The following is a 144179-nucleotide window of genomic DNA, read 5'->3' on the forward strand; positions in this document are numbered from 1 at the left end:
CTGCCCATGATGCAATATAGTGTTACTTGAAGGTGGACTTGGCTTAGGTGCAAATGTATATATGCAACCACTCTAGGGCAACCACTAAAAAAGATTTTTAAAAAAGAAGTATATTACAATAGGGCCTGGCATGTGGGAAGGCCTTGAGAGGGGAGGATAACAGACAGTGTGCTAAGAAAGGAGAGTAAATGGAATCATATAAATTAAAACCACAAAAGACAGAAAAAGAGTAAAACACAAAAACAGAAACAAAGAACAAGGGCAACAAACAGAAAACAGAAGTATATATAGTGGGTAATAACCCAACTATATCAATATCAATAATCACTTTGAATGTCAATGGTCCAAATGCATCCATTAAAAGACAGAGATTGTCAGAGTAGATAAAAAACAAAATTCCATGTTGTCTGTAAGAAACCCACTTAAAATGGAAAAACACACCTAGATTAAAAATAAAGAGAGAGAGAAAGATATACCATACTAATTCTATTCAAAAGAAAGCAGGAGTAGCTATATTAAATTCAGACAGAGCAAACTTCAGAGTAAGGAACCCTATCAGGAAAAGAAGGGCAGTACATAATGATAAAAGGGTAATTTTTCTAGAAGACATAACTGTTAATGTGTGTGCACCTAACAAGAGAATGCCAAAATATGTGAGGCAAAAACTGATAGAACTGCAAGGAGAAATAGATGAATACAGTATTATAATTGCAAAATCTAATCCCCTCTATCAGAAATGGACAGATCCAGCAGGCAGGAAATCAGTAAGGACATAGCTGAACTCAAAAACACCACCCATCAACCAGATATAACAGACACCTACAGATTACTTCAACAGTAGAGTATATATTCTTCTCTAGTTCACATGGAACATTCACTAATACAGACCACATTCTTCACCATATAACACAATTTATCAAACTTAAAAGAGAAATTATACAATGTCTACTCTCAGACCACAGTGGGATTAAACTAGAAATTATTTACAGAAAGACAGCTGGAAAATCCCCAAATACTTGGAAGTTTAAATAACACACTGCCAAATAACAGGAGTCAAAGAAGAATTATCAAGAGAAATTAAACACAATTTTTCATTAAATGAAAATGAAACAAAACTTATCAAATTTGTGGGATGCACTGTAAGCCATGCTTAAAGGGAAATTTTAGCATTGAATATATGTGTTAGATAAAGAGAAAGATCTGAAATTAACCACCTGAGTTTCCACCTTAGGGAACTAGAAAAAGAAGAGCAAATTAAATCCAAAGTAAGCAGAAAAAAAGAAATAGTAAGAATTGGAGTAGAAATCAATGAAATTAAAAACAGGAAATCAATAGAAAAAACTGATTAAAACCAAAAGCTGATTCTCTGTAAAGAGCAATAGAAAAATAATAAGCCACTAGCCAGGCTAACTAGGAAAAGAAGAGAAGACACAAATTGCTGATGCCAGAAATGGAAGAGGGGACATAACTAAAATTTCCAAGGACAACTCTATAACCACAGACAACTTCAATGAAGTTGAGCAATTCTCTGAAATATACAATCTGGCAAAATTCACACAAGATATAGACTACCTGAATAAGCCTGTATCAATTAAAGAAATTCCACTGGGACACTGTCAGTTAAGTGTCTGCCTTTGGCTCAGGTCATGATCCCAGGATCCTGAGATGGAGGCCCACATCAGGCTCTTTGCTTAGCAGGTAGCTATTTTCTCCCTCTACCTGCTGTTCCCCCTGCTTGTACTGTGCATGCACTCTCCTTTTCTTACAAATAAATAAGGTTTTAAAGTAAATAAACAAGAAATAAGTAAATGGAAACTGAATCAATAATAGCCTTCCAGAACATAAAGCACCTAGCCCAGAGATGAATTCTACCAAACATTTACGGGAGAAATAATATCAATTCTCTACAATTTTTTTCAGAAGACAGAGCAGAGGGAATACTTCCTAACTCATTCCATGAGGCCAACATTATCCTAATACCAAAACCAGACAAAGACTACAAGACAATGCCTAAAATGAACACAGAAGCAAAAATCCTCAACAAAGTATTAGCAAATCAAATTTTTAAAAAAAGTATAAATGAGATTTATGCCAGGTATACAAGGCTGGTTCAACTTTCAAAATCAACTAGTATAACCCTCTACTATTGAAGAAGCTTACTATAAAGCTACAATTATCAAGAGACTGTGGTACTAGTGAAGAGACAAAATATTTCAACAGAACAGGAGAGCCTAAAAATAGAGTCACATAAATCTAGCCAACTGATTCTTGACATAGGAGTTAATCCAATACAATGAAGCATCCACATGCAAAAAAACTGATTCTAGACACAGACCTTACATCCTTCCTAAAAATTAACTCAATAGACCACACACACACACACACACGCACACACACACATCATAGACCTAAAAGTAAAAGGCAGAACTATAAAATATAAAACTTTCAGAACATAGAAGAAAATTTAGATGATCTTGGGTTCGGTGATAACTTTTTAGATACAATATCAAAGGCAGGATCCATAAAGAAAAACTTGATAAACTGGACTTAATGAAAATTAAAAATTTCTTCTCTGTGAAAAGACAATGGAAGAGAATGAAAAGACAAGACACAGAGTGGGAGAAAATACATGTAAGACACCTATCTAATAAAAGACATATACAAAATATACAAAAAGACTCTAAAAACTCATCAATAATAACCCAATTAAAAAATGGGCCAAAGACCTTAACGACAGACACTTCACCAAAGATATACAGATAGAAATAAGCATATGAAAAGATGCTCCACACACAATATATCAAGGAAACGCAAATTAAAACAATTAAGATACCACTACACACCTATTACAATGGCCAAAATCTAAAAACACTGACATCACCAAATGTTGATAAAGATGTGGAACAATGGAAACTCTTATTCACTGTTGGGAATGCAGAATGCTCTGGCCATTTTGGAAGCAAGCTTGGCAATTTCTTACAAAACTAAACATGCTCTTACCTTACAATCCAGTAATCATGCTCCTTGGCATTTACTCAAAGGAGTTGAAAACTTATGTCCACACATCTATGCACAAAAGTTTATAGCAGCTTTATTTATAATTCCCAAATTTGGGAGCAACCAATATACCCTTCAATATATGAATATATAACCTTCAGTAGTGAATGGATAAAATGTGGTATATCCAGACTATGGAAAAATTTTCAGCATTAAAAAGAAATTAGCTATCAAGATATAAAAAGACATACTTTTCTTTCTAGGAAAAGACATAGTAAGTGAAAGAAGCCAATTTGAAAATGCTACATTCTGTATGATTCTAACATAAAACATTATGGAAAAGGCAAAACTATGAAGACAAGAAAGACCGTGGTTACCAGGGAATAGGAAGGAAAAGAGGATGAAGGCAGACACCATTTTTAGGGATTTATAAGGCAATGAAAATACACTACAGATACTATTATGGTAGATATATGCCAATCTATATTGTCAAAACCCATAGAATGCACAACACCAGGAGTGAACCCTAATGAAACCTATGAACTCTAGGTGATGATGTATCAATGTAGATACATCAACTGTTAACAAATGTATTATACTGGTGGGGGGATATTGGTAAGGGGGAAACTATGTATGTGTGAGGATATGGGAAATATCTGCACTTTCATTTAATTTTGCTGTGAACCTAAAACTGTTTTAAACAATAAAGTCTTTTACTTTTTTTTTTAAAGGTTTATTTGTTTGAGTTGGGGAGGGGCAGAGGGAGAGGAACAGTCTTAAGCAGACTCTGTGCTGAGCAGAGACCCTGAGCTCACAACCTGAGCTAAAAGCAAGTCAGATACTTAACCAACTGCACCACTCAGGTGCCCCTAAAAATGAAGTCTCTTAGGAAAAAGAAGAAGTATATCCACTAAGATATTAATAACAGCATTATTTATAATAGGAGACAAACCAAGATTATATCTAAAAGTAGGGAGTTAATTTTGATAATCAGATTATACAATAATACACATTTGTTACATGAGAGTATTTAATGATATGGCAAAGAAAATCAATTAAATGAAAAAAGCAAGTTATAAAATAGCATGTATAATTAATACTACTTTTACTTTCTGAAATATATTTATGCAGTGAAGTAAAATGGAAGGAAAGCAAAAATTTCAGTGTTTTCTTTACAAGGGACAATTAGGAGTAATTTTTATTTTCTCTTTATCTGTTTTTTAATTTAAAAAAATAATGTACTATGTTCACGGTTTAAAAACACCATTATAAAAATTAAGCGCTCAGTAGATACTAATGAAGTAGATACAATCATCCTTAGAAGGGACCATTTTTTTGGTATTAGCCTAAACAAAAGGTATAATGCCTCTTCATATGGATTAGGTGTTTGGCAAATGCTTCACAACTAGATGAACAGAATGAATAATGGCCTTAGAATATTTCAACACGTATAAGTTCACTACTGCCATTTATCCCACTAGTCATTCTTACCTAAAGAATATCCAAATACTCTCTGGTAATTAAGCACTTGAGCTACTACCTTTGGGTGAGCAACATCGGAACTGAACACTATGTGAGAGTGCCCTCTCGTGGTTCCACTCACAGTGCTTTTTATCAGCTTGAGCTGTGCTGATCTGCCTCACCAACAGACACTGAAACTGGGCAGTTAAAAAAAAAAAAAAAGAACTGGATAGTGAATTTTTCATGAAGCTAAATTAATTCCATTTAAAGGACCGTCCCACCCTATGTAGTTTTTACGTTTCAAGGAAAAAAAGGAGACAAATAAATAAGTAGACATTTAATGAGATGCTTGTGATGGCAGGTAAGTTGCCCCTGGAGAATTGGAAGGAGCAGAAAGGAGGTGATAGTGGTGATAGAATACGTACTTATTTAGCAAAACTAAATAACAGCAATCCACGAAAACCAAAATTCCAACAACTACAGTATTAATCTGTATTTCCGATACAGTAAGATTGAAGTTAATTCTCTAAAGCTTTGACATGTGGATGTGTGGTTTAAGCATCTTACAGTTGTATAATCTCCATTTAGTATGTGTTTGTACTTAGGGGGAAAATTTTTTATTTTTTAAAGATTTTACTTATTTATTTGACAGAGCTCACAAGTAGGCAGAGAGGCAGGCAGAGAGAGAGGGGGAAGGAAGCAGGCTCCCTGCCTATCAGAGAGCCAGTTGTGGGGCTCAGTCCCAGGACCCTGAGATCATGACCTGAGCCGAAGGCAGAGGCCCTAACCCACTGAGCCACCCAGTCACCCCAGGTAAAAAAAAAATTAATTAAATTCTTTATCCTTCCTACTTTTAAAATGCAGCAAGTCTCAATTTTTATAAAAATCTGGATATAAATCAATCTGAAAAAAATATAACCATTTTTCAGTGTCATTAAACATGTCTGGTAAATGTTTCTGATTGTTAAGTTCTATCAACTTGTTTTTCTTTGATCTTTCCCCCCAATTAATGTATTAATGAAAAAAATTAAGCCACTAAAAAACATTTCCTTTTGGTAACAGAGGGTGGTCATTATTAATTATTTCCTTTACTCTTCTCTATTTATTATTCCATACATCCTACCAAATACTTAAACCTTCAAATAGAGTTCCTTTATTAAAAGAACTAAACAACAGATTTTAAATGAAGTTTTCATTTCAATGAATTTCATTTCAATTTCACTCAATGAAATAACTTTTCACATCAAATTAAAGTACCACAAATATGAGTTTGAATAAAATACTTCTCCACTTTCTTAAGAGATTCCTCACTTCCTAAATAGAAATCACAGGGGCAGTAAGGCCATCAAGGATCACATATAAGGTGGTACTGACAATCAACAGCAGAATAATCTATTAACATTCTCATAACACTAGTTCAGTGATACTAACATTTTAACCAGAATTGCATGCATTCTGAAGCCAGCATAATTTTTTGAAGAGCCAGAAAAAAAAAAAAAACCCTCGAAACAAATTATATAATTTGTAAGCAAAATCTACTTTCTTTCCAGGAAAGTACATTCTTGGGTGAAAGAAAATACCCCTTTTTCACTGTAATGCACTATAAAAAGCTTTGGCGCATGACCATTTGGATTCTGGCTCTTCCACTTGCTAAGTAGGTAGGGTTCAAGTCACTTGGCCTTACCCACAAAATGGGGATAATGCTCTTTCTTTAAAGGATTTTTGTGAGAAATTAATAATAATGTATATAAAGGACCCAGCAGACAATAGAACTAATTAAAATGTAATTACAGTTGGCCCTTGAACAATAAGGGGATTAGAGATACAATCTGCCATGCAGTCAAAACCCCATCTATAAATGTGACTCCCCCAAAACTTAATTACTAATGGCCTACTGTTGACTTGTCGCCTTACTGATAACACAAATAGTCAATAAACATATAATTTTACTTGTTATGTGTATTTTATATTCGTAAAATAAAGCTAAGGAGAAGAAAATGTTACTAAGAAAATCAAGAGAAAATACAGTTGCAGTACTGGACTATATTTATCCAAAAAAAAAAAAAATCTAGGTATAAATGGACCTGCATAGTTCAAACTCATGTTGGTCAGGATCAACTGCAATTTAATTATTTCCTAGAAGCCACAAGGAAGAACTGTAACATTTATTTTCTGGGTGGACCTCATGAGTTTCTTTCCAAAGGCAATTTAAAAATCTCCTTGAGAAGAACCATGCACATTTCTATTAATCATATTTACACTACTAACAATATTTGGCTGATGATGTAAAAATACTTAATCACACTAGACACATAAACATAAATGGCAGACCTTAATGTCTAAAGTAAGATGAAGTAGGTTTGTCAAATCCACAATCTCCTAATATATATAAAGAAACACACATTGTAATATATGAACACATTTATTATTATTTTGCTATATAACACGTTAGTGAATATACTCAATACATTTTCTCAAAAAGCAAATGAGACACAAGATAACATCTTTTCGATTCCTGAAAACCTCAGTATCATCTGTCTTTTGGAGGATCCAGTTTCCTACGACGTCTATGATACCTTGAAAAGAAGAACATATTTAAGGTATTATTTTAGTAAATGTTAACTGTTCCTGAAAGAAATACCAAATTTCTATGATTAGTTTGTTGTTCATTTGTACTCAATGATCTCAATGAAACCTAATATAGATAGATGTTAGATATATCCGAGATAAATATTTAAATTTTTCTTAACAAGAAGCCACTTTCCCCACTGTGAAAATTTTTTCTACTAAATAAGCATTTTGGAAAGGTTTCTTTTGCCACTCTTGAAGTTAATTTCAATATGGTAACCTGGATAATTGATCCTTAATTAAAAATTAACAATTGCCTTGGGGTAACTTGGTGGCTTAGCTAGTTAAGCAGCTGCATCCAGCTCAGGTCATGATCCCAGGGACCTGGGATGGAGCCCCACATTGGGCTCCCTCCTCAGCAGGCAGCCTGCTTCTCCCTTTTCATCTTCCCCTCCTCCTGGCTTGTGCATGCTTGTGCTCTCTCTCAAATACATAAAAAAATAAAATTTTAAAAAGACACACACAAAAATCAATAATTGTCCTTTGAACATGCTCTATTAAAGTTTTATTTATAAGGGGATGTTCTCCCTTAAATGGAGGTCTCTTAAAATCATGTTTTAATATATAATAGGATACAATTAATACTGTTTCTAGAAAATGTACGTCACAAAAAAGTAAGAAGTACATATTGAACAGTGAGGAACTTTTGTTTTTGCAATCACAAATATTTTAAAAATCATAATGCCCAACCCAAGCACAGGTGTGAGGAAATAAGCAACATCAGACCCAAATGGTTAAAGTATTAACTGGTACAACACTTATGAAAAGCAGTGTGGCAATATATACCAAAAAATATTTTTAAATAGTCATAACTTTTGATCTAGTAACTCCTCTTCTGGAAATCTAGTCTAAATCATATAGAAAAATAGTTAAAATATTAACTATCTTAATACTAAAATATTAAAGATTAATCAGGGATGGGGAGATGCAGGATGTAAATTTATATATACAGTATGATTTTTTTTAAAAGATTTTATTTTATTTACTTGACAGACAGAAATCACAAGTAGGCAGAGAGGCAGGCAGAGAGAGAAGGGGAAGCAGGCTCCCTGCTGAGCAGAGAGCCAGATGCGGGGTTTGATCCCAGGACCCTGAGATCATGACCTGAGCTGAAGGCAGAGGCTTTAACCCACTGAGCCACCCAGGCGCCCCTATATACAGTATGATTAAAGCCATGTAAAAATACACAAATTAACAAAACTTAGGAAAGATATAAAAAGAGAAATAAAATGCATGTTAGCAGTGACTGACTTGGAGTGATTTCACCAGAATAATTTTTCTTTTTGCTCCTTTGCTTTCCTTATTTTACTTATTGATTTAAGAGAATTTCTACACAGAGTACATATGTTTATGGTAATGAGTTCTCTTCAAAAATTATCTCAAGACTGCATTTTGGCAAATTGGTCTAAGTTTTATTTAATTTTCTGGTAATGTGGAAATTCAATGTAAGGATTTCTACACCATAAATGGTAAGACACATAGCTTGTGCTCTTTATTTATGATTAAGATAGTAAAGCATTCTTTTTTGCTTATTTTATGGTTTCATACTGGCAACTCTCCTATGCATTGTTATTTGATACTGATCTTTTTAAATTGCAAAAATAAAATTAAGCTGAAAAAATGAAGTACATCTATATAAAATAACACAGAACATTAAGTTGTAGAATAAAACATATAGCACAATATAATTTACATAAACTTTCCCACAGGTACTAATACCGGCATAGAAAAATTATAAAAAAGTATCATTTTTTTTAAGATTTTATTTATTTGACACAGAGAGATCACAAGTAGAGAGAGAGAGGAAGGAGCAGGCTCCCCGCCTAGCAGAGAGCCCGATGCGAGACTCGATCCCAGAACCCCGAGATCATGACCTGAGCTGAAGGCAGAGGCTCAACCCACTGAGCCACCTAGGCAGCCCCGAAAAGTATCATTTTCTTAAGGGTTCCAGTTATGTGCCAGATAATCAAGGTTTTACTAATGCAGCCCTGAAAGGTGTTCTCTCAAAGCAGCTAGTCACCAGAATAGGGGTTTGGGAAGTCACACTTTCCTTTTTTAAAAGATTTTATTTATTTATGGGGGAAGGGGGAGAGAGCATATGCACGTGAGTGGAGGGGAGGGGCAGAGGGAGAGGGAGAAGCATACTTCCCGTGGAGCAGGGAGCCAGACATGGGGCTTAATCTCAGGATCCTGAGATCATGACCCGAGCTAAGGCAGACGCTTAACCAACTGAGCCCCCCAGGTGCCCCGGAAAGTCACATTTTCTTATGATACATGAATTTCAATATCTGCTACAATCACTAGCCAGGGGCAAGCACTTTAATTTTAGGGTACCCTTATAACTTATCATCAGACTCAAACCCTTGAGAGAATTAAAAGCCCATCCTACTAATAATTAACAAGAGAGTTAAACCAAGACTATTCATGGAATACCAAGACACACTGTTACCCTTCTTAAATTACACAATGACTCGGTGACATCTGAAATAACTGTCCACAGTTCTTAATCCAGAGAACTTTATCTCCTGGTTCACACTGCAGTCTGATATTCAAATCTGTTTCCTACTGATGGGAGTAACAAATTTTTGTGGCCTCCATGGAAAACTAATAAAAGTTATTTAAATAAAAGAGTATTGCTATTCATACATTTATAGGATTGCTCTACATTTCAAGAAATTTAAAATTATTTTCCAAATCCTTCTTACTTTCCATCCAGCCTTCTTTCAATTCTTCCATTCTTCTTTCCCTCAACATAACTTTACATCTAGTTGAGCTATGTTAGCTTACTATCTTCTCTTTTAAGAGGTATTATGAGAATCAGGGGCATTTACCCATTCACTTATTAATTTTTAGATGTGTGAGCATCTACTACATGCCAGCAACTACTTCTAGAGGCTAAGAATTCTGTAGTACACAAAACAAGACAAAATCTCTACCCTCATGAAGCTTACATTCCAATGTAGGAGACAGGAAAACAAGTTAAGTTGGACAAGGAAGGTTTCAGGGAGTAAAAGCCCAAAGGAAGTGAGAAAGCTAGGTTCGCTGATACTAGCAGGAAGAGAATTCTACATAGCAAGAACAGCATATGTAAGGGCTTTGCAGGAAAGGCATGTTCAAGGAACGGTCAAGAGGCCATGTGGCTGGAACAGAGTAAACAAACAGGAAATGAGAGTGGAGAGGTAACGGAGGATCAGATCATACAGGTTCTTATAGGTTAACAGTTAAGGTCTTTAGCTTTTTTCTGAGTAACATGCGAAACTATTGGAATGTTTTCAACAGAAAAAATGTAAGAACTACTCTGGCAATGTGCTAAGAACAGACTGTAGAGAAGTAAAGTAGAAGGAGGGAGACCAGGCAATTCAGTAATTCAATAAACCAGGCAAAAGATGGTGACATGGACCAGGATGGTGGCAAAAGGAATGGTGATAATTTGTCAAATGTGGATACATTTTAGAAGACAGAGCTAATAAGATTTGCTGACAGACCAGATGCTGGGTGTGAGACAAAGAGAAGAGTAAAGAATGGCACCAAGGTTTCTGGTCTAAGCCACCAGAAGAATGGAGCAAGCATTAACTGAGATAGGGAAGGTTGAAGGAGAAGCTGGGTTGTGGGAGACCATCAGAAGCTCCATTAGAAGACAATATTAAGTTAGGGATGCCTATTAGACATGTCAAGTAGGCAGCTGGATGGATACAGTTCTGGAGGGGACAGGTCTTCACCGGAGACAGAATTGGGAGCCATGAGAATGCAGAAGGTATTTAAAGCTACAAGACCGGATGAGATCACCGTCTTTGAAAATGGGACAGGAAAGGGCAGAGAACGGAAGATTGATCCTTGAGGACTGAACTTAAGAGGTAAAAAAGATGAAATCAGTAGGAGAAACCAAGATAGTATTTGGATATGTAAAAAGAATTTCAATGAGCTATTAAGGCTGAATTAAGGAGAAAAAATAAAACCCACATACAACCATTAGGGACTGTAACACTTAAAATGATGTGTTCTGGAAAGAATTACAATGGAAGGAATACACCATCACACTTGGTGCACCTTTCAAAGAATATGTTCCAAGTTCCATGACTTTAGGTAACTGCAATGTAATGGCTAAGCTAGTTTTTTTGTTTTGTTTTGTTTTAAAGATTATATTTATTTGTCAGAGAGAGAGAGCGAGAACAGGCAGACAGAATGGCAGGCAGAGGGCGCCTGGGTGGCTCAGTGGGTTAAGCCGCTGCCTTCAGCTCAGGTCATGATCTCAGGGTCCTGGGATCGAGGCCTGCATCGGGCACTCTGCTCAGCAGGGAGCCTGCTTCCCTCTCTCTCTCTCTCTGCCTGCCTCTCTATCTACTTGTGATTTCTCTCTGTCAAATAAATAAATAAAATCTTTTAAAAAAAAAAAGAATGGCAGGCAGAGGGAGAAGCAGGCTCCCTGCCGAGCAAGGAGCCTGATGTGGGACTCGATCCCAGGACCCTGAGATCATGACCTGAGCCGAAGGCAGCGGCTTAACCAACTGAGCCACCCAGGCGTCCCTGGCTAAGCTAGTTTAATTTGTTTTCATACCCGTTATATCATTAAACAGCAAGTAGCAGGAGCCACATGGTTACATATGTTATCTTTTAAAATCAAACTCTCTACAAATCAATGTAAAAATAGTCATTCAGGCAAAGGCAGAGGGTAAGGAACTAAAAGTTCAATTTAACCCCAAACTCAATGTCTTGGGTTTCCTCAGTACCCACTTCCCAACATTAAAAACTCAAAACAGCCCTAGCACCCACTCTTACCATAAAGCCGAAAATCTAAGACTCTTTGAATTGCCATTCTAAAGTAAGTAAGATCATCAGGATTTGGAAAAGGCAAAAGGCAATTCATCAATTTCATATAACAATATTAACTTTAGACTTCCAAGCTTGAGATGATCTAATCACCGTGTTTATTGGCCACTGGGCTATTTCAGAATCAGTTTTTGTTTTTTTTTTAAAGATTTTATTTATTTATTTGACAGAGAGAAATCACAAGTAGATGGAGAGGCAGGCAGAGAGAGAGAGAGGGAAGCAGGCTCTCTGCCGAGCAGAGAACCCGATGCGGGACCTGATCCCAGGACCCTGAGATCATGACCCGAGCCGAAGGCAGCGGCTTAAACCACTGAGCCACCCAGGCGCCCCCAGAATCAGTTTTGTACAATCATACTTACCTACCCTTCTAGCCCACCCACTCTGGGTGAGGTCAATAATTAAATGCATGTAGGTTCAGGACTGAATGAAGTGAGGCAACACCTTGGGATCATAACTCACTTTGCTGACCTTGATTAAGAATTTGATAATAAGGAACATCTTACTCTACCTGAAACTCTAAATAAAATGGTAACTGAATAAACCCACATAATATGATAGCTAAACTCTGGGAATAAAACTTCTAAGAATCACTGAGAAATTTATCAGTGGACTATCCCCAAAACTACCATAAATAAAGTACCATTTCAAAGAAAAACAGAATACCTTCAAGAAGCTGTGAAGATAATTAGGTAAGATAATATTTTATCAGACAGTAACTGAGGTCCCACATACTGTATTAAGACTACTGTCTTAGAGATCATGTGGAAAAGTACAAAACAAAAGATGCATTCCTGATGAAGAGAGAATAATTTAGAGCAGGAAATATAAATAAAAAATTACCCACAATTATAACATTAACATAATCTAGTCACCTATAGTTATATATACTTGGGCTAATGGGGGTAACAGCTATTCAAAATAACTATAACCAAGTTAAATTTTATGAAGAAAGTGAGCTAAGAGCAAATGGTAGAAAAATGAAAGTACTGAAAATCAAAGGAAACAGCATTTAAGATGGCTTGATATTGAAATGAAAAGTCAAACTGGACAAAAGCAAAATCCAATTATATTCCACTTCTAAGAAACTCATCTAAAATATAAAGACACAGATAGGTTAAAAGTAAAAGAACAGAAACAGATCATGTAAACACTAGTCAAAAGAAGGCTGGATAGGCTATTAATACTAGACAAATTATAATTTATTTCAGAATAAGAAATATTAGCAGCAATTAAAAAGAAGACTTTATAAAAATAAAGGTGTCAATTCATCAAGAAAATAGAATAGTAAACATATATACAACTAAAAACAGAACTTCAAAATATATGAACACAGAATTGGGAGGAGAAACAGAAAAATCCATTAAGTACAGATGTAGATTTCAATGTTCCTCTAATAATAATTAGATAAACAGAAAATTAGTGAACTTGAAACTTGAAGAACACTATCAGCCAAGTAGACCTAACTGATATTTTTAGAACACTACCAGCAATAATGGCATAATATACACCTACGTTTTAAATGTATGTGAAACATTCACAAAGACAGACCATAATCTGGGCCATAAAACAAATCTCAAAGACTGAAATCATACAAAGTATGCTCTGTGATCACAACAGAATTAAACCAAAAATCGGTAACAGAAAGGTATCTGAAAATTTCCAAAATATTTAGAAATTGACTCACTGCTAAATAATTCATGGGTCAAAGAAGAAATCACAAAAGAAATTAAAAACCATTTTGATCTTAATTAAAATGAAAACATCAAAATTTGTGGAATGCACTAAAGCAGTGCTTGATGGGAAATTTACAGCATTAAAAAATTAAAAAAGAAGACAGGTTTCTAAACAATAAGCCTTAAGAAACTAGAAAAGGAACAAATTAAACCCAGAGTAAGCAGAAGGAAGGAAATAACGAGGAGCAAAAATAGAAAACTGGGGCGCCTGGGTGGCTCAGTCAGTTATGCATCCAACTCTTTTATTTTTTTTTAAAGATTTTATTTATTTATTTGAGAGAGATGGAGAGAAGGATCACAAGCAGGCAGAGTGGCAGGAAGCGGGAGAAGTAGGCTCAAACCCAGGACTCTGGGATCATGACCTGAGCCAAAGGAAGATGCTTAATAGACTGAGCCACCCAGGTGCCCCTGATCCAACTCTTGATCTCAGCTAAAGTCTTGATGTCAGGGTCCTGAGTTCAAGCCCCATTGTAGAGCCTACTTTAAAAGAAAAAAAAAAAAAAGGAAGAAAGAGAGGAGGAAGAGACTGATGAATCAATTAAAGCGAAAGCTGGTTCTCAAAAAAATCAACAAAGTAACAATAACAAAGTAACAACACCAGGAATGAGGAAGAAGACATCACTGCAGATTATGAAAATACTAAAAGGACATAAAGGAATATTATAAACTAGGTACAAATAAATTCAACAATCTAGATAAAATGGACAAATCCTGAAATGATCTGATACGAACCACCAAAGCTCCCTCAAGAAGAGATAAACTAAATAGTCCTATCTATTGAGTACAGAAGTTGAATTTGCAGTTAAAACTCTTTCCACAAAGAAAATTCCAGACCCAGATGGCTTCATTGGTAAATTCCAACATTAAGAAATAGTACCCATTCTACACATACTCTTCCCAAACACAGAGAAATAGTACCAAACCTACTCTATGTTGCAAGCATTACTCTGAAACCAAAACCAGACAAAGATATTATAAATCTATAGACCAATATCCCTAATAAAAATGTAAAAATTCTACAACAAAATTTTAGCAAACAGAATCCAAACAATCCATAAAAAAGAAACATATATATATACATATGTATATATGTATACATATATACATATGTATATATACATATTATATACATATGTATATATATACATATATATATATATATATATCATCATCAAGTGAAGTTTAGCCCACAAATGAAAGGTTTAGTACAATTTGAAGCCATTCAATATAATTCATCACATGAGTAAAAGAGAAAAATGTTATGATCATTTCAACAAATACAGAAAAAAGCATCTAACAAAATTCAACATCCATTCATGATAAAAACTCTCCACACCAGGAATAGAAGGGATTTTCTCAACCTGATAAAGGGCATCTAGAAAAAGACCCATATTGAAACATCACACTTAATGTTTAAAGACTCAGTGCTTTCCCTCACTAAAACTGGAAAAAAAGCAATGGTGTCCATTCTTAACACTTCTATGCAACACTGTAGTTGAGACTCTAAGCTGTGAAATGAGGCAAGAAAAAGAAATAAAAAGCATAGAGATTATAAAAGAATCTGTAAAACTGCCTTTATTCAATGAAACCATGATCATCAACACAGAAAATCCTAAGGAATGTATTTTATTTTATTTATTCATTTATTTATTTTTTTCCTTATTTTATTTATTCATTTATTTATTTTTTCCTAAGGAATGTATTTTATTTTTATTTTATTTTATTTATTTATATGACAGACAGAGAGCACAAGAAGGCAAAGAGGCAGGCAGAGAGGGAGGGGGAAGCAGGCTCCCCGCTGAGCAAAGAGCCCAATGCGGAGCTTGATCCCAGGACCCTGAGATCATGACCTGAGCCGAAGGCAGAGGCTTTAACCCACTGAGCCACCTAGGCGCCCCTCTAAGGAATGTATTTTAAAAACTACTAGAACTACTCTCAAGATCACAGGAGACAACATCAATAAACAATCATATTTCTACAACAAATAAAACTATTATAAACAAAAAATTTTTGGAAACTGAAATTAAAAAACCAATACTATTTATAATAGCATAAAAATTATGAAATATTTGAAGTAAATTTAACAAAAAATATAGCATACTCATACACACAATCTATATAAAACATTGTTCAGTGAAAATTTTTTAAAGATTTAAATAAATGGAGAAATATACCATTTTAATGGTCAGAAAGATTCAATACCATTAAGACAGCAATTCTGAGATCGTTCTAGAGACTGAATCCAATCTCCTTCAAATTCCAGCAGGTTTTTTGTAGAAACTGTTAAGATGATTCTAAAATTTATATGGAAATGTGAAAGACCTAAGACTGCTGAGACAACTTTGAAAAAAAGAACAAAATTAGAGGACTCTGCCTGATTTCAAGACTTAGTTAAAATTATTTAGCCAAAACAGAATGGTATGACAAAGACAGACAGTAGAACAAAATGAAAAGTCTAGGACCCACATAAATGGTTAACTGAGTTTCAACAAAGTTGGTAGGGCAACTCAGCGGCAAAAGAGAATATATTCAACTAATAGTGTTGGAACAACTGGAGAAACAACTGGAGATATATATATATCTCCAAAAAAATGAACCTCAACTTGTGCCCCACACCAGATATAAAAATTAACCATGAATGGATCAGAGACATAAGTGTTAGAGCTTAAATTATAAAAACTTCTAGAAAAAAAAAAACATAGCAGAAAGTGTTAGTGACCTTGGCTTAGGCAAAGATTTTTTTTTTTTTTTAATTTTATTTATTTATTTGACAGACAGAGATCACAAGTAGGCAGAGAGGCAGGCAGGGTCAGGGGCGGGGAAAGCAGGCTCCCGGCTGAGCAGAGAGCCCGACTGGGGGCTCAATCCCAGGACCCCAATCCCAGGACCCCGGGATTAGGACCTGAGCTGAAGGCAGACGCTTTAACAACTGAGCCACTCGGGCGCCCCATTAGGCAAAGATTTTTAACGTAGAATGTAAGAATCCTGAACTAAAAGGAAAAATTTGTAAGTTGGACTTTATGAAAATAATAAAAATTTTTATCTTAAAATACACTATTAAATGAAAAAGCAAGCCACAGAAAGAAAATATTTGCAAGATATTTATCTCACAAAGGACTTTGATCCACAAGTTTTACACAATAAGACAACAAATCTGCTTTTTAAAAATATTCAAAAGTTTTTTACTGTATAATTCCATTTACATGAAATTCGAGAAAGGGAAAAACATAAAAATCTAGAAATTCATGAAATTCTAAAGAGACAGGAAGGAGAGCAGTGACTGCCAAGGGCGAGGGTTAAAGGGGAAAAACGCACTGCAAAAGAGAGAACTTTTTAGAGTGATGAAATAGTCTTTATTCTGACTATAGTAGTAATCACACAATTGCATACACATTTGTCAAAACCCAACACAACGTGTACTTAAAACCGGTGAATTTTTCTGTATGTCAATTATACCTCAAACCCATCTAACTAAGAAAAGATACTTCAAAAGGAGTAAGAGGAAAACTATGAGTAGGAGACAATATTAATAATTATCATTACCGTATCATCTGAGCATATACTATAAGCTAGGCACTTAACTCCCATGATTATATATATATATTTTTAAAGATTTCATTTACGGGGCACCTGGGTGGCTCAGTGGGTTAAAGCCTCTGCCTTCGGCTCAGATCATGATCTCAGGGTCCTGGGTCCTGGGATCAAGCCCCGCATCAGGCTCTCTGCTCAGCAGGGAGCCTGCTTCCCCCCACTCCTGCCTACCTTTCTGCCTTTCTCTCTCTCTGTGTCAAATAAATAAATAAAATCTTTTTTAAAAAAAAATTTCATTTACTTGTTGACAGAGAGAGAGCACAAGCAGGGGTAGCAGCAGGCAGAGGGAGAAGCAGGCTCCGGACTGAGCAGAGAGTCCCTACATGGGACTCAATTCCAGGACCACGGGATCATGACCTGAGGTGAAGGCAGATGCTTAACCAACTGAGCCACGCAGGCGCCCCTTACATTATTATATTTTATATCAAAATCATCATGTAGTATTTATCCGAAGAATATGAAAACACTAATTTTAAAAGATATATGTTTACTGCAACATTATTTATAATAGCCAAGACATGGAAGCAATCCCAGTGTCCATTTATAGATGAATAAAGAAGATGTGGCATATATATAGAGAGAGATATAAATCTCTCTATACACACACACACACATATATAATTTTCCAATGGAATATTACTCAACCATAAAAAAGGATGAAATGTTGCCATTTGCAACAACATGGATGGATCTAGACAATATGCATTGCTAAGTGAAATAAATCAGTTAGAGAAAGACAAATACCATATGATTTCACTTATGTGGAAATCAAGAAACAAAACAAATGAACAAAGATAAAAAGAGACAAACCAAAAAACAGATACTTAACTATAGAGAACAAATTGAAGGTTACCAGAGGGGAAGTGGGTGGAGGGACAGATGAAATAGGTAAAGAGGGGGGCACCTGGGTGGCTCACTTGTTAGGCATCTGCCTTCAGCTCAGGTCATGATCCCAGGGTTCTGGGATTAAGCTCCCTACTCAGCGGGAAGCCTGCTTCTACCTCTCCCACTCCCCCTGCTTGTGTTCCCTCTCTCGCTCACTGTATCTCTGTCAAATAATAAATAAAATCTTTAAAAAAAAAAAGAAAATAGGTAAAGAGGATTAAGAGTACACTTATTATTGTGAGCGCTGAGTAATATATAGAAGTGGTGATTCACTATATTGTACACCTGAAACTAATGTAACACTGGAAATTAATCAATTACTTTTTATGCCAGGCAAATTAGGCATTATTATTTCTATTTTCTTTAATAATAAGAAGATTAAATAAATAGCTAGTAACTAGCAGAGGAGATGATTTGAGTAAGCCCAGTCCCCTTTAAAGCAAAGTTGTACGCTCAGAAAAGAGCTTGGCTTTACTGGAGTTTAAAAAGTACAAGATTGGGGCGCCTGGGTGGCTCCGTGGTTAAGCCGCTGCCTTCGGCTCAGGTCATGATCTCAGGGTCCTGGAATCGAGCCCCGCATCAGGCTCTCTGCTCAGCAGGGAGCCTGCTTCCTCCTCTCTCTCTGCCTGCCTCTCTGCCTGCTTGTGATCTCTCTCTGTCAAATAAATAAATAAAATCTTTAAAAAAAAAAAAAAAAGCACAAGATTGACTATAATATGAGATAGGTCTATTCATACAGGAAGAGTTTAACAGTGTTTATGGGGCATAAGGAATGAGTAAGTACAAAGAAAATTTCTACTTTACTCTTCACTGCATTGTTTAAAAATACTTTATACAAGCATTTTGTATCTGTTAATATAAACTTATTTAAAAAGATACTATATGGGGTGCCTGGGTGGCTCAGTGGGTTAAGCTTCTGCCTTCAGCTCAGGTCATGATCTCAGGGTCCTGGGATCGAGCCCCATGTCAGGCTCTCTGCTCAGCAGGGAGCCTGCTTCTGCCTCTCTGCCTACTTGTGATCTCTCTCTCTGTCAAATAAATAAAATAAATCTTTAAAAAAAAAAAAAGAAAAATATTATATACCTGCAATTATTACATTCATAAAGTACCAGTCTTTTGATGCCAGGATCTAAAAACTGTGAAATATTTAATAAAACATCCCTCTATGCACTGCCTGACATTTAAGAAGACCTCAATGACATCTAGAAATCAATACTTGAAAATGGCTTACATTAGTCCAAAATAAGTATTTAGATACCAAACAAATATTTGTTGAATGATTAGTGATCATACCTTAGCTTATTAAAAATTCTGAAAGTTGATGCATCACAAGGACAATGTCTATTAGTAAAAATTTTATTTATATACATAAGCTAGTATCTGGAGTATTTCTGCTAAACTTTATTAGGAGAGATACTGGGATAATCAACTGCATCTAATTAAAGTCTGCTTAAAATTGCAAGTGCCTGGTAATCCTGATGGGACAAGACATACCAAGAGATTAAATTAACTAGCAGTCAAAAGCTAATAAGCAACAAGATTAAACAAGTAATTATTTAAACATCAGGGCGCCTGGGTGGCTCAGTGGGTTAAAGCCTCTGCCTTCAGCTCAGGTCATGATCCCAGGGTCCTCGGATCAAGCCCCACATTGGGCTCTCTGCTCAGCAGGGAGCCTGCTTCTTCCTCTCTCTCTCTGCTTGCTTCTCTGCCTACTTGTGATCTCTCTCTGTCAAATAAATAAATAAATCTTTAAATATAAATAAATAAATATTGAAACATAGGTGGGATACTACACATAAAAGTCTGAAGCTAACACGCATGATTTTAAGACTCCCTAATAGTCTTCCTGCCTTTAACTTTGTTCCCTTAGAGTCCCCTTTACAGGATTTTTAGAACTACAATGATTTGGTTATACACAAAGGATGGAAGACAACTGTAGCAATATGGAACACACAGGAAGAAAACAGGTACTGAAAGTCAACAGAAGAATTTCAAGATAGGGCTTGAACTAAAATATCTAGATAATGAGACAAAATAAAGTATAAACACAAGTAATGTTATGAATCATGGAAAGAAATCACAGAATATAGTAATGACATAGATATGGGGCTAAGAAATTGTTTACTGATTTGTTTCTACATACTCTAAACCCAAAGAGCATGTATAAACAAAGTGGATACTAAATATGAAAGAAAAATCAAAGAGGATATAAAACAGAAGCAGGAATTGAAAGACACCATGGTGGCCAAAGAATTGCAGATTTTTTTCCCTGGGAAATTAATACAGAAATATCACTTTTATTATAGAAAGATTATTAAGGGAGGAACTTTTTTAATACAGAAAAAAAAGAGGTATGTTTTTGTTATAATGAATTTAAAACCTTGGACAGATACCTATTTTGAAATTTCTATGAACAATGATACTGGGAATAAGACCAAGAAAATAAATGGTCCCCTGGGTGGCTCAGTCGGTTGGGTGCCTGCCTTCTGCATGGGTCATGGTCCCCGGGTCCGGGGACTGAGCCCTGCGTTGGGCTCCCTACTCAGTAGGGAGCCTGCTTCTCCCTCTCCCTCTGCCACTCCCCCTTGCTCATGCACTCTCTCTCAAATAAATTTTTAAAAATCTTAAAAAAGGTAGACAAGTAGACCAAGGAAATAAAAAAAAAGTATAAGGGAGCATAGCATCTATATAGTAAATATAATTAAAGCCCTTTGAATGAATTTCAGCAAGACACAGAGTATGAGACTAGAGCCCTAAGGAATCTCTATTTTACCTAAGGATAAAAGAGGAAGTACCTTCTGAAGAGAAACTAAATAAGGAAACCAAGCTCCAGGTCCATACATCCATTTGCTTTCAGAATTGCTCCCCAGCAGAAGGATCCACTGACCCTTCAGACTCAACACGACCAACAATGAGTTCATCTTCCTGTCAAACCTGTTTCCCCACATATATGAACAGCACCACCATCCACCCAAACATGTCTTCAGAAACTTGGGAGGCTGCCTGTCTCTTCCCACACTTAGCCGGTAACCTACCACTGTTGATTAAAATTCTTTTTCCCCCTCCTTTCTCCTTTTATTTCCTCCTGTTATCACAGTCCTTTCTTTTATTTTCCCCATTTCTATTCCCATCTCTGGCCTAGACTATTGTAATAGTTTCCAAACAGATCCCCCCGACTCCAAACTTTTCATATACACCTTCCATGTATCCCAAGTACAGAACCCACTTCATGATTTTCTAATGCATTAACTTTTCTTCTTAAAACTTGGTAATGAAAATAAAATCTAACTTCAGCACAACACAAAGTCCTTCATAAGACTTACACTCCCTCCTCATATTCTGGGTCCCATCCAAGCTGAACTACTTGCAATTTCCCCAGTATACTCTACGACATTCTGTTCCATCAGCCTGCAGAGCCTTTTCCCCATGGCTAGCTCCTAACCATTCTTCAAGGCTCAACTGCTTGACTTTGTTTTTTTACAGTATTATTTTCTCTCCTTGACTACAAACAACTTATAAACAAGGACAGTATTTTTGATCTTCCAGCACTCAGCAGAGCAGGTGGGTGAATGTATATTCACTAATTCCATAAGCACGTCCGGCCATGAAATGTGCCAGCCTAGTGCTTAGTTACTGGCTGACTAAGTGAATAAGAATAAAGTTTGCTCAAACATAAACTACTAAAAATAGTCAGCTCTCAGTTTTGGTAGGGAATAAGACACATATACAAGAAAGAAGAATCAAAACAAGAAAAATAATTAAAACCAGAGTCAGGTAATAAGAATCCATGCAATAAAATCTGAGTATTAGCAAACAGGGCAACTAGTTTCTAAAGGAACCGAGAGCCATATATGCTGCCCAATCATTTGCTGTACCACATTTCTTTTTTTTTAACAATAACTTGAAATCTGTTAAATAAATGCATAGGTGGGCTGAGAACAAGATCAATTATTTGGCAGGAAGATGAATAAAAACAGTAAATGACTTTATCACAGAACAGAAAAATTTTCAAGAATTCTTGCAAAATTCACTGAAAGCTTTGGTTAAATTCCCCCACTAAAATAAAAGAAAAAATAAGTACTATTTCATTTTAGCTATCCTTTATGTACATCTAAAAATACAATTAAGTAGGTGATCATACTGGGTGTTAATTTCTCAATGCAGAATACAACCTCATAAGTTTGTTAATGCAGGAAAAGCCATGTATTCTTTTATTTGTCAAGTGGGGGTTAAAGAAAAGAACTTACTGTCCACGAGGATACCAACGGTGCTTAGTAGTAAAGAACATTTTGCTAAGTTGTTCTATCATGGGTCCTTGCTCCAAGTGCTCATTTTTTCCTTCTAATCTGGTTTTCAGCACTAGGTCATGTGTTTCTTCATTATTATGCAGAGGATCTGGCCGAGGGATAGGCTACAAAATAATCAGTAATCAACAGGATCAAAATGTAGGTATGTTAACCAGCATTTAATTGAGTTTACAATACAATTGTCACACTCCAGAATTCATTATAGTACCTCAAAGTAGGTTAGTATGTTTTCAGAACAGAATTTTACTTAGTTGCCTTATTCATTAAGAATCCAAAACAAGGGCACCTGGGTGGCTCAGCTGTTTAAGCATCCAATTCTTGATCTTGGCTCAGGTCATGATCTCAGGACTATGAGATCAAGCCTTGCCTTGCATGTCAGGCTTGGCACTGGGTGTGGAGCCTGCTTAAGATTCTCTCTCCCCACCCCTACCATCTTACACTATTGGTGGGAAGGCAAGCTGGTGCAGCCATTCTGGAAAACAGTATGGTGGCTCCTCAAAAAGTTGAAAATAGAACTACCCTATAGCGCAGCAATTTCACTACTGGGTTATTTACCCTAAAGAAACAAATATATTGATCCAAAGGGGCACCTGCAGCCCGATGTTTATAGCAGCAATGTCCACAATAGCCAAACTATGGAAAGAACCTAGATGTCCATCAACAGATGAATGGATAAAGAAGATGATGTGTGTATATATGTAAATATACATATATATATATATATATATATATATATATATATATAATGGAACATTACTCAGCCATCAGAAAATGAAACCTTGCCATTTGCAACAACATGGATGAACTAGAGGGTATTAAGTGAAATAAGACAATCAGAGAAAGATAATTATCATATGATCTCATTCATATGTGAATTACAAAACAAAACAGAGGAACATAGGGGAAGACAGGAAAAAAACAAGATTTGTCTTGTTTAGAAACCATAAGAGACTCTTAATCATAGGAAGCAAACTGAGGGGCTCCAGAGGGGAGAGGGTTAGGTGATAGGGTAAGTGGGTGGTGGACATGAAGGAGGGCCCATGATGTAACGAGCACTGGGTATTATATAAGATTGATGAAACACTGACCTCTACCTCTGAAACCAATAATACATTACATGTTAATTAAATTTAAATAAAAATAAATTTTAAAAAAGATCCTCTCTCCTCCTTCCTCTGCCCCTCCCCCATCTCTCTTTCCCCTCCCTCTAAAAAAAAAAGAGAAATATTTTTCTTCTCATACCAAGTTTTGGGGGTTTTCTCCAATAATAAATTTCTCATTTAATATTATTGTACCCCCAATTAAAAAAGCACTTATTACTTTAATTTTTATTTCCCAAAACTGTAAATTTTGCCCATTATTTTTTAACTTGGAAGTTTATAGTCTCAGGTGCCTGGGTGGCTTAGTCAGTTAACCATCTGCCTTTGGCTCAGGTCGTGATCCTGGGATCCCGGGATTGAGTCTCGCATCCACTGCTTCTCCCACTGCTTCTGCCTCTCTCTCTCTCTCTCTCAATCTGTCTCTCATGAATAAATAAATAGAACCTTGTGTGTGGGGGGGAGTTTACAACCTCTAACCTTGCTTATCATTAAAGTGAGATACAATGAAAATGGTATTTCTTATATCCAAAGGAAACAAAAAAGTTTCAGTGTTTTCATTTTAGGTGACTGAAATGTCATCAAATGATACTTTATGGTAATGTGAGTACTTTTTCACCTAAAGACATCAACTATTAAAAATCTCATTTCCCTCCCAATACATTTGAGTGATTATAACATAATCCCATCAGTAACCCTAGCTCATTAAAGCCTTTAAGAATCACTGTTTTGGAAAGTCAAGTCATGTATATTTTAAATATTAAATGAGAATGTATGTAACACAAGGTGGTAACATTGTCTTGCTTTATAAATACCATATATATGTATTACAATACATGAAAATACGAATTTATAACCAGAAAAAAATAATTCAAACATAAATGTCTTTACATTCATATACTATTAATGACAACTACTATATCCTCCCATTGTATTAAATGTCATAGCATATATTTATATTTGTTAGGCATATGGACATGAAAAAATAAGACTTCTAAGCGGGGCACCTGGGTGGCTCAGTTGGTTAAGCAACTGCCTTCGGCTCAGGTCATGATCCCAGGGTCCTGGGATCGAGTCCCACATCAGGCTCCCTGCTCAGCAGGAAGTTTGCTTCTCCCACTGCCCTCTCTACTCTCATGCTCTCTCTCTTTCATTGTCTCTCTCTACCTCTCAAATAAATAAATAAAATATTAAAAAAAAAAAAAGGCAGTATCTAAGTGCATGAAGGGGGCACAATTGGCTCAGTACTACAGAAATGCACAGTAACAAAAAGATACTGGAAAGAGGCAGAATAGGAGCCAGGTCAGAGCCTTGCTACAGAGTGCAGAATATGTTCTACAAGGGATAACAAATATTACAAGTAAAGAAAAGTAGGAAAGAACACATAAGAAAGCAATAAACCTTAAAAATAGATCTTGAGGGGCACCTGGGTGGCTCAGTGGGTTAAGCCTCTGCCTCTGGCTCAGATCATGATCTCAGGGTCCTGGGATCAAGCCCAGGTCAGGTTCTCTGCTTAGTGGGGAGCCTGTTTTTCCCTCTCTCTGCCTGCCTCTCTGCCTACTTATGATCTCTCTCTCTCTGCCAAATAAATAAATAAAACCTTAAAAAAAAAAGAAAAGATCTTGAGGGTAATTGGGTGGCTCAGTCAGTTAAGTGTCTGCCTTTGGTTCAGGTCATGCATGATCCCAGGGTCCTGGGATGGAGTCCTGCATCAGGCTCCCTGCTCAGCAGAGTCTGCTTCTCTCTCTCCCTCTGCCCCTCCCCCCGCTTCTGTGCACGCTCTCTCTCTGGGGTTCTCTCTCAAATAAATAAAATCTTTTTAATCAGAGAAAGACAATTATCATGTGATCTCATTCATATGATAAAATATGAATAAATAAATAAAATCTTTTTTTAAAAAGATTTTATTTATTTATTTGACAGAGATCACAAGTAGACAGAGAAGCAGGCAGAGAGAGGGGGAAGCAGGCTCCCCGCCAAGCAGAGAGCCTGATGTGGGGCTGAAGCCCAGGATCCTGAGATCATGACCTGAGCCAAAGGCAGAGGCTCACCCACTGAGCCACCCAGGTGCCCCTCAAATAAATAAAATCTTTAAAAAAATAAAAATGGATCTTGAGAAACCAGATTATGAAAGGTCTTCAAACTTAGACTTTTAAGTAACAATTTGGGGTAAGCAGAAATAAGGAACCACTTAGTGTGGGAGGGAATGAGGAGGTAGTCTAATAAACAGGTTAAGAACTTGAGCTTTGGTCTCTAATTCTACCACTTACTAGCTCTGTGACCATGACAAGTTATTCAAGCTCTTAAATTCCCTTTCTGTAAAATCAGAGAAATAATACCCACCCAAAAGGGCTTGGTGAGGATCATATGAAATACTAATAATATATGCTTAGCTGTCTCTTGTACTCTTAAGAGTTCAATAATGGTAGGTAGCTACTAAGATTTCTTTAAGGCCTCAAACAGGAGAGAAGTGATATAAATTTAATTTTGGAAAAAAGTTCTCCTTAGGCATTTACAGTAATTTTAAAAGATTATCATTTATATGTAAAGTGAAATATAAACTGTCTTTGCAAGTTACTATGAGACTCTCAGAGGTCTAGCAAACACAAGTTTAGAGCCTATAATAGTTTTCTCTATTTTAGGTGACTGTACTTGTTGCTAAAGATCAAAGTTTTCAGTATTATCAAAAGTTCAATTGTTTTCAAGTATTCATGAATGTTCCATTGTCTCTATTCCTATTCCCAAGCAGGCTCAATTCTAATATATCACAAATTCTCTCTGCTTTGTATGATTAAAAACACTTCTTTTCCAGGCACATAGATAAAAGACACTGGAATTAATGGATTCTTCAAAGTCTATACCAAGAGCCTCTGGCTGATTCAGAATTGATTTTTAGGTGGTATTTGATCTCCTTGATCAAAGTTCAAAGGAAGGATACATGACTATTTCAGTAAAAAGGAAAAACTAAAATAAAACTGTCAACTTTAAGAAACATTCAGAACTGTCATCCTGAATTTTCCTTGTTTCTCTTAAGAATTTTCAAAATTTGACTTTTGAAATTTTCCACCAAATCAGCCACTAAAAAGAATTGCTTAGTACTTGCATTTTAAACTTTCCAAGTCACTATTTTTGCCCCTGGTATATTATCTTTATTTTCCTAAACAAGAAATCCCAAGTTCTAGAAAAACACTTTTAGAATATTAATACTTTTAATAAAAGTAAAAGAAGTAGGATCTTTCTACCTGGATCTGTAGTAAACAATCAACATGTTTTAAATTACCAGAAAACCAAAGATGCAAATCATCCTAACTTGCTTAAAGCCAGTCTCAGTAGTTATTTCTACATATGACCAGGATCTTTGTATGCAGTATGCTTTCTAGGGCCTGAAGAATCAAAGGGCACACTGGAGTTGCAGCAGCCCTACCTCCTTAAGAAAAGAAAAAAATTAAGACAAACTTCAAGTCATGTTGAAGGGTATTTATTTATTATAATATACTATCTGCATGAGATTTATAAATCTAGATTCGAAAAGAACACACTGTATTCTAAATTCTAACAACCATGTGTTTGCAAGAATGTTTCTTATTGTGCAGTCTAATCTACAATTTATTACTTAAGCAACAAAAAAATTCCATGCCTCCCCATGTGAATGTCTCTTAGCCCTAAAACAGAAAACCCATAAGCATGAAAGGAACAAACTTATTCATTTAATCAACAAATATTTAGTGTATATTTACCAAGTACAGGTGTTATTCCAGATGCTAAGGATATACCAGAGAACACCAAAGAGGCATCCTCATGGAGCTTACATTTTAGTGATGGGAGACAGACAGAAATACAAGAAAGTATCTATGGTGCCAGAAATAATACAAGCTATTGGGAAAAGACAATAGGAAGGAGTTCAACCGCAGGGGTACTACATTAAGCCCCAAGGTAGGAGCCTGCCTAATGTACCTGAAGAACAGCTGGGAGGCCAGTGTGGTTAGCAGTGGAATGATGACATGTAAAGTGATAGGAGCAATCTTCCAGATGAGAGAGAGTGAGAGAATAAAAGGGAAATAGGAAGGAGTACTGATGACATGGGAGAGGAGACAACTGCTACAATGGGAAATGCAATGGAAAAAAAGGAACCAGGGAATTGGACATGTATGCAAGGGAGTGATTACAATGATGGACCATGGAATTTATGCCAGGCAAGAAGAGATGTGAGAATGTGTAAGATGCATGAGGGCTAAGAAAAAGTGCTTTGATCAATGGATGAAGGTATCATCCTACAGAGATGAAGAATTCTTGGAGCTGGGAGACTGTGGGAGCTGGTAGGAAGCTAGTGGAATTCTTGAAATCTAGACTGGTAGGAAGGAGGGGCAGGTATTTGCGACTAGAACATCACTAGAGTACAGCAGCGGGAGTGGGGGCTGAAGCAGGGAAAAAGATGAAGTGAGAGGTCAGGGCATTAAATTATTTCCATATACTGCAATAACAAAGAATTAGGATGGAAACAGTATCAGAGGGAATGATGGTACATCTACAATCTCTGAGGAAGAGTAGAAGGATTGGGGGAAGAGAAGTGAACTGAAGGATAGTAGATAACAGCCATAAAAAAAGGGAGCAGGGGCGCCTGGGTGGCTCAGTGGGTTAAGCCTCTGCTTTCGGCTCAGGTCATGATCTCAGGGTCCTGGGATGGAGCCCCACATTGGGCTCTCTGTTCAGCAGGGAGCCTGCTCCCCCCCCCCCACTGCCCACCTCTCTGCCTACTTGTGATCTCTCTGTCAAATAAATAAATAAAATCTTAAAAAAAAAAAAAGGAGCAGATGTTATAGTTTAATAATATAAACTACAAAGCCAGAAATTGTTAGGGAGGAGGAAAAATGGTCTGCATATGACAACAAGGAGCTACAGGGATCCCTACTTCCCCTCTAGGTCTAGTTGTAAAAGGGAATAGGGAAGAAAACATCAACTACTTAAAAACCTGCTGGGGAAGTAATGGCCCCAGGGTCCAATAAGGTTTCTGTCAGAGACAGAGATGAAGGCAAAATTCTGGAAGTTAATGTGATGAGAGATTTTAATGATGATAGTGAGTGCTAAAAGTAAAGTAGAAAGTTTAGACAAGAAGGAAGGATATGAAAAGTGTCAGATTCAGGGATGTAAAAAACTACACATGGAGGGAAGTCTGGAAGCTGAGAAATGACTTTGTGATTGTGGCCTTGGTATAACCACTAAAAGATAAACCATGTAACCAGAAATATAATACAAAGTAACAATGGAGGAGGACACAATATAGCATGAGCTGGAGTATTTACAAGCCAACAGTCAGTGATTTATGCTTATTTTCTACACAGTGCCCCAAGAAATGAAACAAAAGAGGTACTGGATTATTGCCTATGATATGTGGCTAGAACACAAACTAGGCAGACAAAATGATGAAGTTAAAAAGGGAATATAAACTAGCAAAATAAAATTAAGCTCTTTTCTCAAATCTACCACTATTCTGGCCCTAATGATGATTTTTAAAAATAGCTACCACTAGATGCATCATGTGATGATTTGAATTATCTAATTATTTTCTCCTCAAAGAGCAAATCAAACATTACCAAATATAGTAAACTATGGCTTAAAAACATAGAAGGAAGCATTTCAAATATAAAATAAGAAAGACTTGGGTCAAGCTAAAATAAATTGTACTGAAAACAAAACCAAAACTTCCTCTATCTCATGCTTGGCTTTTGAAGAAATATGGAAAAAATTAAACTAGTCCTTAAAATATATGCCCATGTTGGAAAAAACTGGGAGGAAAAAGAAAAAAAAAAAGGAAATTCACTAAATACTGAAAGGATTATCAGAACTAATACAATATAAAAGGTATAAAACAGCATGCCAAAATACAAGTTTTTCATGATTTATTAGTTTAAAATATAAGGTAGTACGGAACAGTATGTTTTGTAAATCTGTACTAGTCAAAAATCATCTATCAGATTTTAGACCAGAAAACTGATGCCATAACTGTGTTTAAATGGTTCACTCTGTGTACTGAAGAAGTCTTTATTTAAAGAAAGACTAAAAAGATAGGAGAAAAATTGAAATAGTAAAATAAAAACAAAACAAAAAAGGTCTAATCCAAATAAAGGAAAACAAACAATTCCATTCTCTTTGGATACGGTAAGAAAATGTGAATATTTCTAACAGCAAATTATAAATTAGAAGAGATTTTCTTATACATACTTGTGTATGTTCATATGGAATGTCCACAGAAGGGTGGTAGCACACTATTGTCCTGCCATCAGATGTCAAAGCAAGCTCTACTTTGCTAAAAAAAGAACATTTTAGAAATAGAGTTATATTGTATTCAAGACAGAATGATTTTCTTAGAGATAAAATTAATTAATCATAAGTCCCTGAAGAACATAAGCTATGGCACCGGACTGGCAGACCTGGTACCCATATCATAGGGGACAACTCAGACATCCCACAAAATACGTCAGCTTAACTACCACAACAAACCGTTAATGCTATTTTTTTTTTTAAGATTTTATTTATTTATTGACAGAGAGAAATCACAAGTAGACGGAGAGGCAGGCAGAGAGAGAGAGAGGGGGAAGCAGGCTCCCCGCTGAGCAGAGAGCCCGACGCAGGACTCGATCCCAGGACCCTGAGATCACGACCTGAGCCGAAGGCAGCGGCCCAACCCACTGAGCCACCCAGGCGCCCCAACAAACCGTTAATGCTTAAGCCACTATTTTACCAATTGTTTTTAGACTACCCAGATCTTTGGAAGGGATCTTCATATTTACGCATCAGTATTATTAGACCTTTTTTTCCTTATCTAAAAACTACCCTGATGGCACCTCCATGGCTTAAGTTGGTTAAGCATCTGCCTTCAACTCAGGTCCTGATCTTGGGGTCCTGGGACTGAGCTCCACCTTGTGCTCCCTGCTCAGCTGGGAGGCTCCTTCTCCCTCTCCCTCTGCCTCCCACCCTGCTCATGCTCTCTCTAATAAATAAAATCTTAAAAAATAAAGACTACTTTCATAAAGCTGTAAGAAGGGCGCCTGGGTGGCTCAGTGGGTTAAAGCCTCTGCCTAGGGCTCAGGTCATGATCCCAGGGTCCTGGGATCGAGTCCCACATCCGGCTCTCTGTCGGCGGGGAACCTTCCTCCCCCTCTCTCTCTGCCTGCCTCTCTGCCTACTTTTGATCTCTGTCAAATAAATAAATAAAATCTTAAAAAAAAAAAAGCTGTAAGAAGTATATTATTTTGTTGAATTATTAGAATTAAACATCAGCAAAGTACATCATCTTCCAATCATAAAGACTGTAGCTGAGCCCTTTTTCTAGATCAAGTGCCTTCTCCAAGTGCCTTTGGCGGAACAGTACAGCTGCAAGAAGCCTCCCGTAAAAAGAGTTCTGCAGTCAAATAAATTTGAGAATTACTGAACACTATCTCTTCCCTCCATTAATATCCCTCAGAAAAACACATTTTGGGCAATACTCCTCTAAATATTTTTTCAAGGAATACTCTGGCTGGATCTCATTCAGGTACCAACTGACTAAGACTGTTTTTCAAAGATCCCAATTATACTTAAATCCATATAAATTCTAAGGAGCACAACTTTCAGTTTTCATTAACCTTACAACAATGTTCTCTAGATGTCTATAAATTTAAGCTTCTAGGGTTTCAATACTAACCAGATTTGAACTAGATCTGCAATTACTACAGCATATTTTAGCTAACAAAGGACCTGGTATTAGGTTGTTTCACCATGATTTTAAGATCAAATAGCATAATACAGCTATAATTAGAACATTTAACGTATCAAGTGTTTTATGATGAAAAATGGAGTTTTACATGATACAAAAAACACCTCTAAGACTCAATCTTTTCAGGTTTAAAAAAGTGTTACCTATTACCTAGTCTAATTTCATTGCTATCGTAGTACTTACTAAATATACACCTAAAATTCAAATTAAAACTAGTATCAAGAGGGAAGAAAATATATTTTTACTAAAATTTGCAATAGAAACATCATAGCTTAAGAAAATATGCTGCAGTTTCTGTACATCAGACTCTACTACAGAGAAGAAAACAAAATCTTATTCATATATTATGCCTAGTTCTTAGTATAGTGACTAGAATTGAATAAGTACCAAATAAATTGTAACTGAATCAAATTATTTGTAATTTAGGGTTATTCACCATCAAACAAAAGATAAGATAAATAACTGCTTAAGCTAAAAGATATGAACCCCAAGAGAAAAAACTATAAAAACTAATTAACTTCTAAAAAGCTAAAGAACGCTTTGGGATAAAAGACATTTCTAACAGCATGTCTGTCTTAACAACAAATTAAGGATTCACTGAAACACAATGATAATGATTTTTATTTAAAACATTTATGAGCCCAGATACTGTGTAAATAAGGCCATTGAAATGATTTTTAAATATAAAATTAAAGAATAATCAGAAAAGAAAGAAGATACCAAAAACAAGAAATAAAATTAAATCATTTCAGATATAACTAACAGACTGTTATTTTTTCAATTGAATTTAAATACATACCAATTATAGTCATCTGGTAGAGGAGAATATGTAGATTTATGACAAACACAATATAAAGCTCCGTCTGCAAAAACCCCAAGCAGTAAAATGGATTTAGTTAATTTGAGCATATGTTCTCATATAAATATAAAGCTAGTTTCATTCACTCAACCAATATATACTGCGTTTACTATGAAACAGGGCCGTATAGAGACCAGGGATTCAACAAGATCTAGTCCCTGCTCTCAGAAAGGATGAAAATCTGGTGAGAAACAAGTAAACAAACAATTCCAAAATAAATGACAAGCCCTGTTAGGAAGGGTAGGCACTGGAAGAGGGCACACAGACAGGTTACAAAATAGGACTGTGCAGGTTTAAGAACGCTTTTCCAGTGAAGATGATGTCTAAGGTGCTCTGAAGGATGGAGAGATAAGCAGGAGTTGGTAGGGGAGAGTACAATGTTCCTTCCAGGAAGTTATAAGTGCTAAGGATCAGAGGAATACAGGAAGTATTTAGGTATTCTAAAAACTTGTAAAAATAAATAAATAAATAAAAGCTTTTGTGAGACCAGGTGCACAGTTCACAAAGGGAGAATGATAAGTGATGAAATATAAAATAAACTGTTCAAATTTAACTTTTCTTAAGAAATCAAAATGCTCACATTTCAAAGCATATTTTCCTATTTAAGAATACCTGCAAATTCAAGAGCCATAATTACTTTAAGTTCTCCTATGTTCAGAGAAACAGTGCTCCTTTAAATACAAAGAAAAAATGTAAATGTAGCTTAGTACAGGACTTCAGAGAAGTCCTCCCCCATCCATGTTTTTGCTTTCTGCATTCTCAGTTCCTCAAGGTCAACCGCAGTCCAGAAGAAGATGAGCCTCCCCCTGACACAGTGTCAAGTCAGCAGTAGCCTAACTACACCACAGTGCTACGTCATTCACCTTGCTTCATCTTATCACACAGACATTTTATCTCACATTATCACAAGAAGGGTGAGTACAGGACAGTAAGGTATTTTGAGAAAGACCACATTCACATAACTTTTATTACAGTAGATTGTGAGAATTGCCCTATTTTGTTATTAATTATGGTTGTTAATCTCTACTGTGCCTAATCAGTAAATTGAAGTTTATTACAGATATGTATGTATAGGAAAAAGCATAGTATATATAGGGTTCAATACTATCCACAGTGTCAGGCATCCACTAGGGGTCCTGGAACATAACCTCTGTGGATAAGGGTGAACTACAATATATGCCGGCTAAAGCCAAGGATCAACTTCTCTCAACTGAGCCTCTTGCTCCACGGTATGGAATGCAATCTCCATTTTGTTCAAACACCATTCATCCTTCAATGTCTAATGCTACTCTTCCATGAAGTCCTTTTTCCCTTTCCTTCCCCACAACTCCCACCACAGAGAAAAGAGTAGTCTGCTGTACATGTTCCAAAACCTATGCCTCATACCACATTGCTATACCTTCCTTGTTGTCTTTTTCTTTCCTGCTTCAGTTATTTATATATATCAAAGATGTGTAAATAAGATACATTTTCCACCTTTGTATACTCCTCCCTTCCCCAGGACTGCATATAAAGGCCTAAACATAAATTCTTACTCCAAAGCATAAAAAGGGCCTTAACAAAACTCACTTTTATCATAAAAGATTGCTCAGCAAAATGTCAATCCCAAAATTCTATTGATGTAATATAATAAAATGCAAAGAATTAGAAATTTAACCTCATCTCTCAAAAAGATTTGATTTTCAATGATCTGTGCTAATACAGAGAGGAGCATTCAACATGACAAGTCAGAGGATGACGTAAATAATGTTAACATTATTTACACTTATTTTCTTCACACTGTTGGGAATCTTCTCAATTATGTATGAATTAATACGAAAAGAAGTTTGTAGTCTCTGAACATAAACCAGCTAGGTGATACACATTCATTGAAAGAAACAGGGTTGGGTTGGGTGGCAAAGGCAGGACAGACAGAATTAAGTGTTTTTAAAATAGGCAGGAGAGAAAACTCAAGGCAACGGTGTTTCAGTTCAGCAAGAAACTGTTAAATTTCTACCCTGTACTTACACAGATATTTGTTTGTACCCTCATCACATACGTAACATTCTATGTCATATTCAGTTGTTTCTTATTTCCATAAACATCTGTTTCACCTACAAGTGTAGATAAATTCCTTAAGGCCAGGAACCACACCTTGATCATGACTCTGTCCCCTACAGCGGTTACTAACAGAGAAGTGACTGCTGAACTGCCTCTAAAACGCTAACTCATTCACAATCAGTACATAACTAGAGATATTCATCTGACACTTTATCGAGAGAAAAACTCTAAATATGGTAAATATCAGAGGTTTTAAATATATAATTAGAACTGGGGCACCTGGGTGACTCAGACAGTTAAGCGTCTGACTTTTGATTTCAGCTCAGGTCATGATCTCAGGGTCCTAAGACTGAGCCCAACATCAGGCTATGTGCTCAGTGGGGAGTCTGCTTAGGATTCTCTCTCTCCCTCTGCCCCTCCCCACACATGAGCGCATGCTCTCTCACTCTCTATTGAATAAGTAAACCTTTTTTAAAAAAGAATGCCAAAGTTAACATCAGTCAACTCAATTTATCAAAAAGAACTTCAATGAGTCAGCTCTCCATAACTTACAGGCTATTCTTTTTATGTACACACGTTTAACTGCTTTTTGATAAGACCTATAAAAACGGACAGTCCTGGGGTGCCTGGGTGGCTCAGTAAAGCATCTGCCTTCAGCTCAGGTCATGACCCCAGGGTTCTGGGATGGAGCACCACAGGGGGCTCCCTGCTCAGCGGGAAGCTTGCTTCTCCCTCTTCCGCGTTCCCTGCTTATGTTCTCTCTCTCTCACTGTCTCTCTCTCTGTCAAATAAATAAATAAAATCTTAAAAACAAACTGACAGTCCCACTTAACCTTCAAATACTCAATATTTTAAGTTACTACAGGAAAGAATACACAGCACAAAGTGTATTCAACTACATAAGATGGGAAGACCCAAGTCTCGATCACAGCTCTCATCTACCAGATATACAACCTTGGGTAAGTTTCTGAGGGGTCAGAGAATTTAAGTTCCTTCATCTTCATAAAATACCTACCATGTAGTATTATTCAATGTTGTAAAATTCAAAGTTTTAAAGATCAAATGACTTAGTATGCTTAAAAACATGTAAAATATTCCCTACATTCCCATTGTTGATTGCATATTTTGAAAGGTTTTAAATGTTCCTTTTGGCCTATGGGAGGCCTTTTGATTTCTGCTCACTGAACTCTCTCGCTTTTGCTTTGCCTCTAATCTTACTGTTCTTCCTTTTCATATGAGGTATCAGTAACAGTAATTCTACTTTACCTTCAATAATAGTAATGATAGGACTTGTGGAGAACAAGGGGCTTCAGGATACAAGAAGTTAGGCAGTTACTGAATATTAGGATGACTGAGTAATAATGCAGTAATTTTCTGGGGTAGCCTAAATTAATTCGTAGTTAACTAGATATTTTGATAACACCAGTCTATTCCAATCAGTTCACAAACATTTATCATCTACCACGTATGAGAGGTACTAAGGAAACCAAAATAAATTAAACATTACAAATTTATAATCTTGTCGGTAAAGTATACATAGATAATTTTCACTTATCCTGGGGCAGATTAACTGGTTTTCAGATTGACCTCAGCGATGGCTAATTGCTACATGAACTAGGAAAAAATGATTAGGTCTGATTTATCATCAGCCGAGAGGCTGGGTTCTATTCAGAGTCAAGTGGAGGACAAGCAGAAGTCTCTCTTCCAATTCTCAACAACAAAAATACTCCTAAATAATCAAGAACTACTGTTTTGTTTTGTTCTTTTTTGTTTTTTAAGTGATGGGGAGAGAGAGACAGAAAGAGAGAAAGGAGGGGGGACGCCTGGGTGGCTCAGTTGGTTAAGCAGCTGCCTTCAGCTCAGGTCATGATCCCAGCGTCCTGGGATCGAGTCCCATATCGGGCTCCTTGCTCCGCAGGGAGCCTGCTTCTCTGTCTGACTCTGCCTTCCACTCTGTCTGCCTGTGCTTGCTCTCGCTCACTCTCTCTGACAAATAAATAAAATCTTTAAAAAAAAAAAAGAGAGAAAGGAGGGGAGAGGGAGAAAGAGAATCATAAGTAGCCTCCACACTCCATAGAGCCCAATGCAGGTCTCCGTCTCACAACCCTGACACCTTGAGCCAAAGGGGTGCCTGGGTGGCTCAGCAGGTGAAGTGTCTGCCTTAGGCTCAGGTCATGATCCCAGATCGGCCCCGCACAGAGCCAGCTATTGGGCTCTCTACTCAGTGGGTAGTCTACTTCTCCCTCTTCCTCTGCCTCTCACCCTCCATTTGTGTTCTCTCACTTTCTCCCTCAAAGAAATAAAGTCTTTAAAAAAAACAAAAAAGTCAGAGGCTTAACCAACTGAGCCACCCAAGGACCCCCTGATTTTAGTTTATATCTAGTCTCATAACAATTTCCTCCTTAATTCACTTGATTACTCAGTTTTCAACTCTTTTCCCCTAATTCAATGAACATTCAATTACAAATGGCAATAAATAGGAAACATGAAGGAAGAGATTAAGGTCAGCCAGAGATGTGTAAAAAAGTTGGCTAGCACAACTAAAGAAAAAGCAAACCGATTATTACACTCTAACCATATCTGCTTTAGATATGGAAGAAGAGAGTTCACAGAGGAAATGGAGAGTGAGAGCAAGACTGGTTGGGAAATAAGATTTTAATAGTCTATTTATTTATATGGGTCAATGTTTTGACTATCACACATGTATCCCTAGGCTTTTAAGAAAATATTAGACCATGTACATTTCTTCAGAAAAGTACAAATTATATATTATATAAATTATAAATTTCTTTTTTGGGGCACCTGGGTAGCTCAGTGGGTTAAGCCTCTGCCTTCAGCTCAGGTCATGATCTCAGGGTCCTGGCATCCAGCCCTGTATCAGGCTCTCTGCTTGGGAGGGAGCTTGCTTCCCCCTTTCCCTCTCTGCCTGCCTCTCTGCCTACTTGTGATCTCTCTCTGTCGTAAATAAATAAAATCTTTAAAAATTTTTTTTTTCTTTTTTTTAAAACTAGGTGCCATGCCCAACACAGGGCTTGAACTCATGACTCTGGGACTGAGAGTTGCATGCTCTGCTAACTAACAGAGCCACCTAGATGCCCCTATAAATTATAAATATTTTATATACTATTAAATATAAAATGTATTTTTATGTTAAATATAAGCATACATACATATTTTTAAATGACTAAGGACAAAGAAAATACAACTGAAATCCTAAATATGAGCAATGATTTTTGTAAGATGGAATTGTAAATTTGCCCTTTACTTGCTAGTATTAAGAACTACTAAAAAAGCGGTATGTGAAAACATAATGAATGCAAAGTAATTCAGAAAGTTCCCCTTTGTCAATTCCTCACTTGCCTTCAGCTAAATCCCACTAGTAGCATATACAGAAAACCTTTTTGTCCAAACATTTTACTCTGTATATATATACATATATATACACACATACACACACATATGTATATGGTAGATCTTTTATATATATATATATATTTTTTATTTATTTGACAGAAATCACAAATAGGCAGAGAGGCAAGCAGAGAGAGAGGAGGAAGCAGGCTCCCTGCAGAGCAGAGAGCCCAATGCAGGGCTCAATACCAGGACCCTGAGATCAGGACCTGAGCTGAAGGCTGAGGCTTTAACCCACTGAGCACCCAGGCGCCCCTGTAGATCCTCTTTTAAATGCACAAATGGGATCATACAATAAATACTGTTCTGTGACATACTTTCCCCCCTTCTACTTAGAGATCTTTTCATGTTGGTGACAGCCGTTTGATCTTCATAAAGATGTGCCAAAAATTTATCCACCCCCTTTTGATAGCCATTTAGACTTTCTCCCCTTTCCCATCATTGCAAACACTCCCATTAAGAGGCTTATACAATAACTAAACACTTTTTTTTTTGCCTAACAACTAAACACTTTAAATTTTCTATAGTGAACATGAGTTTCTATATTTGAAAAATTTCAAACATGAAAAAAAGCTCACTTTGAATTGGAAATAAATGTTTCCAGAGAGTTCTATTTGATATCACCCATTTTATTGCTGATAACGCCATGGTGAATCAAGATCCTTATCGGGTGGTATGAAAGAAGATGATTTGAAGAGAAACCGATTTTAAAATCTTCTTCAAGGCATATATCTATTTTTCATTCCTGTATAAAAGATAAAGAAAAATTAGTACTACCCATGATAAATTAAAATGATACAATATATTGAATGCTACCAGAACAAAAGGAATTGCTAGCTAGAACTACAGTCACAAGAAAAACTTCTAAACAACTTTCCATTTCCATGTGATATATGATAAAAAACAACACCAAAATGTAAGACCTAAAGTCCTGGAACTATGTCCATTATTATTTTTCTTAATTGCAAACTTCTCAGCACCTAGTGTAGTTCTTTCCACTTAGTGAGCACGCAGGAAATGTGTAATTCTGCTTAGAAACAGTCACTCACACATGCCACACTAAACATCCTCCTTCATAATGCTCAGGTGTCTGTGTACAGCCTCTCAGGTACCATACACAAGATCTTATTACATTACTTGAAGTAGGATTGTTTCTAATTAAATTAAATATTAAGCAAAGTCTATCCTTTACCTATTAAATACCGATTTAGAGGAACACATATAAACACGAAAGTCCCAAGTAAAATTTCACCCTCTTATATTAAGGTTTTTAACTTTGCAAGGTGCTTTCACTACCATTTCATTTTACTCTACTGATCACGACAGGTATCTTTATTTCATTCATGAAAAAACTTAAGTACAAAATTTAAATGATTTGCTTCCAAGAACTTTACAGTCAGTCACTTATAAGCTGGGAAACTTCGGGCAAGTCATTAATTAAACGACCCTTTGTTTCTTCAGGGTAAAATGGGGAAAGCAACCATAACCTCCATGGTTTTTGTCAGTAAATGACTTAGAACCATTGCTACATCCCTTGTTTTTAATCCGCCTCGATGATTCTTCATTCCCTTCTCGCAACAGTGATAAAATGGAATAGGGACATAGACCTCATAGTCTTATTTATTAGACTAAACTATGCAGCGCGATTCCTTGCACGTCAGTACATTTGCATCACTTTCCCTGAGTGCATACAGCGTGGTTTTTACAGGTTATAACCTCGCTGCCCTATACATGATATGCTCTTTCACAAGTCTGTGAAATAGGCATCTCCATTTTATATGCTGAGAACCTGAGGCTCAGAGAGGTCAAGCGATTTACTGCCCACCATACCACTGCTTTATAGGTTGCATGGGTGGAACGCAAACTCATAGCTTCTGACCACGAACCAAGGAACAAAGTATCTGGGGGGACCTTAGGTCCCCTCAATCACGGCAGCTGGAAGGTCAGATTACTCACTCCAGGGATAGAAACTCATTCCTTGACCCATAATTCAACCCCGAAGCAAAAGCTGCGGAGAGCCTCAAAGCAACCGCGGTTTGAGGAACACGCTACCATGCACGTCGGGACTAGCACCCAGGGACAGAACCGAAAGACCTGGATTGGAGAGGTCCCCAAGCGATCAGCCCAGGCACGAGGGGAGCCCCACAGGAAGGGCACGGCCCTACGCCAACCCTTCTGCAGGACGAATCCAGAATGTTGAAACTAGGGGCTTTACCCAGCCAGGGACGACAGGTAGGAGACACCGACATCTCCCCGTAAGGATTCTGGACCTGCCTAGTTTCTAGAAACTCCTTGACCGGAGAAAGAGAGGACACCAGTTACCTGACAGCCGCTCACCACGAGCCCGCCATTTTACCTCAATCCGGGTCCTAGAACACACCGGTTCTCGCGCCTCCCTGGCCCGCGGGGCACTCTGGGAAATGTAGTCTCCGCGGGAAGAGCTCCAGATGGAATCGTGAGGGCGGCATCACTAAACTTGTTCCTGTGTTTAGTTGTAGCTGTTTGCTTCAACCTTACCTCAAAAACAGCACAAAATCACTGCCCCACGCACACATCCTTAGAAAGTAACAAGCACTATCTTTTTAAAAACTTTATACAAATTGTTAGAGAAGCTCAAGGCCGATCCTTGTGGGTAAGCTAAGGTTTCCTGGGGGGAAGAAGTAACTTCAGAGAAGCACTGAAGGCCAGTGGGGTTGGATTTGACTTTTGACACAGGGAAGTGGGGAGGCCCTTCCACCTGAAAGCCCAAAACTGTGTTCTTAGAATTGTACTGGCTATTCATTAGGAGAGGAAGAAAATGTGCAAAATCCTGGACATTGCCTTTTGCTTTTGTGAGGAGAGAAGGCCCCTGGGCCTTTGCACTTCCGGTTCTCATTGCCAGCAATGCTTTTCTCTCACCTCTTTTCATGACAACTGCTTTATTTCATACAGGTCTTGCTCTGATAACACCTCGGAGAGGACCATATCAGTGGGTGCCTCAGCTGTTAGGCATCTGTCTTGAGCTTGGATCATGATCCCAAGGGTTTTCGGATGGAGTCCTGCTTGGCAGGAAGCCTGCTTCTCCCTCTCCCACTTCCCCTGCTTGTGTTCCCTCTCTCACTGTGTCTCTGTCAAATAAATAAAATCTAAAAAAAAGAAAGAAAGAAAGAAAAAGAACTTCATCTGCCCTTAACCCATTGCTCTCCTTTATTTTTCTTCATAACATTTACCATTATGTAACATTCTATTATCATTTGTTTCCTTGTTTAATGTCTGTTCTATGCTGGAATGCAAGCTCAATGAAGGCAGGAACAAGTACCTATTGTGTTCTATACTCTGCAAAACCCAACATGTAGGACTGCATTTGGCCCCATTGTAGGCCTCTAATATTTGTTGAACCAATGAAACAATAACCCTGAAGACATCCAAAACAATAGCTGATTGACTGCTGAAGCAGCGGTTTAGCCTGGGAATTCCTTTCCTAATGATCTGCAAAAATCTGTACATATCTACATTTTTCTGAAAAGAATTCATAACTTTTATTATGTATTCAAGTGTGACAGTAAACTCCTTGAAAGCCAAGGGCCATGTGATCTGAGTGCCTGAGTGGCTCAGTTGATTAAGTGTCTGACTCTTGATTTTTAGCTCAAGTCTTGATCTTGGGGTCATGAGTTTGAGTCCTGTTTTAAGTTCCACGCTGGACTTGGAGCCTACTTTAATAACAAAAATAAAAACTTAAGGGCATAATCCTGAGTGGTTAATATTGAAAATAAGTGGACATAATATAAGTTCACAGTAAAGTAAAATAAATGTGAGCTGCTTTGGTGCCTTGCCTTACTTCTACAGAATACCAAGATTGTTCTGCTACTAATCTTAGGGCCCATGTCTGTCCTTTCTAATCTTGTCCGTCCTTCAAAGCTGTCTTGATTACAAGACATTAGTCTTTCTGAACTATGTTGGAGGAAGAGACAGAGAAGAGAAACAGACTTGAATGAACAATCAACTGGACATGTTAAACATTTGTTATGCAATGCAGAAGAGGGCTGGATCAATAATGACTCCAATGACACATCTTGATGGCTGAGAGCTGTGCGGGGACCACAAACCAACAGGAAGACTCACTTCTTGGGACCAGGAAAAAAAAAATGACAAAGCGGAGATGAGAAAAGAAACCAACCATGTGTATGGGAAAGAGAGTAGAGACAGCTCTAGGAAAAGAGAATAACTTAGAAGTCTAAAGGGGGTAGAAATAGCTTATCCTCTGTTGGAATATGGTGTGGAGGAGAGTGACAGGAGATGAGGTGAGTAAGAGCCAGGTCATGTTGGGCATTATAGGCCATGTAGTGACCACATGGAATCAGAACAGAGGCCATATGCATCGGTGTTATGCTAAATGCAGTATGGAGTCACTGAAGTGTTCTACCACCAAAAAAGAGACATGATATTATTTATGTTTGTATTTATTTTTATATTTTAATTTTTTTTCGACTTTTACAAACTGTTTATTTTCCGTCAACCTTATTTCCTTTTTGTTTGCCTTTGTGGAAGAGCAGCCTAAGACCACTCAGTGGTTGTTCCTACCCATTCAGTGGCCTGAGCAGTGGGAGCTGCAGACCAGTCTTCAGTGGCCGGCTGGGCGCTCCAGTCTTCAGTAGGGAACTGCTGACTAGGCACAGAGGGCACCTGCACGCCTTCAGACCAGTCTGCAACTTCAGGCTGAGTAGCCGTGAACTCAGGAGCTGGAGCCGTACATTCACCCTGGAATTCTTCCTTGGTCACAGCCTTTTCAGCAGCAGCCTGCTCTTCCTTTTCAGTCTCTTCAGGATCTCTGTAGAAGCAGAGATCAGGCATGACCTCCCACGGGTGTTCACGGGAAATGGTGCCACGCATGCGCAGAACTTCCCTGGCCAGCATCCATCACATCAGACCCACTGAGCAAGCTCCCTTGTTGTTGGGGATGGCAATGTCCACGTAGCGAAGAGGAGAGTCTGTGTTACACAGAACAATGGTAGGCAGGTTAACATAAGACGCCTCTGTAAGAGGCTGGTGGTCAGCCCTGGGATCAGTAACCACCAGAAGTCTTGGCTCTAGGAAGGCTGCCTGGATCTGGTTAGTGAATGTTCCAGGAGTGAAGCGACCAGCAATGGGAGTGGCTCCAGCTGCAGCAGCAAATTTCAGCACAGCTCGCTGGCCAGTATTCCTGGACGATATGACACTAACATCAGCTGGGTTTTCAATGGCAACAATGGCACAAGCTGCCAGCAGAAGCTTCTCCCAGGGCCTCTTCAGATTTATGATGTAGATACCATCACTTTTCCTTTTGTAGATGTACTGTTCCATCTGGAAGTCAAGGTTGGTGCCACCTAAATGGGTTCCCGCTGCAAGGAATTTGAGGACATCCTCCTCCTTCATTTGCAGGACATCAAGGGCTCCGGACAGTGTGAAAGTTTCTCGGTTAAGTTACGATGGGAACGCGAAACAACGCCGTATGGACCCTTCCCTGGGTAGCGCAGAAAGCTATATTTTAATTTTTTAAAGCTTTTATTTATTTGAGAGAGAGAGACAAGGGTAGGGGCAAAGGGAGAGGGAGAAGCGGGCTCCCTGCTGAGCAGGGAGCCCGACATGGGGCTCCATCCCAGGATCCTAGATCATGACCTGAGCTGAGACAGATGCTCAGTTGGTTAAACTGAGCCACCCCAGGTGCCCCAGATTTATGCTTTTAAAATATCACTGGGGTTTTGCTTGTGAGGAGTGGTGACGTGGTAGAGGATGGCAACCATGAGAGGAAGCGAAGTCAGAGTGTCCAGGTATACATTGGAGGTAGAAATGATGGCTGAACCTGCTGGATTATTGGATGTGGGAGTTAAGAGAGAGGAAAAACATCTCAGGAGATGTTTTGATGACTACCTTGAAGGTGGTGTGGTTCAGGAGATAGGCCAAGACTGAAAGAGGAGCGGGCTGGGCGGGGGAGGGGAGGAGCGGTGAGGATAGAGATGAGTAATTCCATTTGGGCATTGCTGAGTTGGAGATATCTCTGAGATGTAAATAGAGATATAATAGAAGTATAAAAGGAGGCAGGTGGTTGGACAGATGTGTCTGAAGAATAGAGTGTAGGCTAGATGCCGATTTGAAGCCGGGGAAGGTTGAGTGCATATAGGGAGATACTGTAGAAAAAAAGAATGAGAAAAAGGCCCCAGAATGTGGGCCCAGGGAATTCCAACATTGAGAGGTTGCATGGAAGAGGACACCCAGCAAGGAGAGAGGCACTATGGAAACCAAGAGACCGTGGGGTGAGAGTAGCTAAAAGAGGCATGTCGTAAAGAAATATGATGCCCTCAAGTTTAAAACTATAATTCCCCCCAATACAAACTGGAAATGCCAGCAGTAACTTACACTGGCCTACATAAAAGCAGTTTAAATTTGTGCTAGTAATGTGATGAAACAGACAAAATGTTGGCTTCAAATGGTTTCAGCTGAGAAGGGGATGGACTTTTTTCTTCCCTAACTTCATAGAATAAAGTCACTTTTTATATAAATCAGAGATCAAAGACTCCAGAGCAATAAGCCAAGCCACAAGGACTAATCTTTCTAAAAATTCTAATTTATATTTTATTACATAAAATTGTCTACAGTTTTGAGTACTTACCACGTGTCAGAAATTAATCTTCAAACAGTTTACATAGTTTTTTTTTTTTCTATTCCTTCTGAGAGTCCTAGGAGGTGGGTATAATTATTGTACTGTCATTATACAAATGAAGTTCCAGAAGCACAGAGAAGGGAAATAACTTGTTCAGCATCATGCACGGTACACCTGGTAGACCTGTGAATTGAGCCTGGAAACTACTGACTACAGCACCTGTCAGCATAACCTGTGCAATGCTCATTTCCAAATAGAAAATGTATATTAAAAAAACTAATAACAGATGTTTAAAAAAAACCACACCCAATAAGATAATCACTGTAACACCTCAGTGTATAATCTGCCACTTTTCATCTCTTCTTTTGTCTGTATTAAAATAGCTAACATTTATTGGACACGTTATGTGTACTGTTTTAAGATCCTGGGGAGCCTGGGTGGCTCAGTAGTTAAGCGTCTGCCTTCGACTCAGGTCCAGATCTCAGGGTCCTGGTATCAAGCCCTGCTTTGGGCTCCCTGCTAGGTGGGGAGCCTACTTCACCCTCTCCCACTCCCCTTGCTTGTGTTCCCTCTCTCTCTCTCTCTGTCTCTCTCTGTCAAATAAATGAAGAAAATCTTAAAAAAAAAAAAAAATCCTATGCCAGTAAATAGTGGAGCTGACATATGAACCAGACAGACTGGTTCTCCCTCAATTTCCCTCTTTTTCACACAAACACATATTTATGTTTTCTTTTATTCCAAAAATATACATATACAAATAAACAACATATACTTGCATTTATAGATTTTCTTTTTTTAAAACTACATGTATATATGGGGCTGCCTGGGTGGTTCAGTGGGTTAAGCCTCTGCCTTCAGCTCGGGTCATGATCTCAGGGTCCTGGGATCGAGTCCCGCATCAGGCTCTCTGCTAGGCGGGGAGCCTGCTTCCTCCTCCCTCTCTCTCTCTCCCTCTCTGCCTACTTGTGATCTCTCTCTGTCAAATAAATAAAATCTTAAAAAAAAAACAAAACCTACATGTATATGTATAATAGACGAATAACTCAACAATGTATCATGAACATCTTTCCTGTGAATAGCTTAAATAACGTCCGGAGTTTTCTTGAAAGATTTTATTTATTTACTTGTCAGAGAGAGAGTGAGCACAGGCAGGGGGAATGGCAGGCAGAGGGGGACCAGGCTTCCTGTTGAGCAAGGAGCTTGATGCAGGACTCCATCCCAAGACCCCGGGATCATGAGCTGAGCTGAAGGTAGAGGCTTAACTGACTGAGCCACCCAGGTGCACCTTTCTGCCCAAATTTGTATCTTGAGTCCCTTATTTCCTAACTCTGTTATTTGGGAAAATGTATTTTCTTAATATTTTTGAGTCTTAGCTTATTCTTTATAAAAGGAGTACAAGAATGATCTTCCCTACTTTATAGAATTGTTGAGTGGGTGGGTTAAAAAAAGAAAGTAAGTAAAATGCTTAGCAAATGTAATTATCACTCATTCAATGCTAGCAATAATTATACCTTGTAGGTACTTAGTAAATATTTGTATAATAAATTTTCATGAATATCTTGCCCAAGGAAATTACTTACTTCTTAGGCATGAAAATATAATCCTTCTTTTTTTTAAAGTTTTCTTTAAAAAGATTTTTATTTATTTCTTTGATAGACAGAGATCACAAGTAGGCAGAGAGGCAGGCAGAGAGAGAGAGGAGGAAGCAGGTTCCCTGGGAACCTGCAGAGAGCCCAATGTGGGGTTCAATCCCAGTACCCTGAGACCATGACCTGAGCCGAAGGCAGAGGCTTAACCCACTGAGCCACCCAGGTGCCCCAATCCTTCCCTTTTGACTGTAAGAAATAATCTAATGAATGGAATTAAAAGTGAAGAATATAATTAGTCTAAAATGGACAATAATAGTTTCTAGCTTTAAATTGGTATATCACTTAGGGTGACAGGAAAAAGACATGTCATACTCAAACTGGTATAATCCCAGAAGAGTTTATCTACAGAGGGATTTTTTACAGAAGTGTGAGTGGAATTACATGGAGTAACAGTAGTGTAACTCAGGCTTAGTAGCACTGGCTGTTCCTTCCAGACCAGAAGGGACAAAGTTAGTGGTTACTAACTTGCAGCTCAGAGAGAATCCTATAGTTGGTTACCTTAAGACGAATAATAATCTTTTGTCGAAAGGCATAGCCAGCCTAAGGTGACCTTGCCGGGACCAATCCAGGTTAATAATTACTCTGATCTCCACATCCTTCCCCAACCCAGAGGGCAGGGAGCCCCCTCCACACAGGGTAGTACATTCAGATCAACTTCCTGGGCAGAGAGCAGGATGGACAAAGTAAAAAGTCGATCTGGAGGAGTAAAAGGAAGATAACTGACATCCTATCAGAATTTAAGTATTGTTAGCATGCCTCTAGTGTTGTAACTATAAAGCCAGAGATTGGTGCAAAATTCAATTGGATGTCACTTACGTATAAGCAATGCAACTCTCCCATACTGATAGGATGTGGAAAGAATTCGGAATAGTTTCAAGCAACAAGTAGCTTTATTGAATATGTTGGTAAATCAAACAGTGAAACAACCTTGGTAAAAGATTAGGGGCTCCAATCACACTAAGAATTAAGTAAATGTGTAATGTGAGTTCAAGTGACAAGGGCAGTGAGATGACCCTATTTGGTGGACTTGGAATTCCTATTGGCACTACAACCTTAAAAGAGGGCTCTGCTTCTCCCTCCAGGTCATTCAGAAGATGATCCTGGAAGTCTGTCCTTCCAGACTTCAGCCTTACAACCTATCTAGAAGGCACCCCTAAATTGCTTGTGTAAGTAATCTCAGTTTACTTGGCGTTACTTAATTTTTTTTTAAGGAGCACCATTTTATTTATTTTTTCTTTTTTATTAACACATAATGTATTATTTGTTTCAGGGGTACAGGTCTGTGAATCATCAGTCTTACACAATACAAAGTACTCACTATAGCACATACTCTCCCCAATGTCCATCACCCAGCCACTCTATCTCTCCCACCCCTTTCCACTCTAGTAACCTTCAGTTCGTTTCCTGAGATTAAGAGTCTCTTATGGTTTGTCTCCCTTCCCTGTTCCATCTTGTTTCATTTTTCCCTCCCTTCCCCCTCAACCTCCCACCCTGCCTCTCAAATTCATCATATCAAAGAGATCATATGATAATTATCTTTCTTTGATTGACTTATTTTGTTTAGCATAATACCCTCTAGTTCCATCCACATTGTTGTAAATGGCAAGATTTCTTTTTTTGATGGCTGAGTAGTATTCCATTAGAGGGCAATTCCATGTCTGATCTGGATCGTCATTTACCTGTAGAAACTAATGTTGTGCCTGGTACTTGATAGGAACTCACTAAATATTTATTAAATAATTGAGTGAATGAAATCTTTGCTGTATCTTATGTATACTCTTCACTGTATCTTCTATATCTTAATTATAGGACTTACCACATAAAATATATTAATTTTTTTTGTTTGTTTGTTTTTAAAGGTTTTATTTATTTATTTGACAGACAGAGATCACAAGTAGGCAGAGAGCAGGAGGAAGGGAAGCCGACTCCCTGCTGAGCAGAGAGCCAGATCAGGGGCTCGATCCCAGGACCCTGGGATCATGACCTGAGCTGAAGGCAGAGGCTTTAACCCACTGAGCCACCCAGGCACCCCTATTAATTTGTTTCAACATCTGTTTCCCATACTAGAAAGTATGTTCCAGATTGGAGATCCTACTCAGTTCCTTTTAAAATATTTGTTGGCATTAAGGAGGGCACGTGATATGATGAGCACTGAGTGTTATTTGTAACTAATGAATCATTGATCATTATATCAAAAACTAACGATGTACTCTATGTTGGGTAATTGAATTTAAGTAAGAAAAAAAAAATACCGGTTGCTAGAGAGGGTATCGTACATGACAGACAGAGAAAGAAGGAAGGCAGAAAGGCAGGAAGGGGGAATGTGTGTCAGGCATTAGGTTCCTGCTGAACACACAGAACCAGTTGCATATATGCTACAAGGGCACACAGCGTGGTGAGGGACATTTGTAAACAGATGATCAGAGTGAGCACTTGCTAGAACACACTGTGCAAGGTGTTTTGGAGAGGAGGGTGAGACGAGCGGGCTGTTGGGGTGAGGAACGTGAGCAAAAAGGCACCCAGACGTGAAAATCGGGGTGTTAGAGTGTAGGTAAGATGAATCATGGGATATTTAGAGCTTCGATGAAATTGTCTGGCCTCTGGGCTGTGGTTGCATCTGGGGAGTGGAGACAGATAGTAAGCAGTAGGTTAAGAAAATGTCAAGAGGTTTTGTAAATTGAAGCTACGAGGAATAAGTTCTCTGATGGGTGAATTTAAAATAATGAGCTGGGTTGTCTCAGCCTTGTCTCCTTCTCTCTTTTCTTTCCCTTCCTCCTTTTTCCCTTTCTTTTCTGTTCTTTCTCTCCCTGTCTTCTTCCTTTCTTTATGTCCTTTTTCCTCTTTCTTCTTCTTTTCCTCCTCTTCCTCGTCTTTCTCCCCCTCCACTTCCTCCCTCTCCTTCTCTTTCTTCTTCAGCAGTTTGTTTTCTGTTCTCCAGCAGAGCTCTGCTCTGGCTGGGGTTATGGAGCCTGCCGTTGTTTGGCTGTGCTAAGTGACTGGGGAGCAGATTGGGGGGAGTGTGAGTAAATCCAAGTTACTACAGACTTAGAGCTATGTTCTCCAATCAGCTTTATTAGTAATGAGAGCAATGAATGTGCTGATCTCCATCTCTTTCAATCTGGTTGTAGTTTCAGGAGGGGAAAGTGGGTTTTGTTTCTTGGCCTCATCAAAACCCTACAGTCTGGAATACTGAACACCTGGGCCAACTTAAACAGGAACAATGTGAAATATCTAATACCCGGACCAAGAAAATTGGAGCAAGCAGGAGGAAAATTATGGGTTTGGGGTCAAAAAGGATCTGGCAAAACAGGAACAAGAACAGTAAAAGTCAAGGTTGCTGTTGCAACTGTTTTGTTTTTTCCAGCAGATCAGACAATGTGGGACAGCAACTCTCAAACTTTGGGCCCTTCAGTAGTGTCTGGGGAGTGTGTTAAAAACACAGATGCAGGGACGGCCTTGGTGGCTCAGTTGGTTAAGCGGCTGCCTTCAGCTCAGGTCATGATCCCAGCATCCTGGGATGGAGTCCCACATCGGGCTCCTTGCTCAGCGGGGAGCCTGCTTCTCCCTCTGCCTCTGCTGCCGCTCTGTCTGCCTGTGCTCGCTCTCTCTGACAAATAAATAAAATCTTAAAAAAAAATTATTTGGCAGAGAAAGAGAGCACAAGTAGGCAGAGGCAGGCAGAGGGAGGAGAAGCAGGCTCCCCACTGAGCAGAGAGCCTGACGCAGGGCTCAATCCCAGGACCCCAGGATCCTGACCTGGGGCTCAGGTCCCTGGGATTATGCCCTGAGTCAAAGGCAGACACTTAACCTTAACCGATTGATCCACCGAGGCACCCCTCCTTTCTTCTTTCAAATCAGCATGCGCCTTTTCTTCTTTCCCTACCCACTTCCTCCCTGAGTCAGTGTTCATGAACTCTCTTTTCACAGGTACTCCTGTCTTGATCACCCACAAAATGGTTTTCTCATGCTGCAAGAAACAATAAGGGTACTTGCAAACAAATAGTTCTGCCGCATGACTACCCCCCTGAATTGAAACAGGGCCTCTTTTTGAGATGACTGAGCTAGGATTTTCCAAACTCATCTACTCTATTTTGTCTCTGCAAAGCATAAGACAGTTGCTGACAAAAAAAAAAAAAAAAAACAAAAAACCGTTGCCCTCAGGAAGTTGAGATGTTTAGGGATGAACGTGAACATCCTGTGGTTTCTGTAAGCATTCACTTATCGATCGTGAACCTGTGTAATCTATTCTCAAAGAGGTGTTTATTTTCCCCCTGCAGTTATGGGCTCATTCCCTTGACAAATATTTTTTTGAGAACTATCATAGAGCAGGCCCTGAGCTAGGTCCTCAGGAGTACCCTGGGGACCAAAATGGAAGACATCCATAATGTGGAGGAGCTCAGGTATGAATGTCCTAAGATATTACCTGCAGGGTAAATAGTACATATGAATCTGCTAGTTTAAGCTCACAATAACAAACCTGGAATATTTGGGGATGGGGTTGGAGGTAGGGAAGGAACAAGATGAAATAAACCAGTGTTCTGGGAGTAAGAGCTTGTTGTGGAATTGAATTCTTCTAATTCCTCCAGCACAGCATTCTTGCTGATTCCCTCCCTATATCATAATGGAAAGGCACTTGCAGTGTGAGTTCTGGAAGGAGCAGAGACTGGGAAAAAACAAAAACATAGTTGTGAGGCCTGACGAAAAGCCAAATGTCAATTAGCTAAGAATTCTGCCTAGCACTATTCAACTTAATAGAGTTATCTGGTCACTATCATTTATTCGATATCATGGACCAGCATCTTCTTGCTGAGTTTTGAGTGTGTAGTATCATCCTTGATCAGCATTGAAAAAAATCTGAGAATTTCTTAAGGCTGTTGAAATTAGTGAATTAGATTATTTAATGTTTTAAATGGGTAATGCATTCACATAGTCCAAAATCTAACAGGTACAAGAGTGTGAGTGAAATGTCTTTTACCTCTGTTCTCCAATACCCAACACCCCTCCCTGAGGGAACCGGTTTGGTGGGTTTCCTTTTTTTATCCATATTTTAGAGTAAGAATTTTTTTTAAAAAAGATTTATTTGACAGAGACAGACACAGAGAGGGAACACAAGCAGGGAGAGTGGGAGAGGGAGAAGCAGGGTTCCTATCAATCAGGGAGCCCACATGGGGATCGATCCCAGGACTCTGCGACCATGACCTGAGCCCAAGGCAGACAGATGTTTAACGACTGAGCCACCCAGGCATCCCTAGAGTAAGGATTTTTTTTTTTTTTTAAGATTTATTTATTTATTTATTTGACAGAGAGAAATCACAAGTAGATGGAGAGGCAGGCAGAGAGAGAGAGGGAAGCAGGCTCCCTGCTGAGCAGAGAGCCCGATGCGGGACTCGATCCCAGGACCCTGAGATCATGACCTGAGCCGAAGGCAGCGGCTTAACCCACTGAGCCACCCAGGCGCCCTAGAGTAAGGATTCTTAACTAGATTTCTAACTTGAGAATAGTCTTCATCTTGATCCTGTGGCAACCTGTCCTTCTAAGACGATATCCTGTTTTACAGAACTTACATGAATCAGAAGTTGGGATTTTGTTTTCCAGATGAGTATAGTGTGAGTTGTTCTCAAGGGGGAAAAGAATGGGAAAAACAACTAGAAGAGACTTGCAAAAATATATTTTATCATTAATATTCTTGAGTGTTTCATGCCATCAAATAGTCTCCACCAAACAAAGTTATACTGTCATGTTTTGAAAATCTGATTTCCTAAGGAAAACTATACCTGGTTCTATGAAGATTATGAAAATAATAGTCCGTGCTAAGTATGTGGTGTTCATTTAAACTTCACAACAATCACATGAAGTATATACATTTCATAGGTGAAGAAAATAAAGGACAGCAAATGTTTAAGTTCTCAAACCTAGACTAGGACTCCCTCACTCTTAATTTGCCTGATACCCATCTATCCTAATAGATGAGATCCTAATAGAGCCAAGAGAAAGCATGTGGCAATAGATCCTAATAGAGTCAAGAGAAGGCATGTGGCAACATTTTTTTAAAATACATTATTGTTTACTCAAAATCTTTGTTCTCAAATTTTAGGATCCATCAAAAGTACACATTTTTTTAAAAAGATTTTATTTATTTATTTGACAGAGAGAGATCACAAGTAGGCAGAGAGGCAGGCAGAGAGAGAGGAAGGGAAGCAGGCTCCCTGCTGAGCAGAGAGCCCGATGTGGGACTCGATCCCAAGTCCCCGAGATCATGACCTGAGCCCAAGGCAGCAGCTTAATCCACTGAGCCACCCAGGCACCCAAAAGTACACATATTTTAATGCAGACTCCCAGGCCTCAGCGCTGACTTAAAATCTCTGAGAGAAGGGCTCCAGCCAGGCATGTTTATTTTAACCAGTGCTTAAGTGTCACAGGCAGGTGACACTAAGCCAGTTGGCTGTAAGTGACAAATGTCATACTTGTGACAGTTTGTTTTCCAAAGTTGGCCACAACCGTATCTTCCATCACACACAAACTATGCCAGTTTCTACAATCTCTCCACTCCCCTTTCAAGAGGCAGATTCTATGCCCCATACCTTTGAAACTGGGTGAGTTTTTGTGATTAGTCAACCAATAGATTATAGTGGGAGTGATGCTATGTAACTTCCTGGGCTAGGTCAAAAAGACCATTCAGCTTCTGGTTTTGCTAGCTAGAACACTCACTCACTCTTGGAACCCAGCCACCAGGTAGAGAGAAAGCCAAAGCTGCTCCAGGGAGAGGTCCACTAAGAGAGAGACTAATAGCCAGCACCAACTTTGCCAGCTATGTGAGCCATCTTGGAAGTGGATCTGGGCCCAGTCAGGCTGCCCAGGCTGACACAGCACAGCACGGAGCAAAGATGTGCCTTCCTGCCAAGCCCTGCCCAAAATGAAGATTCAAGAGCTCAGTAAATGACTGTTGTTGCTTTAAATAGTATGAGCTGGTTAGGCAACAATAGCACACTTTTAACCTAATAGTTACTCTGCCTTTCTTCTTATTACGGCAAATTCTCCTGGAAAATATTCTGAAAGCATCCTTGTCCAATGTCATTTATTTTCTCAGATTCTTCATTCACAGAGCCACTTATTTCAGACTCTTGGTTATGTGAGGTTCTCATTATTACCTCTGAGGCTTGGTTTCTCATCTCAAATGCACTGGTAATAAGAGAACTTACCTCATGAACTTTATAGGTAGTTGAGACAATCCATGTAATCATTTAGCATTGTGCCAAGCACAAAATAATTATCATTTTTATTAGGTTTCTTGCATTCATAGTCTCCATTTCTTTAATGCAACATGTATACAAATATACACACACATATACACACACAGACACAATATACATACATATATAGACACACACATACATATATATATATATACAGATACAATATATATAAAGAGAGAGACACATAATTTTTCTTTGTTTTCTTGTAGTCCAATGCCATTTTATGGGCTATTTCCTGTATCGGACATGCTCTTCCCTACCAGGTCAGTAGGACTCTTATTAATCCTTGAGGGCAACTCTTCTCCTTTGGGAAAGACTTTTCTGACTTCTCTATCAACTAATGCCTGGGCTCTGGGTTCCAGAAGCGCCTTGGAGGAACCTTTACTACAGCCCTTAACACACTGGGTTAAATATTTAGTTAATTCCTTCTCTCTCTTCTCCATTGGACTGGAAAGCAATCAGTGTTGTCTCTGCATCCTCACCCACCAACACAGCACCTGGCACATCCTTAATCTACTATGTGTCCTCTGCTAGGAAACACTGTGGTTAAGCAGTTAAGGGGTTCATGTTTTGAGACTTCCTCAGGGTCAAAACAGCTCCATTTTCTCCTGGATAATCTTGGAAAAAGCTAGTTGACATTTCTGAGCCTCATTTGTAGAGATACCTTCTTAAGATTGCTATGAAATAGAATAATGCCTGCGAAAAGCCTATCCCAGAGCAAGCAAGCAGTGACAAATGTGACAAAATGCTTCTCCAACAATCCCATTTTCAAGCACCGCCACTCTAATCTTCTTTTAGGGCCCTGCGTGCCACGGGTAATCCCTCTCTCAGGGATTTCTCTGGGCTTTCTAATCCTGTCCTCGGTCATTCCTCCAGCTAGCAGCTCTGCGTTCAGAAGCCAATTCCCTGCCTCCCAACTCTCTCCAGATCCTTTCTTTCAGCCTTCCCTGGGCTTAAGGAGCCCGATTTACATAAAATTTAAAAGTCAACATTTAAATATCATAACTCGATGACTAGGGTTTCCCTGGATAACTTCCGAGATCCGCATTCAGAAGTATGGCTCCTGAGTTTCAGTCTTTCATTTCCCTTTGAGGAAGGAGCCCCGGCTCCACTTAACCGGAGCTGCTCCCCGCTGCGGCCCGCGCGCAACGTAGAAACGTTGAATGAACGAACAAACGAACTGATGAATGAATGGGCTGCGCCCGCCGCTGGGCCTCTGTTACGTCGCCCACTGGCGCAGGCGTGGCCGCGGTAAGAGGCCTGCGGGGCGCCGGCCGCGTAATCCCACCGTCGCGCGGCCGGCTCGGCCACTAGCGCCGGAGCTCCGCGCCGCCTCGCGCCTCCTCCCCCAAGTCCCTGCCCCGCCGGGGCTCGTCACTTCCGCCAACCCCAGGCCGGGGCTGGGGCGGGGAACGCGGGGGAGGGGGCCAGGTCCTGGAGAAGCCCGCCCGCGCACGAGCAGGGACTACATTTCCCAAGGGGCCTCGGCGGCGGCGGCGGCGGCGGGCGCGGCAACGTCCCCCGGAAGTGGAGCCCTGGACTTCCACTCGTGCGTGAGGCGAGCGGAGCCAGAGTCGAGACCAGAGGCCGAACTCGGGATCTGACAAGATGGCCGGGCTGCCCCGCAGGATTATCAAGGTAACCGCCCAGGCCAATCCCCGGCTCTGCGCTCTGCTCTTCACCGCTCGGCGGAACCGGCAGCGCGGCTCCTCGCTTCCTCAGGCCCGCGGCCCGCACTGGGAGGCCCCAGGCCAGCGCAGAGAGGGTCTGGCCGTGTCGGCGAGGGAAGTCAGGCTCTGGGGAGGGGGCTCCGGAGAGACTTCCGGCCGCGGTGGGGCAACGGGGCGGCGGGGACCGGGGGCTTCCCGTTGGCCGCCCGGCGGGCGGGGAAGGCCTGGCTTGCACCCTGGCGGAGGGTGGGGCCGCGGGGTTGCGGGGCTTTAGTCTTGGGCGCGGGCCGGCGCGGGCCTCCGCGGCCTCAGACCACCGGGGAGGAGGCCGCGGGCGCGCGCGAATCGCGGCGGGGCCGGGACTCCGGGCGGGAGTTGTGGCCCGTCATAGGTCCTCGGCCCTGGAGCCTCCTCTCGGGCCGGGCGTGAGCGCGCGGGTGCGGAAGCCCCGGGTTCAGAATGAATGAACCAGGAGAGTGAGGCCGGGCGGGGCCCGGAGCCCCGGGAGGCGGCTCCGGGAGGGCCACGCGTCCTGCCGCCGTAGGCACATGTTCGCCGCAGGCTGCCGGGGTCCGGAGACGTGGGGCTGCGCTCCCTGCTGCCCTCGCTTTCGTGATCTCCTCTCTTCTAAATACGTTTCCGCGCGTTATCTGGGTGAAGTGATTTTACTCTGGTTGGCAAACTCCTTGAGAGCGGTTTCTGCTCAAGAGGAAATAGTTTAACACAGCATTGGGAGAGCGGCAGAGCATATTAGGGGGACTTGGTGAAATACTTTGCCTCTCGATTTTATGCACTTTAATGTTTAAACTGTTCCTTGGCTCTTTATGAATACTGTACTTTGGCGAATATATGTGGAACTGTGAAAAATGGACATAACTGGTTTTGTAAATTCTTTATGTAATATCGGGTCCTCAGACGTGCGGTATTTCTTGCAGTACATGAAAACAGAACCTTGAAATTTCTTGACGTTTTTAATGAAGATTTTAGTTGAACCTCTGTGTTGCTTAATATGCGAGTTAAAGTGACTAAATTGCAGCATCATTTCCTTGATAAAACCTGGTGAACGTGTATTTAATCTAGCTTGTTCTAAAGTTTGGGGGGAGATGCATAAAAGTCCAAGGTCTTTTAATGGGTGATGTATTGTGCCGTGCTTTCTGCAGCTTACGTATACCTGAGTTGGGCAGATGTCTCTGACCTAGAGTTGCTTGATTTGGAGAAATAAGACTTTTTATAAGGTAGAAATTCTTAGAAATTAGAGAAGTAGCGTAGATTGTCATTTCGTGCTGTAGTCTAATGTGAATTTTCATAGTGCAAAATTTATTGTATTAAGGATTTGTCTCAGACTCTGTCCAAGGCAGTTAAATTGCTGTATGCGTTGAATGGTCCTTACAGTGTGCTTTTCCTCATATGACCCCAGTCGTATTTATTGAAGCCTCAGTTGAAAATGAGACATGGGGGATCTAGATGTACACCAGATGTCTTCAAATTTTTGTTTCCTGTTTTCAGGTTATTTATTGACCACATAATACAAATTGACATTGTTAATAATTCTCCAGAATACATAATGAAATAGGTTTAACATTTTTTCCAGTTTTTCTTGATTCTGGACATAATCTGCAGTAATATGAAAGCCTTGGATGAACAAATAATCCTGTGAAACTTTAATAAAGTTACAGAAATGATTTATGGCAGTGATTTGAAGTCCTCATAATTCAGTTTTGGCACACAATTTAGTTTACACTAGTTATTTCATTTTAGTATTTTAACCAAGACAGTGATAATTTTTAAAGATTATTTATTTGAGAAAATGTGTGTGGATTGAGTGAGGGTGGGGAGGGGCAGAGGGAGAGACTCAGGCAGTTTCCCCACTGAGTACGGAGTCCCAGGCTGGGCTGGTTCCTAAGACCCAAAAGATTATCACCTGAGCCGAAACCAAGAGTTGGACATTCAACTGACTGAGCAACCCAGGCATGCAATCAGAGTTTTTTTTTAAGATTTGCCTTTTTTTGGTCATCTGCAATACAGGATTCCATGTAGAATAGGTGGTCGTGGTGGTGCTGGGTAGGTAGCTGTGCTGTCCGGAATTGAATGAACACACCTCTTTCGTTGGACAGCTATTGATAGGATGCTGTTCACTGCCAACTGGTCATTATTTGTATTTGCAGAAAAAAATTTTAAGGCTTTATTTATTTTTATTTTTTAAAGATTTTTATTTATTCAACAGAGATCACAAGTAGGTGGAGAGGCAGGCAGAGAGAGGGGGGAAGCAGGCTCCCTGCTGTGCAGAGAGCCCAATCTGAGCCTTGATCCCAGGACCCTGGGATCATGACTTGAGCTGAAGGCAGAGGCTTTAACCCACTGAGCCACGCAGGTGCCCAAGATTTTATTTTTAAGTAATGGCTATACCCAGTGTGGGACTTGAATCCACAACCCTGACTTCAATAACTGCATACTTCACCGACAGAGCCAGCCAAGTGCTCCTCTTGCCTTTACAAAAGTCTTACATCATTTGGTACTTGTAGCTCTTGATCTTGTGAAGTAGACTACCTTACATAGTCTAGAAACCCATTCAGATGACTTTCCTAGGGTCTTAAAACTGGCAAGGGACAGAACTCAGATCTTGGTCAGGTGTGACCTTTCCCTGCTTCTTGTTATTATGAAATGACAATGTATGTAAATATACTTTGATAACTGTGAATAACTATACAAATATAAAATAATATAAAATGATTTTTTAAAAATTTCTATTCACTCATTTACTGTCTCACTCAGATTCCCATATACAATCCACTAGCAAATCCCCTAGGGCGTCAGCTTTCAAAATATACCCTTAATCAGCGACGTTTACCCATCTCTCTGAAACCACTCTTCAGTTCCATCATTTGTTGCCTAGCCTACTGTATTAGTCTCCTAATACAATAGTCTTCTAATATAGCAGCTAGTGTTACTTTTTAAAAATACAGATCATGTCACTCCCATTCTCAGAACTGTACAGAGGTTCTCCATCACACTTAGAATACAATCTTGACTTTTTCTCCTGTGGTTACAAGGCCTTCCTTGCATCTGCTTGCATCTGTGATCGTCTCCTGCATGTCTGTCCTTGGGTCACTCTTCTGCAACCACATTGTTGATTTGCTCTGTCTGAAGAGTAAGAGGCTAAGTTTGTTCCAGTGACAGGGGACAAACTTCTGTTTACTACATTGCTTGTTTTGGCATATCGTTCAGTTCTTGGCTCACATGTCATCCTCAGATAAGTCTATCTTAATTATCCCAAAACAGTTTTCCTCTTCCCCTCCCTTATAGTTCTTCTTCATTCCCATATTTCCTCCTCTCCTTTTCTGTACCATTTAACAGTATTTGAAGTTACATTATTTACTCTTTATCTCTGCTCCTACTAAAGCTCCACAAAAGCAGGGATTCTTAGATGACTTAGGCATTGCTCTAATACCCAGAGGATGTAATGGGCACTGAAATAATGAATGAATGAGTGTGCTTCAATCTCTGGAAGAAAGTTTTAGCAGAGTTATTCTATGTCATAATTTGACATTGTTATTGCTTAGTAGATTCTGTCTAAATCATTGAGCTAAAAGTCAATTTCTGAGCTAGAAGTTAATCTCTAATTCGCTAAAAAAAAATCAGTTTTTAATTTTGTCTAATAGGAAGTACATGAGTGCAGCCTTTGAAAGGTTCTACTGAGTACATAGAGAAAGTTAAAGACTCTCTCATCTGCCCTTCAGCATTCCAGGTGCCTGCTAGACAATCCTTATTTTTATTGTGTATTCTTCCAGAAAGACCAGAGAGATTTAGTATGTATGTATAGGCCTAGTCCCCTCCGCCCAATGCAGATACCTTAATCTCCCCCATTTTATCTTTGAGGTGACTCATTTTTTTAGAGGGGTTCTTTGTGAAACTGTGGTATTAGACCTTAATTTAACCGATTGCTTATTGCTGACTTTTAGATTGTCTCCAAAATTTGCTATACAAACAGTGCTGTGATTAATATAGTCCTGCAGTTAGTAGTATTTTGCACACATGGTGAATTATACTGAATTTTGACAGTTCTGTGTTTTATTGAGAACTTCAAGAATTTGCTTTTTTCTCTCTTCTCGGCCAGAGCTCTTTTAGTCTTTAAAAGTGACTGAGCAGGGGCACCTGGGTAGCTCAGTGGGTTAAGCCTCTGCCTTTGGCTCAGGTCATGATCTCAGGGTCCTGGGATCAAGCCCCGAATCGCGCTCAGCGGGGAGCCTGCTTCCCCCTCTCCCTCTGCCTGCCTCTCTGCCTACTTGTGAGCTCTCTCTGTGTCAAATAAATAAATAAAATCTTAAAAAAAAAAAGTGACTGAGCAGTTACAGCTTAAAATCATGTAAGTTAAAAGATTACTAGGGGTGCCTGGGTGGCTCAGTCAGTTAAATGTCTGCCTTCGGCTCAGGTTGTGATCTGAGGGTCTTGGGATCTAGCTCCCCATGGGGCTCCCTGCTCAGCAGAGTCTGCTTCTCCCTCCCTTTCTCTGACCCTCCTCCGAGCTTGGCTTGTTCATCCTCCCTTCCCCCACCCTCTCTCCATTAAACAAAACAAAACAAAACTAAAATAAGAGATCCTTCCTAATCTGTTCCTCATAAAAAATTAGAGTTACTTTGGGAGCAGATAAATCAGATCTGTAATTATGGCCTTGGTCTTCCCAAAGTTAATCACAAAGATGCTAAAATACAGCCTAAAGAATAGTAGTTAAATTACTCAAGGAGTTGACTTACTTGATTAAAACCTGGAAAACCAACCTATTCAGATTAGATTTTCACCAGTCTTTCCTAGAATTTATTTTTCTGTTTGTGAGGTTTAGTCAGATTCTTAAAAACTTAATTAGGTCTGACTCTGCATTGAACTTGAGTTCTATATACTTTTTACTTTCATAATTTTGGTTTTTTAAAATACAGATATTTCTTTTTTCCTATCACTATTTAAAAGCCCATTCATTTGATATCTGTTCTAGTACATATGGTAGTTTTTAGTGAGAAAAGTCAGATAACTGGCCCTGTTTTTGAGCCTTCAGAGTCTGACTGATAATATTTTTTTTTTTCCATTTAAAAAAAGGCATGAAAGTCTAACATGATGAGGATGGACTTGTTATATGTAATTAAAACATCCTTAGGAAACTGATCAACTCTTACGGTAAAATCTTGACCAGAAACAGTATGGTGCTTGGCTCTTTTGGTTGTCCCAGTTTAAGAATTTTCTGTTAAGAATTTTCAGGGGCGCCTGGATGGCTCAGTTGGTTAAGCGTCTTTGACTCTTGATCTTGGCTCAGGTCATAATCTTAGGGTTCTGAGATCATGCCCCGCTGCCAGCTCTGTGCTCAGTGGGGAGTCTGCTTGACATTCTGTCTTTCCCACTCCCCCTGCCTCCATTCATGGTCTGTCTCTCTCTCAATAAATAAATCTTTTTTAAAAAAATTTTTCGACCGGGACGCCTGGGTGGCTCAGTGAGTTAAGCTGCTCCCTTGGGCTCCGTTCATGATCACAGGGTCCTGGGATTGAGTTCTGCATCAGGCTCCTTGCTCAGTGGGGAGCCTGCTTCTCTCTCTGCCCCTGCCTGCCACTCTGTCTGCTTGTGCACACTCTCTCTCTCTCTGACAGATAAATAAATAAAATCTTAAAAAAAATTTTTTTGGACCATTCTAGGATAATAAACCATATTTTTGTATATGAGTTCTGGAGTTTCAGATTCTTGACAAGTTTATTTGTGAATCTTGGTCTCGGTGGATTCCAAGTTAAGAATCCCTGGACTACTTTTGGTAGTGATTAAATTTTCAGGTTGTAAGGATACTTTTTAATTTACTGCCTGATGTTTTGATTATGAAATGTGGGCTTAATTGAAAGTAAATTAAAAATATCAGTTGAGTGTTATTTTTTAAGCTTCTCTATTTCAAGCATTTTCTTTTATTGAGGTTGATTGACTTTCACAATAGAAATTGAATTTTGTCAAAATAGCTTGCACTTTTGTCTATCATGCTAAGTAATTATGGCATCAGAAATACTATGCTTTTGCTTTGTGGAAGTTCTAAATTTTTTAAACAGTTTGACCACTTATAGCTATAGAGTTTTACCTAAGAGGATGCCCATTGTTTTCCTTCTCTGATGAGTTTGTAGGCCAGAGAAGTTGGATGACTAGGATTCTGCTGAAAGTTGGTAACTTTGCTTTTTTCCCTATATCCCATAGGATGGTTTACTTGTGTGTAAATGGTTTTAAGAAGCAATTAAGTTGTACTACAGATTCAGGTAGTACGGATTGTGAACATACATTTAAATCTGTTATTGTGAGTTATGAATGTGTATGCACTAGAGAAATAAATATCAGAAACAGGGGAATGAGGAGACCATCCACTAGGGGTTTTGGGCATTACAGTTGTAGTCATCAGTTTTGATGTAGGTGCCTAATTTTTATATAATTTTACTTTATAAAAACAAAATAGATCTGAAAGGCATAATATGTGTAGTAATTTTATATCAAGAAATATTCCTTTGTATGAAAGATGTGTTAGACTGGTATTTTATTACACAGTTGAAATTTTCTTTGCAAATGTATATGAATGTTACATGGATATGTAAATTAGGAGATGGAGTAATAGGGATTAGTTAACTTCTGAAGTCTTAGCAACTTCTAAAAATGTTTCCTACATGAAGTATTTTTTGTTTTGTTTTTAAATGCTAAGTAGTTCTCTTTATTTTGTGGATTAGATAGGATATAGGATCACCATAGTCTGAAAACTGGCGCTAGCATCTCTGGTGGCAGAAACCATTATTGTATAATTGAAAGAACTAGATAACTGGTAAAGAGCCCTCAGAATCAATAGAGACTTCTCTATTAGCTATTCTTTTTAAGAGCTGTAGTGTGATATAGCTTAGCGATACAACACTAATAGATATCACACTATTTTGTTTTTTTAAAATCCTGGTTGTAGCTATTCTAGAATCCCTAAGGGTACTTAGAAAGGGATACATAAAAATCAAAATTTTTATTATTCTGATTTGGCCTACAACTCAGATGTTTCTAAATGGTTAGGATTTAGCTATAATTTAAATGATTTTATTTTATTTATTGATAAATAATCTCTGTACCCAACATGGGGCTGGAACTCACGACCTTGAGATCAAAGAGTCACATGCCCTGCTGACTGATCTAGCTAAGGGCCCTTAAGTGCTTTTAGATATTGTTTTCAGAATCTAATGTTGACATATTTTGCTTTTTGGCTAATCTGTTCAGATTTCCAAACTCCTTAGTTTTCATTATGTCTTGATCAGTAATTTGGTCTGTTTTGGGCAAATCTGTTTTTATTTTCAGTCTTTACAGTCTAGCAACTAAAGGCATTGTAGTCAGGACAATACTAGAAAGAAGTATAACAGTTGTTACCTTTGTGTCTTGAGACTATGGGTGCCTTTATTTACAACTTTTGAAGATTTTTAAAAATAATTTATACTAAGGAAAATGTTATTCCCATAAAGTCTTTGTGTTCTTATCAAAATTGGAATTACCATCCCCTTCCCCTCTTACTATAGGGCAGGGACACAAATGATGTACTCAGCTAGTAAGAGCCCAAGGCCAAATTTCATTCATCTGTGAAATTGTGATTTTTCTGCCTTTTTAATGTCCCTTCTTTTTTTTTTTAATCCATTCTTGAGACATTTTCAGTTCAGATAAATGGACATTTACTGGATGCATAATATGTATTTAGCACTAAGCCAGATGAATAAAAAAATGAATGCATCACTGTCTAATGGAAAACTCAGACATGAAACAAGAAATTAAAGTGAGGTGTGTTGTGAGAAAAGATAGACATGGGATTTACCATAGACTGAGGATGAAGGAAAGTAAGGATGAGAGAATTTTTAAAAATTTTTATTTATTTATTTGACAGAGAGAGAGAGAGAGATCACAAGTAGGCAGAGTGGTAGGCGGTGGTGGAGGTGGGGTGGGAAGTAGGCTCTCTGCGCAGCAGAGAGCAGGTTCAAGTCCTGGCTTGAACCCAGGACCCTGGGATCATGACCTGAGCTGAAAGCAGATGCTTAACCTACTGAGGCACTTGGGCACTCTGAGAGAATGTTTTTAAAGTTGAAGGACGGAGGGGTGCCTGGGTGGCTCATTTGGTTGTGTCTGCCTTTGGCTCGGGTCACATTCCAGGGTCCTGGAATGGAGTCTGGCATTGGGGTCCCTGCTCCATGGGGAGCCTGCATCTTCTCCTTGTGTTCTTTCTCTTCTCTGTCAAGTAAATACATAAAATCTTTAAAAGGTAAAGTTGAAGGAGGGAGAGTGAGTTTTGGGTAGATGGAATAGCAGGTATGAAAGCTTGAAGGAGAAAAAGCAGAAGAGAAAGAGTACACAAAAGTATACTGTATTCCAAGAATCTAGTATGTGTGATGGATAGTATCTTAAGTAATTTTTAGGGTCCCATTAAGAAGTATTACTGTCTAATTACTAAGTTTAGTGAGTTGGAATCAACTGTTGGCAAAGAATTTTAAATTGTTAAATTAAGACTTAGTGTATGAATTATTTACCAGAGTGTAGTGTGACAACTGTTCCTGAAGTGAGATTGGTCATACAGTTTTTACTGTGTAAGTAAGACATCTTTAATTGAACACTTACTATGTGCTAGGTACTGTTCTAAGCACGTTACATGCATTAATTTGCTTAATTCTAAGAGCAGGCCCATGATACGAATATTAGTTTAAACCCTGAATTACAGATAAGGAAGCCTGCACAGAGGGGTTAAGTGGTTGGTGGAGCTGTGATATGAACTTAGGCAATCTAAATCTATGCATCATAGGTGCTGTAGATGAAATGCACCAGAGCTTATCTGCCGCTAGATAATAACTGGCAGTGTTTGTATTTTATATTTTATCATTTGGGCAAATGAAGTGGAAAAACATGTTCATTGCAAGATCTAAGTGCTTAGCTTTTGTGTTTTTATTTATTTATTTGACAGAGAGAGAGAGAGAGAGATCAATCACAAGTAGGCAGAGAGGCAGGCAGAGAGAGGGAAGTAGCCTTCCTGCTGAGCAGAGAGCCTGATGCAGGGCTCGATCATGACCTGAGCTGAAGGCAGAGGTTTAACTCACTGAGCCACCCAGGTGCCCCAGCTTTCGTGTTTTTCATCAAAGTCTTTTTATTTATAGTTTAGAGGCTTTTGCACAAGTGAGTGTGCAATTATTAAGATGGGATGACTTTGGTCTGGGGTGATATATTCCTCTCTTGCCCTCCTGGATCCTTTCAGTTGGAAAAGTTTGGGGTTCGGGTGAGAAGGAACTAAAGAGCAGCTATTTGTCTTTCATTGTATGTTAATAAAAAAAATTAATAAATCACATAGCCAGTACCTTCTCATAATAGAGAGCAAAGGCATCAATGGGAACACTGAAGACATGACAGACAGTCCAGGATGGGGAGACCCATCAAGATTGGTTTAGGGAGAGAGATTTTTAGAGATTTTTAGATTTTTGAGCTAAAATTTGAAGGGTGAGTAGAAAAGTGAGGTGGCGGGCATGGGGAGTTGGGAGTAGGATGTCATTCCAGGTTACACATATCAACTCCAAGAATATATTTGAGCAGTGCTAAAGCTGTAGCATGAGTCAGCACTTCTTTGCTTGGACTATAGGCACTTGAAAGGCAGTCTTAATTTAAAAAAGTTTTTTTTCTTCCAAAATTTAGTTTATGAATGGGTCTTCATTTTGAAAATTCAGTTAATATACTAAGTATATTATATACCCAAATAATTAAGTAATATGATTTTTCCCCTTCATTTTCTTTTGCTATTTCGGTCTTCAGTTCATAAAGTGGCTAACATCTTACTGAATATGGAAGGAAAACCTAAATGCTTGATTTATTTTTTTGAAATATAACTCATATACCATAAGATTCATCTATTTAAAATGTACTGTTCAGTGGGTTTTAAAAATTTAAAAAGTTGTGCAACCATCACCACTAATTCCAGTACATTTTCATCATCCCAAAAAGAAATCCTATGCCCATTAGTAGTCACTGTCCACCCTCTTAGGTCCTCAACCCTTGAGAACTGCTTATTTTTCTGTCTCTCTGGTTTTGTCTGTTTGGGATTTTTCTTATAAATGTAATCACATAATACAGGACTTTTGTGTCTGGCATCTTTCACTTAGCGTGTTTTCAAGGTTCACATTTTAGCATGTGTTGGTACTTGATTCCCTTTAAAATTTCTTAGCTGAAGTTTTCTGAGTAAATAACTTTTAAGAAATGACAGTGCTGAAGCATAGTGGTACTTTTTTTTTTTTTTTTTTAAAGATTTTATTTGACAGAGAGAGATCACAAGTAGGCAGAGAGGCAAGCAGAGAGAGAGGGAGGAGGAAGCAGGCTCCCCACCTAGGAGAGAGCCCGATGTTGGTGGGACTCGATCCCAGGACCCCAAAGTCATGACCTGAGCTGAAGGCAGAGGCCTAACCCAGTGAGCCACCCAGGCAGCTCCCATAGTGGTACTTTTATAAGGTAAATAATCTGTATTGGTTCCCCAAAACTAGTTATATTTGAAACCTACATTGCTTTAGAACATTTAAGAAATATTCTTCAGGGCACCTGGGTGGCTCAGTGGGTTAAGCCGCTGCCTTCGGCTCAGGTCATGATCTCAGGGTTCTGGGATCAAATCCCACAACAGGCTCTCTGCTCAGCAGGGAGCCTGCTTCCTCCTCTCTCTGCCTACTTGTGACTCTTTCTGTCAAATAAATAAATAAAATCTTAAAAAAAAAATATTCTTCAGCCTTGTGAGCCATTATTTAAAAAAAAAAAGTCAGTGGTAGTAAATCTTTTTTTTTTTTTTTTTAAGTGGTAGTAAATCTTTGTCTTTGAAGATTAGACTTGGTTGCTAGACACTGAGAAAATTAAGCTAATGCTGGTGAATAATGTTAAGGATCAGCCCTGACTTTTATTCTTATCTCAAAGATTAAGGAACTTTGTGACCTTGGCCAAGTTACTCACTTACCCTGGGCCTCAGTTATTCTAATTCGTATTTGAAAACTTGATGATTATATGATCCCTTTGGGCAGAATTTTAAACAGTGAGAAAAAAACCCAAGTCGCCTTGTCCTGGAACTGATTTTCCCTTTTGGCTTTTAAATTGGCTGTTAAGCAATTAAAAAAAACCCAAAACCAAGTAACAAAACCCACAAAGGCTGGAGTAGCAGTATTCTAAAATAAATGTATAGTTTTCCAGTATAACTGGTAGGTAGGCCTGTATCCTATCAGCTTTGACAGTTTCAAACCTTTAAATGTATATTATGTCCTGAGGTTCAGACCTTGAGCCTTTTCTCATTATATAGTCTTAAGAAAACCTTTATTTACTTTTACCTGGCTTCAGTCCACATTGATCAGTGATTCCAAAATTTAGTGCTGAATTTCAGGTCTCCAAATGCCTCCTTTTTTCTTCACTTAGCTGTCTTACTGACATTTTAAAATCAACTGTTTGTTTTTTTTTTTAACAATAGAATGTATTTTGCGATCTCCCTTCATGTGTGTCAGCACTTTTAGTGTTTCTTCCTTGTTATGTCAACATTAACCCAGTTGTCTGAGATTTATTCCTTCTCTTCCCTCCCAGTGTTTCTCTTCCACATTGAGTTTGCTAATAAACCCATGATGGATTCAGCCTCAGGAATGTTTCTGACTTTTCTTAACCCGTTCCTGTCTTCTCCTTCCAGTTGTCTTTGTATGTGGGCCCTTAATCATCCTCTCCTGATTGTTTCTGCAATAATCTCAGAACTCATCTCTCTGTCTTCACTTACTGCCCACCTATATCCCTCTCTCCCCATCCATCACATTATTCTAAAACACTGATGTGATCATGTTGCTCTCCACTGTATATAGGGTAAGGTTCAGACTTTTAAAACTTGGCATACATGCTGGTCTTTTCATCTTACTTAATTGACATCTCTTCCTGTTTCCTATTTCTTTTCTTTTTTTTTTTTTAAGATTTTATTTATTTATTTGACAGAGAGAGAGAGAGACCACAAGTAGGCAGAGAGGCAGGCAGAGAGAGAGCTGGAAGCAGGCTCCCCGCTGAGCAGTGAGCAGAGAGCCCACGTGGGGCTCGATCCCGGGACCCTGAGATAATGACCTGAGCTGAAGGCAGAGGCTTAACCCACTGAGCCACTCAGGCACCCGTTTCCTATTTCTTATATAACTTCTGATAGTGTTACTGCTTACCAGCCAAAATGATGTATTTTCCAACTTCCAAATTATGCCATGTTTGCAGGAAAGCAGCCCTCATCAAACATGATGGTCCAGCATTCTGTATTTTGGGTTTGTTTCCTCTACTCTCCTGGGAAAAATCTTGACAGGCAGAAATCATCTTGTTTATGTTTTTTTTTGTCTTTTTAATAATTAATTAATTAATTAATTAATTTGAGAGAAAAAAGGAGTGCATGAACCAGGGGAGAGGGAGAAGCAGGCTCCCTGCGGGAGCCTGACACAGGGTTGACCCTGGGACCCTGAGATCATGACCTGAGCTGAAGGAAGATGTGTAACCTACTGAGCCACCCAGGTGCCCCTCTTGTTTATGTTCTTAATAACAAGTAGGTGGTGGTTTAGAATTAGAAATACTTTTTTTTTTGTTATTTTACAGGTTCCATAAAAAGAAAATCAGGGATAAAATTTAAGTAATTTGCCTTTTTTTTTTTTTTTAAGTTTTATTTGAGAGGGGGAGCACACCTTTGAGAGAGAGAGAGCATGCCAGGGCTCAGAAGGTGGAAAGGGCCAGAAAGAGAGGGAGCATACATACTTAAAACTTGCTGAGTAGATCTGAAGTGTCCTTGCAACAAAAAAAAAAATCACAATGGAAAGTAACAGGTAAAAGTTTGTGGTATTATTATTAACTGTCACATATGAAATATGGACAGTAATGTAAGTTTGTGGTATTATTATTATCTGTCACATCTGCTACGTCAGGTATACAGAATGTGTAACTGTATAACGTATAACTGAAAGATTTTACTTTTTGATCAGTATCTTACCTTTTCCTCCACCTAATAGTGTTCTACTTTGTTTGTTTTTAAAGATTCCATGCATAAGTGAGATCGTGCATATTTGTCTTTCTGTGTTTGGCTTACTTAGCATAATTTCCTTGTTGTGAATGGCAGGATTTCCTAATTTTTTAAAGCAGATGAAGGAATATTTTAATTTGCTCTTTGTAACTGTTGGAAAATAAAATATTTGGCACTGCCTGGGTCAAAGTTTTGAATACCATATATACTTTTAAAAAGGTCTATAGACCTTTGCTCTGATGGTTCACACATATATGTACTAGCCTTTCTGTTTTCTACTGTTTAATTGATAATAGTGGATTAACCATAACAGGGCTATAAACAAAGGTGTTGGAGAATTCCAGTGCTGGCTTCCTTCATTTTAGGGATTACTTAAGCAGATTTTCCTGTGATAGGATGCAGCAGGACCCTGACAACCAAGATCCCAGTCCTAGTTGGTGAGCAGGCTTTTGGTACCTTTGCCCCACAGGTGTGTATTTAAAAAATGCAGCTATTTAGGTCTCCTGTCAATGAAAAGAGAAAGTAAAACTAGCATATGTCCCCTCTTAGGAGTAATCAAGTTACAGCAGTTTTAATACTTTCAGAGTGTGCACATATGTGCACACACACACACTCCAAAATGTTGCTTTATTTCTTGAGTTGAATCATCAGGCCAGTTATGGTTATGATTTATGTATGTTAGTTTCTTTTTTTTTTAAGATTTTATTTATATATTTGACAGAGAGAGATCACAAGTAGGCAGAGAGGCAGGCAGAGAGAGAGAGAGGAGGAAGCAGGCTCCCTGCTGAGCAGAGAGCCCGATGTGGGACTCAATCCCAGGACCCCGAGATCATGACCCGAGCTGAAGGCAGCGGCTTAACCCACTGAGCCACCCAGGCGCCCCTATGTATGTTAGTTTCTTAAAGATTACAAGTATTAGTATGTTGAATTATCTGTTTTGTTCTTTATACTGATTATAGACAGTTCCTCTGTCTATGGCAGACTGAAAAAAATAATTCTTTCTGGTTGGTATATATCAGCCACTTTTATATCATAAAGTCAGTGATACAACTTCTGTTAGAAAATAGAAATATCTTGAAAAAATATGATTAGTTGCAAAGTATAGAAATGTTACCCATTTCCCTCAGTAACAAGAGCCTTATTCTTATCTCTGAAGAATGAGCTTTATCATGGGGGTGAGAAGGATTGAGAAGGGGTATTTGTATCTTCAGGCAGGGAGGTCCCAGGGATTGTCCCCTTCCTTAATCTTGTTTTCTGTTGGTTACCTTTCTTTTTAGAATCATTTGATTCTCATGTATGTGAAAGTGTTGCCTCAAAGTATTACCTAAGCTGTGTGCAAAATTGCTGGACCCTATATCTTCTGTCAGGGGTACTGGAGAAGTGTGGTTTGGGAGAAGTTGGTTTGGGAGAAGGTGATTGGGAATCTCAAAAATTTTCCCAGATTATGAAATTCTGTTTGGGTCATTCACACTTGGAATGTGAGCATATTATCAAATAGTTCTCTGAAGAGCATCTAGCTGTAGTCTGCTGCATTGTAAAGTGAGGAAGAGTGGATCTTAGTTGGTATAGTATTGGTCTTGATACCTGTGAAACATTATGAATACAAGTAAAACTACTTTTTTAAAAAAAGGAAGTATTTTTGACAGTGTATTGTATTAGTTTCAGATGTTACAACATAGTGAATTGGACAGGTTTATAGCTTATGCTATGCTCACAAGTGCTAGCATTATTATAGTACTGTTGACTATGTTCGCTATGCTGTACCTTTTATTCCCGTGACTGACTCATTCCGTAACTGGAAGCCTGTATTTCCCATTCCTCTTCACCCATTTTTCTCATCCCCTCTGGCAGCCATCATTTTATTCTCTGTATTTATGGGTCTGTTTCTGCTTTTGGTTTTGCTTTTTAAATTCCACATGAGTGAAATTATATGGTATTTGTCTTTGTCTGATTTCACTTAACATTATGCCCTTTAGGTTGATCCATGTTGTCTCAAATGGCAGGATCTCACCTTTTTTTGTAACTGAGTAATATTCCAGTACATACACACACACAGACACATGCCATATCCTCTATCCATTCATCTGTTGATGGACACTTGGGTTGCTTTTATATCTTGGCTATTTTATTTAATGCTGCAGTGAACATAGGGATGTATATATCTTTTTGAATTACTGCTTTTGAGTAAGCCACCCTTTGAATCCTGAATTTGATTATTTGATTTTAGTTGCTAGATGTGGGCATTGTGCCTTCTACTTGTTCAAGTGGAAAGATTCCCAGACATCTAGGGACCTGAGGTGCTTGCATGGGCACCTTCTGGGTTTGGCATTTCCTTAACTGGCATAACTGCCCTTCTACTTCCCAGCTGTCCTTTTATCCTTTGCAGAGTGAAGGGCAGTGAGGTTTGGGGTAGCACTAGGTTCTGGTACTAGTATTAGTAGCACCTAGGCTTATCCTTACCATGGCAATTCTGTGAACATTTGGGAGCTGTCACATGTATAAAGTTGTTCCGTGGGTGACTGAAAGGGTGAAAAGAGAGCTTTAAAGTATTGTGGAGGTAGAATAGGAAGCAGCTACCATTTCCAGGTTTGGGAAGAAAACTGAGAAAAGATAGAGGTTATTAAAATTGAGGAACTTGGGATGCAGAGCCCTATCTGGGATGCAGAACTCTAAAGGGAGTCCCACCCTCTCTGCAGGCACCCATGGCGATTAAGCTGGTGCTGTCCGGTGGGGTAAACTGCAGACTCAGTGAATGTGCTGCAGGCTGTTGGGTGATGCTCACAGAAACCTCGAAGAGGCAAGTTCTATCTTGTAGTTCCCCTTCAGCACTTCTCATCTGCAGAGTTTAGTGCTCAGTCTGTGGCAGAGCAGCAGTGTGGTTTGCAGAGTCCCACCTCTGGAATTACAAAGTATAGAAGGATAAGTGAGAAACCATTATCTTACTTGTGACACAGATACAAATTTCCTGGTGTAGAGGTTTCAGAGAGAGAAAGCTGCCTGACCTTTTAGCTCAGCCCATGATAGATAGGGAAGAGCAAAAAATCCTGAAGATGTGGCAGTGTTTGGCTTGACTTCAGTCCTGCAGAATTAGGGATTTTGAGATCTTTTAAAAATATTTTTGTTTTGGCTAAGCTTAGGATAAGGGAACCACTGCCCCCCCCATACATACCATTTGTCACAATTTTTTTTTTTTAAGTAAGTAACATATAAATGCCTTTGTTTAAGTGAGTTGAATCTCCCCCCCCCCCTTTTTTTTGAACCAGTGCTCAAATCTCAGGACAGACCAGAGCTGTGTGCATTCAAACTAGGGTTTTAGAGAAGAAAGTAGGCTTAGAGAAAGTGCCAGAGGATACAGGCGAGTGGTACCTTGGGGGTTCACTCTTGCCCCTATCCTTGGTGACTGCCTCAACTCTGAGGACACTTCTTCATATACTATTAGAACAAATTAAGAAACATTTTCAATTTTTAGCTCAGATACACCTTACAGTTGCAACTCCGTCATTTACCTATCGTGAGCATATTGATGTTAAGCAGGAGACTGAGGAGTCCAGGTACCAGCTCGTAAGTGTAAAAGAGCCCTTGACTGCAGTGAGCTTCTAATCCACTAGTCCAAGTGTTCTGCCACTTATGTTATCTTTCCAGAGGTGGATCTGAGGTAAACTGAAACAACATACGTGAACATCCAGGTCAGTTTTAAGGATTAATACTTGTGTCATCCCTACACCTTGAAGTTCTAGCTAAATTTATCTAGCTTTCTAATTCATTAGCTTCTGAAAAAGTCCTTCCCGGGGTTTTACCATTTATCAATGTCTTGAGGTTTTCTTTTGTCTCTGGTTCTGGGATTGTATATGCTTTTAACCCAAACACACAGTTCAGCCCTTTAAGCGGTTTCCATAAAGAGTCCACTACGGGGATGCCTGGGTGGCTCGGTTGGACGACTGCCTTCGGCTCAGGTCAGATCCCGGAGTCCTGGGATCGAGTCCCGCATCGGGCTCCCAGCTCCATGGGGAGTCTGCTTCTCCCTTTGATTTCTCCTCGCTCATACTCTCTCTCACTACCTCTCTCTCAATAAATAAATAAAAATCTAAAAAAACAAACAAAAAAAGAGTCCACTACGTAGTTGCAAGCATTTTGCAAGTTTACGGATGTTTATTGGAGAGTATAGCAGCTAATGGTCATAAGCTCAGGTGAATGGGGGTCTTGTCTACACAAATTAAGACCCACTTCCTGCCCTCTGTAAGCTCAAGACATACACTAGGCTTTTTTTCCCCCCCTCTTTTTAAATAAACTCTTTTAAGGTGTAATCAACATACAAGTAATGCAGCCATTTTAAATGTATCATTTACATTTTGACAATAATTATGAAACCACCATCTTGTTAAGATTTGGAATATTCCATCCCAGCACTGTTTATACTGTTTTGAAGTGTGTGTTTTCACTTGTGTAGAAGGGTGTTTTTCTGTACTGTTACACATTACCTTTACAACATCTTTTTCTCTTGGAGCTGTACTTTTGAACATATTCGCAGTTTTTCCTTGGGATAAATTCCAAGACATGAAATTTTAAGGGTTGGGTTAACTTGTAATCCCACCAACCGTGATTATGAGAGCCAGTTTTCTCCGTAACAGTAAATAGCATTATTATTTATTTTTTTTAGTCTTTGTCTATTCTGAGTTTTAAGGATTGTCTTGAAAATGAGACATTGTCACTTTCAAAATAGAGTTACTTTCACAATACTTATTCTGTTTCCTTGGGTGACTTTATTTAAAAACATTTTTTTCTTGCTTTTTTGGGTAAGTGGTACTTGGACATGTTACAGAATTCAGCAAAAAGTTATTCAGCTGAAGTGTCTCCCACCTCTCAACCATCTAGTCACTTTCCTCAAGGAAACCACTAAGTTGGATCATTTATATCTGCTATTTTATAATCTTGTAAGCTTTTATAATCTTTTTTTTTAAATTTTATTATTTTTGTTTAGAGTTTTACATCATATCATATTAGTTCATACTGCTAGCAGGCCCTAAGTCCAGCATTTATATTATGTTGTGCAGAGACTGGCTGTCCCACATGAAGAGGCTGAATTTGACCCAGTACTGTTGTACACAGATGCTCTCTCATATGTTAGCCTCAGTATGTAAATTTGTGCTTAATTTCAGTTATATTAAAATTTCAGTTGTGTGGGTCATTTCTCTGTCTGGTTCAGTGGCACAGGATAAAATAATCATCTAAAATTACAGAAAAATGAAATATCTGCTGAGTTATATACTCCATCCAGCTGGATCTCTTAAGATTATTTAACTTTCGGGACAGCTGGGGTAGCTCAGTCAGTTAAGCATCTGTCTTTGGCTCAGGTCATGATCTCAGGGCCCTGGGGTCAAGTCCCACGTGGGGGCTCCCTGCTTGGCTGGGGAGTCTGCATCTCCCTCTCCCTCTGCCTCCCCTCCAGTTTGTGCTCTCTTTCTCTCTTTTCTACTCTCTCTCAAATAAATAAATAAAATCTTAAAAAAAAAATTTTAACTTTCAAACCAGTCTGATAATGTGTAAAATATTAAAAATCTCGAAAGTACTCAAGAAAATGAGATTAATTTCAAATTCTTCCAAAACCTTGAAGTAGAAGACTGAATCTTTAATATGGCAGCCAGTTCTTATTAGCAAATGATCATTATTTTTTATTTTTTTTTTTTAAGATTTTTATTTATTTATTTGAGAGAGAGAGATTACAAATAGGCAGAGATGCAGGCAGAGAGAGGAGGAAGCAGGCTCCCCGCGGAGCAGAGAGCCCGATGTGGGGCCCGATCCCAGGACCCTGGGATCATGACCTGAGCCGAAGGCAGAAGCTTTAAACCACTGAGCCACCCAGGCGTCCCCAGCAAATGATCATTATTAAACTTAAGAAATTATCAAAACTACTAAAGGGGCAAAAGAAACTTAAGCGTGATATTCTGGTGCTTAGCATTTGGTCCTTTAAGTGCATAACTTGTAAGGAGAATAGCAAGGGTAAAGCGTTTGAGCAGAAGTATGAAATAGTTCATGTTGGGTTTAAAACTTTAAGAAAAAAAATTCTTCTTCTTTTTTTCCCCCCATATTCTTGCCCTTTATGGCCACTATCTGGCTCCTTAAAACCTTGAACCTACCAGTTTTGGAAGTTCTTGAATCCCCCTTTACCCTTTCTGTATTTTTCTTTCTGTAATAGTTAGGTCTGTTCATTCAAGCCCATATGGAATGTGACAGTCTGTGGTGCTCAGTATTGAGGCTGCAAACACTACACCTGGACCCTGACCTATAGGGACTAGTGTAGCTGGGGAGTTAGACTGTAGGGGGGAGGTAGTTTTCTGCAGAAGGTGCACCCCTACCGCCCAGTAATACTCTTAGCCAGTAGCATTTACTCAGTTGCTTACCTCTTTTTTTTTTAATATTTTATTTTATTTATTTTACAGAGAGAGATCACAAGTAGGCAGAGAGGCAGGCGGGGGGGGGGGGGAAGCAGGCTCCCTGCTGAGCAGAGAGCCCCATGTGGGGCTCGATCCCAGGACCCTGAGACCCAAGCTGAAGGCAGAGGCTTAACCCACTGAGCCACCCAGGTGCCCCACTTGCCTACCTCTTAAATGACAATCAACTTCTCAAATGGTAGAAATGCTGCTTTGTGGGCAAAATAATGTTTAGTATCTTAAATGTCTTAGATCTACTTCCTAATTCTGAAGAGCCAAAAGATTTTGGATATGTGGAGCTTGTGTGAGTTCTGTGTGGCAGGAGCACAGAATGTGGGGGTTGGCTTTCTGGACTCAACTTGCAGCTATGCCAAGTACTAGCTTGTACAGCCCACTTGACCTCTACTTCATCTGTTTAATGCACTAATCTAGTTCTAAGGTGGTTGGGAGGGTTATAGTGCAGAGAATAGAGCTTACCATAATACAGTGAGCCTTATAATGTTCTTACTGTTTTCTGATTTTGCAAAGATGCTGCTTCACTGTAAATCTGGAAAAAACGAATTCCTTCTCAGTGTAAGTGTACTTGGTTCATCATTTATGCATTAGTCCCACAAAATGGATAACCTTAAACACAGCCATCTTTAATGGGGGATAGATTTTTTTTTTTTAAAGCATAGTGGATGCCCATTTACCAACAGTGGGCAGGAAAATGGGATGTTTGGGGTCAGTAATCTGATTTTATTGAAATTATTGTTTTGATTTTATTAGAATTACCATATATAAGTTTTCCATGAGTTAAACAATAATGAAGTTGATTGGTATTGCTGCTAAACTGAAGTTTTATTCTTGAATCCAAAGTATTTGGGATCTTGCACTGTACAACTTCAGGGGGTGCCATTCATATAGACTGTGATGTGAATGGACCTTTCTTGGAGTGGTGCAGTATGGCAGCCTTGTTAAAGGGTGCTTATTTTGGGGGAGACAGGATCCCTAATATCTGATTGCTTCCTAGGTTGTCTCGGTGTTTAGTGTGCAGTATTTTTTCTTCTTGTGGTTTGGATTTTGGACAGAATTATGTCAGTGGCACAATTGGATTGAGAATGCAAATCTGGTTTAACTGTAACTTGTTTTTGTTTCCCTCAGTGAAAATTTAATCTGCTCTGCTTCTGTCTTGTCTGTTAATATAAGCAGAGGCCTTTCTTATTAGTGAAGACCTCAGGCATTTAGTGCTTAAATTTTGTTTTGATTACCACATTTGAAACCTGAAGTAACTAGTGATCAAGGATTGGATAAGTAATACATGGTTATAAGGTATACCATGGGGACGCCTGAGTGGCTCAGTTGGTTAAGCAGCTGCCTTCGGCTCAGGTCATGATCCCAGCGTCCTGGGATCGAGTCCCACATCGGGCTCCTTGCTCAGCAGGGAGCCTGCTTCTCCCTCTGACTGCCTTCCACTCTGTCTGCCTATGCTCGCTCTCGCTCGCTCTCTCTCTGACAAATAAATAAATAAAATTTAAAAAAAAAAAAAAGGTATACCATGGTAGTAGTTGTACGAGAGAAGCCACTAGCTTGCAGGGCAGTAAAAGTGCCTATTTATACCATAGTTGGGCAAGGAATACTGATTAATTTACATGTAAAACAACCAGGAAAGTGGGGTAGACTGACACAGTAATTGAAAAAATTGTAAAAATATTAAACTGTTTTTAAAAAGGGCTTTGTATTTATCAGAATAAATACAAACATACTAAGATGTTAACCAGATTTTGGTTATTAGGAGTATAGCTATTTAAGTCAACATGGTATTTTTCGTTAATGAGCAGGTAGGAAAGAATTGGGGGTAAAAAAGCAGGTACCATTAGCAACAAATTTCTTTAGATATTAAGCATTGGCATAGATGCTGGGGATACAGTCCATAATACCTCTTCCCTCAATAGGGCGAAACAGTGAGCAGTAATAACAGCGTTAAAGAGTATTATAGGGGTGCCTAGGTGGTGCAGCTGGTTAAAGCACCCTGCTCTTGGTTTTAGCTCATGTCGTGATCTCAGGGTCTTGAGATTGAGCCCTGTGTCTGGAGCTCTGCTCTAATAAGCACAGCCTGCTTGGGACTCTCTTCCCCCTCTTCCCCTCCCCCCTGCTCTTTCTCAAACACAATAAATCTTAAAAAACAAGAGTATTATAAAAGGGGACGTTTTAGCAGAAGGGAGCATAAAACAGTAAGACTTAACCGATTTCAATGTTAAATAATTAGTTTTAGTGTTAGAGGGAATCTTTGAAATGTTGGAGGGACTAAATTTTAGAAGTTGGGGAGGTTAAGTGAATTTGTGTGATTGTATGACAAATTGGTACAGTTAAGATTGGGATTAAATAGAGATGTTTTAGCTCCAGGTTTTTTCCCTAGGAGGTATACCAGACTGATTAGTTAGAAGTTAGCTCTTTCAGTTAGCTCCCTCTTTAAAGGCAGTTAAACTAGATAGAAGTTCTTTGATAGTGAGGTTAGCCTGCTCTCCTTTGACCTTATTTAATCCCAAAGAGATACTTCGCTTCTTAACCTTTTCATTTCCCCCAACCCCGGGTCTATTAACTCTTTCCTTTTTTTCACTTTCTTTTCTATCTAGGTTAAGCTTTGTATTTTTAGCAAGCAATGGAGTTCAACTTTGGCTAGTTTAAGTAGAAATAGTATTATTGAGTTAAAAGTCTCGCACATAATCTTCAGGGGTGCCAAAGAAAGAGGCATTCAGGAAACAGGGCTCAGAATCACAACATGGTGGAGGCTTTACTGCTGACATTGTATGCTTCCTACTCTGCAGTTCGACTGCTAATGCCAAGTACAGAATGCTGCACTAGAACCTCCTCCGTGCTGTCTAGAGGTAACTACTGCTATTATCTCCAGAATGGATCCTTCTGTTGTATTTTACCTTTGATGCACAGGTTTTGACTGAACGTAAATCTCACACATGCTTAGGAATTAGGAAATTTCCCAAGACTAAAGCTTCTGTTGAGGGAGGTGGGGATCTATAAAGATTGGGGGTATTATTCCCCATCAACGCTGTTCAGCCTGTTAGGTGGTCTAAAGGAATGATGAACACCCATTATGAACCTAATTTTTCTTATGCCACTGACATAATCCTGTGTGACTATGGATAACTTTTTCTGTTTTCAAACAACAGTTACTTCCAAACTTTCACATTCTTAAGCTCCCAATTCCAGCATTATACTAAGGAAGAGAAGGTATGAATGAATGGTGGAATTTTACTATTGTTTCATTGTAGTCAAATGTGTAGATGAATGGCTTAAATTAACATGTAAAGGCCTTAAAATGAATTACCAACTTCAACCACTTGAAATTTTAAGAAAGAAACCCACAGTCTAGATGATTTCTAACTTTTAAATGCTGAATTTTTTTTTTAAGTACAGGTTTACTGGTTTTTGCTAAGGCATCAATCATACTTTTATTTTTCACTATACAGAAACAGGCATTTAAAAAATTGTCTATTTTCATTCAGGATGAATACAGAAGACCTTTCCTCCCTCACCTACTAAGTTATATACTTCTTCCCAGAATTTGAAGCATTCAGGTTTTAAAAAAATGCTTTTTGATGGGTTTGCTAATGGTGCCTTAATGACCTTATTACAGCAGCAATCTCAGTGAAGTGTTACTAAGCTAGATAGTCTCTTCATTCAGAGTTCCAAGACATAATTCCTAAGACACAGAATTCATTAAGACCAAAGGACAGTTACATTATTTAGATCAGTAAAGGCATATATTAAATTTTTGAGCTGGTGCTAAAGAAAGTCCAGGCAACAAAGTGTTTATATTATCCATGGAATCAGAATCTAAGAAAAAATGGAGATGTTAACTTTCATGAGTGATGCCAGTATTTAGAAGTCTTTCAAAAAAACAGAAAAAGATGGAGATGTAAAGTTATCTTCCGAGAAAACTTTTGGAATGTCTTTAGAAATAAGCAAGACCATAATGTACTCCCAGTGTAGTCCTGTTGGTCTTGTAGTTAGTATCCCTAATTGCTTGTACCTTCTCTAAGACCTTGACATACCGTATTTGAAAATGCATCTTTCAAAAACTGACTTTTATAAATATATTTTATACTCACAGTGAAATTCTTGAAGGATAAAGGGACTTAAAAAATTCTTCCTTTGAAGTAGTTGGTACCACAATGCCATGTACAAAATAAACATTTGTTTGTAAATTCATATTTCAGAGTCACAACATTTTAGATCATAGTAGTTTCATGTAATAACAGAGATAGGCAAAGTGGCTTATCATATAATGGATAATTCGTCAAAATGACATATACTGATTTTTCCATTAAATAAAGCAGAGTTTTTTCTACTTCATTTATGTTACTAAGACTGTATACTTCTTCAGTTGCCAGTCCCAAAGGAAAAAAAGGAAAAAAGTGACTTTATGGCTTAAATTAATTTATCTCTTTGATGAAGCACTTTTTCGTGATTATGAAGGACTGAAAGGAGCCCTTCCTTAACTTCTGTGCTATTTACTGTCCTGACAAACATTTGAGATTTACTGTTCATATTGTTAATTGTCTTTCTATAGGTCACTGAGATTAAGAAATCAGGCTCTGAAGCCAGTCTGAGTAGAGCCCAGTTACCTGGATTTCAGTCTTGGCTCTGCCACTTGCTATAACTTTGATTATAATATAAGTGGTTAGTTTTAGTTTCTCATTTCCCTCATTTGTAAAATGGGTATGAAGATTGAGTTAATAATACATGTAGAGCGCTTAAATCACTGTTTGGCACAGTTATTGTTACTTGATTTTTTTTATTGCTTTTCTGCCCATCTGGGTGTAGTGCTTAATAATCGCATAGAGTCCCTGCCTTTAGGGAATTTACAGACTAGTGGGGGCAGGAAAAGAGACAGACTGCAGTATAACTTGAGGTGCTTAGTGGAACAAAAGAATTTGGGGGTGGTAGACAAGGAATTCAGCCTAATGGTTTTCCCTGTTGGAGGCATACTTTGTTAGTAGGATTTTCAGATTTTGTCTGTTGCCAGTGATTGGAATAATTGTAAATGCCATTCCTGGGATAGAAGTTACCCTCTACTAATAGTTAAGTATAGTAATTCTTCTTATCGGCACTGTGTGGTGCCTAAGCACACATGCATTTATTCATTCATTGAGCAAGCATGTATTTAGCACTTCACCACCACCATTTGCTAGTTGGGGTTCTCATCTTCAAATAATTATTTTCCCAGCTGTAGTAAGAGGGATGGTGTTAAGGTCTAAACTCCAGACTAATTCAGACCTGAGAAACAAATCAGTTGAAGATACTTAGCTTTTCAGAAGTCCTTCCCTGGCTTCCAGGTCTCTCTTCCTTTTCACTGAACTTAACGGAGGTACTGATTTGGTCTTGGTTTGAGAGAAAAAAAATAGAGAGTTCTAGACTAGGTTATTCCATTCCATCTCTTGGATATTACTACAAAATGGAATACAGCGTACAGCTGACCCTTGAAGAACATGGGTTTGAACTGTGCTCACTGGTGTGTTTATATGTGAGTCCACTTGTACATGGATTTTTTAGTTTTGATAAATGCAATGCAGAACTGGAGCGCATGGGTGGCTCAGTGAGTTAAGTGCCTGCCTTAGGCTCAGATCATGATCTTAGGGTCCTGGGATCGAGCCCCTCATCAGGCTCTCTGCTCAGCAGGGAGCCTGCTTTCTTCTCTCTCTCTGCCTGCCTCTCTGCCTGCTTATGATCTCTCTGTCAGATAAATAAATAAAATCTTTTAAAATGCAGTATAGAACTATTAAATACATTTTCTCTTCCTTGTGATTCTTTTTAAAAAATATATATATATATTTATTTATTTATTTGAGAGAGAGAGAGAGAGAGAGAGCGAGCATGTGCAAGCAGGGGCAGAGGGAGAGTGAGAAGCACTCCCTGCTGAGCAGGGAGCCAGACATGGGGCTCATTCCCAAGATGGGGAGATCATGACCCTGAGCTGAAGGCAGATGCTTAACTGACTGAGCTACCTAGGTGCCCCTCATTTTGTTAACATGGTCTTTTCTCTAGCTTACTTTATTACAGGAATACAGTGTATAATACATACATACAGTATGTACTAATTGACTTAAAGGTAAGGTGTTTGGTCAACAGTAGACTCTTAGTAGTTAAATTCTGGGGGGTCAGTATTTGTATGTGGATTTTCACCTGTGCGGGGGGCGGGGGTTGGTTCGCCTAACTTGTATGTTCATGGGCCAGCTGTACTTTCTTACTACTTATTGGTCCACTAGAAATAAAGCTTTTCATCACAGGGATACCTTGGTCTAAGATCTTAAGATTTAGTCCTTGGTGCCTAGAGCCTTTTTTTTTTTTTTTTTAAAGATTATTTATTTATTTATTTGACAGGCAGAGATTACAAGTAGGCAGAGAGGCAGGCAGAGAGAGAGGAAGAAGCAGGCTCTCTGCCAAGCAGAGAGCCCGATGCGGGGCTCGATCCCAGGACCCTGGGATCATGACCTGAGCCGAAGGCAGAGGCTTTAACCCACTGAGCCACCCAGGCGCCCCTGCCTAGAGCCTTTGAAAGGGCTTCTTCCATTTTTTCTTCTTTTCAGCGAAGGAAAATGTGAGGTTTATGTGTGTGGGAGTAGAGGGAAAAATGGAAGGTGGAGAGTGTGCCTTGAGAATTGTTAGTCTCCTCTGACTTTAGGGTAAACATTTTTTAAAAACTTAGTGAATTAGAGTAAAATAGTTGATCCCCTATTTGAGGAGGAAAAAGGGGTTCAAATGAGTAAGTTATGTCTTTTATCCACTAGGGGGTAGTGTGGACTGTAAAAATTAAAATGATCTCTGAGGGATTAACCCTTATTTTTTCATGCAGTTGCCTTGTTTCAGTTAATTTTTGTCCATGCTGTGTTTTTTTGAAATGGCTACGAGTCATTATTTTCGAGCACAGGCTTGTGACTGTACCAAACATTAACAGCAACATTCCTAATCCTAGTGATTCAGATATTCTGACATTACTGTTGCATAGAACTTTTGAGGGGAAAAAAGTGATACTTTAAAGTTTCTCTACCAGTTTTTACTCACTATATAAAGTAAATTATATTGGTAATGTGTAAGTAACATTATAACAGTATTGTCCTGTGTTTCACTGTCCTGTATGGTAGCTGCTTAGCCCCATGTGGCTATTGAGCAGTTGCAGTGTGACTAGTTTGAATTGATATGTGTTGTAAGTATATAAGTATAAATTACTGGATTTTGAAGACTTTGTATGAATAAAGGTTATATTAATAACTTCTATGTTGATTACATGTTGAAATGATACTGTTTGAATATACTGTTAAATACAATACTAATTTTAACTGCTTTTTACTTTTTAATGTGGCTAGTGGAAAATTTAGTATTATATTTGCAGCTTATATTTCTGTTGGGCAGCACTGCTGTAGAGAAAGCATTCATCAACCATTTTTATCATGCTGTATGCACCTCTAGCTCACCCTAATGATTTGTAAGGAAGTGGTGCAGTAGTTAAATTGAGCACAATTTTGGCTCTGTTTTTAATCCCAGCCAGAATAAATACAGGTCAGTTCTACTATAATGATGAGATCTATGCGTTCCTAAAATTCATTGTGTTCACAGACCAAAATTGTGTAGTAAAAACGACAAGCCTCATGGATAAAATGTTAGGGACATGACACTCAAAATGTTGGTAATGTTTTTAAAAAAATTCCCACTTATCTTAGATGGTGAAATTGTAGATGCCCTTGAAGTAGTTTACAATTGAAAAATAGGCTTTTGCTTTATCAGTAATCCCAGACAAAGGAGCCCCTGCTTGGTAATATTTTTAAATTGCTTGTAGATGTGGTTAAAGAGGCTGGAGTACACAGAGCAGACATCATTGAGGCACCTCTCAGTTTGATAAGACTAGTGTGGTAACAGAATTGATGGTGATAACCGAGTGTAATCAGATGGCTCTTGGGTGAGATGATCGAAAGATCCACAATTGACATTATTAGTAATACATTAGTAAACATCTTTGTGTTTCAGAGAATAATTCTTTTTTAATTTTAGAGAGTGAGAGAGGTCCTGGTAAGGGGCAAAGGGAGAGGGAAAATGAGTCTTAAGCAGACTCTGTGCTGAGTGAGAAGCAGGGCTCAATATCAGGACCCTGGATCGTGACCTGAGCTGAAACCAAAAGTCGGGTGCTTAGCTGACTGTGCCATCCAGGTGCCACCAGAGGATATTCAAAATAGGAAAAAAAACTTAATGGCTGTAGGTATATGTTGGAGGTAGTATATAGATATACACGTATACACATACATATATATGTATATATATATTATACTATATACATTATATACTTTACATTAATATCTTTCTATGTACACCTCCAACTATATATACCTAGCATATTAATGTAAAGTATATAATGTATGTAGTGTAATCATGTATATATGTATATAATGTAATGTGAAGTATATAGAAAGTTGGAGGTGTGTATAGAAAGTTATTAAATGGAGCAACTTTTCTCATATGCAGATTGCCACTTTTTCCCTCCCTTCTTCCCTCTTTCTTCCTTCCTTCCTTGGGGGGGGGAGGGGCAAAGGGGCGAGTGAATCTCAAGCCGAGTCCCTGCTGAGCATGAAGCTGGACCTGGAGCTAGATCTCAGGACCCTGAGATCATGACCTGAACCAGAATCAACACACTTAATTGACTGAGCCACCAGGCATCCCTGCCACTTTTTTTCTAAGAATACTGTTTATTATCTAAAATTTTACTGTACATACCTCATTCACTGCCTTAAATAGATGTATAATAGACCTTAACATTTCTTGATAGTGAGCACAAGTTGTTATTGATCTTTACAGAGGGACAAGACCTAGATAATGGAATTTAGTTGACAGACTGTCAAGTGTTGCAGTTTACTGTAGTATAATCCTAAAATTTGCTCTTCAAGTCCCAGTAGATCTATTGATGACCAGATCAGTTTGATACTTAATTCCTTTTTAAGGTATACTCTGTAAGATAGTTTCCTTGAGACTTCATCTTCCTGCCACTTAAATTTATACTCTATTTTTATGTACTTCCTTTTCTGTTTTTTAGTAACTAATTCCCTAAATAGTCTATAATACTTTTTGTTCTGTATGGCCTAAACTCGGTTCTGCCTGGGATTGGGTCCAAGGATTAGCTTTTAAACAAGTAGGATTATAATGCAACTAATGGTTATTCTGTTTTCTTTAAAAACAAGTACTGGGGGCACCTGGGTGGCTCAGTGTGTTAATAATCCTCTGGCCTTGGCCATGATCTCAGGGTCTTGGGATCAAGCACTGCATCAGGCTCTCTGCTCAGCAGGGAGCCTGCTTCCTCCCCCCACCTTCTGCCTGCCTCTCTGCCTACTTGTGATCTCTCTCTCTCCGTCAAATAAATAAATAAAACCTCCCCCACCAAAGATTTAGAGGGGGAAGCAGGCTCCTTGCTGAGCAGAGATTCTGATGTGGAGCTCGATCCCAGGACCCTGAGATTATGACCTGAGCTGAAGGCAGAGTAACCCACTGAGCCACCCAGGGGCCCCAATAAATAAAATCTTAAAAAAATAAATAAACAAGTACTGTTGTTTAATAAATCTTAAGATTTGTTACTGTGCTTTGTTCTTAATTCTTTTTGAGTTGTGTATGGCTATGACCTTCCTATGTGATCTCATCTGTTAAGTCTTTCTGCAGTATTCCTCTTTTGATCTTCATAGCAACTCTACAAGAGAGGTCATCTTAATTATGATATAGATAAGTCAGCTGAGACTCAGAGCAGTGCAGATTATTTGCTCAAAAGTAATAGTTACATAAGCAATGCAGAAGGAATTTGAACCTGTTATTTCTAGACTTGAAGAAATCATACTGTACTTCACCGTCTTTTTACCAAAGAATAATATAAAACTAGAATGTGTTTCATAGTTACCCATGTGTGAGTACTAGCAGGAAGGATTTTATTTCTGACCCACTTTTGCCTTTTTTGGGAAAAAAATGGACTCTAAGTTCTGTGGGTGAGACTTGTTCCATTTGGTTTGGATTTTATTCTTTTTTCCTCCCATAATTTATGCTGTGGGTTTGTTGGGAAATCAGTCCCATGTAGTCAAATAATTATGCATCTCTTCATTATATCAAAATCCATGAGAACTTGAGAGCATATAAAAACTGTTTCAAAATGTTTTCCATACGTAAAGGATTATGCTAGAATGTGTTCTGATTAAATTTAATTGGTCAGGCCATGTGGTATGTTTAATATGTACATTCTTTAGAAAGAGTCTTATTTTGAGGAGGAACTGAGGATGAGGAAGGAATGATGAATCTGACAATGTGTTCTAAGTGTGATTTTGAGACTATTTTGGGATATGATCTTGGAGGCCCTTCTGGCAGCGTTTTATAGCCTAGAATAGAGCTTCTACTACTTTGTGTAATCAGGGAGTGGGATTTGGGGGCCCTTAGACCCCAGCCTTTTCTTTCTCCCCCAATCTTCCAACTTCTGGATTTCTAAAAATAGGAAGACCTGGGGCAAAACAAAAGGATGGTCGAAGTGAGGGTCAGAATTCAAGGAATTTTATCATCTAGTTTTTTTCTCATTTCTTTACTCTTACTGTTGATCCTGATCCTTAGTATCTTTATTTTATTTTATTTTTATTTTTTTGCTAAAAATGAAGACCTGCCTCTTTTGTTCTAATTCCATGTTGGTGGACTTCCTACAGTGGGAGGCTTCATTATTGCCTCTTGAGGTTTTTTTTTGTTTGTTTCTTTTTAGATTTGTTTTTACTTGAGAGAGGAAGAGAGAGTGCATGCACAAGCTGGGGCGAGGAGGGGCAGAGAGGGAGGGAGAAGCAGATTCCCCACTAAGCAGGGAGCCCAGTGCCCGGCTAGAGCTGAAGGCAGACAATCAACTGAGCCACCCAGGTGCCCCTCTGAGATTTTTTATGCAGTGAAAATGTTTTACTTTGAACCCAAAGAACATTTTGCTAAAAGTAGTTCACAGCATTTTAGTTCTCATTTCCCTTGCACTGCTATGATTAAAACAAAGCAAAAAAACCCAGTCTCTAGTTAATTAAAGTACCAAAGGCATTGCTTTAAATGGCTATGGGTTTAACACAGTTTGGAAAAGGGTTTAATTTTTTATCTGCATCTTATGATTATTTCAGTATAAGACAGGGAAATCTCTTTAAGTATGTACCCTGTAGGCTGTAGAATGAAATGGTGTAAGGTGTAGGATTTTTCATAAGTGAAGGTGGCGTAAATACAGTATTCTCATTGTTTTTCATATCTAACACTTCAGATATAGCAGTGTTCTAAAACTTCAACTGCACATGCCTATTCAAAATGTTGAATATATATTGCTAACATATAAAATTACACATGAAATTGCCAGTTTCTTTTATTGAGTGTTAACGATTTTTGGCTAAAAAAGTAAGTTTATAAATAAGTAAGTTTATAAAGTTAGGTTATTTTTTCCCATGCGTGAATGGATCCTTTTGTTATCCTCCTGTGATGTGCATATCCTGCTTTGAATAACACTGCTTTAATGTTGAAGATGCAGTTCTGATAGTTTATTCTTTGTTCTTTGTAACATCAAATAGATTCATAATTCAGCAAGTATTTATTGAACATCTGTGGTGCTGGGCACTGTTCCAAATGCTGAGGATATAGCAGTAAATAAAACAGGCACAAATCTCCTTTTATGGCGCTTCCATTCTGAACAAAATAAGTGAGATATGTAATGTGTTAGTAGAGCTCTGGAGATACCGGGCAACAGGGATAGGGAGGGTGTGGGATTAGGTGGAACGGGCTTTTGCAATTTCAATTATGGAGGCCTTACCCAAGAAAACACATTTGAATGGAGATCGTAGGAGCTCTCAGGGAGCAAACCACGTAAAAATTTCAGGGGAAAAAAAAAGCAAGGGCAAAGCTTTTGAGGGAGGAGTATGTCCAGCAGGTTGGAAAATTAGAAAGCCGCTAATCTTGCTGGGGCAAAGTGCCAGGTAAGAGTATTGGGGGAAACACAGCTGAAGATGAGTTAAGCGTAGCCAGAGTAAGGGGATCATATAAAACCTCTTCTTGGCGGGGGGTCATTGTAAGGACTTCCAAAGGTCCATGGAACACAGACCCAGGAGCGAGTGGGGAACAAGGTCAGAAGCAGGAAAAACAAAACTTGGCTATTACAGTGTGCCAGCCGAGAGCTGATGGTGGCTTGGATCAGAAGTGTAGCTGCAGGGCAGTAAGAAGCAGTCCAGTAGATTTCGAAATTCAAGGGAACAAAATATGCCAATCAGTTTAGATATGGTAGAGATGAAGGGAAAGATTTGATCAGTTGGAAGGGTGGATGGATGGTTAACTAAAGTGAAGATGGCTTTGTGGGAAGAGCATATTGGAGGTGGGGAAAGTCATGCTAAGTTGGGATGCTCATTAAGACACACAAGAGGAGCTGTTGAACAAATTGTTATGGATAGAAGAGGTGTAATCCAGGGGAGAGATCTGTGCTGAATATGAGTTTAGGGAGACATCGTATACAGGGTGTATTTAGTATTTAGATTCATTGGACAACATGGGATCACTATAGAAGTATGTCAAAGAAGCCTTAGGACAGAGCCCTGGTGCACTTCTGTGTTGGGGAGTCAGGGAAGGAACCAGCAAGGAGGTTGCAGCTAGACAAGTAGGAAGAGAATCCGGAGAGCTCGGCTGTAGGAAGCTGGGTGATGTTTGGCAAGGAGGAGGGCAGACCAGCTGGGTAAGATGTTACATTTAGGCCAAGTAAGATGAAGATTAAGCATTGGCCATTTGATTGAACTGTGTGGGAATCACTGGTGACCTCAACAGGCATGTTAGTGGCTAGACCCTGATTGGAGAGTTGTGTTCAAGATAGGAGGGGAGGAGGAAAATTGGAAACAATCAGATACAGAGAACTTTGAAAAAGCAGCTAAGCAGTGGTGCATTAGCTGGTGAGGAGGTGGTGGGAGAGTTAGGTCAAGGTTATTTTCTCCTCTTACTGGGAAAATTACAGCAAGTTTGTACAGTTTGGGGAAAGAGCCAATGGAGGGGGGGGGCTGCTGGTTCAGGAGAAGAAAGAGATCCTACGGCAATGTCCTTGAATAAGTGGAAAGGAGAGAAGATTTAATGCTTTAGAGGAGAGGTCAGTTTTAGCCAAGAGTGACAGCCTTTTTATCCACAGTGACAAGAGGACAGTCAAAGCATATGGGCACACAGTTGAAGGTGGGTGTGCAAACTTTAAGAAGTATCTGTTTTCTTGTGACATAGACAGGAGAGTCATCAGCCAAAAATGAGGGTGAGGATAGAGATACTGGAGGTTTGAAGAGAGAGAAGAGTGTTCTAGATATTTAGGAGAGAGGGAGAAAGATGGGAAAGAGAACTAATGATTGTTGGGGAGCAGCATAAGGGTTCAGTGTCAAGGTTGTATATATTCTCTAGCCCTGTCTAGGTGCCTAGGCACTTGGCCCTCCTACATTCCCTTCTGTTTTTTAGAGGGAAGATTTTTCAGTGACTTTTAGAACTCATTTTACTTTTAAAAAAATTAAGAGATTTTATTATTTTTTATTAGTTTTTTTTTTTAAAGATTTTTATTTATTTATTTGACAGAGACCACAAGTAGACAGGCAAACAGAAAGAGAGATTGGAGGAAACAGGCTCCCCACTGAGTAGAGAGCCGGATGCGGGTCTTGATCCCAGGACCCTGGGATCATGACCTGCACCCAAGGCAGAGGCTTTAATCCACTGAGCCACCCAGGCGCTCTCTAGGAGATTTTATTTTTAAGTAATCTCCACACCCAGCATGGAGCTGGAACTCAACACCAAGACCAAGAGTTCATGTACTGACTGAGCCAGTCAGGTGCCCTAAATTTTACTTTTTAAAGGTTTTGGTAGAGTTTAAACAGTGTAAGTGGCCTTTACCTGTGTGAAAATCCCAGTGTTATTTTCTTTTTCTCCTCTCTTTTTTCTCTTCTCTCTTGCCTCCTCTCTTCCACTCCACTCACTTCTCTCCTTAGTATAAAATCAGTTTCATTATCCTAATTTTTATTACCAGCATAGGCTCAGACATTTGCAGCTGCAAATGTCATTACTCTTCACTTGCAGTTGTATTCAGGTGATTGGGATTATTTAAATAGTGTTTTCTTTGAACTTCGAGTTTAAAAAAATAAATATAAACCCTTCGTGAGAGTGGAGAAATTCTGTTGTGTCCAGTCACAAGAGACGAACTTCTTTTTTCTTTCTTTCTTTTTTTTTTTTTTAAAGATTTTATTTATTTTATTTGACAGATAGAGATCACAAGTAGGCAGAGAGGCAGGCAGGGAGAGAGAGAGGAGGAAGCAGGCTCCCTGCCAAGCAGAAAGCCCAGAAAGCCCGCTCCATCCCAGGACCCTGGGATCATGACCTGAGCCAAAGGCAGAGGCTTTAACCCACTGAGCCACCCAGGTGCCCCACAAGAAACGAACTTCTTAATTTTTAATTTGGTGTTTAGCAAAGTGACATTTGTTTCATAAATGTGTCATGTTTTTCTGTTGTAGGAAACCCAGCGTTTGCTGGCAGAACCAGTTCCTGGCATTAAAGCAGAACCAGATGAGAGCAACGCCCGTTATTTTCATGTGGTCATTGCTGGCCCTCAGGATTCCCCCTTTGAGGGAGGGACTTTTAAGCTTGAACTATTCCTACCAGAAGAATACCCGATGGCAGCCCCTAAAGTACGTTTCATGACCAAAATTTATCATCCTAATGTAGACAAGTTGGGAAGAATATGTTTAGATATTTTGAAAGGTAAGTGTTACCTTTATTAATATATGCTATTAAGATTTCTCCTTTTTCTCTTAAGCATTCTGTTTTGAGAATCTGAACATTGCCTTATATAAAGACCACAAAGGTCTGTGGGAATGCCATGCAGTAGTTCTGGGGCTTTTGTTTCATGCTTGATCATTCTGGGCCTGTTGCCTTCATAGATAAGTGGTCCCCAGCACTGCAGATCCGCACAGTTCTGCTATCGATCCAGGCTTTGTTAAGTGCTCCCAATCCGGATGATCCGTTAGCAAACGATGTAGCAGAGCAGTGGAAGACCAACGAGGCCCAAGCCATAGAAACAGGTATTTAATACCCACTCTCCTTCACACCACTCCACTTTTTCAAACAATATATACTACCGTTATAAAAACTTCTTTTCGAGTCTTAACAAAAAGGAAAAGATACATTAAGAGGAATAAGTCATATCCTGTTTGTACTATGTAAACACCTCTCAACAGCAGATGTTTAAACTCTGTCTTAGGGCCTGCTGCATGATCCCAAATGTAAAGACAGCCTATAATTGGTTTATCAAATACTCCTTGTGTACCATTCACCTAGCAGTACATGAAGATGCTAGAAAACTTTTGAAACCTTTTGAGCTGCTTTTGTAATTCATCTGATCAGTAAAACTACGCCAGTTTATAGCTAGGGAGTTTGAAAATCAGTAAGCTTCTTCCTGTTACAGATTTTAACAAAATTAGTGGAGAGCATATCTAGAAATGAAGGAGACAAAAGGAGACAACTCTTTCCATCCTGCTGAATTTTGTAGAATTTCTGGATTTAGTTGTAGTGTTTTGGTAATTAGATATACACACAGTCTTTCTGTCTGATCCAGATGATAGAAAATAGCATGCATTCAACATAATACTGCTTTATGTTTATAGAGTTTGGAAAGTAACATATTGAACTAAGTAAAATAATAATTGCACGTTTGTTTTTGTCTACAGCTAGAGCATGGACTAGGCTATATGCCATGAATAATATTTAAAATCGATCTGATCATCAAGTGTGCATCACTTATCCTGTTCTGCCAAGACTTCTTCCTTTTTTGTTTGCATTTAATGGACACAGTCTTAGAAATATTACAGAATAAAAGCCCAGACATCTTCAGTCCTTTGGTGATTAAATGCACATTAGCAAATCTATGTCTTGTCCTGATTCACTGTTGTAAAGCATGAGCAGAGGCTAGAAGTACCATCTGGATTATTGTGAAACGTTTAAAAGCAGCGGCCCTTCTCTGCTTTTATTCATTTCCCCCATCATGGTTAAGCACTGTGAATGAAGGTAGTTGTCAGGGTTAGCTGCAGGGGTTTGGGTGTTTTTCTTTATTACTTTTTTGAGGGGGAGAGGTAGTTTTATTTTAATTTTATGGGCTCCTTTCCCCCTTTTTATGGTGATCTAATTGCATTGGTTAAAAGCAGCTAACCAGTTCTTTAGAATATGCTCTCTAGCCAAGTCTAACTTTATTTAGACACTGTAGATGGACAAGCTTGATTGTTTGAACCAAAATGGGAACATTAAACAAACATCACAGCCCTCACTAATAACATTGTGACTTTGCTGTCAAGTGTAGAATCCTTCCTTCAAGAAAAAGCTTGTGACCATTTTGTATGGCTTGTCTGGAAACTTCTGTAAATCTTATGTTTTAGTAAAATATTTTTTGTTATTCTACTTTGCCTTTGTACAGTTTATTTTACTGTGTTTATTTCATTTTCCCAATGTGACAATCGTATTTAAAAATTAAAACTGATGGAACATTCTCTTTTGGTTTTCACCATCTGACAAGTTGATCTGGCAAGAGGTGGATTTTGCCAGTTTCTTTTCACTGATGCAAACTTGTGTTAAGATACCACTGAATGGAGTATTTATAAGCTGGCCCTGAGCATGCATAAAGCATTGTGGTTTTTTTTTTGGTTTTTTTTTAACCTCCTAGAAATTTGAATAAATGTGTTGGTGTTGTCTGATTAGGTAGATGATCATTGGTGTCTTGCCATGTACAGGAGAGTCACAGCAAAGCAGCATTGTGACTGACTTTGTGTAGGACTCACATGTTGTGCCACATTTGTTTGTATCTGGCATTTGGGATATGACCCTTTTCTTAGTTCTTGTCTGGAAACCACGTGTAACCACTGGTGTGTGCTGTTAGGAAACACCAATCTGATAATTGTTTGGGGTTGCTAAAGCATTTATGAGTCTTCCTTATAGACCTGATGAGCAGATCTCAAGCAACCAGCTTGCATAAGTGTCATCTGAAAGGTTTCTTCCTTTGAGTATCAGATCCTCAGTTAATGATTCTTTCATCCTTCAGGATTTGCTATGGGAGCTCCTATTGTTTGCTCTACAGTAATTTTCTTCTGCATTGACAGAGTTCCTCCCCTCAAAAAACTGTTCTTTCCCACCCTTCTCCGCATCAAATTCCCCATCCTTGTTCTTTGTAAGTCATCAGTATAGCCAGTCCCAAGTATGTAAATGTTAACCCCCTCCCCACACCCTCCTCACCCCCTGGGTTGGAACCTTTGTCTCTTGCAATTTAAGGTAATGGATATTGTAGCCCATCTGAATTTCCCCCACTTTTGATTCTCATAACTTCTGGAGTTTCTTCAGAATGTGGTGTATTTTATTGTGCTCCTATGTAAGATGAAGAATTATCTATTAAAATTACATTTTCAACATATGAAAGTTTTTGATGACTGGTAACTGGTATCCTTCCAAATAAATGCATTGCTTGGAAACAAATGTTAGTTTAATTCAGAATAAAATTGTTCATAACCTTAACGTTGTAAATTTAAAGCTCTTGAAGAGCGGTTGACATTTATAACAATTCTTGTGCTGTAGAGGGTGTTTTGCAACTAAGGAAACAGAATCACATTCTGGGGCCAAAATGAACACTCAAGCAGTGAGCTTTATTTAGTGTAGGTGGTGGCACTACTCATGATGGTAGCTAGTATCACATAGTGATTTGTAAGTTCTAAAATTCCAGATTTAAATCCATTGTACCACAAGAATATGTCTAGAATGGGACTCATGTCTACTACTGATCTGAGTTGCAGAAGTACTAAAATGGAATAATACCCTGTTTTTGTTTCAAATATATGAATTCCCGACTTCATGGCATTTTTTCCTTTGTAATTTGTTAAAAAGAGCCCCCATTGTTTCATTAAGACTCTTTCTCAGCCAGTGGAATGAAAGGAGTCAGTCTGTTGATTGAATTTGTTTAGGATTAAAAGGGGCTCTGGGAGAGGCCAGGTAGATTGCAAAAACTTGTCAGCCACCTCTGGCTTTCAGGCCTCTTTTCCTTGGCCCCGCACAGTGTGTGGTTGGTTAAAATATTTTGAATTCCGTGCCAGCACTTTTAAAAATCAGGAAATTCACATGAAAAAAAAAAATCTCCGATTCTGGTAACATGAATGGTATGAAGATCAGGCAAGTGCAGCCTGCCTTCGTGCAGAGCACCTTCTGGGAGGAGTGGAGTAGCCGCCTCCGGAGCCGCGCGTCCCTCTCTCCTCCTTCAGAGACTCCGCAGTGGGCTGTGAGTCCCGGACCCTCCAGCCTGCTTGCTCCTTTATGTAGTCCTCTCTCTCTAGCCTTTGATTTTTAACTCCTAAGCTTAAGGGAACAGTGAATTCGACAGAAGTATTTTATGTACGCAGCACTGTACCACTTGTGGATGATTAAGTGAATGAGATTGGCATGCGGCTTTTCCTGTGGACCTTCTTATGGGGGAGGGGCACCGAGAACCGCAGTTGCCGCTCTGTATGGAGAAGGGAAGGAATACTTGGAAAGGGCTGCTCTCCTGAGTTCCAGCCAGATGAACATCTCCAAGCTGGAGGAATACCATGTACAAAGCCCTGGGGGAGAGGCAAAAAATCTGAGTATGTAAGTGGCTTCTTGAAAAATCTGTTCTGCCCCCTTTAGGAGCTTTTCTGAAATCCAGAGGCATTGATTGGGGCTTTATTTGATTTGATTTTCTGTTTTGTTGCAGTCTACTTTGTTTTGATTTTTTTTTACACACTAGTTATTCTTGGTCATGCCTAATAAAATCTTGGCTCCGCATTGTGTAGAACTTAAACCCTGCTCTAGACCAAGAATATACTTAAATACAAAATTTCAGAAGCATTTAAGAATAAGCTTAAAATGCGAACTGGTATTTGAACAAGCCACAGGTGCTGTGGTTTAGCACTGTTCAGAGAGGGTACGGGAAGAAATCCAGTATCCTGCAAGACACCATAAACACAACGTTAGTGAGATAGAACTGTTGGTGTCCTAGGAATGATAGAAATTGTCTTTATTTTTCTATTTGGCAATTCAGGATTTTTTTTTAAGCTCTTCTAGCCATATCACATTTTGTTAGTTGCAAAGGTTTTAAAAAGGTAACCTTATCTGGAAAAGCTGGCCAAAACCTAAGTAATTAAATTAAATAAAATGCCATTATTCATGGCAGCTAATTTATCAGTTGATTTAAGAAAAATGTAATTATCTCATTGGAATAATGTATTTTTGGGCTGGGGGGGTAACATTTCATTTAGCATGCTGCTTAGTTTAAGGAATTATATCAGGGGTTTATTTTTTAAATGATTTAATGATCACAAAAGCAAAACATGTTGAATGTATTAACTTAAAAGAAATATAAAGAATAAAAATCTGTAATCTTCCACCCAGCCTGGTGATACTTTTGTTTCCTTAACTATATGCCCCTGTGTTAATTTCCATTTCTCATTGATGTTGGAAATTGGGAGGATTTGTTTCAAGGGTTAGCTTTGCTACAGCTTTGTTACAAATTGGGTAAGTTCCCATTGGCTGCAAAACTAGGATTTGGGCCACAGTTTCCTTTTGAGTATGAAACTCCACATGAAGAGTTCCAGTACTCCTTTTTCTCCCCAGTTACATCTGGACATCTTTCAGTTGGTCTCATTTCATCTGTGCCTGTTGGTGTGGCATGGCATTTCAGTTGTGGGAATGGAGACTTGGTACACAGCCAAGCCTCTACTGACTTGATGTAATTGTTTCAGTTTCTGACTTGGTTGTAGAAGCAGAATAATTGCCAGAGTATTTTTCACCCTTGCTTACTGTGTCTCCTAGCAGAGTCACAACTGAAATATCATTTAAAAATACATTTTGTGTTGCTCATTAAGGAGCTTTTTACCATTTTCCTTCTAATGTTATTTGTGGGACAAAACAGGTCTTAGACTAGTAACCTCACCACCTTTGTAGAGAGTACCTAGCAGGCTTCCTTTTTACATCTGATCCATTCTCACCCACCATGACTCTTTTGAAATAGTTCTATGATCTAAGTTAGTAAATCCCAATTAAATTTCAGTATAATCTAGCAAGTTGAAAGACTTGTCAAAAGCATTTTAGAGGGACGCCTGGGTGGCTCAGTTGGTTAAGCAGCTGCCTTCGGCTCAGGTCATGATCCCAGGGTCCTGGGATCGAGTCCCACATCGGGCTCCTTGCTCGGCAGGAGCCTGCTTCTCCCTCTGCCTCTGTCTGCCTCTCTGTCTGCCTGTCCTCGCTCACTCTCTCCCCGTCTCTGACAAATAAATAAAAATCTTAAAAAAAAAAAACAAAAACATTTTAGATAAGGTAGGTTGGTTGCACTAGATTTGAACTGGGTGGTTGGTTTGTGAGTAGCCTAGGGAATGAATAGGGTGAAAGTCTTAAACTGGTCCCTCCCCCCCCAAAACAAAATATTTGGGGCTCTGTTGTCCGTGCTATTACTCACCTCTGCACTTGTTGGTGAGAACGCATCCATAGACAATTTTAAATGGCTGGAAGTGCTGTGCTATAAAACTTTTTCACAGGCCACAAAGTATTTTCAACCATTTAAGAAAGTGTTAAGTTTGTGAGCATTGCAAAGACAGGTGGGGGCTAAGGTGTAGCCTGTAGCCTCCTTGGCTGTGATTGATTATTCACTGCTCTTGTATTGGAACAGATCTCTCTTCCCCGCTCCTCCTTAAAAAAAGTGATACATTACTGTTACTCCAGTAACAAAGATGGTGTAGGTTTCCTTTTTCCCCTTTGCTGTTAATACATACATATCTTGATAATATGCAGAGATTGAGCATTTATCAAGCTCAGTTTTTTTCATGCAAGATTACTGAACATTTTCACATTGAAAATTTCTGGGAGTATTTATTTTAAATTTTTAAATTATACAGGTTTTAAAGAAATCCATACAGGTTCCTTTTTAAAAAGTGACTTAGCATTTAATGCTTTTTAAAAATGTTACTGAAAGTTTACCTTGGGGCATTTATTTGTTATCCCTGTAATATCTATTTATCATAATCCCCATTACATTTAAATTGTTACCGTTTTATGAAGTCTACATTATACATCTTTTAACCATATTTTGATTGTGTAGTTTGTCTGTTTCAGTTTACTAGATTCCCAGAAGTGGAGCTGTAAAATTTTGCTAAGTAGTACTTATTTTCCAAAAGGCTATACTGATTTACATGTAGAAATCCTTACCTGACTTGAATGTCATTTGTGTCTGCATAATATTCCTTTATATGGATATGTTATTAGTTGACTATTACCCCTTTAGTTGCCTTATCTTGGTACATAAATCTTTATCCACATCCCTGGAGAGGGTTTGGAATTCCCAGTATAATTTGATCAAAAGATGTGTTTTTTTAAGGTTCTTGATACACATTAATGGTCAAAGTATTCTTTTAAGGAATGAATTTGATTAAAAATTAAGAGTAACAGTGGGAGTTACAGTAGTGTCACTGGTATTTATTAAGAACCAGGAAATGTGATGTGCAGGTAGTATTTCCATATACTGTTAAAGAGTAACTTGGGGGATCATAAGTCATTTCAATCATACAAAGCAGAGTCACTTAAGACTGGCTTCTTGCAAAAAGAACTAAGCCTTTGGATAAATTTGGGTCTTTGCTATAACGCAATGCCGAGAGGCCTTCTCACTTGACTGTTAGAATTCAGCCAATGGCCCTGGTCAGGAAGATTTTTTTAAAAGGTGGGTGGGAAATAGTACCAGAGAAAAGATCACTTAAGTCTATTAAAAAAAAAAAAAAAGGGTTCTTGGTGGCTAGTAATGGTCTGCTTTGGATCTTGGCTATTAAGCCCTGCTCAGCAGAAGCCTGCTTCTCCCTCTCTCCACTCCACCTGGGTTCCCCCTCTCACTGTTGTCAAATAAGTTGTTCAACACCTTGAAATCCTGGGGGCCCTGATATCACTACCTGAGCTTAAGTCCTGCTTAACCAACTCAGTCACACAGATGCTCTTAGACTGTCTTTTTTTTTTTCTTAGACTCTGTCTTGAGGGCAGAAACCTACTGTGTGCTATGAGCAACAATGCTGGGCATAAAGCGGAGGATTACTGTGCAGCTTCTGGTAAACCTTAGAAATATAGGAAACAAGTGTTAGCCTGAAACTTTGAGGCACAATCAACTACATGACAACATTCCTGCTACAACCCAGTTTACTAGAAACAACAAACTTATTGTGTTTAGTCCCATCGTTTTTCTATGAAGTTCATTGTTTTTGCTCCAACAGTCAAAAACCAGATGAGATTTGAATGGAATTTTTATGTAAGAATTCGTAAGTTGGTCTTCAGTAGGCAGTATTTTGGGGAAATAGAAATTGTAGGGGAAGGTAACTTAGCCAGTTACACTGTAATTACAGAATAGAAGAGCTCTTGGTAATTATTAAAATTAACACAACCCATTGAGAAGCAGAAATAAGATAGCCATAGTGGGCCACCTTGAGACTGGTATCTTAACAGAGAAGTGTCTATTTCCGAGAGTAACAGGAACACTTCACTGGTGGACAATCCCTTTTAAACCAGCTAATCCCACTAGTAAGAGATCGATCATGAAAGAAAGTATATAAATATACTATGAAATGATGTGTATGACCACCCATGGGAGAAAAGTAAATTATTTACTGTGGAATGCCAGACACATTTTCCACTCGATGTTCAGTTATGGTTTAAAAAAAATTATTTCCATTTTTATTTGGTTTCCAAATATAAAAAAAGTCAAGATTCTTACACCAATTATCTCTGAGACCATGCAAAGCAATTTAGAGTGTATACAACAATCATTCCACACACACACACCCCTTGTTTTGCCGCTTTATACAACTGTTTGACAGAAAGTTGAGTGGCACATGCCTGGTGGGCAAATTTCACCTGTTTATTGAAACACACACACATACCCACACACACACAACCCCCAACAACAAATATTCAGGATAGTTTGCTACTTTGTGTCTGCATGTCAACTTATAACCTAGTTAACTTCTTTTATTTAGGAGGCACATGGGACTGAAAAATTTAGCTGCCCAATTTTTATCCATCTACACCACAGAAAGCAGAATGGGTCCCAACACTTTGTGAAGTTTCAAGGGTTGAGATAGTAGACACTGTCATCCATAGTAGATTCAACTATTGAGCCTGGAAAGGAAGGCTTTTCCTCCTCAACAGAAATGGAAATCTCTTTAGGGCCTTTCCTCTAATTTTGCTAGCCTGGATTCCAGAGGAATAGTGAAGAATCCCTCATGTGAAATTCAAAGTGCGACAACTGTGAAGTATTCTTCTGCATCATACCAATTTTTGCTAGTTGCATAGACCTGAAGACCGTTGGTTTGCTAAATGGCACTGAAGAAAATCCTGACCCTAGTGGCACTACTTAGTCCAAATGTTCTTGACCAAAAAAAATTATACAACAATATTTATAGGCTCAACTTTTAAGAGATGGCTGACAATACTGTACATATTTTACATGTCAAATACACAGTCTAGGAGTTTATAAAGTAAGTTCATGCATTATTACCTCTAAGAATATCATGTACAAGATCCCCCCCCACCCCCAGTACTTGTGACAGCATTTCAGGTGGACAGTTTTATATACAAAATCCAGTTCCTCTGCTGTGTTAAGGTATATAATTTAAAGACTTCAGCGATTACTGAGAAAAAAATCTTAAGTCCATTAAAGATTGAAAGTGTCAATCTGTGGATTTAAAATGTTTCCTTTTTAAAAAACACCCAGGAAACATAACCTATACAAAGAAAAATACAAAAATTCTGGATGATCATGTTTGATCACACTACGTAATTTAGAATGAAATGTCATTGGTTAAAAGTCTTTCTATTTTACTCATTCCTCTGACAGCATTAATTTGTGAACTAATATTTGTATTTAGTTCAGCTGCATTTATGGCACAAATCTTTTTCAAAACAGCTGCACCGGTTTTCCTTAGGTGTAACAGCACTCTATTTTTTAGCAGCAAGTATATTTTTAAAGGTTAGCAATTTGTAGAATGTACAACTATACTAACTTTCTACTCTATACTCACCAGTTATAATATTTACAAGGCTAACGCCTACATACAGAATCATCTTTCACTCCTCCCGCCCCATGTTTTTCTTATTCAAATGTTTCTGTCCTCCCGTCTCATTTCTGTTATTTTTGTTTTGTTTTGGTGGGGAAAGGGAGCACAGGGGCTTCAGACAAGGTACCTGTGTGTTTGTCAGTGGATTCTTGATTCCAAGTGAGTGTAAAGATAAGACAAAGTAATTCTTGGTTCAGGTATGTTCCAGTGCCCCAATAGTTATAGGATAAGTAGTACCTTACTAGCAACCTATGAAAGATGAGACATTCTTAGGTGTCTTAATAATCTAAGTCTGTAACAGTGGAACATCAAGGAGGCCATTTCTCAACTGTGATGTCGTCACCATTGACTAGCATTTGAGGTTAGACTCTTAATTCTGTGGGTCACTACTGGTAACCAGTAAGTTTAACTAGAGGGGTCGGTAAATTAAAAAACAGGAAACATTTACCTCAAGAGAATTATGGTTCTCAAGTATTCTGTGTAGAGAGATTATGGATAAAGGGAATTGGCAATCTAGCATGCTTAACTTAAATCTCATGAATACAGTTTTTCATGATGATGTATTTATTACATGCATCTTTCTTAACATACCTCTCTAAAAATCACCAACTGTATACAGTTAATAGTCCTTTAACAGAAAGTTCGGGTTATAGAGGGAAACTGGCCCTATCAGGTAGCTAGAGACGTACCAGTTGTGAAAATTTAGACAAATGAGTTGACAAATTCCTGAAAATAGCAAATTAAGTCCTTTGTCAAAGTAGTTACTGGACCATACAGAAATAGTCAAAATCTGGAATTTAGAAATTAGAACTGTGATCCTGTGATACACGTTTTCAGATAGACAGATTTCTTTAATATCAAGATTTTTATAAATTTTTACAACATAAGAATTTGTTGACTATGTTAATGCTGTGATGAGGAAATAATTTTAGAGAAAAGATCTACCCATAAGCTGATCTGACAAAAACCACAGACTGATGTCAAATGGACGAAAAACTGAACAAAATGTGTGAAAAATTGACAACTAGAATGGGGGTGTGGGTTGGGGCAGGGGCACAATTAAGGCATCTAAAAAAAATTCCACATGGCTTTGGCTTATTAAAATATTTTACATTTTTTTTTTTTAAAGAAGATCTGAAAACATCTGAAAAACTTGCAAATTGTTTGAAAATCCTGCATGGCAAATTCAGACAGTTTGCAAGCATCATTCGGATGTTTACCAAGAAAAATAAAGAGACCTCTCCCCACAAGACTGCACATGGGAGGTCCTCCCAGTTCTATCTTCTACTGGATGGCAACCCAGAGGTCTGTGCGGCAGTCACAAACAAGGTGTTGTTATCTGGAAGGGAAGGGACTGTGGAATTTCCATTGGTTGGAGAACAACCCAGCTTTAGTTTTTCCAGGTACTCTGCATGTACAGGCTTATGACACTGGAGAACTTTGATGGCATCTTCTACTTTGAACCATTCTCTCTTCCTTCCTAGAAAATAGCAGGACATTGGTCATTATACAGTAAAGTCAATTTAAAAAAGTAGGCCAATGCTTATAATGCCCTTCACGCCCTCCCCCCAAATAACTTTACCGTTTTTTTTTGGAATGACTTGGGACAATATGCTGGTGGAAGAATTTTAAGATAATTCAAGTGTGGACATACATATACTGATCCTCTTTGAAAAAGGGAACCAAAAGTAATTCAAGATGAAAACTATACAAGTACGAAATACTTGAATTAAGAGAATCCAGATGACAAAGGGAAAAGGAACTTACCTATATTAACAGAATCTTCCCAATCTTCTAATATTTCAGTGACAGTAAGAACATAAACATACGTTCTATGCTTTCTGTCTTGGTTCTGCTTGAATATAAAAAGAAAAGCATTTTAATCTCCAGGAGCTAGCTATTACACATTTTTGAGGGAAAAAAGTCAGTTGTGGCATACTACTGCTTAGCAATATTACGCATACTATGCTTGGCATAGGCAAGTATAATCCAGTCATATAACCCAGCACAGAAGTGAATTTTATGTGGGGGGGAAAAAAACATGTACAATGAGGAAATTAACTCCCCCAAGTAAACTTTTGGCACTTTGATTTCAACACATGTTTTTAAGAGACATGAAGTACCGATAGTTTAAAAAGCTTCCAGGTGAACTATGCGTGGCCAAAGTTAAGAATGGGTTACTCATTTCTGAAGTATTACCTTTTAGTCCCATGTGCTCAAACTCGATTTTTTACCCACATTAAAACTGCCACCTTGTCTTGTTTCTAGATTCAAAATTAAACATACTTTGGTTTTAAAATGAAGGGGCTCATCTTCATCTCAATTAAAAGTTAGCCCTGTCCACTATAGTCCAGGACTTCAGGTAACTGACGGATTTGAAAATTTTTTATTAATTTTTTTTTTTTAAGTGGACTCTATGCCTGACCCGGGGCTTGAACTCAAAACCCTGAGATCTAAAGCTGCTTGCTGTATGAACTGAGCCAGCCTGGCAGCCTGATAGTTGCCAGAATTTTTTCTACCACAAACAACCTAATTCACTCAATCCAAATAGCACATTACGTCTTTGGGAAGTAACAGAAACAACAAAAAATGAGAGGCATCTCTCACATAAAACATTACTGTTCATTATTTTTAAGAACTTATTGTTTTACTTCTATGCCTGGAAAATCAATACATTTATTATGCTATGTTCACAGATTCACTGAAATCACCAGGGTGAACAAGGAGGACAATTCTAACTTTCCCTTACATATTCTGAGGAGAAAGATACATTGGTTACTTTTTTCTGCTCAGATTCTATGAAATTTAGCATTTGTAATGCCAATACTACTATTACCACCGACCTGTGTTATAGAAGCTTTATTTATACTGTGAGAAGTTCCCTTCAAAAATCCTGTCAACATACTGAAATGTGCTTGCTATCTGTACCTTGGCTACTCTGAATTCTAGAAAACCCTCAATACATTTTTCACTTTAACCAGGAGATGGTGCTCTTCAATTGGGTAAAGCAAGTGCTGAATTCTGGGAAAGACTGAATACTAAAATTTGAGAACTTTACAGGAGTCATCAATTCTACCAAGTACTGCACAATTTCTGACTTCCGTGGAAAGCCTTTTCCATTATTTTTTTTTTAATTGAGAGGGAGGAAGGGAGGCCTGCCCATGCAAGCGTGAGCAGGGGCAGAGGCTTAAAGAAAAATCCCAAGCAGACCTCCCTGCTAAGCAGTCCTCCCTCCAAGGACCCTGAGATCAAGACCTGAGCCACAATCAAGAGTGGGCTGATGTACTGACAAAGCCAACCAGGCACCCCCTTAAAAATAAAATGTTTACGGTTCTACCAGAAGGACAAAACTAACCTTTAAGTAGTACCTTGAAGGAAAAAAAAGCTTAATTCCCTCCCTCTTAATCCTTTTAACTTACTTGCTTACTGATAGTTTTAGTCTGCTCAGGTTGTGCCAGATTATTTGGCTGGTTAGGAAAGAATGGTTATAATTCTATTATTTGAAAGGATTACTTTAGCTACTCACCTCAAATATGCCCAGGAGTCTGCCTAACTTTCCTTTGACTCCAGCCTATTAAAAAAGGATGAAGTAAAATTGTTACCTTTCCTAAGAAAATTTATACTGAAGTTATTTTCTGACTATTTCAACTTTTGGATTTAAGCACAACAGGCCCTCCTATACTAAGCCTGCTTCTGTGAAGGTTTTTTTTGAGCAATGGCAAGATTCACGACCTGTGGTCTGCTATAAAACATGGCTTAATTTATTCCATATGCAAGTTCAGACTGACCAGATTGACTGTCTTTTTTTTTTTTTAAAGAAATGACAGGGACTGACCAAAAGTTAGACTTTCTACCAATGTGGGACAAATTTAATGAATGAAAAGACGACTTTTCTGTACAAGTATGACCCTTCTTACTTTAAGGACTGTCTTTCTGCCCCACCTCCTTTTTTCTTCACATGGCTCAGGAGGTACAATTCTTTTTCTAATGTTACCCTTCGAATTCAGAGTCCTCATTACTTTTACCCATTACTGTAACAGACCAACTGGAACATCATATCCGCACCACAACTAACACATTGATACCTGCTATATCCTCTATCTAGGAAATGTTCCTCCCTCAGGAAGCGTTCATCCTTTAAGACCCATCTCTATGAAACCTTTCTAACTAGAGAACCAAGACCCAATGAGAGCATTAGAATTTGCTTCCCGTTTATACCCTAACTGCTGCTCAGTAATTTAACAAAGCAAATTCTATCTATGAGCAACTTTAAGAAGATAAGCAGGCCATGTATGCTTTTGTGTATTGTGCGTGCCTCATTTTATTCAGCTTTAGGATAAAACAAAAGCAGTCTGCTTATTCCTCTGACAAGTCTAGCACATGAATGTCTCTGTGCATTCCAGTGTACTACTAGCTGCTCAGAGACAAGGTCCCCATATTATCTACTGATCACTCATCAAGCTTGTCGTCTGTTAAACAATTCTGGGGGACGTCTACATTGCTTTTAGCTCTGTTTTACCAGTTAGCAAATGTATCTTCTTAGCAAAATGCTACCTTAGTTGCCTGCTTAAAAATGTTGAACAAAGAGAGAACCCATGTGACCTGCCTTGTTGTCTTCTCAGTGCACATGTAGCCCAAGCGCCCCACAGACACTGTAAAACTTCCCAAGCACAGCCTGTGTGCAAGGACAGCCAATAAGCTACTGCAGTTTATCTCACCTCTTCGTACACCTCCCTCACGGCAGCGCCACCAGGTTCCTCCTCTGGCTCCATGCCTCCTCCAGGGACAATCCACTGGTCAGGGTACCGGCTGCTGCTCACCAGCAGCACCTGCAAGGAGGAGGACCACCGTACACTCCTGCTGCCCAGGGAGCACCGCAGCCCCCCAACACCACCCTCAAACCTCCACTGGGCTGGGAAGCCCTTCCGCATTAACACACCTTTCAGAGTCATTCAAATAAGAGGAGTGCAGAGTCTATCACAAACAAGCAATGACAGCTTTTGTACACACAGTTTTTCAGAATTCAACAATATTGTGCTCACATTACTACACCATCTGAATGAACCTAATGAAATCACTTTAACTACCAGATTCAATTCGTGACATTCCAATTCTTGGAGACTAACAAAAGATAGAAGCCAAGACTTGATTTACTAGCCTCAGAGCTGTATGTGCTTAGGTTTGTGGTCATAATATCTGTTTTTTAAATTACAGAATCTTATCATTCTCCCAAATTTTAAGAGTATGTGACCCCAGGCTCATCACTGTTCCCTCACCTATGGAATGTATGAATACTTAAAAGGTATCTAAGACTGAGAAAGGAGTAGGGAGATTCAGGTAAAGCCAATGCTCAGTATATAGAGAGTTCCTATTGTATTTACGCTTACAATTGGGTGGAAAGAAGTAATCTTCATATTCCGAACTAAGTATAAACGAACAAAAGTCACTTCTTTTCTAACAGGCAGCTGTAACTTACAATCTAGAAGAGGGCTGGCAAGCTACAGTGTGTGTACAGCTTGTTTCTGTACAGTCTGGGAGCTAAAAATGGTTTTGCATTTTCAATTATATGAAGTTCAAATTCCAATGTTCATAAATTAGAAAAATCTAGCCACACTCATTCATTTTTACATGTTGTCTATGACTGCTTTCATACTCCCAACAGTAGACCTGGGTAGCTGTGACAGAAAGTGTGGCCCACAAAGCCCCAAAATATCTGGCTCTAAAGGGAAAGTCTGCAGACCTCAATCAAGAGTAGCATTAACCTTGAAATATGCAAGCACTTTTTTAAAAAAAAGGATGGCATTATCAGATTATCCTAGAGGATCATTATTTTAACAGTGCCTGAAATAAGAATTATGTATTTATCTTATGAATGAAAATTTGTGAGCTAGGGTAGGTTAAAATTCACCCTAATTAAAACACAAAAGCTATGATAAATAACCAAAGGTATTTGTGAAGTAACAGGTGCCTTAATCAACTTGAACAAAAATGTTCACCAAATTACCTTGGTATACTGCCTTCAGAACGTAAACCATTCTCACCAGATACATCAATCAATTCAGAGCCAAGTTCAATCTGTGAGGTGTGTACTGGTTGTCCCACATGCATGCCAGTAGTTCTATCTGCTCAGCTCCATCCCTACTGCCAGCAGCTGCTGGAGTGGAGAGCTCACAGCCAGGATGGGAGTTGCCTCCTACTCGAGGAGGCCACCAGGAACGCAACCTTCCCCAACTTGAAGTGCCAGGCTGACAGTAAACAGTTCAGCAACTCCCACCTTTCCCCAAAAAAACCTCTAAAGTTCGGAGTTGGGAGTTCAGGGAACACGTATCCAGGCACATATTCCCTCAATCTGAAAACTAAGCAGCAAATTTTGGCCTATGGACACACCATCATTGCAAAATGATCGATCAACATTCAAGGGGCCTGAGCATTGTTTCCCTCATTCCTCATCTGGAGAGGACTCTATTGCTTCTACTGGGACTTGATTCCTTCAAACGAAATTAACTGGCAAAACAGTGCAAATCCAGAGGAAGCACTACCAGATAACAGCTGGTAAAACCTTAGAGAATAGTTATGGCTGGGACGCCTAGGTGGCTCAGTTGGTTAAGCAGCTCAGGTCATGGTCCTGGGGCCCAGGGATGGAGCCCCTCATTGAAGCCTGCTTCTCCTTCTCCCTGCTGCTGCTCCTGCTTGTGCTGTCAAATAAATAAAATCTTTAAAAAGAAAATATTAATGGCTGACACTGAAGGTACCACACCACCAAGTCCAAATATCGCAATTCTTGTAAAATGAAATGTAAGCCTTAAATTTAAGCTTTCTTAAATATTAGCAAACAGGGCTTACATACCAAAATTAGAAATTACAGAGCCAGAATAAGCAAATCCAGCAAGTAGAAAACACTGGTTTGAACTTGAAGATGTTTTTTCCAACTGTACAGATCACAACCAAGGTGTGTTTCATTTCTGGATGCACACACTGAAGGCTGCTGATCTACCATTCAGTACACCAGTACCATCCTCTCTAAAATCAAGCGTCTGTCCTTGTAGGGCTGTTTAGTGTTAATGAGAATGAAACACCCTAAGTCCTGGCCAAGGCACCTGAACTCCCATTACAAATTACTCAATATCCTCAAAAAAAAAAAAAAAAAAGAAAAAGCCATCTTAACATTTCTACAACATCCCCAATCTACTAGATCTGTAATATAGGTTTAGCATGCTCACTGATGCTCTGAAAACATTATTACTGAAGTAACAGAGGTTTTGATATCTCATTCAGTTAGGAGTATACACCAAAACACCAACAGCTGGCAAATCCATCCCTGGTTGTTCATAGGTTTTAAATTCCTTTTCAAATACTTTTCTGGGCATTATTACATTTTGTGTATCCAACAAGGTAATAGTCTGCCACATTAGTGACAAGGTGACAGCTGTGAAGAGGACATTCAGCCTTCCAGATAAGCCAGAGTTGAGACCAAAGGCAAGATTTATAAAAAGGAGGTTAGCCAACCCACCAGGCTGCAGAATTAGACTTGAATCAAACTCAACCTCAAAGCCAGTGCTGTTAGATTGTGAAAAGTGAAGACATTTCCTTGATTCAACCCGCTCACCTTCATATAAGCATTCCTGCTGCTGTACTATCAAACCTCAACCCCTCCTTCCATGTATTGAACAATTATCAGAACACACCACCATTTCCTTATCACAGTTAAGAAGTCAATTCTCACACTTGTCTTTTTGTTAGACAACGTTTTAAGCATTTGGAATGTAAGTAGTAATTATAATGGTCTACTTGGAACCAGCCCTTAGTCTTACTGGACAAAGGTCTGTGAATGAATTGGGAGTATCTCTATACTCTGTATCACCTAGTGTAAGTCCTCCTCACTGGGGGTGTGTAAGAGCTTATAAATGGCGGGGGGCGGGGGATATGCTGTGTAAGGTTTATGTAACGCAGTTATGCCCTCAGAAGATGCAGGTACTTGAAATTCCTATACACCACGTGGCCCCCAAATGTCATTTGTGTTTCAGCTTTTACCCTTATTAACTGTTCTTGGTCACAGTCAGCTTCTGGGAACAACTAGTCATTACAAATGACTACTTCTAGTGGGGGCAAGCTATCTGGAGAAACTCGGTGATCCCTAAATGGAAGAATGAAGAGTTATATTTTGTGAATTATAGTTATTTAGAAGCTGTATTGGGGTTTTTGTACTTTCTTCCCACATTATCATGAACCACGATGCATGAATGATTAAACCATCTCTACTGTAGTAACTATGTTGTAGGTATTTAGCCAAAATTAGGCCAGCAAGCAGCACATTAGGAACACCAGTGTACACACAGACATTTTAAAAGATCAATGATTACTGTATCCATTAACTGTTATTAATAAACAAATTAGTACTACTTTTTGGACTATACTACAGTGCACTGAAGAGGCACAGTGCTAGAGGAGGATCAGAAATATGGGCTCATTTTGGGAAAATGTGCTTAACCCAATGAGATTACTGTTAAGCCTGGAAAAAGATCAAAATTCAAAATCTGAGGTGTGGGTTCTACTGAATGCATTTTTGCACCACCAGAAAGTCAAAAAACCACAGGCTGAAACCAGTGAAGTCAGGGACCATCTGTATGAGATTGGTAGATGGATGAATGCCAAGTTGCGCTAATGACATTTTCTCCTAGTATGTCAATGTTCTGAAGCTCTAGGTAAGCTTTCTTTCACCATTTACAGAAAGCCTTAGTAATACATACCAAGAGCCTGAAACAGATGCAAATTTTGCAGAAGTGCCTTTCCTTTGGAAAGTGGCTGGCTGAGTGGCCTAAGAAGCCCTTTAGGTTTGGGAGAGCTTTAGGCATAGGTGACATTTCCGATGTTTAGAAAAAGCTGCCTTTGGAGAGTTAATTTTAATAAAAGTGGTCTCCATTTGAGGCAAGTTATCTTGTAGGACTTAAAATCTAAAAGGATTTCTGCAAAGCTTAAGCCCCAGAGTTTACATCTGATAAGTCAGACTACCTACTGATCCAAGCAGACAAATGTGGTAGGTAGAGACTTAACCTGTACTAGAAGTCTCTTTCTTATTAAGACTTGTTTTTATTAGGGCTCTGGTTTTGGAATTCTGCTTTCCCTACCAATTCTTTTTAGAAATCTGCTTTCCCTCAAGGCTTAGTTTTAGTGCATGATTTTGTAGAATTCAGACATTTAGTTAATACACATTTGGCATTTAGCAGACTGTAGAATGCAGCCCCTGGCTCAAGGAGCTTAAAAGCTAATTAGGGGAGTAGTGGGTAGTCTTTAAGGCTGTTTTGTTAGTGTTTCTCCCTCACAACTGTGCCTGGATTCCACCCAAAATCAAGTCCTTTCTATTTCTCTTTTTAGCATTCTATCCTATTTTGCTGCCAGATCATCCACGAGCTTGCATACATTTAAAATGTAAATGTTCCTTGTTCAAAACTAAGTGTTCCTTTCTTGCCTAGCAACTCCTTAGCCTTACATTTAAGGTGCTTTTTTTCCCAGCAGTTCTCTGTCCTATGCCATCCTAAGCTGCAGCTCAACTAACCCACAGCCCCAAGTTTTGCTGTCTGTGATGTTTGGTCCTTCCTCTCTCACTTCCTCTCTCACTGAAATCCAGTGGATCTTAACCCTGGAGCATGTTAAGTTACTCTTCCCTTACTTTATTTCCCTTTATGTAGGTCATTTGTCTACCCTCCCACTGGAGGGTATGTTTCTTAGGAGTTGACACTTTCCATCTCTGCAGCCCTGTTCAAACTCTCATATACCAATAAGTTCAAAATAATCTATTTTTGGTTACCTTTTGTGAATGTATTGTTCTTTTTCACTGTACAAGCACAGTATCCCAGCTAATCAACGGGAAGCTTATTTTGTGGGATTCTGTGTAAGCCCAACTGCCAAAACTTCTATAGGGTCGTTCCCTATAGAAATAACTAGTTGACCAAGAATCAAATGAACAGAAGATTTAGAAATAAAGCACCTGGGCTCAAAATTATCTGCCAGCTTTTGGGACCTTGGGATAAGTTATGTCTGCTGACTTATTTCCTCCTGTACAAGAGCTAATGCTTTTTACCTCACAGGGATGATAAAATGGGCAAATATATACCCCCCCCCCCCCCAAATAAAGACTGCTGTTAGGACAACCTTCTTTCCTAAAACAACCTGTTCTCAACTATGGGCTGAGAACTCCAGGAGAAGAACCATACTGGAACACTGTAACTTTTTGTGGTCAAAGAGCAATTACTAGGGACGCCTGGGTGGCTCAGTTGGTTAAGCAGCTGCCTTCGGCTCAGGTCATGATCCCGGCGTCCTGGGATCGAGTCCCGCATCGGGCTCCTTGCTCGTCGGGGAGCCTGCTTCCCCCTCTGCCTCTGCCTGCCATTCTGTCTGCCTGTGCTCGCTCTCTCCCCCTCTCTCTCTCTGATAAATAAATAAAATCTTTAAAAAAAAAAAAAACTAAAAAAAAAAAAAAGTGCAATTACTATTATTTTATTTCAATTGACACTCTGTAACATTTCATCCTAAAATAAAGGCATACATTTAAATCTCCCAACCAGGACCTAAGTGGTGTTAACCCAGTGTGTGTGTGTGGGGAATTCTCACCTGTTAGCTAAAGAGGTGGATTCAGGCTGTTTTGTATTCTATCCTTGGAAGGCTACCAGTGTAATTTTAGTAACGTGGGAATAAATTAATAGGAAAACAGCAAGATGTCCTGGAAAGCTAACAGGGGTCATTTTGTAACTATCATATAATGGAAAGAGCCCCCAAAACTCACAACTCCAGAAATGAAGATCCTAGAGAGATACATGTGAAAGTTGGCTGTGCATTTCACTTAGAAAATTCTAGAGCCTTCCCTTAGAACATAAATTCTGACTTGGTTTCTTCATCTGCACTGTACCAGATTTGCCAAGTTTTACATAACAGATTTCTCTAATACTCCAGAGCTTGCTCCTTACTTCATTTTATGTAATGGCCGTAGCACCTTCACTCAACTAGAGGCTAGAAATTTAGCATTTATTACAGTAGGGAACAATTTCCAAGCACAAAAATAATTCATTGATCTACTAAGGTTATCTCTGAAGCATTCTTCAAGCTTTGCTTTTACTACTCACACAATACAGATCATTTCAATTTCCTCCCATTTCCTGTATTTTGTCCTGGGAACTGTTTTATTTTTTTTCCAAAGCATGAATTCCAAGTTCAGGTTATGGCAAGACTTCAAAGTTATCACTTCCAGAGAGTCTTCCAAGCTTAGCCTCACAAAATCTCTCATTCAGCAAATAGTGTGCACCCAACTGCTAAAGAACCCTGTGCCAAGAGCCCAGCATCAGGAGCAAGGAAGGGCTGGATCCTGAATTGTGAATCTATTTATGTCGTTTGGGGAAAGTACTAACAATCTCAACTGTCTCCTCACCTATGAACCAGCACTCAGAGGATGAAATGTAACAAACCTACAGGTCTTCAGGCAAGCAAGCCCCACGTATCCTAAGCACTCAACTAAGAATGTGATTACACAATAGTGAGCAAATCAGACAAGATCCTCGACCTTTCTTGATCACTTTGGGCTCTTCTTTTATATTCAAAGCTTGCTTTTTTCCTAACATGGCCCTCCCTCAACAATGTTCTAATCTTTTTAAATAATGGAATATACTTAATGCTTATTGACTATTTATTCTGTGAATGTTAAAAAATCTTTCCCCTCCCACCTTCTAGCTTTCCTAACTGGGCCCAGGTCATAGTTTTCTTCTGAAAACTCAAGAAAATTTAGGCTAAAAACACTTACAGGCCCCAAACTAAGCACCAATCAGCACTAAAAGGCTTGGTTTCTTAAAATAAATAAATAAAGGCAAAACAAGAGTTTGAAGAGCATCATTTGAAGCACTTTGATTTTCCTCAGCATAGTAAGAACTATGCTACTAACTGTATACACTGTGTCATACTCAGCCTAACTACAGGGATCAGCAGTAAGGAAGCCGTTACATTTCCTATCTCCAGCTTTAGCCTGGTATTTTATTGGACACAGTTGGTTATGGAAGCAGAACTCTTAGTTTTTTCTCTGCCTAATCATTATAGGAATGGCAATGCTTTATAAAAGATTTTCATGGCTACCAATCAACTAGTATTGCCTTAAGCAAATTTAGAACAGTGAACCATTTTAAAATTAAATAAATGTAACATTGAAATAAGGAAAAACTGCTTTCCAGGAAAAACCTCAAGGGCCTCCTATCAACCCAACGCAGGAGTATGAATTACAGAAGACTGACTGCTTACGCTTAGAACAAGGAAGGATGCTCCTCTGCAGATGTCAAACCAAACAGCAAAGTAAAGCAGCCTTGGTAAATAACGCTGAGAACTAGAGACTACGCTCTGAAAATGGCAACTTTGCCCATCTCCCTCTGGCCTTATTCCACATTTTTCACTAGCCATCTTCCTGCTGTCAGAAAACTTTAAAAAAAGGTGGCCTTAAAAAATACATATATCACGGGTAATTATGCCAGGTGCTTACGGGTTAAAGGGTCCACATCCGAGTCCGATTTGAAAAACCAGACTGAATGGGGCTTTATTTTAAAGCACGGGGTCTGTTTGGCCAGTCCACAAACATCCCTAGGTTTAATCAGAAAACGCAAACTGCTGTAACGTTAAAGGAAAATGTAACAGAGGCAGCGGCAGGAGAGCTTGGGTTGCAACACTCACGCCATTTCTGCCGCCTCTGTTAACACTCGAGGTTTATCTGGCTTTACACTCAATTCGCGTGTTAAGATGGTGACTCCCGCCAGAAGCGACCTATTCCGCCCGGGACCTTCCCGCGGGCCAGGAGACGTCTGGGCCTCAGGTCCTCACGCCGCCCACCAGAACACTGGGCTGGGCCAACCCCTTTGTCTCCTCCATCAACCCAGAGAAAGGAAGGAAGGAGGGAGGGCGAGCAGGAGGGAAGGAGGGAGGGGGGCTAATCCCTCCCAGCCCCGGGGCCAGACGAGGAGTCGGGCAGGGAAGGGGGAAGGCGAGGACCCCCACCCCGGCCGGCCGCGCCCCCCACGCCCCCGCCCTGCTCCGGCACCCCAGCCGCGGAGGGTACCGAGCGCGCCGGCGGCCCTCACCTCGTCCTCCTGCTCGCTCCGGAAGCACAGGCACGCCGCCCGCTTCTTGAAGCCCTCGCGGTCATAGGTCCGCGTCTGGTTGGGCTTGAACTTCATCATAGAGGCGGGCTCTTGCTGCCGCTGCTGCTCCGGCCGCCGCCGCGGGGGCCCGGCCGCCGCCACCCCGCCGGGGAGTTGGGGCGCGGGCGAGTCGGGGCACAGGGGGGCGCCGGGAGGCGAGACGGCGGCGCGGGGAGTGGCAGCGAGGCCGGTCAGTCCCGGAGTCGGCGGCCGCTTCGACGCGGGGCAGGGAACAAGCGCGGGTCACTGCAGCCCGGGTGCCGGAGAGGAAACGCCGCCTCTGCCCGGGCGTCCGCCGCTCTCCATGGAGCCCGCCGCCCGCTCGCCTCCGCTCTCTCCTGCTGCCGCTGGAGGTGGCAGCGCCGCCGCCGCTGTCGCTGTCGCCGTCGCCGCCGGGGGGGAAGAGCGAGGCTCGCGCGACAAGAAGACAGTTGTGCGAAGTCCCGGCGTTCAGGCGGCAGCGCCGCGGCAGCTCCGCGCCGCCCCCACCGCGCGTATATTTAAGTGGGCCCGCGCAGCCCCGCCCCCGCGCGCCCCGCCCTGCGCGCGCCCCCGCGCCTGCGTGCCAGGACCGTTGCGGCGGGGGAAGGGCGGCAGGGGGCGGGGTCTCGGCCGCGCGGCCGCGTGGGTTCCGCGGAACCTGAGGCGCCTGCTGAGACACCCGTGAGTAGGAAGCAGCAAAGCCCCCTCCCTCCGTGTGTATAAACACCGCCCCTTGCCCCGCGGAGACCTTAAATGCCGTCTCCAGGAGAGGAGGTCCCCCTGCGCACATCTCACAAAGTTGCACCCGGGTCAGGCAGCGCCTGGAGGCGTCGCGGCGATGGCCGTGTCCGCAGTGACGGACGTCCCGAACTCGCCCGTGAGGTGTTGGGGGGGACGGGAGGGTGAGGCCTAGAAAGGGGAAGACGTCGGTTAAGAGGGTTTTTGTTTGGAGGGTTTTTTGTTTTGGGGGTTTGGTTTTCCGGAGGAAAGAAGGCAGGTTTCTTTCTCCCTTTCCTTCCCTTCCTCTTCCTCTTCCTCTCTTTTCTTTCCCTGTCTCTGTCTCTGTCTCTCTCTTTGCTTAGGGGGTCGTTTGCATTCTTTCAGGAGTCCGTCCAAGCCTTCTTTGAAGCCATAGGTAACGACCTCCACGTGGTCCCACGCTCCGAAACGTATTCATTAATATTGGCGATGGCTAATATTTACCAAGTGTTTTGCACTTGCATTTCACACTAAGTAACGGGCACAGTTAGGGACTGGGGCCAGCACATATAATAGGATTTCTGCCATCTGGGAGTGTCAAGTCTTCTAGGGACTTGGGACAAACCTTTCCATTTCAGATGGTCACTCAGGTTTTAAGATTGGAGCCGGGAGGTCCCCGTGTTGCGGAAGCCAACCCCGTCCATCCTGCCCCCTCCACGGAGCCCAGGCTACGTGGCCCAGGAACTCCACAGACTTCCAGCCACCTGTGACCCTTCGGTTTTCATTCCCAGAGGGCCTACTGTGTGCCAGGCACTGGCATCTAAAACCAGCCCCTGCCCTTCCAGAATCTTGGGACTGTGAGAGGAGATATAGTCAAATACCACACAGTCACACAAGTACATGTAAAAACTACAAATGTGATAAGATTGAAGGTGGTGGAGGGTTTCACAGGGGATATGATCAGACCTGCAAGTCAGAAAATGCTTCCTGAGGTGGGAGGTCAAGAGCTGAGGGCCAAAGGAGAAGGAGGAGGGGCTAAGGCCACCAAGAACCTGGTCAGCTTACAAGGTGAAGGAAACTGGGACTCATGCAGAGTCCACTGGGAGAAGGAGCAAGGAGAAATGAATAAGGACCCATGTGGCTGCAAGCAGGGTGGGGGTAGGTGGGTTCCACCCTGGCCCAGAGGGCTGTGAGGCCTGATTGTTCCCAGCCTGGGGTCCCTTGGAGAGTCCAGAGTAGGGCACTGGTCTTCCTGTTCTAGATTCTGACCTCCAGGTTCATGACCACTGCATCTAACTTCACCACCTTCCTATTTCCAGGGCCAGGGAGATGCAAGTTTGTATAATAAGTTAATGTTGGAAAAGGGATTCAAGAAATGAGATTTTACCGTGGCACAATTGGAAATCTTATCAAGTCCATGCAGGGACATTTTCCAAGCCTTAGCTTTCTTACAGAAGCTGCTTGAAATTTATTTCCTGATTTATAAACAGGGACTGAACACATGTAGCTAGGGGCTCCCTTTTGGTTAATATGCAAATATTGTTTTAAGATAATTGGTTCAAATTGACAAAATGAGTAATCTCACCATAGTCTTTTTATTTTATTTTTTAAAAGATTTTATTTATTTATTTGACAGAGATCACAAGTAGGCAGAGAGGCAGACAGAGAGAGAGAGAGAGAGAGGAGGAAGCAGACTCCCCGCTGAGCAAAGAGCCCTACATGGGGCTTGATCCTAGGAACCTGGGATCATGACCTGAACCAAAGGTAGAGGCTTTAACCCACTGAGCCACCCAGCCGCCCCTCACCATAGTCTTTTTGAATGATAAAGAAAATCAAGTTTTTCCTCTGCTTCAAAGGTCTAGCTTCTGGTTTGTGTGTGTAGTGAATATTAGTTTGGATGTTGGTCTACTCAGATCTTTTTCATTTAGTAATTACATGAGGTGAGGCATGAATCAGAATTAACTGAGGAGGAAAGAGGAAGAGACTGGAATAGACTCACTAAAGGGAGGAAAAACTGCACAGAAAACTGGCGAGCATGAGCATGGGACCCCTTGCTTCAGGTTCCAGACCATTGCTTTTGGTTGGAATGATCTTGTGTTCAGGTCTCACCTGCACCAATCACTATATGTAACTTTTCTTACCAGTCAAATAGTATGATATCATTTATACCATCTTGTACAAGACCACAGTGGATCTGAGAGTGCTTTAAAATTATAAAGTATTTAAACATAGGATATTATTAATAAGGACATTACCTTTGGTGATCTGTCCTCCTCCTCCATTTCTTCAAGGAGTAGAGGAATAATGCAGAGAGCTAGGTGCTTGGAAAGGGCTGTGAGTTGTGAGGGAAGGGTTTTAAAAGGAATTTTGTAACATGATTTGAATGGAAGAATGCTATCCTATAAATAACCACCCCTACTTTTTTTGAACCAAAGGCAGAGGCTTTAACCCACTAGTTAAATTAATTCCTCTAGTTAATTTATTTATTTATTGGGTTATTTTTTTGCAATTACTTGAGAAACACCTAAGAGAAGAGGAAATTTTTGTCTGACTAAAATGGTAGAATAGAGAAAGGCTGAATTACAATGCTGGATCCTCATTTTTCTATGTCATTTCCTCCATAGTAGGGTACACACCCCAGCCCAAAGCTCCCTGTTTAGTATTGTCTAACACGTATTTTATGCATCTGAAATGAGCTTAGGCACCATTCAAAGCTTAGATCATATCCAGTCAAATCACAGTTGAGATAGACATTAGGTTGTTTTTCCTCTGCCTGGCCGAAAGGACTGGGCGACACCGGCCAGTTTCCTTGGGGATCAGAGTCCAATTTCAGGTTAATCTGTTTAGTGCACTTAGCACAGTGTTGTCTTACCTGGAATTCAACTACACACGGAGCCATTTCTTGTACTATTTTCAGATATTTGGAGCCATCGGAGAGGAGAACTATCATTCCCTCTCCAGGGTACTTCTTTTCCCTGGGTCCTTTAATGGGAGGCAGTGCAGTGGGGGGTGCCAGGCTGGGTACTTCTCTTGTAATTGACTCACAACGTTACCATAAAGTAAGTTCTGTCTCTCAAGGTAAAACTGATCATGACAAATCATCCCTCCCTCTGTCTTTCCAATGCTAACAACAGCTCGTCAGTTACTGTTACTCAGTGCTGGGTGCTTCTCACGATCACAGCGGAATGATTGCCACAGCAGCGTTACGAGACAGCTTCTAATTATTGTCCCCAGTTCACTGGCAAAGATACAGGGATGTCTTTTCTCTCTTTGCCGCCCATATTCTTACCTCCTGCACTGTATCACTGTAAGCTTGTCTTGTCTCTTATTACATGGTGATTATTTTGTATGTGTTATGTTCTGACATGGGATTTCTTTCCTTTTTAAAATGAAAAAGGAGCTTCGCTTAAGGTAGGATGGTAAGAAAAGCTCTTACAGTGCAAAATGGAAGTCGAAGTCTTCGATGCCTGTCATCCAAAGTGATTTTCTTTCTTTTTCAAAAGGCGCAGATTAGAATGGAATAGGCAATAGTTGAAAATTCAAAAGCCTTAAATTAAACTAAAGCTTTAGGATTAAAAATCCTGGAAAGGATTAATGCAACCAGCATTAGCAAGACTTTAAAAGAGACTGTTTGGTTTGCCTGTTTATAAGCTGCTCTTTCATCAAAGTAGAGAAATGATTTTCAGATTTACAACTCATTTTCCATTTCCCCAATTCCTGTTTATAGCAGAGCACTTTGTTTCACACGCATCATGTTTATGTGCAGTTCTGGGTGGCTAATAAAAATGTTTACCGGGAAGCACAGCTCCCACTTTCCTTCTTTATCATTCAGGGAAAGGTATATGCCAAGCGCTTATCTTCTGGGCAAAGGCAGTGACTTGACATTTTCACCACCTTCTTCAGACAGCATTTTAAACTCCTGCTTCATTCAGAATTGCTTGTTTTTACTACATAACAATTCTGCATTTTCATTTGAAGAGAAGAGCTTGAAAAACAATGTTTGCTCATGAGAGACATGTTACTCAATTGTAATGTATGGACCTTGTTTTGTTATATATTAAAAAAAAAATAAACAAGAGGAAAGACATAGGGCAATTAGGGAATGTGAACACTGTTTTATGATATTAAGCAACTGTTGTTATTTTGAGGGGCTATGATGATGTTTGAAAGGGGAACTGCTTACCTCTCAGAGATATATACTAAAATATTCAGAGCTGAAGTGATACGATGTGTGAGATTTCTTTCAAAATAATCTGGGTTGTTGGAGCAGGGAAGATGGGTTGGGAGAGAGGCCATGAGCTGATTGTTGTTGAAGTTGTAAGCCAGTAGGAAAATGGAGGAGATGAAGGAAACAGAAAGGAGAAGAGAGATGTTTTATATTTCATGGGCCATGGAATTGAATCTCTGTACTGTTAGAAAGGTACACACTCATGATATAAGTATTAGATTCTAGCATGACTGGAATGACCAAAAATGCAGTTTGCAAATTAGGCAATGTTTTTATAAAATAAAAAATAGAAAAATAAGACATAAAAATTACCTATGTAAAAAATTGTGACCAATATTATTCCATGAATTGAAAAAAGTTTAATGGTCATTTGTATGTGAAAATTTAATAGTGATTGGTTTGGTTGTCAGCATTCATCCTTGTGTGGTGAAACAGAATTTCATTCTTATAACTAGACTACAAGCCCTAGGAGGGCAGAAAGCCAGGTGATCCAGTGATACTTCTGTGTTACAACTGAGCTATAGGCTATGAGGCAATCTGTAGGTAAATGTTGCTAATTTCTTCTCCTGGCATAGTTACTGTATCATGTATCATATTGCAGATGGAGTCAATCTCTCTCATCTCCCTTTGTCTCCTTCCCTCTCCCTCCCTCCCTCTCTCTCTTTTTTATTTTGTCTCTCTCTCTCTAGCTGTTCATGCTGATTTTTAAATCTGTCCTTGATTTTTGTTTTGGTTTGGGGCTATATATATTTATGAGGAATGTGATCAACTCAATCCTCAGAGCCTGACATTTGTTTCTGACAGTTTTGGAGATTGGAAAGTCCGAGATCAAGATGCTGGCAGATTCAGCATGTGCTGAGAACTCACTTCCTCATTCATAGATGCTTCCTGGTTCCTTGTGTCCTCACAAGGTGGAAAGGGCAAGGGAGCACTCCTCAGTTTCTTGCAAGGGCACTAATCCCATTCATGTGGACTCTGCCCTTGTGACTTAATCATCTCTTAAAGACCCACTTTCTGATACCATCACATTGGGAATTTGGATTTCAACATATGAATTTTAAAGCAACACAAACATTAAGTCTATAGCAAGTACCTACACCAAGAACTGTAGAATTTCTCTTTATTTATTTATTTATGAAAAGATTTTATTTCATTTATTTGACAGTCAGAGATCACAAGTAGGCAGAGAGGCAGGCATTGGGGGTTGGGGGAAGCAGGCTCCCCACTGAGCAGAGCACCCAATGTGGGGCTCGATCCCAGGACCCCGAGATCATGACCCTAGTGGAAGGCAGCCAGTTAACCCACTGAGCCACCCAGACGCCCCTAGAATTTCTCTTTAAGTGGGACTTCGAGCTGGTGATTTGTTGCAAGAGGAGACTTTTTATAAGCACAGTTTTTTTTTAATAGCATTTGACATAATATTGAGAAACATCCATTGTACATATAAAAGAAAAAAGTGCGGCTATTTTAATGAGCATTAATGGCAGTCTCTTATGGTTTGTCTCCCTCCCCATCCCATCTTGTTTCATATATTCTTTTCCTACCCCCAAGCCCCACATGTTGCCTCTCAACTTCCTCAGGTCAGGGAGATTGTATGATAATTGCCTTTCTCTGATTGACTTATTTCGCTAAGCATAGTTCCATCTACATTGTGGCAAATGGCAAGATTTCATTTCTTTTGATGGCTGCTAGCATTCCATTGTGTATATATACCACATCTTCTTTATCCGTTCATCTGTTGATGGACATCTAGGTTCTTTCCATATTTTGGCTATTGTGGACATTGCTGCTATAAACATTTGGGTGCATGTGCCCCTTTGGATCACTACATTTGTATCTTTAGGGTAAATACCCAGTAGTGCAATTGCTGGGTTGTAGGGTAGCTCTATTTTCAACTTTTTGAGGAACCGCCATGCTGTTTTCCAGAGTGGCTGCACCAGCTTGCATTCCCACCAGCAGTGTAGGAGGGTTCCCCTTTCTCCGCATCTTCGCTAGCAGCTGTCATTTCCTGACTTGTTAATTTTAGCCATTCTGACTGGTGTGAGGTGGTATCTCACTGTGGTTTTGATTTGTATTTCCCTGATGCCGAGTGATGTTGAGCACTTTTTCATGTGTCCATTGGCCATCTGGATGTCTTCTTTGCAGAAAGGTCTGTTCTTGTCCTCTGCCCATTTCTTGATTGGATTATTTGTTCTTTGGGTGTTGAGTTTGATTAAGTTTTTTATAGATTTTGGATACTAGCCCTTTATCTGATATGTCGTTTGCAAATATCTTCTCCCATTCTGTCATTTGTCTTTTGGTTTTGTTAACTGTTTCTTTTGCTGTGCAAAAGCTTTTGATCTTGATGAAGTCCCAATAGCTCATTTTTGCTCTTGCTTGCCTTGCCTTTGGCAATGTTCTTAGGAAGAAGTTGCAATGTTCTTAGGAAGAAGTTGCTGTGGCTGAGGTTCAAGAGGTTGCTGCCTGTGTTCTCATCAAGGATTTTGATGGATTCCTTTCTCACATTGAGGTCCTCCATCTATTTGGAGTCTATTTTTGTGTGTGGTGTAAGGAAATGGTCCAGTTTCATTTTTTTGCATGTGGCTGTCCAATTTTCCCAACACCATTTGTTGAAGAGATTGTCTTTTTTCCATTAGACATTCTTTCCTGCTTTGTCAAAAATTAGTTGACCATAGAGTTGAGGGTCTATTTCTGGGCTCTCTATTCTGTTCCATCGATCTATGTGTCTATTTTTGTGCCAGTACCATACTGTTATGATGATGACAGCTTTGTAATAGAGCTTGAAATCTGAAATTGTGATGCCACCAACTTTGGCTTTCTTTGTCTACATTCCTCTGGCTCTTGAGGTCTTTTCTGCTTCTATATAAATGTTAGGATTATTTGTTCTATTTCTTTGAAAAAGAAAGGTGGGATTTTGAGAGGGATTGCATTAAACCTGTAGATTGCTTTAGGTATCATAGACATTTTCACAATATTTGTTCTTCCAATCCATGAGCATGGAACATTTTTCCATTTCTTTGTGTCTTCTTCAATTTTTTTCATGAGTACTTTATAGTTTTCTGAGTATAGATTCTTTGCCTCTTTGGTTAGGTTTATTCCTAGATAGCTTATGGTTTGGGGTGCAATTGTAAATGGGATTGACTCCTTAATTTCTCTTTCTTCTGTCTTGTTGTTGGTGTGAAGAAATGCAACTGATTTCTGCACATTGATTTTATATCCTGACACTTTCCCAAAAAAAAAAAAAAAAAAAAAAGAAATATATCCTGACATTTTCCTGAATTCCTGTACAAGTTCTAGCAGATTTGGAGTGGAGTCTTTTGGGTTTTCCACATATAGTATCATATCATCTGTAAAGAGTGATAGTTTGATAAAGATTTTGTTTTTAAATAATCTCTACATCCAACATGGGGCTAGAACTCACAACCCCAAGATTGAGAGGCATGCTTCACCAATTCAGCCAGCCATGCTCCCCATTTTTAAACCCAATATAAACATCATGGCAGGCACTGTGGAGGATACAAAAGAAGGTATCACAGTCTTTTCAGGAAACATGAAACAATACAAGTCTAGTCTGGAGTAAACAGTTAAACTCAGTGTGGTCAAGTGCTAAATTGTAACCACATTCAGGCTAGTTGAGGGCTCTTGGTAACTGCTTTTCAACCACAAAAATACACGTGAATACATACATGCCTATGCACAGACCCCCTCATCCCTAATGAAAGTAGCTGTCAACATCAGTTTTCCTTTTTTTTTTTTTTTAAAGAAAGTAATACATTAAAGTATGATATATAGAAGATGTGTTCTATTTCAATTGTCTGTTCCCCAAGAATCTTTTACATTCCAGTTTTGTAGAAAAGCCACACTATTTTAAAAGGCAAACAGCCATACACTTACATACAGATGCATTTTCTGTTGATGAATTTTCCAGGCTGAGCCTTTTTATATCTAGTCATTAAAAAAAAAAAAAAGTGAGAAAGAAAGAGAGAGACAGAGAAAGAAACAAGAAAGAGAATAAAAGAAAGAAGTGTTCTACTTTTTTAAAAAGAGCTTGGTAATGTTAAGATAAATATTCACTTACTTAATTTAAACCACACATAGTGTAGATCTTTCTGCTTTTAAGAGACACACTTGCATTCCCCCGTTCTATTTGCCATTTAAAATCTCAATATGGTTTTTCAAATATGTTACTATTTGTAAAGATTCATCTTTATCCCTTTGAACTGTTTGGAAAAATGAATTCTAAAATTGTCTTTGGTTCCTACTTCTATGTAGTTTAACTAGATGAAATTTTAAAAATCCAATTTGAAGAAACTTGGAGATACTTTAAGACAGAATACATCTACAGGCGCCTGAGTGGCTCAATTGGTTAAGCAACTGCCTTCGGCTCAGGTCATGATCCCGGAGTCCCGTGATTGAGTCCCGCATTGAGCTCCCATCTCTACGGGGAGTCTGCTTCTCCCTCTGACCTGCTTTCTCTCTCTCTCTCTCTCTCAAATAAATAAATAAATAAATCTGAAAAAAATAAAAGAATACATCTATATATGCTTCAGGAAAATACTCAGGGTTTATATGTCAGGTTTGAAACAAGTGCAAAACTTCTTTGAGATATCTGATCACAGAAGCACAAGTCATGCCTCCGTAGACTCTCCAACAATGCTGTCTGCCAAAGCCACTGGGACTGTTTAGTCTGTAGGAGAAGGCACGCTGGGCCCAAAGACAAAACATCTGGGTTCTGGTGACAGCATCTTTACTTTCGTCATCTGTTTTCTCATCTCCAAAATAGAGTCAATAATACCTGCCCTACCCATCTCTTAGAGTTTTGTGAAGACAAACTGTTATAAGAAATAATTGGAAACACTTTGGACAAATCATGTAGAGTGATTTCAAAATTTTAAGATAGCTTTCTAAGAAAAAATTGATTTAAGTGAAAATCAAATGAAAGTTTAATGGTGCATAGCATTTTATTTTCCCCAGATTGACACAAAGGTTCAAGGAAGTTGGGTTTTAGGAAGACTCTAAATTCTTTATCACTTGAAAAGCATTTCACAGTGGTGATTCTCACCATATTGAATCTGTTGAAGAACTTCTGGCTCCCTGTTTCTGGTAAAGTCTAAAAGGCATGGGAAAAGATGAATGATTTGATGGAAGACACTTAAGGTAGGTAGGGAATCACTGTTAACAAATGGTTGTTAAAGTTTTTGTTTAAGAAAGTGTTCCTCCAAGGGGTGCCCAGGTGGCTCAGTCAGTTAAATGTCTGACTCTGGGTTTAGGCTTAGGTCATGATATCCAGGTTGTGAATTGGAACCCGTGTGGGACTCTGAGCCCAGCTGTGGCTCTGCTGGAGAGTCTCTCCCTTTCCCTTGGCGTGACCACTCTTTCTTTCTCAAATAATTAAATAAATCTTAAAAAAAAAAAAAAAAAGAACAAGATTTAAGGACCTGAGGCAAGCTTATCAGTGTCTAGTCCCCATCAAAGGTTCTAATGGGTGGAAAAGTCTGCTAAGTGTCATATTAAGAACTTCTGGTTTCTTGTTCCCACCTTTGTGTTTTTATACCACCTCTTGTGTATTTGTGTTCTTTTTTCAACACTCCTCTCTTTCCTCCAAAGCCTTCCTAGAACTGGTCCCACCTTCAAGTCAACAGAGTTTTGTGAAATACATTATTCTTGAGGAAATATCAGAGTAGTTCCTGCTTTTGTTTATAATTCAGTGATATTGTACCTGTTTTTCTTGGCTAAAGGAAACCAATGACTAAAATGCTTCCTAAACTGTTCCCCTACTGCTGCCTACACCTCATTTACCATTGCTGGTATTGGGAGCTGTTAAAAGGCTTAAATCCATATTATTAATCCAAAATATGTTTTATAGAAACTCAATGCTTAGTAAAAGAGAAATGGTTATATTAAGTATAATAATGTATCCACTTCCAAGAATATTGTGTAGTTATAAAAAACAATGCTTAACTATTTTCTAAAAACAAGGCAAGAGCTTGTTACAAAGTTACTTTTTTAAGTGTTAAAAGTAAATACAATAGAGTCCCAATCATATAAAGATCTTTGAGTATAGGTGGTTACTTTTCCTTTAGACTTAGCTGTATTTTGTCAATTTTCTATCATGAGCATGTTCGTTTTTATATTAGGACAGAGTGTTGAGACTTTTTTTTCAGCCTAGCACTAAGTAAATTGCTTCCACATTGTTTAATAAGAATAAAATTACTTATAATCACAACAATAATGATAAAAATATATGTAATATTCTGCGAGTAACTGGTATATAATAAAGAGTTTCACTTCAGACCACTCAATTTTAAGTCAAATCTAGAGGTCAGCCTGTGTGTGCGAAGTAGGAAGTGATAAGGTTATTGAAGCTTTGTGGTTGACTTCATTTAACCTTGATCACAACTGAAATAGATATCTTGTAAGCCCCACTACTGCCCTCCCCTTCATCCTTCACGATCTCTTCCCTTTCGAACTTCCCATTTTATTTCCATCCCTCCCCAGTGGCTTAAATCAAGGGACAGGAAGGGAAGGAAAAATGGGGCAGGTCAAACTTAAAGGTATAGGAAAGATTCTTTTTTTCCTTACTTCTATCTCTGCAGGCAGGGGAGATCCCTTTGGACAAGTTCTGAGAAATAGAACTATTTCATGTAACTGAGCACTCAACTACTTCAGCTAATGGATCTTGTGACCCAGTTGTGGGAGTGGAGTTGAGTTCCCTTTTTTTCTTAGAGTGACTTTTTAAAAGGCACTGGAGCATGGACCAGTGTCTTTCCTCATTTCTTTCGTTTGAACACTGAAAATACATGGTAATGTTTAATATTACCCCCATTAACATTTTGTGAAATTGATCAAGACCTAAAGCAGCTTTTCTGGCATAAGATTTTGCAATGTCATATTCAATAAAGATTTAGTGAGCAGAGACTGCATAGGGACAAAGAATAGCTTATTTGGAGTCCCCTAAAATCTCCGTTACCTCTCCAAGGACACCCAAAAAATTGTAGTCTGTGATGCAAACAATATTTTTCCCAATCTTAGTTAAGATGTTGGGGAGCAAAGTTGTCTCTTGCCTTTGTTGTTTCTCTAGTAACATATAATTTGTGCATTGAAAGACAAGCCCCTAGATACTAACTAGTAGGGAAGAAAAAATAAATATTTGCAAGCTGAGAAAGAACTATAAGGGATGCATGTCCAGGGTACAGCTCTCCCCAGGGCTCCGGGATGGCTGGCAGTAGAGGTATTGACATGAGAGTATCAGGCAAAGTAGTGAAAGAGGGGCCCAGGCTAAGGGAAGGTCAAGTTCAAAGGCATTGATGTGTGAAAAAGAATCTTCAGGAAAATGAAAGCTGCTTGCTGAGAATAGTTGAAGATGAGGCCAAAGAAGCAGGCATCAACTATATCACAGACTTAGATTCAGGCTAGGGAGTTCAGACTCTACTGTATGGACCAGGAATATCAAAGTGACCTCAAAAAGAGTTTTACTAGCTGGCACCGCCGTTTTAAAATAGTTTGAGGTTTGAATGCCTTTAAGTGGAACAGGTCTTTTCCAGGTCTGTACTGCCCCCTACTTTGTTGTGTTAAACCCCATGATTTCACATATTTAAATACCTAGTAGTGAAGGCACCTCAGATTGTCTCAAGAAAACTCTGGGTAGGCAATGAAGAGTCGTGAAAGACTAGAATACATAAATGACATGATCATATTTGCACTTCAGGAAGGTTATTCAGGCAGCACTTTTGGAGAATAGGTTTTAGCGACAGTCGGCCTGAACTGGAGGGAAAGACCGATCAGAAAAATATTTAGAGGGTAGGGTCTGTAGGACCTGATAACTGATTGTATGTGGAAAATGAAGGAGGAGGCTTAAATTCTAAGTTCTTGCTCTGCTAAAGGGGTAGATTGCAGTGATAGAGATTGGGGGCTTTGCAAAAGGAATATCAGGGTGGAAGCAATGAAAGGATGTCCAGTTTGAGACCAGCTAAGTCTGATTGGTCCTGTGGGGCGTTTTTGGCAAGCTGTTCAGTGGGCAAGAGATGTGGATGCCCTGGGTATTTGGGGTGAACCCTGGTCTAGAACCAAGCCAGGTTGTTGGGTTGGGGAGCTATTTTTAGCACCATTTGTTTACTAACTTTTTTGGCTGTATCCCAAGGTAAAGTTGGATTTCTGTTCTCATTTGTTCCCACCTACTTCAGTTTTCAGTCTGTATCCATCCTGCAGGGGTTTTAAGGAAGAGGAATGTAATTATTCATTTCATCTTTTTTCCCCCCAAGATTTTATTTATTAATTTGACAGATCACGTAGGCAGAGAGGCAGGCAGAAAGAGAGAGGGGGAAGCAGGCTTCCTGCTGAGCAGAGAGCCCAGCACAGGGCTCAATCCCAGGACCCTGAGATCATGATATGAGCCAAAGGCAGCCAGTTAACCAACTGAGCTCCCCAGGTACCCCTCATTTCATCTTTTTGTGACTTTGTCCTCTCTTTTCCACCCATCAACTAACTACTGTGTGCGCTGTTATTGTCAGCGATTGTGCCTGCATGGTTAACGACCCAGCAGGCCATGCAGAGATCTCTGGGCTGCATGTGAACCCAGCAAGAGCTGGCAGACACCCAGCCTTGGTGGTGAGCACACCTGTTCCCAGGAACACTGACTGGCTTATCTGTAATAGGCCTACTGGAGGGGGTAGGGCTCAGGCTGGGCTGCTTGTGGGGTTGGAAGTAACGGCAAAACCATTCTTAGAAGTTTGGCAGGACGCGTGCAAAGGAACAGCTACTTCTCAGGCCACACAGCATTTGCAATGCCTTCGCAGTTTAAAGCTTTCTCCTCTGGAGCTGAGAGGAATTGGGGTTCTATAAATTAAAAAATACTTAAAGTATGCCTCAAAATGACTATGTTCTTGGTGTAACTTTGGTGTTTGAAGTTGTCTGAGAAATGAGGCAAATGATCAGCGAGCACATACTATGAAGGACCGCCACAAAGGGTGGGACTCCAGTGGTATCCCTCCATGGGAATGTAGAAACTCTGAACCCTGGCGTGGCTCCAGGATGCTTTGGGTAATTGACACGCTACTTTTTGAAAGGGTGTGGAAATATCTAGATTAAGGGCATGAGAGGTTCAATGAAACACATTTGGGCATGCTTGTATATTTGTATTTATTTTAATTATCATAATGCTCATAATGCTCTTTTTGTCTTGAAAAAAGAAATTAAAAAAAAAAATCATCTCCCAAATCGTTTTCCACAGGTACGTATACAAACATTATTGTGATTAACAATGAATTTTGTTATACATTTAGGGGTTTTGTTCCCTATTTAAATTGATGTATAATTTACATAGAATGGAATGTATAGATGTTAAATGTACATTTAGAAGAATTGGCAAATGTATACCTACTCTGTCCCTCTCCTCCCCCCAAGACATATTCCAAGATTAGAACATTTCCATCCCTCTAGAAATTTCCCTGACCTCTTTTCATATCAGTATCTACTCTCTTCACCTGTTCTCTACCCTCCCAGCTAACCTCTGTTCTGATGTCTATTGCTACAGATTGGTTTTTACCTGTTCTTGAACTTCATAAAAATGAAACACACAAGTACAAAAAGTTTTGTATTTTTTTCTGTTAAATCTAATAACATATATGAATGATTTCCATCTCAGCAATATTTATCCACATCACTTTAATGGAAAAATAATACTGCTTTTTATTAATGCAGTGTACCATATTTATTTATTTAATCTGCTCCTATAGGGGAACATTTTGATTTCTTTAATTTTCTTCTTTCCCCTCTTCCTTCCTTCCTTGCTATCCCTGTTACCAATGTCATTATAGGCAAGTCTGCATATGAGACAATGTGAGGTTACATTCCTAGAAGTGGAGTTGCTGTGTCAAATAAAAGCGCCTTTAAAAAAATGCACATTAAAGGGACATTGTCAAATGATCTCCAAAAAGACAGCCTTCATTTATTTCTTAGTATTGTCAAAACATGTTAAACTTGTTTTGTCATACCCTCACCAACATTGCGAATTGGGGGGAAAATCTTTGATCTTAGTCAGTTTTATAGTATAAACCCAGTATTTCATTTTAATCTGTATTTCTCTTATTATTAATGACATCGAAGACTTTTTCTTTTGAGGAATATTTCATTTTCATTTTGTCATTTTACAGTGGAAATGAATGGTCTTTTTTATAAAAAATTAATTTTCCAAATGATCAATAGCTGGCTATGGAAAAAATAATCCTACTGAAGATGGGAGGATAAAAATAAATCAAGGAACAAAGCCACAAGCCAAATATTCTGTCTCTGTTACTTTTAGCGAATGGTCTAACTCCGTAGTGATTGACATTTGCCTTATTCTGTAATTGATTTTGCCTAGTTTTTGCTTTTCAGGTAGTGTTTTTGTTTTCAGTTACTTTTAGAACAGTTTTACTTCTGCTTGAGAAAAAAAATTAAATTCAGTTTTGCATGACCATGTTTTTAAATAAAAGTGAACCCACTAAGGATACATTTAAGCCAGGACATACCTTAGAAATTTTAGGAATGAGGTGTTTTTTTTTTTTTTTTTTTTTTAAGATTTTATTTATTTATTTGACAGAAAGAGAGCACAAGCACAGGGAGCAGGAGAGGGAGAAGCAGGCTCTCCACTGAGCAGGGAGCCCAATGCAGGGCTCTATGCTGGGCTCGATTACAGGACCCTGGCTGGAATCATGACCTGAACTGAAGGCAGATGCTTAACGGACTGAGTACCCCAAGCATCCCAGCTTTAGGAATGAGTAGGGGAGAACCAAATAGCCAGTGTTTAGGAACCCATGTGCTTTTTGCAAAGTCACCCAGTAACAAAGTGAGTGAGGTTTGTAAACATTCCAACCTTTTGTGTCTAGTCCCAGGGCTGGTTGATGCCATCTGTTAGTATATCACAATTTTATTTCAAACTCATCATCATCAATAGGTATATACAAAGAGGTCCATTTTTTCTAACATTTTTAAGGGAACCAGGTGTTTTAGTTGTAGCTCAGTTGAACTTGGGATAGCTCAGTTCCTTATTTGTAGAATTGAGGGGGTTGGTTAAATTTACTCCAAAGTTCTCCTTGGGACTTTTTTTTTTTTTTTTTAATTTTATTTACTTACTTGACACAGAGAGAGAAAGAGAGAAAGAGAAAAACCAAGCAGGCGGGAGTGGCAGGCAGAAGGGGAGGGAGAACTAGGCTCCCTGCTGAGCAGAGAGCCCAACTGTGGGGCTCCATCCCAAGACCCTAGGATCATGACCTGAGCCAAAGACAGAGGCTTTAACCCCCTGAGCCACCCAGGCACACTGGGACCTAAAAATCTTAAGATAGAGAAATTTATCATTGTTACAATAAATGTTAGTGAGAATTTTTATGATAATAGAGATTTATAAATAAATAGCACTTCGATAATTTCTTGTTTTGGGAATGTCCACAGAGCTATTTAAAGATTGAATAAGCTTATAGGCAGTAGGGTAGAATGCAGATTCTGGAGTTGTGGGTCTGAAACCCAGCTCCACCACTTACTATCTGTGTAGTCTTCAGCTAGTTACTTAATCTCTGTTTTTCAGTTTGTTCATTTGTAAGTGGGGATAATAACTGTCTGTTTCAAATTTTTGTCCGATACATGGGAAATACCCAGGATGGGGGCACCTGTGTGGCTCAGTGGGTTTAAGCATCTGCCTTTGGCTCAGGTCATGATCCTAGGGTCCTGGGATCGAGCCCTGCCTCTGGCTCCCCACTCAGCAGGGAGTATGCTTCTCTCTCCCTCTGCCCCTCCCTCTGCTTGTGCCCTCTCTTGCTCACTCTCTCAAATAAATAAAATCTTAAAAAAAAAAGTACCGAGTATATGGCAGCTGCTGTTATTATTTTTGTCACCAACATCACCAACACAATCAGAATGTATAGAATTGAACAGAAGCAACCATCACTTTATTTTTCATCAATCTACTCTAATTTATATTCGAAACTTTTAGACTGGTTATTCGTACTGTCAGATATACAATGAATCTGATCCACTCATCCCATCTGAAAGGATATATTAGCAGAAAATCTTCTCTACTCCTTCGCAGGCTCTCCTTTCTTACTCAACCACTCTCTCGAGTTGGTGGTGTTGATGGCCATTCACCTTGTGAAGGTCTAGCTGGTTTAGAAGGAAGCCTGGAACCCCTGTGGCCTGATGGCATCCACTTCCTAAACCTCTTCCCTTCTGAGTCCGTGCCACGGTTACAATGGAGAAACCACCGTGCAGATTTCCAGAGGGGGTGCACTCGCTCCCCACTACGTAGTCCCAGAGAGACAGGTATGAAGCACTCACTCATAGATGGCCCGGAAAACTCCCCTGCAGTGTCCTTCCACTAAATCCTCTCTGACCATATGTGACTTCACCTGAAAGGTCTGCTCTTGTTTTGATGACCAGGCCAACTGTCATTTCCAACCCTTCCTTCAGCTTACCTATGTAATAGCTCCCGTGTCTTACAGTCAGTTATGCATCAGTCTGTCTTCCTTGCTAGCCTAGATGAGAAGCTCCGTGAGCGCATATGCAATGAATAAATGAATGCATGAACAGCACAGTTCCCATCCTTGATAGTGATCAGGACTGGTCTAAGACAATGTTTTCAGAGATCTCACAGATACTGTAACTCCTTCAAGCACTGGAACCTGTCCCACTTCCCCCACCAGGGGGATTCTCTCATGCCTGCCTGTCACTGTCAGCTCTGTCACACCACCCTGAAGACTGCTTGCATTTTCCCCATTTTACAGATGAGGACACCTGAAACTCAGAGAACTATAAAGCAACTAGTCTAAGACTCTGTATTAGCAAATGGATTGGATTCGAGGTTTGTCTGACTTCAAAGCACAATGCTCTTTCCACCATACTACATTGTCTCCAGAAAGAGGACTGGCAGGTGGTGAGGTCTGTCACATGGTTGTCCCACCTCACGTTTATATGGGTAGAACTCCAAAGCTTTTACCAATAGGTCTTACTTACTGTTTTGAGGCGTGAGAGAAGGTGGGTGGTGGAGTCTGTTTTGAATGTGGCAGACAGCTTGAAATGTCACCACCAGCTTGCCACTGATACTTAAATTTCTTCTGACTCAGGGACTGCTCCCCATTAAAGCAATTAAATCTATGTGGGAGGAGCAAGGCGTCTGTCGTAAGTCATTCTCATCTTAAGTGCCTTATCAGTTCAAGCCCAGATGATGTAGGTTTGGAAGTGAATATATGTCAACCTAAATAAAGAGGTAAATTTACTAGAAATTGAGGTTATTTGCAAATAGTGGAGGAATTGCAGTTTTGGAAATGCATGCTGTAGCAAGCTACAGGCAAGTCTGTTGAGGGTTTTTGGGCAGACTTAGGAATAGGGAATGCGAAGAGGGGGAAGTCCAGCCAGAGTCCAAAGCAGTAAGTTCATTGGCTGGAGGATGGGAGCGATTCCTGTTGGTTGGTCATTGGTGAGGAAACAAGCCTCATCTTCTGTAAATCGGGCATTTTTGGGAAATCAGTGTCTAGGTGCTTAAGTTCTGTTCTTCTGATGGCATGTGCATGAAATTCCTCATTTTATATCCTCCAGTTCAATTTGAGATTGAAATCCTCTCACATGATAATTTTGAGAGAGAATTAAATATATATTAATATTAATAAATGTATATATTTTGTCACAGTTCAGTTACATAGAATTAAATATATCTTTATTAATACTAATATTAACAAAAGTAGATTAAGATAATAATAGGTTATCTATTTTAATCTATTTTAATAGATTAAGATAATCTCTCTTGTTGTCATTCTCCTAGACATAATTAAGAAATGAATTGGGGTTTCTTTTTTTGTCTTTAGAGCAAAATTTTAATTGTTCTTGAGTCATCTACTAAGTATAAGAACAGATCGCTATTTAAGGGAATCCAAAGAAGGGTTTTAGTACTTTAATTTTCTAGAAGATTAATCTGGTAAATATATGTTTTGGTATTTTTATAAGGGCTGCATTTACATATGACAGCACCTTGGTTTTTTCGTTTGTTTTAAATTCTAAAGCAATACATCAGAACTAAGTTAAGGCAATGAAATTCCATACTTCTCATTCTTGCTGCCCTTGAATGGTCACAGTAGGCTCAATAAAATATATCTAGAAAGATGTAAATACCATATTGTGTCTTTCTTAGTATTGTCGAAGCGTTAAAAGGTCCCCCCCCCCCAGAAGGATCAAGATAAGAGCAATATTATTAAGTTTGCATTTATGAGGAAAGATAGTTTTTTGTTATAAAGGAGTTAACAGTGGATTTAGTGTTAAGAGGCTCCAAAAATCAGAAATAGCCTGACAGGGGAACAATGCCTGTCATTAGATGCAATTGCTGCATAAATGGTCTTTCTCTTTTAAAGAGTGCAGTTTATAGTAATTGAAAAAAAATCCCATGTGCCATTTTCATTGTTTGCTCCATTTGTTTGCTTTCTTTGTAATTGAATTTCACACAAAGGAGAGAATGAAAACAATTTTCAGGTGCATCACTGCATTTTCTACAGATTCTTTAATTTTAGAGCTTAGCTCTTGTTAAGTATTCTCTAGGGGGTATGTAGTTTTCTGTGTGTGTGTGTGTGTATGTGTGAGTGTGTGTGTGTGTGTGATGCTGTTCAAAGATGGAAAATGACATTTCTTTTGAAACCAGCCTCTGATTTGATTGAATGTTGTGTTTTTTAAAACAGCAAAAATTGACTTTCAATCACATTTTGAGTTTATTTCTAGCCATTTGCCAGAACGAGCCTTTATTGAAATTAGGAGACAAAATTGTATTTCACGTTTGCTAGTGCTGTCTTTCCAAAGCCACAGAAACACAGATATATAGTATTCTGCCACACAAGTATTTAAAAAAAACAAACAAACAGATGCAGTTTTCAATCATACCACATTTTCCACATTTTTGTCAGTGTTTGGGTATTTATACCTGGGTGAAATAAATTTGGGAATAAGGTAGTATGTCCTCATTTTGAAGCAGCAAACCTTTGCTGCTGTTTCATTTTATGAATGGTGTGTGGAGTTGGCTTGTAGGAATAAATAGGGAACTGTAAGACATAGAGTAACATTCAAGGGACTAAGGGAAAGGCATCAAAATGGTTTTCATGGAGTTCAGCTATACACTCATGGATATGGGGAGCAGAGTGGTTTGCCTTTAAGTTTAATTTTTGTAACTTTGGGCCTGCTACCTAGCATCACAGCAGACAAAAGAAATACTAAAAAGACATTTTTGAACACAGATGTCTGAATCTCATTATATTTGCTTTTTTTTTTTTTTTTAAGATTTTATTTGTTTGAAAGAGTGAGCGAGACAGAGAGCACAGGAAGAGTGGCAGGCAAAAGGAGAGGGGGAAGTAGACTCCCCGCTGAGCAGGGAGCCAGATGGGAACTCCGTTCTGGGACCCTGGGACCATGACCTGAGCCGAAGGCAGATGCTTAACTGACTGAGCCACCCAGACACCCCTCATTATATTAGATTTTAATTATCAAAAGGTGGTTCTGTGAGACTCTGATCAGTCTGATAAACCATTGGGAAGAAGGAACTAGTGCAGTTCTATGAACAAGAACAGTATTGATGGATTAGAGGGAAAGAATAGTAGCTCAAAATTTTGGATTCTTGGGCACCTGGGTGGGCTCAGTGGGTTAAACCTCTGCCTTCAATGGAGCCCCACATCAGGCTCTCTGCTCAGCCGGGAGCCCATTTCCTCCTCACTAGCTCTGCCTGCTTCTCTGCCTACTTGTGATCTCTGTCTGTCTAATAAATGAATAAAAAAAAATGTGGATTCTTTTAAGAAAACTGGTCCTGGAGTACCTGGGTGGCTCAGTCATTAAGCGTCTGCCTTCGGCTCGGGTTGTGATCCCGGGTCCTGGGATCAAGCCCCACCTGCTCTGCGGGAAGCCTGCTTCTCCCTCTCCCAGTCCCCCTGCTTGTGTTCCTTCTCTCACTGTGTCTCTCTCTGTCAAATAAATAAATTAATAAAAAAAAAAAAAAAGAAAGAAAGAAAAGAAAACTGGTCCCAAGACAGGAATCTCCTTGTCTTTTCAATTTATCTCCCACAAGAGGTAATGAGGAAATAGGGATTCGGTGTCATCCAATCTAGACTTTAGATTAAGACATTTTAAAAAAGCCTCATAGCTCTTCATTGAGATCATTTGGCTCTAGAATATTGTATTAGCAGTCTTAGTGTAAATGCTTATAAATATGTAGAACATATTTAGAACATCTTAATTTGGGGATGCTTTAGGTCAGTTTCCACACTGCATTTTACACTGTGTGAAAATTTTGTTAAGCTCTGGGCCGATCTCAAGATCTACAGATCTACAGATCTCATTAGGATCTGTAGAAAATATGACAAACACAGTGACACAACTGACTTAAAAAGGAATAGTCCAATATCCTGGTGAATAATTTGTTGCCACTATAATATTTATTAAAATCTGTGGATCTTTGGAAACAATGTCATTCTTGATCTCCTTAAGCTATTTTCTGTTGACTGCTGTGATTCAGTGACCTGTTACACTTGGCTTTCTATGATGTGTGCATTTGCCTCACTTCTTTGATGATGTTTTATCACCTTTGTATCTCCCTAGCCACTCAATAAATACTTTAATGAATCAAAAGAAAACCTATGGATCTAAGCAAGATACAATCTTCAAACATCTATTCTTCTAATAAGCAGAATGGTCAGTGTTAGGAGACAATTTCCATGGGTCTCTCACATTTCTGCCTGTCTTGTGACCAGAGGCATTGACTGTATTCCTTCCTAAGTGGTCTTGGAACATAGAAGTACTCTGTCCTTCCGGAGCAAAGGAACTGGTGTATTCGCTGCCTATTATAAAAGATTTGGCATTCCTTTTCTGAAATGCAAACCAGTGCATGTGCAGATGCTATCTGGCTTCTTTCATGTCACCTTGTGGGGATTGGGACTCTGGGAACCAGTGCAAGAAAGTGCTGATACTCTGGCTACTGACATTGATGTGAGTAATAAAATCCTTTGTGTCTGACTCAGGAGTCTCATGCCTTTTACCAGCATGCATAAAACTGTGGCAGGCTTACTGTTAATTTGCGAGTCAGATATAATCTCAGAGCCCTCACAGTCCTTGGTAGTCAGTACCATAATTCATAAACAAATTTCTTCTTCATGTGTGCCTGTAATTTTTATGGCCTTCCTAGATGTGTAACTAGTAAAAGAAATTATTTTCTAAATAATACCAAATACTACATAATTTGGGACACCTGGGTGGCTCAGTCAGTAAAGTGTCTCCTCTTGATTTTGACTTACGGCATGATCTCAGGTTCCTGGGACTGAGCCCTGCATCAGGCTCCGCACTTGAGTCTGCTTGGGATTCTCTCTCCCTCTGCCACTCTACCTGCTTGTGCTCTGTCTGTCTCTCAAACAAATAAATGGAATATTAAAAAAAAAAAAAAAAAGAGCAAGACCTCTGTAATCATCTGGACTGGGTTTGTGTTCTGGTTCCACCTTTGTGGAAGCTTAGAGCAGCTTTTGACTTAGCTTCTCTAGGTCTGTCACCTTTAAAAAGGAATTTGGAGCAATACTCCCTCCCTTAAAGAATGGCTGTCATCATGAAATGAGGTAATGCAATGGCACAGTGCAAGGCACCTAGGGAATTCGCACCAAATGCTAGTTATTATAATTAGATATTTGTTAAGTATGTGTCTGACAACTAACGAATAACTCAGGAAATCCATCCAGAAATAACGCAATAGTGTTCATTATTCATCCCAAACAAATTGTTTTTAAGACAGAGACCATTTTAGATTTATCAGTTTCTCTGCCACTAGTGCAGTTCCCATGGTTTCCCTAAGCATTTTTCTGTTTCTTTTCAAGTCTTGCTGGGAGTTAATTCAAATCCTGGCTGTCCACAAATGATTTGGCCCTTAGGGACTTGGGAATTTCATTTCCACTTGAACAGCTTTATAGGGACTCCTCTATCAGAATAAAAGTAGGATGTCAAGTTTCTTGGCCAAAATCTTCACTTTTATTTTCTTTCAGAGCCATATAAGAGAATGTTTCTTTTTCATCTGTTATTTGCAACTGGCAAAGCCAGTAAGCTGACCTTACGATCCTATTATCTTTTGTTCACATAGTTCACAAAAGCTGCTGTCCAAATTTTACGATTTTTTTTCTAAAAATTAAATACTTTTAACTATTACTAAGTGAAAAATAGAAATGTAAGAGTTTTAGAAAATGTGACTGTCCATTTGTTCTCAAACACAGTGAACAAATGGGAAGTTCACTGCTCCTTAGAGAAATGAGAAAAATAAATATAATGTAAAAAATCTCTCTTAAAGCTAAATATAATGGTAAAAGTCATGTATTTTGATGTTGTGTTCTCCTTAAATTTTTATGTTATTTAAATATTTTTTCTATGAAATGTTGCTTATGTACTGGGTTTTTAAAAAGTATTTTTTTTTTTTTCCAGGAAGAAAAAGGCAAACTCATACAGATTTCCTTAAATTCTTTTTTAAAAAAATTTGTTTTTGAAGTCTCAAAGTCTGAGAACCAGGAATTTGTGAACACTTATGCAAGGCTTCTAGAAGCCAGACTCTGTTTTAAGAGTTTTACATACATTAATTGATGTAATTCTTAACAGCAACTTTATGAGGTGAGGAAATTTATAGGTGAGGAAACAGAGAAACATAAGAGTTAAGTAACCTGCCCGAGTTCACATAGCTAACAAATGGTGAACCTTAGGTCTAAAATCCAGGATTATAAAGCTAATCTCTTCCTTTCCTTCCTTCCATTGAGCTAGAAATCTCAATCCAGTATTTTAATATGTGGAGGGCATTTTGGCAGTATCTCCAAAAGATTCAAAAATATTATCTGTAGTTTGACACAGCATTTCTAGAAATTCATTCGAAGGAAACAAAGAACTGTGCCAAGATATATGTACAAGTTTATTATTATTTTTTAAGGATTTTATTTATTCACTTGAGAGAGAGTGAGTAAGCAGGAGCAGAGGAGAGCTGGTGAGAAGCAGAGGTGAGAAGCAGAGGGACAGGGAGGAGCAGACCCCTTGCTGAGCGGGGAGCCCATGTGGGACTCCATCTGTGACTCTGGGATCATGACACTTAACAAACTAAGCCACCCAGGTGCCCCTGTATAAGGGTATTAATTACAGTATTATTTTTATTGGAGAAAAATAGAACTAACCAAATGCCCCACATACAGGGGATTGTTTTAAATAATAGATAGGGGGGCGCCTGGGTGGCTTACTGGTTTAAAGCCTCTGCCTTCAGCTCGGGTCATGGCCCCAGGGTTCTGGGATTGAGCCCACATCGGGCTCTCTGCTCCATGGGGAGCCTGCTTCCTCCTCTCTCTCTGCCTGCCTCTCCACCTAATTGTAATCTCTGTCAAATAAATAACTAAAATCTTTTTTAAAAAAATTAAATAAATAAATAATAGATAGGACAGTCATGCAAAAGAATACTAGTAATTATTAATTTACTAGCAAGTAAGTTCACTTAACTTACTAGTAAGTAAATTAATTGATTTAGGTGTTTCAGCTGAGTCTTACAAAATCCTGGCATTCATCTGATCTGCAGATTTCTTCTCTCTCTTTTTTTTTTTAAAGATTTTATTTATTTATTTGAGAGAGAGACAGCAAGAGAGAAGAGAGAGTCAGAAGGAGAAACAGACTCCCCAAGGAGCTGTGAGCCAGATGCGGGACTCAAAACCAGGACTCCAGGATCATGACCTGAGCCAAAGGCAGTCACTTAACCAACTGAGCCACCTAGGTGCCCGTGGGCTCTGCAGATTTCTTATCTGAATTCCATAAATTCTTATGGAGATTGGTGTATGGTTTTCTCCTCATCCCTGATTGAACTTTGTGTTTGTAAAACCTGTTCTCATAGATTTAAGATGAGTAAATACTGTACATTTGAATAGTAGCCCATCTCCATGAGTTGACTAATGCCTTATTTATTTATTTATTTATTTTAATGAGGATGCTATGCAGACTAAGCCAATTTTCACCATCAGCTCTCTAGTTATGGTGTGATAGTGAGTGTCTCCATCAGGGTTTTCCAGCTGGCTAAATGTGTCGTCCTGTCCTCAGTATATTTTTTTCTACTAAACATAACCAGACTTCTCTTTGCTAAACTAGCCTGTAATCAGCAGAATTCCTGAGAGGGAGGTTCTTCCCCATTATATTTTATTCAACTTTATGTAATGAGCTTCTCTGGTCTAATCAACTAGAATTCCTTGAAACCACTGAAAGAGTAAGTGTAATTAGTGACTGGTGTGGACAACACAAATGGATCTCCCCCACCATCACTCCGGTTAAAAACTCTTGAAAACGTGACTGTATCATGGTGTAAGGGAAGAGGCATTTGTTTTTAACAGAATTGTGAATTTGCTTTAGCTGTTCCCTGTGGGATGCTGGCAAGTTATTTTATCTTTCTAAGCATTTCTAAGTTTTTTGTCAGTAAAATGGAAATTACTATCTTTCAGTTTGTTACGTGGATTACATAAAATACATTCGAGCACTCAACCAATGTTGACGTAGAAGGAGTATGGCTAATTTAGATATGGGAGTCGGGGAAAGTTCCATCAATTTAACTTTTCCCCTGTACCCATCGCCTCAAATGCTGGAGGTAATTTCAGACATCTCCAGTAATAGAGAAATAGATTAGATTTTAGATTTGAAATGTTTCCTACATTTTAGCCTCAGAAAATCTCTATTTTCTCTAGAATTTTACAACTTATATTAAAGATAGTATTATACCCACTCTTTGCTGTGTAATCTTGCAGAGTTCTCTAGCCAAAAGCAATAAATTTCACTCTGGCAAGATCAAAGACTAGTCAGATAGTATGAATATAAAATATTGTGCTACTTTTTAAACGTATGGTCCATTTGGGGCACCGAGGTAGCTCAGTCGTTAAGCGTCTGCCTTCGGCTCAGGTCATGATCCCAGGATCCTGGGACTGAGCCCTGCAGCAGGCTGCCTGCTCAGTGGGAAGCCTGCTTTTTCCTCCCCACTCTCCCTGCTTGTGTTCCCTCTCTCACTGTGTGTTGCTTCCGGAACATTCCCTTCACCCCACAGTCCTCCTAACCAACTCTGACTCTCAAGTCATCAGACCAAATCTTCTATTGCCTCTTCCTTCTAACATACACCCTTGTTTCTTACAATTTTAGCTCCAGATCCCTCTCTCTTGCAGTATGTCTGCCATACTTTCAGATGATTGTTTTATCCTTACAGGTTCTGTTTTCATTATCTGGTCTTGGCTTTCTTTAGATTCCCCTCCTCCAAAGACCTGGCCCCACCCCACCTCATGTACTCAGACCCACAGTCGGTCCTTGGACTTAGTCATGGACTTACATCCATGAGTGTAACCTATTCCCAATCTGCCTCTAAAGTGCTAGCTATTATTGTCATTATTGCTATTTTTACAGAATGTGTTGAATTGCCTTGCTCACAGTTTGGATCATGGCAGGCAAATAAGTTCCATTCTTTCAGCCCCATTTGCTCTATTCAGGGGCTATGGTGTGGATGAGTGAAGAGCAGGTATTGGTGATAGGACAGCTGGGCAGAGAAGCAAGAGGAGCTGAATAATGAAGGGCTTGAGGGCTTGGAATTAAGCTTTGAAGAAAGAGGTAAAGCCTGGGGGACAGGAGAGGATAGAAAAATATTCTATTCTGGAAGAACAGGATGGCTAACCTGCATGTCAGGAGGTGAGATATTGGCTAAGAAACAGTAAGCAGATTATAAACTTGAGGTTCTCGGGACCAGCAAGGGTAGAATAGAGAGGTTAGAGGCAGCCCAGGGGACACAAGGAGAAGAAAATGTTCCAGAGCACACAGTAGGGGCTGAATAAATATTTGTTGAATAAATGAATAAATTATATGGCTCCAGGCATAGGGTTTTGTTGTTCTCTCATCCAGTCTTGGGCCCAGAAGTGCAAGGCTATCACATTTTAGGCAGGTATGGGGGGGTGGGGAAGGTTGATCATAAGCTGTTGCTAGCACATTTCTTGTGCAAATTAGAAGTGACTCCATATCTGGGCAGATAGATTAGAAAGGGTTTCCACTTCTTAAGGTTCTAAGCAATTTTGTGTCAGTAATGTATGTTTTGGATCTTTGCACCCCTATCTTTGGGGATAGGTTGGGCAGGTAAGTTTCGAAAGTCCATTCTTGAACTATCCCCCGACCCCTACCCCAGCTCAGTAGTCTTTAGACTTTTTGAACCTGGGCTCCTGCAGTCTCTGAAGCCAGAAATTCTTCTCTTAACATTTCTGCTCAGGCCTCCTGCTGCCTTTTTTTTTTTTTTTTTTTTTAAAGATTTTTATTTATTTATTTTATGGACAGAGATCACAAGCAGGCAGAGAGAGGAAGGGAAGCAGACTCCCTGCTCAGCAGGGAGCCAGATGTCGGACTCAATGCCAGGACCCTGGGATCATGACCTGAGGCAAAGGCAGAGGCTTAAACCACTGAGTCACCCAGGAGAAGGGATTTACTTCTCATTTTGTTGGGGTTAAAAATAAAAAAAAAGGAAAACGTAATGGGTTTATGATGAGACTCCTGTTTACTTTCTGTGTCAGACATTATCGACACTTTCCTCATTTTCAGGACTCACAGCCATCTTCCCAGGCAAATATGAATTACATTATTTTTATGGAGGTCGGCAGAGAGTCTGCAGCTTGGGCCAGGTGTGGAGTGAGGAGAGGAGTGAAGACTCAGACTCCAAGTGTTCCACTGCGCCTCATATTTGCTCTATTTTCCTTCTGGTGACATACACCACTAGCTGTTAACTTGCTGGAGTTAGGCATTGTTTTATTTATTTGTTTTTTCCCACCTTTGTGTCTTTCCCAGAGTTTAGCATCATCTCTGACACTAAAAAATTGTTGAATAAAGGGCAGTGGAGTTGAATTGAATGTGCGTGAGCAAAGGCTGCTGACTACCAGCCTTCCCTCTCTGCTGCTGACATTTTCACTTTGGGCATCAGTCATTGTATGGCTGTCCTCATAATTCACTTCTTCCACCTTCCACTCCGAAGGAAACACTTCACATTATGGGATTCTGCCTGGTCCAATGAGCTGCATTCGTTTGATGCCTGAAGAGACAGATCTGGAAACATTCTTTTCCTGGTGGCTCCTGTCCTTAACTAGGGGCTAACCATTTCCCGTGCGGTCCCCATTTGCTCTTATTTGGTTCTTGTATTCGGAAGTGTATCCAAGGATTCTCATAAAAGGTATATATGGAATTTTTTTTTTTTTTTTTTTTGGCCCCAATACAACGCTGTGCTGTCCTCGGCTCAGGTCATGATCCTAGGATCCCAGGATTGAGTGCCACATCAGGCTCCCTTGCTCAGTGAGGAATCTGCTTTTCCCTCTTCTTCTGCTTCTCCCCCAACTTGTGCACGTTCTCTCTCTCAAATAAATAAAAAATCATTAAAAGAAAATTTTGAAATGTGTAATGAACAATTGTCTGCTTTTAAACTTCCATTGAATGATACAGCTTTCAACCAACTTTCATTTAAAAGAAATTTTACATTAAAAAATTAGGAACTATAGTTGACATATTATGTTAGTTTCAGGTGTACAACATAGTGATTCAACAATTATATACATTATAAATGCTTGTCACAATCAGTGTGGTTACCAGCTTTCACCATATAAAGTTATTACAATCTAATTGACAGTATTCCCTATGCTGTACTTTTCATTCCCCTGACTTTTTATTTTGTAACTGGAAGTTTGTTCCACTTAATCCCTGCCTGTCCCCCTTCCCACTTCCCCTCTGGTGACCACTAGCTTGTTCTCTGTATTTATGATACTGTTTCAATTTGTTCATTTGTTTTCAGGTTCTACATAAGCAAAATCTTATGGTATTTGTTCTTCTCGGACTTACTCCACTTTGCACAATACCCTCTGGGTGTATTCATGTTGCTGCAAATGGCAAGGTTTCATTCTTTTTTATTGCTGTGTAATATTCCATTGTGTATAGCTATCATCTCTTCTTTATCCATTCATCTATCAATGGGTTGCTTCCTTATCTTGACTATTCTTGATAATGCTGCAGTAAACATAGGGGTATATAAATCTTTTGAAATTAGTGTTTTTATTCTCTTTGGATAAACACCCAAGAGTTGAATTACCAGATCATATGGTAATTCCATTTTGAATTTTTCGAGGAACCTCCATATTGTTATCCATAGTGACTATACCAATTTATATTCCTACCTATAGTGTGCAAGGGTTGCCTTTTATCCACATCTTCACCAACGCTTGATATTTCTCAACAGACCTTTCCGCCCACCCCATTAAACCACAGGGTGTGGCAGAGGGAGAGGGAGACACTTAGGCAGACTCCATGCCCAGCTCAGAGCCTAATTCGGGGTTCAGTCTGAACACGGAGATCATAACCTGAGCCAAAATCAAGAGTTGGAAGGCTTAACCTAGGAGCCACCCAATTGCCACTCCAACAAACTTTTTTTTTTTTTTAAGATTTTATTTATTTATTTTTCAGAGAGAGTGAGCACAGGCAGACAGAGTGATGGTAGAGGGAGAAGCAAGCTCCCTGCTGAGCAAGGAGCCTGATGTGGGACTTGATCCCAGAATGCTGGAATCATGACCTGAGCCGAAGGCAGCCACTTAACCAGCTGAGCCACCCAGGCGTTCCTCTCAACAAACTTTTAAATCCACTCCCTGATTTTAGCTTTCTTTTGTTTTTCAAACTGGCCCAAGCCATAGAACTAGTAAATGGCAAGGCTGGAATTGGAAGTCTTCTAAGGTTTGGCTTGAATTGTTACTCGGTTGCTTTTGGGGTGGCCTGGTTTCTTAGCTTCTATAATAAAAATAAAAATTAAAAAAAAAAACCTTAATTTTTGACTACCAGATTCTAGGCACTCTTCTAAGAGGCACTTTTCTAATATATAAGTTAGGATAATAGTAGTGTTGTCTTAAAGATAACATGTGGGCATTTGAGTAACATCTGTTGGACGAGGGCTGGATATTGTAAGAGCTCCATAATGTTAATCATTGTGATTGTCATTATGAAGAGTTTTGGCAAGAAATACAGCCAGCCACAAAAATCCTGCCCTTGCCATTTCCATTTAAATGGTATTGTTCTGGGGCACCTAGCTGGCTTAGTCAGGTGCATAAGAATCTTGATCTTGGGATTATGAATTTGAGCCCCACATTGTTGAGTGTAGAGATCGTTTAGAAATAAAATCTTTTAAAAAAATGGTGCTATTCTGAAGAATGTTTGTAAACATGTCACAAATGCTCATTTCTTTTTCTTTCTTTTTTTTTTGATTTTTAAAAAAAATTTTTTTAGTTTTTAGTTTTTTGTTTTTTAATTTGTCAGGGAGAGAGAGCGAGCGAGCACAGGCAGACAGAGTGGCAGGCAGAGGCAGAGGGAGAAGCAGGCTCCGCCGAGCAAGGAGCCCGATGTGGGACTCGATCCCAGGACGCCGGGATCATGACCTGAGCCGAAGGCAGCCGCTTAACCAACTGAGCCACCCAGGTGTCCCCTCTTTTCTTTTTCTTCTTCTTCTTCTTTTTTTTTTTGGTGAGAGCAAAGCATGGTTTACTGAGCGATAACAGTAGTAATACAAAGCTCTGGAGAAGGGAGGGGACCTGAGAGGGGTGGCTACTGGAGCTTGTAAATCTAGGGATTTTTATGGGCTTGTTGACAGGCTGTTGTAATCTGATTAACCCTCCTTGCACCTATCATCCAGTCAGGTTTTTGTCACCTATCTGTCACATGGGAAAGGGTGGACGGCTCCTTCCAGGGTGGTGTCAAATCCTTTTAAGGGTGGTGTCAAATCCTTTTAAGGGTGGTTTCTTCTTAGGGCAGGGCCCCTTGTCCCTGCCTGCCTATCTTCCAGCTACACTTCGTCATTCCCCCTGAAGACGTAACCCTAATTGTCATTAGGGTAGAGGGTGAGGACCGATCAGAGCCACTTCCTATTGGTCACGGGTTGGATGGAGTGGCAGCCAGGGTTCCTCTCCTCCTGAGCTATCAAGGGGTTCCTTGTAGATGCCTGGTTTGACCTTCATGTGAAGCTCCATCTGACCACCATTTGGAGTTCGATGACCCTTATTCTGGAAGATAGCAAGTGAGATAGAACATTTAGAAGGCAAGGCCCAAAGCACAATGCAAGGTGGAGTAGAGCCAGGGGTCCGGTGCCAGGCAGAGAATGTTTTAGTGAACTCCCCACGTGCCGTGAGGAGAGGGCAGGCAAAAGACATGCAATAGGATTATGATTTTGATGGGATATAGGGATCTTTGTCCCTCAAGAGTAGTTTGAGGTCGTCTCTGGGTTCACAGATTTTGGTTGCTTGTTAGGCCTCATTGGGGATGAGGGTTTGACTCCGGAATGGTGAATTCAGACTTCAGATTCAGGCACTTTGCTGTGGGAGTGGCTAAAATTACTGTATGTGGGCCTGCCCAGACTGGCTCTAAACTAGCACTTGGCCCCCAGGGTGAAATGGGAGAGTTGGTATTTGGGGGCTGGGATTTGGGAAGCTCCTAACAAGAGGGAGGAAATGATTCCAAAACCTCGGACGCTCCCTCTGTTACCACTCTGAAGGGACTGGGGGAGTTCAAACCAAGGGATCTATCCACGCCTTTATCACTTCTGAGGCTTTTTTGTTTCTATGGGGGGAGGTTCTCAACTCATGAAGAAGCTATCTACCCAAGCCAGGAGGTACCTGTACCCATGCATTTTAGACATGGGTGAAGTCCATTTGCCAATCTTCTCCAGGATTACTTCCTACTTACTGTATGCCCATGGGGATTAGTGAATGGGAGAACTGGCTATTCTTCACATTTTTCCCGTCCCAGAGTTAGATTCTTCCTGTCCCAGAGTTAGCTTCATGACTTTGGGAATCAAGAGAGCGGGCAGCCATCGCTGCCCCTAAGACGTGCGAGCCAGCCACAAGTCACCAGATCCAGCTCTTTGCTTAAATATCCCACTGGCTGTTGAGCTGTCCAACTCCCCCCCCCCCACCCCCTTAGGTCACCCAAGCCCATTCCCTTTCTGTCACATCCCTCATGTAGGAAGGCCTACTTAAAGCTGGGGCAGTAAGCAAGGGCCTCTTGTGATTTTTAAAAGCTTTCTCTGACTCTGGATCCCACATTAATTGATGGGTGCCGGCTGTCTGGGTGTCCTTCATCAACCGATAGAGGAGGCGTGCCATTTCTCCGCATGCTGGTATCCATGAGTGACAGAGTCCTATTCCGCCCCAAAAACCTTATCGAAAAGGGAAAGTTGTGGGACCCTTCAGGTATATGGGAATGTACTCTTTTTTCTAAAGAACCTACCTTTTTATTTTATTTGAGAATAATTTCAGATTTGCAGGAAGTGACAAGATGGCACAGAGCTCCTCTCTATCCCTTACAAGCATCTCACATTACTGTGGTAACTCTATCACCCCCAAGAAGCCAGCATTGGTGCGTTACTATTAATTAAACCCCAGACTTTTTTCATATTTCCCTAATGTCCTTTTTCTGTTGCAAGATCCAATATAGGGTACCCCATTGCATTTGGCAAATGCTCTCTTCTGCCCTAAGCAGTCCCTTCTTCTATTAGTCTGGACTATGCTCTGCTCCAAAGGAATACCACAGGGAAGCACCTGGCATTCTCCAGTTCTGGCATTTGCAGCTTTCTGCCCTTCACGTTTCTGACCAACCCGTTACACTCTGGTAGATCTGTAGAACTGGTCTGAGACAGTGTTCTTTGTG

At 39.5% G+C, this 144179-nt stretch overlaps 4 protein-coding genes across 7 annotated transcripts; 1 reads left to right on the top strand and 3 right to left on the bottom strand.

The window, feature by feature from the left end:
• Nucleotides 1–6864: 6864 nt before the first annotated feature.
• On the bottom strand, nucleotides 6865–39977 carry MRPL42 (mitochondrial ribosomal protein L42). The gene is made up of 6 exons (XM_004748546.2): nucleotides 39912–39977; nucleotides 38168–38334; nucleotides 32079–32142; nucleotides 29746–29830; nucleotides 22370–22533; nucleotides 6865–7034 (listed from the first exon to the last, which is right to left on the bottom strand). The coding sequence occupies exons 2-6, from the start codon at nucleotides 38235–38237 to the stop codon at nucleotides 6989–6991; spliced, it is 429 nt and encodes a 142-aa protein (XP_004748603.1). The 5' UTR covers nucleotides 38238–38334; nucleotides 39912–39977; the 3' UTR covers nucleotides 6865–6988.
• Nucleotides 39978–42051: 2074 nt separating this feature from the next.
• LOC101681686 (40S ribosomal protein SA-like) lies at nucleotides 42052–43068 on the bottom strand. Its single transcript, XM_045084847.1, is given in 1 exon segment — nucleotides 42052–43068. A coding segment is annotated over 1 exon segment (858 nt). The 5' UTR covers nucleotides 42981–43068; the 3' UTR covers nucleotides 42052–42122.
• Nucleotides 43069–54378: 11310 nt separating this feature from the next.
• Nucleotides 54379–90714, top strand: UBE2N (ubiquitin conjugating enzyme E2 N). 2 transcript variants are annotated; one of them, XM_004748550.3, is made up of 4 exons: nucleotides 54379–54745; nucleotides 88779–89025; nucleotides 89205–89345; nucleotides 89991–90714. In XM_004748550.3, the coding sequence occupies exons 1-4, from the start codon at nucleotides 54716–54718 to the stop codon at nucleotides 90029–90031; spliced, it is 459 nt and encodes a 152-aa protein (XP_004748607.2). In that variant the 5' UTR covers nucleotides 54379–54715; the 3' UTR covers nucleotides 90032–90714. The 2 variants fall into 2 exon arrangements, with proteins under 2 accessions (XP_004748607.2, XP_044940783.1); XM_045084848.1 differs by lacking the exon at nucleotides 54379–54745 and adding an exon at nucleotides 87436–87468.
• A 6271-nt stretch (nucleotides 90715–96985) lies between these two features.
• NUDT4 (nudix hydrolase 4) lies at nucleotides 96986–111630 on the bottom strand. Of its 3 annotated transcripts, none has more exons than XM_004748549.3 (5): nucleotides 111500–111630; nucleotides 103115–103225; nucleotides 101923–101967; nucleotides 100164–100248; nucleotides 96986–99876 (listed from the first exon to the last, which is right to left on the bottom strand). In XM_004748549.3, exons 1-5 carry the CDS (start codon nucleotides 111596–111598, stop codon nucleotides 99674–99676), a joined length of 543 nt encoding a protein of 180 aa, XP_004748606.1. In that variant the 5' UTR covers nucleotides 111599–111630; the 3' UTR covers nucleotides 96986–99673. The 3 variants fall into 3 exon arrangements, with proteins under 3 accessions (XP_004748606.1, XP_004748605.1, XP_044940784.1); XM_004748548.3 differs by having other exon boundaries at nucleotides 100164–100251; XM_045084849.1 differs by lacking the exon at nucleotides 101923–101967.
• Nucleotides 111631–144179: the final 32549 nt, after the last annotated feature.

The sequence above is a fragment of the Mustela putorius genome, unplaced genomic scaffold (assembly GCF_011764305.1).
Source record: "Mustela putorius furo isolate JIRA1106 unplaced genomic scaffold, ASM1176430v1.1 tig00000788_pilon_pilon_pilon, whole genome shotgun sequence".
NCBI lineage: Eukaryota > Metazoa > Chordata > Mammalia > Carnivora > Mustelidae > Mustela > Mustela putorius.

Excerpts from the sequence above, each read along its gene's own strand:
- MRPL42 (XM_004748546.2), bottom strand. The coding sequence starts at position 38,237 with ATGGCGTTATCAGCAATAAAATGGGTGATATCAAATAGAACTCTCTGG. Across the intron at positions 32,143-38,167 it reads ACATTTATTTCCAATTCAAA|ACGGAGCTTTATATTGTGTT; the intron begins GTGAGCTTTTTT and ends GGGTTTTTGCAG. Across the intron at positions 7,035-22,369 it reads CGTTGGTATCCTCGTGGACA|GTATCATAGACGTCGTAGGA; the intron begins GTAAGTTCTTTT and ends CTTCTTTTCAAG.
- UBE2N (XM_004748550.3), top strand. The coding sequence starts at position 54,716 with ATGGCCGGGCTGCCCCGCAGGATTATCAAG. Across the intron at positions 54,746-88,778 it reads TGCCCCGCAGGATTATCAAG|GAAACCCAGCGTTTGCTGGC; the intron begins GTAACCGCCCAG and ends TTTCTGTTGTAG. Across the intron at positions 89,026-89,204 it reads ATGTTTAGATATTTTGAAAG|ATAAGTGGTCCCCAGCACTG; the intron begins GTAAGTGTTACC and ends TTGCCTTCATAG.
- NUDT4 (XM_004748548.3), bottom strand. The coding sequence starts at position 111,598 with ATGATGAAGTTCAAGCCCAACCAGACGCGGACCTATGACCGCGAGGGC. Across the intron at positions 100,252-101,922 it reads GACTCCTGGGCATATTTGAG|CAGAACCAAGACAGAAAGCA; the intron begins GTGAGTAGCTAA and ends TTTATATTCAAG. Across the intron at positions 99,877-100,163 it reads GGAAGATTCTGTTAATATAG|GAAGGAAGAGAGAATGGTTC; the intron begins GTAAGTTCCTTT and ends GCTATTTTCTAG.